Genomic DNA, 120,189 nt, shown 5'->3' on the forward strand with positions numbered 1-120,189 from the left:
TGTCTTGCTGGCCTTCCCATTTCTAAAGCTTCCTTTTTACGGTTCTAACAGTAACTGTTAACAAGACACACTTAGGGTACATTTCAAAGTTTTCTTTCCCTTTCCTCAACAGATTATAATCTAACATTGTAAGAATAGGCACACAGTTGAAGAATTGTGCTTTTTATTTCCTTATCCAGGATCGAGTTCAATATTCTTTATTTTTTTTTGTTTGCAAATATTTTTTAAAAGATTATTAAGTCGGCAGTAACACGATTTAAGTAGAAAATTTCTTGTAAAAAATAGTTAATATACCTATTTTCCTCTTTCTCTTCCACCACAGTAAATAAACGTTGTGAGAAAACTGTAACATGGAGAAAGGAAGTTACCAGAAACTTCCGCAGAAAAGCAAATAATGCTTATTTGCCCCTTTATCCCTACTGAAGCATTTAAAAGACGTACACTTAGTCACCACAAACCAGCTGTGCGCAGACACTTAGGCTTTTGTCTGCTGTTTCTTCTCCCAGCCCCGAGTGCCCAGCCACTCAGGATGCCCAAGGATGAGCCCGCACAGCTGAAAGCGACTGCGAGGCCCTGGTCCTCACCCCCAGGGCCCGGGGGCCTAGCGCGCTGAACCCCTGAGTGCTGCTGCCCGCGAGCCTCAGGGCTGCCCAACGGTCTCTGACCTTGGCCGTGCTTCCAGCGCCCCGCCCAGCGATGTTCGTACTCCTTGCACTGCTTGCTGAGCTTGGAGGGCTGCACGCCCTCCAGGGTAAGACCGCGGAGCCTCGACTTTCTTCTCCCTCCTTTGGCTTCTGAGCAGGACTGGGATCTTCCTGGGGAGCAATTCCTGTAGCTCTGGGACCCCTACCGCCCCTTTCCCGGATTCCCTGCCGGTGCTTTCCTCCCACACCCCACCCCTACGCCACGCACCCCCGACCAGGGCAGGGGAAGGAAGATGTTAGACAAGGAGTCCACTCTCTGCATCAAGGGTCCAGTGTCTCAGCAGCCGAGGGTCTTTCTGGCTCACCCACTCTGTGGCCAGAGGACATACGAGGTTCGCCACTGCCCTGGATGTATTCCTCAGAGACCCGAGAGAAACAGGTCCCAACGCGGTTATGGAAACGAACAGGATGGTCCTATAGAACTGCAATGGCTAATTTCTGTTGACTTGTTTGTATCTTAGCCATTTTCAGTGTGCCATTGAAAATCTATTGAAATCTGTGGACCAAGAAGGAGGGTAGACACGTGTAGATAAATTGACTTGCAATTGTGGACCCCACCATGGACTCAAACTTAAGAACCCAAGCTTGACTCAGCACTGTTGCAAAAAATCCCATTTTCTTTCTACAGATTCTGAGGGAATGTTCCTGTATGTCACAGTTCCACAGAAGATGAGGTCGAATGAGAGTGAAGATTCAGAGAAGCAGGTGAATGATCAAGGATATTAGTTTTATAATTTAAAAGTTTAAGACGATTTTTCTTTACCTTTGTATTGAATCAGATCCTACTGATTTGTATTCACTTGCAAAGCAACATATTTTCATTGCTAACTCCTGTGCCCTTCTCTTCATCTCTCAGGCTCTTCTGACCTGTGTTTTCACAATTTTCAAGAAATAGTAAACACTTTTCAGGAATCATACTGATAGAAAAAAATCAATATTAAATAAGCATGACAATGAAATTTATGAAAAAAAGGTGTTAATGGCCACTGTTAAAGTGACAGAGAAAATGGTCTTGAGCAAGATTTAGACCTGCAAGTTTTGACCCAGAAGCATCAGACTTATTAGAAGTAATGGCCAAAGAAAAAAAAGAAAAGGAAAAATAAAAATGTCACATTTGCCTGATTATGATGAAAACATTGTCAGTAAATAAATATTAACTGGAAAAAGAAGTTGAAAAATGCGTACCTGCTATTAAAAGCTGATTAAATTGAAGACACTCCATCTGGAATATTTTCTTGATTAAAATACTTCAAATTGGCATAATTATAATGTTTTAGATTACAAACTAGACGTCACAATACAGGGGTTTAAATTTTCATGTGGTTAAAGTGGTGTGGTCAATATATAGAAACCCTGAGAAAATTTTTTCAGTTTGAAGGAACAATTTTTGAAATAAGAGTAAGTAAAAAATTAAGACTCCATTAACTCTATTTTGACATACAGTATTGGAACCTATCATGATTCTCTTCTACTACTGAATAACTGTAATAAAAATTAAATGTGAAATTGTACTTGAAAATCACAATAAAATAATTTCCTTTAGAGAAGTATTTTCATATACTACTCTCATTTAATTCTCACATTAACCTTTTGAAATATTACATATATTTTCTTATATATATGAGAAAGAGGATTACAAATGTTCAGTTAAGGGAGTCAAAGTTATAAGTTTAGGACATGGAATCCAAACTTTATGACTCTGATTCCATTATAAATAAACTACTTTCTGTTGAAAAACTGTTTGCATAAAAGTTTATTTTCTTTTTTTTCTGATTTACGTCTGTTTGTATGTATATTGTCATTGCATGATCACTTTAAACTTCAAGTTGTTTACTTCAGTTATCACAATGATGCAGGACATGAAGTGTTTTGAAATCTCTGTATATTTCACTACTGGTAATTGGTCTGTTCATATTTTCTATTTCTTCCTGGTTCAGTCTTGGGAGATTGTACCTTTCAAAGAATTTGTCTATTTCTTCTAGGTTGTCCATTTTGTTGGCTTATAGTTGTTTATAATACTCTCATGGTCCTTTGTATTTCTGTAGTGTCAGTGGCAACTTCTTTTTCATTTCTGATTTTATTGACTTGGGCCCTCTCCCTTTTTTTCTTGTTGAGTCTGTCTACATGTTGATCAGTTTTGCTTATCTTTTCAAAGAACAAGCTTTTAGTTTCATTGATCTTTCTATTGTTTTTTTTTTAAGCCTATATTTCATTTATTTCTGCTCTGATCTTTATGATTTATTTCCTTCTACTGACTTTGGGTTTCTGTTCTTCTTTTTCTAGTTGCTTTATGTATAAAGTTATGTTGTTATGGTCCATTCATCTACGTGTCTGTTTTTGTGTTGGTAAGATACTGTTTGATTACTACAGCCTTGTAATATTGTTTGAAATCACAAAGTGTGATGTCTCTGGCTTTGCTCTTCCTTTTCAAGATTGTTTAAGCTATTAAGGTTCTTTTGTGGTTCCATATACATTTTAGGATTGTCTTCTCTATTTCTGTGAAAAATGACATTGGGATTTTGATAGGGATTGCACTGAATCTGTAGATTACTTTAGGTAGTACGGAAAATTTTACAATTAATCCTTTCAGTCCATAAACACGAAATATATATTTATCTGCGTCTTCTCTAATTTTATTCATGATTGTTTTTTAGTTTTTAGTGTATACGTTTTTCATCTCCTTGGCTAAATTTGTTCTTAAATGTTTTGTCTTTTGATGTTATTGTAAATGTATTGTTTTCTTAATTTTCTTTCTGGTAGTTCATTGTTAGTATATAGAAACACAACTGATTTTTGTATTTTGATCTTGTGTCTTAAAACTTTACTGAATTCATTTATTAATTCTGATAGCTTTTTGATGCAGTCTTTAGGGTTTTCTATACATGAGATCATGTCATCTGCAGAGATAATGTTACTTCTTTCGCCTCTTTTGTTCTCTCTGCTCCAGGAGGGCTCCCATAACTAGGTGATTTCGTAGCCAGTTCCTCTAGTGGCAGCTGTGTAAGGTGGGGCACTAGATGTGTGGACAAATTTCATTGAGGGAGAAGCTGGAGAATTAGCTTTATAGTTGGGATGAGTCAGAGCGGGAAAGCACAGGGAATTTCCTCACATCTGTTCAAGTCCCCAGATGACTACTATTTATGTACCCTGTCAGCTCCCTGGTGCAAGCTATTTAGAAGCTCAACCCTCAAACAGCAGCTGAGGAAGTATGCGCTCAAACCCTTAACACAGAGAAGCTGGGACCCTTGTGTCTTTTCCTGTTCCCTCTGCCCTAAGCCCAGGGAGATAGTCCTTGGAAGTGTTTGCACTTCTCTATAAAAATCTTCTCTTAAGATGAATCTGGGCAATCTGTGAATGCTGAGCCCCATCAGGTCTCAGAGCTAGGTGGTATGGGATCCAAACCTTCAGGTGGCAGCATTAAAAGTTGAGGTTCTATAGCCAATATGTTATAATAAGTAGAAATGGAGTATAGCCTTTAAAAATTGTGAATCACTGTATTGTACACCTGTAACATATAATATTGTACATCAGTAGACTTCAGTTAAAAAAAAAGGTTGAGATTCTAGTTGTGTAGACAAGGTCCTCTCAGGAAGAAACTGGAGGCTTGGTTTTATTGTTGGATTGAGGCTGGGGGAGTAGTCAAGCGAAGTGCCCATCGGCCCTTTCAGGCTCCTGGGAGGATGCCTGTCAGTACCCACCTGTAGTCTGATTAGAAGCTGGACCCTCAGGCGCAACTGGAGAAGTGTGCAGTCAAACTCCTTCCAGGGAGAAAGTAGGAGCTGGGTGCTTTTGCCTGCTCCCCCTATGATGCACCCCGGGGTGGGGAAACTATGGGAAGTGCTCATGCACACATTTAAAAACTGCTTCTTTGTTTAATGGGGGTCTGAGGAATCAGGGATGGCAAGTCCCAGTGGCTCTCTGAACTAAGTTATTTGGAAGCCAGTCCCTTGGGTGGCAGCCTTAAAAGTTGTGCTGCTGGATGCCTGGTCCAAACCTTTTGGTTCTGAGGGGCATACTGAGAGTTGGGGGTTCCCTCCTGATTGTAAGCACTTTGCCAGGGGTGGGTTTTATGGTGAGTGTGTGTATCGGCCTTTCCTACCCATTTTCACAGTGGGTACTTTCTCAGTCACCCAGTGTTGAGGAGTCACTCTGCTACTTTCTGGATTTCTCTCACAGGGCATCAATCCATGTGAGGCTTATGTTTGGTGTATCTGTGGGAGGATGGTAAGGCAGGAACCTCTTATCCTGCCATCAGACTGATTTCATATCCCTGTGTATAGTTGTTTTTGATTGGATTAACCTTGCTAATTTTATTTGGTTGATTGCTTGATTTTGTGGTTTTCCTTTAAAATGTGCTATACTTTGTTTTGGCAGGCAATTAAGTTACTTATGAATCAGATGGACAATTTCATGCTGCCTTGTAATGTCTTTAGGATGAATGTTTAGAGTGGCCCTTACTCCAAGATTAGTTTCTCCTTAACACTAAAATTTGACCCTTCTGTGATCTCTGGTGGATGGCATGAGTGTTCAGTGATATTTTTCTCCTCTGGTTGATCAGACCTTGAATATCTCCCAGCACTATGTGAGCTGTGGGTTTTATTCCTCAGCTCCCCAGTTGTTCTTTGCCCATGGTGTTGGACAGACCCTAATTTAACCAAGTGATTCCTACCATCTGGTGTTCATGCCATTGAATAAGCTCCACCTATTGTTACGGACCAGGGTTCCTGGCCTTCCCCAAGCAATAGAAATTGATCAGAGGCCAGACAAGAAATTCAGGCAAGGCTTTACTGGGGCCCCTGCTGCAGCAAAGGGGAGGGAGAACAAACAGCAAGTCCCCTTTCTTGCTTACTCCCGGAGGTGGGGCAAGCTTGTTCCTTATATGAGGTGAGGGTAGGGGTGTGTCCAGGGGTCAGGCCAGAGGGGTGGCTTAGGTGTTTTGCCCACCCCTTAGGTGGTGGTGTGTGCAGGGTGCATGCTCAGTACCGCCCTTTTGCTCCCAACACCCTGTTTTTGCTCCAGGCTCTTCAAAAGTGGCAGCTGGAATTTGCCCCAACTAAGGCATACACGTAGTTATTTTTTTTTTAACATCTTCATTGGAGTATAATTGCTTTACAGTGGTGTGTTAGCTTCTGCTGTATAACAAAGTGAATCAGCTATATGTATACATATATCCCCATATCTCTTCCCTCTTGCGTCTCCCTCCCACCCTCCCTATCCCACCCCTCTAGGTGGTCACAAAGCACTGAGCTGATCTCCCCGTGCTATGCGGCTGCTTCCCACTACCTATCTATTTTACATTCGGTAGTGTACATATGTCCATGCCACTCTCTCACTTCGTCCCAGCTTACTCTTCCCCCTCCCCGTGTCCTCAAGTCCATTCTCTACATCTGGCATGCAGTTATTTTTAGTCCCATACAGTTTCTTTGTATTTTGTTGCTCCAGGAGAGGTATATCCCGGATACAGGATATGCAGGTGTATCCTTTGCACTGCAGCAAAGGGTTCCAGGTCCCAGCCTGTCTCACTAACTATTAGTGTGGGAAAGACCTGTGACTTCCTTCCAACCCATAGGATATGGCCAAGTGGATGGACGTACCTCTGTTGATCACATTGTGTTAAATGGCAAAGGTTGGATTTCAAGCCTACGTTGTTCTATTACATAAAATTCAATTTAGCTAGACACTTTCTCACCCTCCTGATGATCTTATAAAAGCAACCTGCTGTACTGTGTACCGTGTACACTTCCTGTTCCTGGCTGCCATCACGTCAAGGTAATGAGGACCATTGTGACTTAGCCCCTGTAGCGTCAGAGCTCGTAGCGCTGGAGCTGCAGCGTTCCTCGCCAGCTTCATTCTCGCAGGTCTGTTTTCCTCCCAGTTTATGTGTGAAGCAGTGCAAAGTGGCTCTAGTGTTGTTAGTATGTATATACGTATTTATAAACTTGCTATTGTTTCATTATATTCGGTGTAGAATATAAGCCTATAGCCATGCCTCATTCATTTTGGCTAAGGATGATATATGTTTTTTCTAAATATAAACAATTAAAATCTAGTATTAGTAAATGGTACAATTATATTTTTTTCAAAATATCGTTTTCATTTATTCTTTTCAAAAGCCATCCCTGCAGTAAATTTAGCACCCGCATCCTGTATTTATTAGAAAAATTTAAAATTTTTACTATTTAGAACAAGAAATTCTGAAGAATATATTCTTTTTTAAAATGGATAGGGTGAGTCTTTTTCGACTTGAGTGAAAAATACTCTTTTACTTTATATATTTCTGATTTACTAAATCGTCTTTATTTGCTTTATTTTAGGTGACTTATATCATTACAATTGATAAAAAACCGTACACTCTGCATCTCAGAAAACAGTAAGATATGATTTTCCCTTAAAGCTGAGAATTTACTTTTTTAAAAATGTTTCTGTACACTATTTAAATTCAAGAATGCAGTGAAATGTAGGCTGTTTAATTAGTCAATTTTTCAGTTTAGGATTCATTAGGTCTTGAATATTAAGTCTGTGAGAACTTTGCATTTGTATATTCCAGCTTGTTATTTTCAAATTAAGAAATAAGTTACGTATAAATAAGAGTATAAAGCCATTGAACCCAAGAACTGCAAGTTGTGTATCAAGTATATCCGATGTGAAATCAAACATGTGTATATATCATGTGGTTATTGGTGGAAAATTGAACTAGTGGCATACTTTGTATGGAGGTATTAATTATATATGTATTTATTTTTAACAACTTTATTTGGTAAATTATATATATATATATAAAATCATAAAACTCTCGAATGTATAATTCAATGATTTTAATATAGTATTACAATTATCAACCATAAATCAGTTTTAGAACATTTCATTCCCCACTTAAGACCCATTAATCCCTGTCATCAGCCACTACTCCAGGCAACAAGCAATCTATTTCCTGTCTCTTAATTTGTGTTTTCTCAACATTTTATATAAATGGACTCAAACAGCCTCTTCTCTGCCTACATCTTTGAAAATATATATTTATCACAACTGCATTTTGTCTGCCTGCATCTCTGTAGTTGAACAAGCCTGGAGAAAATTGTCCTCACTTAATTCACGACTATTCTCTTGTAATTCATGATCGTTAAACTCATGTCGGTCTTTAATGTCGCTACCATTCCATGAAAAGTGTTTTTTGATAAGATCATCCAAGATCCTCATGTTTCTAAATGCCAGTTATTTTTTACTCTTCATTTTTCTTGACCAATCGGCAGCATTTTGTACAACCGAGCAGTGTCTCCTCCATATAATAGTTTCTTCATTTGGCTTCCAGGATACCGCAGACTCTTGTGTTTAACTCTTACCACTGTGCTCACTCTTTCTCAGATTTTGTTTTGTTTCTTTGTTTGTTTTCTAGATTCCTCCTCATCTCTTCAGTCTTAGAGTACTCCATGGTGCTATTCTTAAATCTTGTTTGTTTGCTTGTTTTTTCCCCTAGCTATACTCAATCACCCAGTTATTTCATCTACTCCTATGGATTTAATACCATTTATGTATTGATTACTCCCAAACTTGTATCTCTACTTTATTCCTCTCCAATGAACACCATATTCATTTATTTGACTACTTATTTGATAACCAAGAGGTTATGAGAATTCTCATATTTAATGTGTCTAAAATGTACTTCTGATCCTTTTCCAAAATTTGTCTTTCCCACAATTATCTCAGTAAATGGCACCTCTACTCTTCCAGTTTCTCAGAACAAAAATGTTAGGGTCATTCTTGACATCTTTTTTTTTTCTTTTGTTTTCCCCCCACATCCAATGGATTATTAAATCCCATGCGATCTGCCTTCAAAATGCATCCAGAATGGCACCTCCACCGCTGCTGCAATCCTAGCTCAAGCCACCGTCATGTCTTGCCTGGATGACTGTAATAACCTAGCTGATCTCTCTGTTTCTGCTTATTTGTCCTACAGATGGTTCTCAACACAGCATTCAGACTGATTCTATTAAAATGCTGGCCTGACCCGTCCTCATCTGCTCAGACTCTTCCAGTGGCTTCTCATCTCCGTGACATCATCTCTTACTGTGGGCTCTTGTCTTCACTCCACGCTTCACCGCAGGCACTGCCCCCAGATATTCTTTGTAAACACAAAACATATCTCTGCCTCAGTGTCTTGGCATTTTCTCCTTGCTTTGTCCGGAATAACATTTCTGTGCAAATCCAAGTGGCTTGTTTTCAGGTCTTTACTAATCAGTTCAGTGAGCCTTTCCATGCCATCCCGTCTACATTTGCAACCAACCTCCTGCCACCCTGGGCCTTATTTATCATCACCTAACGTACTAGCCTATGTGTCTCTCACTGCCGTGAAGACCCGTGGTTTTCTCTTTTGTTTACTGCTGTATCCTGGTGCCTCGAAGAGGATCTGTCAGATCATTGGCACTCAGTAAATCTTGTTGAATGGAGACATAGGCAGGCACACACGTGAATATCTGATATGGAGGATTCAAAGTCTATTCCAGTGTTAAGAAATCCTAAACTCTCTGAGACACTAGTTCTATGAATTTACACTGTTATGGCATGCTCAAATTACTCTAGTTAAGGAATATTATTATATGAATCATATATTTCACTGTTATTTTTATTATTTTAATGTTTATGTTCATAATAAATTCATGATTCAACCATTTTTTTATTTTTGTTTTTCTTAGCTCATTCATATCCCAGAACTTTTTGGTTTATACATATAACAAAATTGGATCTTTGCATTCTGAGTCTTCATATTTTAAGGTAAGACCCAGGTGTCTTAGACATTTATTATCACACGTTTCCTTATTGAAGTGGACATATTATTACCATTACCATTGGGATATGTTTGTTCCATGTTGGCAGTTTCATACAATTTTATTCCACATTCCATGTATGATAGAGATGAAATCCAGACCTAGAGAACACTCATGGGCACCTAGGTGGTACAAAGTAAAGAGAGTTGTCAAATACTTATTTTCCTTGAAAATCAATTTTAATAAATCTGTATGATACACAATCTTATTATTTTCAACTGTTTTAATGTTTTGAATATTTATAATGTTTGCCAATACACTTTTATGCATAAATAATTTATTTATTTGCCACTCTGTACTGTTTTTCAGATGCATTGCCATTACCAAGGATACGTTGCAGATTTTCCAAATTCAGTCGTGACACTCAGCATCTGTTCTGGACTTAGGTAATAGCATTTTAGAGGCTACTTATACATGAACACTTAGGATATACTTTATTTATTTATTTATTTATTTTAATTTTATTTATTTATGGCTGTGTTGGGTCTTCGTTTCTGTGCAAGGGCTTTCTCCAGTTGTGGCAAGAGGGGGCCACTCTTCATCGTGGTGCGCGGGCCTCTCACTATCGCGGCCTCTCTTGTTGCGGAGCACAGGCTCCAGACGCACAGGCTCAGCAGTTGTGGCTCACGGGCCTAGTCGCTCCGCGGCATGTGGGATCTTCCCAGACCAGGGCTCGAACCCGTGTCTCCTGCATTGGCAGGCAGATTCTCAACCACTGTGCCACCAGGGAAGCCCCAGGATATACTTTAAAATGAAACTTAGTGGCTGCAAAACACAAATCTGGGATATTTAAGGAGAATTCAAATCTGAACGTTTTCCTCATGATGGACTTACATTTATTAATAATATTAATATTAGTAAATGGACCTTAGTCGTGCCAATTGAAATGAAATCACTGAAGGGAATCCTGACTGGAGATATTTTCAAGATATTGAGCAGAAAGAGGTAGATGCAGTAAAACAAAACAAACACCTCCCCCCACCCAGATCCTTTAGAACATCTCCCTAGATGTTATTGTTGTATTATCTATCAGTTATCTGGAACAGTTATGGAAAATGACATTAATTAGTTACTTAGCTAAGCACATATTGTATGCTCTCAGTTTAGGTGTACTTGGTATCAGACGTAAAATGACTAATTGAGAAGGTACCTCAGAGGTAAAAGGGCAGGGATAAGTGATTTTCGTCATTGATAGTGGCAGGAAGAAGGTGGTGAGTTTATGAGATGAAGACAGGTCCAGAGCAGAGCAAAAAACTCTTCCTAACTTCCTTTTGCTTGCCTGATTTCCAGAATTTACTCATATCAACTCAGAAAACTGATATTCTCTGAATGTGGTTTTCTTGCATATTAATCTTTTTAGATCTCTACTCTATATATCCATTTTCCCTTATTCTAACCTCTGTAAGAATAGGAACTTTTTATTCTTGGAATTCTCAACAAATGTCTTGGTTCCCAGCAAATACTTGGCCTTAATTAATACATCTTGAATGAATGTGACTCCTATACAGAAAAAACAAAATACTTTTCAGTATACTTTGTTTTTTAATACATGAGAAAAACTGACGCAGATGTTGTTACTCAGTTACTAATGGTAGCTGAGAAAAGGCAGGGAAAGAGAGTGGGTTTAATACATGTACCTCACTATGGTTTCTCATTTCTTACAACACTTTGGATTATAGGTCTGATGGGATCATATACAGGATTTTTATATCACTGCTTTCTAAATATTCAGGGGATTTCTTCAGTTTGAAAATATCAGCTATGGAATTGAGCCATTGGAATCTTCAGCAAGATTCGAGCACATAATTTATCAAGTGAAAAATGACAATCCAGATATGCCAATGTTAGCAGAAAATTACAGCAATATTTGGCAGAAAGACCAGCCCTATAAAATCCATTTAAACTCACAGGTAACTGAGACAATTCGGATGTTATGATGCACTATAAAATTACTTCTGTAGAATTGTGTTAATCATGAAAAGGAACTACTTAGCTGTTGAGAAGTAATATAAAATTTGGTATCTTTTTTCTACAGCAGTAAATGAAACATCCATATTCCATCTAAAATACATGGAAATATGCAATAATGTGTGTCAAGCTTGTTGTATGATGTATTATGTAATATTTCTTGTTTTCCATTTTTATTCCAACAAAAATGCATGTTACTGAATAAAATTTAGAAATATAGGAAGAATAGTTACAACTACCCTGGTAAAATTACTTTTCATATTTTGACATATAGCTTTATATACTACTGGGACATATCTTTCTAGAATACTTAATCATTTGTATATTAGTAAACTCTCGTAATTTACTTGTAGGCTGAATATAGAGTTCTTTCTTTCATCACTTTGAATATTTCAGTTCACCATCTTTTGGACTCCATGGTCTCTGATGAAGAATCAAATATTATTCATCTTATTGAGGATTTCTTGTACATGATGAGTCCCTTCTTTCAAGAGCCTCTGTCTTTGCCTTATGACAGTTTTCTTATGATGTGCCTTTGAGTGGATTCCCTTTGAGTTTATCCTACTTGAAGTTCATTAAGCTTCTTGGTTGTTTAAATTAATGTTTTTTCATCAAATTTGGGAACTTTTTGGCCATTAGTTCTTTGAAGATCCTTTCTGCCCTTTTATCTATCCCCTCACTTTCTGTTACTCCCATTATATGCATGTTGGTGTGCTTGAAAGTGCCCCACAGGAACAGAACAGGTTCTGTTCATTTTTCTCCATTCTTTTTTCCTCCTCTTCCTCTGACTGTATAATCTCATCTGACTTTAAACAGGTACAACAAGGGAAATCTTTGTGGTGACAAAATAGTTTTGTATCTTGATCGCAGTGCTGGTTATATAAACATACACATGACAATATGATGTAGAGATATACACATACACACTGTACCAGGTCAATATCCTGGTTTTGAAAACATACTATAGTTTTGTAACATGTAACCACTGGGGGAAACTGAGTGAATGATACATGAGATATAGTGATCTTTTTTGGCAATATTCTATGATTCAATACTTATTTTTAAAACATGAACACAAAGTTTTACAAAAGGAAATAAAGATAACCTATTAAAAATGAATGAATTTTGAAGTTCGTTTTATTGAAAGTGACACCTGACATTATGGTGAATAGTATTATAAGTTCGTTTTAAAACATAGGTATCAAAGTTACCTTTTTTGTTTATTATTTTGAAAATAAGAATATAAATTTGGAAAGGCAAATAGGATAAAAACAATGCTGTTATTAAACTATGAAACCTACTGTGCAGAAACATACTCGAAATTGGTTATGGTGCACACATAATTTATAATTATACTCAGTCAAGCTGCAATGCAGAAGACATGGTTGTCAACATTGACTTATATTTTATACAGGCACAGTAAGGGTAACCAAAATACAGAATACTTTTAAAGTTAATGTTGAACACAAAGGAAAAAAATCAGCATCTCAGTATATACATATGTAAGATGCAGGTGTAGTTTGCTTCCCTATGGAAATATAAACCTAGGCTCTACCGTCAAGTCCAGTTTGTTTGTTTGCCTGTTTATTTATAGTAAGCTATTTTATGACAGACCCAATCTTTGTATCCTCCTTACTCTTCGATTTAGTTACCAATACACTTGGGTCAAGGAAGAAATTTTGGTTTCTTTAAAATATCTGTGTGTGAAATGGTATCTCAATGTGTTAGAAATATAGCTCATGTAGAAATTACCATTAGAGTACTAAATGACGATGTAGTAAATTGTTGATTCATAGCTGACTGACTTGGCACAATCAAGGATTATTACCTCATATCAAGTGGGACACACAGCCTATGCTATGGAGCTACAGAGCTATTCACTTTCTCTTATGCAGTATTAATAGTGAGTACCTAGACTCCCACCTTATGCTATCAGGCTCCCTGGGATTCCTTTAAACCTGGAATCTGTTTTCAAGTAAAATTTCTGATTTACAATTAATTTATATTGTTAAGTCCTCTTGAGGGTTTTATATACATCCTTTTTGCTTCCTTTACATGTCACTCTCTGTGCTTAACAAATTCAAAACATGTTAACGTTTGATAAATTCTCTTTTCAGGAAAAAACTCTTTCAGAACTATTACCCCAGTATCTACAAATGCACATTATAGTGGAAAAAGCTTTGGTAAGTCAAACTCTCCCCTCCTTCCCTCACTCTCTCTTTTCTTTCTTTCTTTCTTTTTTCTTTCTTTCTTAAATCTTAAAGTTTTATTACTATCACCTAGAGAACATCAGCTGAAATGTTAAAACTTTTCTGAGTATTAAATTTATGAAACCAATTTATAGAAATGTTTAATATTGTTAGCTGTCTTACAGGTTTCTAAATTAATATTTCTAATGATCATGGAAAGGTAGCTACACTTTTTGCTAAATGTTGATAGAAAAATTAAACACGGAATTGCCGATTTGGGGTAATTTACCTTTGAGACTTCAGACATTTTTATTTATTTAATTTATTTATTTAAATTTTTTAAAAGAGATTTCCCTTTTTATTTTTTTAATTAATTAATTTATTTATTTATTTATTAATGGCTGCATTGGGTCTTCATTGCTGTGGGTGGGCTTCTCATTGTGGTGGCTTCTCTTGTTGTGGAGCACAGGCTCTAGGCACGCGGGCTTCAGTAGCTGTGGCTCAAAGCCTCTAGAGCTCAGGTTCAGTAGTTGTGGTGCACAGCCTTAGTTGCTCTGTGGCATGTGGGATCTTCCCGGACCAGGGCTCGAACCCGTGTCCCTTGCATTGGCAGGTGGATTCTTAACCACTGAGCCACCAGGGAAGCCCTATTTTATTTATTTATTTATTTATTTTTTATTGAAGTATAGTTGATTTACAGTGTTGGGCCAATCTCTGCTGTAGAGCAAAGTCACTCAGTTATACACATATAGACATTCTTTTTTTTCATATTCTTTTCCATTCTGGTTTATCACAGCATATTGAATATAGTTCCCTTTGCTATATAGAACCTTGTTGTTTATCTCTCTTCTTTCTTTAAACATAATGAAAAATTTCCTGAACTTCAAAGACATAATGGAATTTTCTAATTATTTTCAAATATAAATATTTAATTCTAAGTGTGACTTAGATACGATTAGGACCCCAAACTAGCCTAGGATGCCCAGTGTTGTCTGCCTGCATCCTCATCCCCAGATTAGGCCAGGGTCTCTTTGGTCTCACCTCCTAACTGCCTTGCCCTCTCTTTAACCAGCTGTAGCCTCTCTGGTCACAGTGTTTTCTTTGAACGTATCAGATCTTTACCGTCTGACCAATTCAGTTAATATTTTTCCAACTTTTTTGAGGCATAATTGATAAATATGATTGTATATAATTAAATTGTACAGTGTGAAGATTTGATGTACATGTACATTGTGGATTGATTACCAAGATCAAGATAATTAGCACATTCATCACCTCACATAGTTAACTCTTTTTTCCATGTGTGTGTGTGTGTGTGTGTGTGTGTGTGTGTGTGTGTGTGGTGAGAACACTAAAGATCTGCTCTCAACTTTCAAGTATACAATACCATATTATTAACTCTAGGCACTGTGCTTCACATTAGACCCTCAGAACTTATTCTTATAACTGAAAGTTCATACCCTTTGACCTACATTTCTCCATTTCCCCCTCTGGAAACCAAAATTCTCTTCTCTGTTTCTATGAAATTGGACTTTTTTTTTTAGATTCTACATATAAGTGATACCATACAGTTTTTGTCTTTCTCTGGCTGGCTTATTTCACTTAGCATAACGCCCTCCAGGTTTATCATGCGGTGGCAAATGGGAGAATGTCCTTCTTTTTAATGACTGAGTAATATTCCATTGCACATATATACCACTTTTTCTTTGTTCATTCATCTGTTGATGGCACTTAGGTTGTTTTCATATCTAGGCTATTGTGAATAATGTTTCAACTGTGAATAATGTTTCAATAAATGTGGGAATGCAGATATCTCTATGAGATACTGATTTCATTTCCTTAGGATGTATACTGAGGATTGGGATTGTCAGGTCATATGGTAGTTCCTTTTTTAATTCTTTAAGGAACCGTTATATTGTTTTCCATAGTGGCTGTACCAATTTACATTCCCACCAAAAGTGCATAAGCGTTCCCTTTCTCAACATCCTCACCAGCATTTGTTAGCTCTTGTTTTTTCAATGATAGCCATTCTGACAGGTGTGAGGTGATATCTCACTGTGGATTCGATTTGCCTTTCCCTGAGGATTAGTAATGTTGAATACCTTTTTGTGTACCTGTTGGCCACTTGTGTGTCTTCTTTGGAAGAATGTCCATTTGGAAGACATAATATCTTTTGAGTATCTACCTAAGAGTGAAATTGTTATATCATCAGGTTAGTGTATATTACTTTTAGAGGACATTGATAGTTTTCAAAAATGACTATAACAATTTGTTCTTCCATATTCTCACAAGTAATTGGTATTGATAGTCCTTTTTAAATTGTTGCCATTCTGGTGTATGAATACTGAGATCATATTGTGGTTTTTATTAGCATTTACTTGATGACTGAAATGCAACACAGCAAATAGGGGCAGTGTTTTATAACTTTGAATGGAATATAATCTATGAAAATATTGAATCACTATACTGTAGACCTGAAACTAATATAAGATTGTAAATCGACTATACTTTAGTTTTAAAAAATGTATTTATGAGTTTCAGAGGAAAAATTCTTTCCTTTCTTTTTTCCTTTACCCTATTTCATCTTGTTCTTTATCAAACCTTTTTGAATCAGTCATTCCACATAATCTTCACTTTACATCATTACAATTTCTGTCTTTTTTCCTAAAGATTTATTTGAGCATTTTGATTATTTTTTAATGCTTACGTATTTGCTTCTTCTTTAATTACTAAGCATACAATGGGAAATACTGTGGTTGATTCCTTCTGTGTTATAGAAAATGTCTACCTCAAGAAATCCCTTTATAGTACAGAGGGATCTGTGAAGTTATTTTAGTACTTCTTGAGGATTTCAGTTGTTTCTGCTGGACAATGTCTTTAAAATATATAACAAGTGAGAATCTATGTTGAATGCCCAAGTATGATTTTTTTCTTTTTGTTGTTTGTTTTCATTTATTGTAAATATTATCATCTTTATGTTAGTATGCTTTAAATTGTCTGACAAATCCTATGGTTTTCCTGCCTGGTATCACCAAGATATATTTGCCATACAAAAAAAATTGCTGTCACTCACATTTTTTAAAAGAATCATAAAAATTTCTTTTTCAGCATGATTATATGGGATCAGAAACGATGGCTGTAATGCAGAAAATTATTCAGCTTATTGGCCTTGTCAACACAGTAAGTTTTAACTTTTTTACATTTACAATTTTGTAAAGTCATTGAAAACCTTTCCATTATATCATGACAAATTAATGACTTAAAGCCCTTTATTTGGTTTAATATCCAAAGTAATCAAGTAAACTTTTTATTTTTTTGTACTGTTTTGATGTAATGATTTATGTTATTTGAATAAATATACTGTAAATCTTATTTTTAGATGTTTAGTCAGTTCAAATTGACTGTGATACTATCCTCCTTGGAATTGTGGTCAGATAAAAACCAAATTTCTACTAATGGGGATGCTGATGATTTATTACAAAGATTTTTGACATGGAAACAGGACTACCTTATCCTACGGCCCCATGACGTAACATTCTTACTCATGTAAGCACAATGTTCTACATTAATAAAGAGATATACATAAATAATTCCATTAATTTTATAATTTAATGCCTTTATTGTGTTCTTCAGCTTTCTGTAGGCCCCTTGGAAAATGTTAAAGAAAACATAGCTGTTGCCACTGAAGTGATAGTGTGGTTGGAAATATAATAAAAATAAAACAACCTGAATCACTTCTATGACAAAATATTTTGGAGTATAATTTATGCAAAAAAGTCTGTCTTTCATGAACTTTTATGATATCAACTATACTATGAATACATACAAGCCTCAGCTTACTAATGATGTAAAATTGACACTATTCTGTTAACATTACCTTGTTATGTGAATACATTTCATGTCTACTGTTTGATAAAGAAAGATTTGAGTGTTTTGGTTACATTTAATTTTTAAAACTGCTTATCTTTAGAACAGGCAAGATTTCTTCTCTACAGATTAAAAATCCCTTTCGTTTTAACTTTTAGTGACCAAAACAGTGAATGCTGAATAAGGGAAACTAAGGAGAATTTGAGATAAATAAAACTGTATCAAGTCAAGGAGTTAGTTTAGGAAAGAAAACTAGCATTAAAGTGAATTACAGTTTTCAATGATTTGAGCACTTTGTATAATATATTAGATATTATTCAGATAAAAAATTGTATGTTTGACAAATTATTTTAAATTCTTTGAGAGATTTAATTTAATAAATAAGCTAGTAAATTGTTCTGAATAACCATGCTAATGAAAAAGCCATACTATAATGATGTAGTTACAGGAAACAGCCTAAATATGTGGGAGCAACATTTCCTGGCACAATATGCAATAAAAGCTGTGATGCTGGTATCGCTGTGGTATGTAATTTGTATCCTTCTTTACTGTTTTTTTTTTAAACTTTATATTGTATTTTAAAAGTATTATTTTACATAGTTAAGTAAACTTGATTTTTTTTCTCTATATCTCTATCATTATTTTGTTGGGACAACATTATTTTAATCTCAGAAAGTTGTTTTAATCATAAATTTCAAACATAGGGAAATAATATGAACAAACATTAATATACCCCTTCACCAGCTAGGTATAATGGACACTAACTTTGCATCAGATTTTCTAAGGACGTAAAACCTTAGAGAAAAGTTAAAGCTTCCTGTTATGTCTCCTTCAAATTCAAGAAATAACAAAAGTCATGATTTCATACTTGCCATTTTTTGCATACTTCATACTATTGTTACAAATATATGTATCCATTAACTATATATTATTGTTCAGCATTGTTCTTACTTTATGTATCATTTCAGAACTATTTTGAATAGCTTGTTAAAAGATGTATACATGTTGAAACATATAACTCTACTACTATTATTTTTTCTTTCAAAATTTTTATCAAGTAATGCACATATTATGAATAAAAATCGTTTTACAAGACATACTGAAAACAACTAAATCAGTCCTTTGCATAATCTCTACTCCTTGAATCCTCTTTCCCCTTTTTTTGTCAACGTCTCCCTCCTGGCATACAACTTAATGTCTCTTTCCTTTCAAATAAAAGTTTTATTGAAGTACATCATATATAGAGAACATTGCACAAGTCATAAGTGTATAGCATAATTAATTTTGGCCAAGTCAATACATAGGTATAAACATCCCAGAGATCAAGAGATAAAATCTTATCAACACTTCAGAAGAATCATGCTTCCTCTCACTTACTACGCTTACCAAAGAAAACCACTATCCTGACACTTAATCACTGGTTAATTTGATCTTTCTTTGAGCTTTCTGTAAATGATATAATAGAGTGTGTGTTCTTGTGTGTGTCTGCCACATATTTGCTCAAAATTATGTCTGTGATAGTTATTCATGTTTGTATGTGTAGGAATAGTTTGTTCATTCTTTTACTCTATATTTCTAAATAATATGCCCATTAAATTTCTTGAGTATTCAAATTTAGGCATTATCTATTGACTTCCTGTGTTGAAGTCAGAATTTAACATCCTAATAGCTCATCATTTCTACATTCTGCCTCTTCTATTCTTCCTCTCTATAATTATATAGATTATTAGAGTTGTGTTTAATTCTCTGATGAGGCAAATAATGAACTGAGATTGTCGCCTTTATTGCATAACTTTTGGTTCTTCCCAAATTAGTAGTTGCATCATGCTGTTTTTTTCCAAAGTCTTTAATTAAGTTATAAATTGCCTCCACTTTTCTACATGATTCAGAAATTCCTTTTTTTTTTAACTCTATAGATGTATCTTTTTTTTTTTTTTTTTTTTAACCAATCTACGTTGGACTTTTTGCATAGCTGTTTAAGAATCTTCTGTCTTGTCTCCTTTGGAATATGTGTATTCTTTCCTGGCTTGCTTACTCATTTTGGTTAGAATACACGCTCCTATAATTTACTGAAAAAGTAGGTGGGTAGTAACTTGTTTGGGAGTTGCGTCATTGAAAATGTAGCTATTTTAAAAGATTGTTTGGTTTTGAAATAATTGCACCTTGGAATTTTAAAAGTCCTCTCCTTTTACTTTCTCTTTAGAAATTTAACACCGTTCTTAGCCTCACTTATTTGTATGTGGTCTGCTTGTTTTCTCTGCAGAAACATTTAAGATCTTTTTATCATTGCGTGGTATCTTTTATCATCCAACATGCTTGTTATATTGAAGCCCTTTCAATCTGGATACTAATTTACGTCTGACCTGAGAAATTTTATCATATCAATATTATTTGTTTGCTAATCTTTTTCTTTCCCTTTTCTCTCTGGAACTTGGTTAATTATATATGAGAGCATTTTGACTCATCATCCATTTTTTTTCTCTTATTTAACTTTTTTCTTTTATTCTTACATCCTCTAATATCTCTTAATATTTATATTGCGGATCAGTCACTCACTAGGTGCTCTCAGATCCATTTTCTCCTTATTACCTGCTCTGATTACATCATAAGAACAATATATTCCCTGGACTTCTTTGGCTTCTGGCTTTTGGGTATGTTCAGCAAATGTGGATGATTGGAGAGAGGAAGGGAAGTGTCAGTGTCTTTACATTCTGGCCCTGCCTGGAGCAGTGCCTCAGAACCATTGCTTCCTGGTCGTGTGAAACACCCCCTCCCTCTGTGGTTTTTCCTCCTTCTGATCAGCACTTGTTTATGAATTCTAATGATAGTTCCTCATTCATACATCCATCCAGTCTTGGCGTTGGTAGCAACATTCTGCTTTTCTAGTCTCAGAGTCGCCTCATCATCCTCTGTTGCTTTAACAATAATTTGTTTGTTACCTGTTACTCAGTTGCTTTTATTAAATTCTTCTTGGATCCTGTGGTGGCTTTAAAATAATCTCTCTTTTCTTGTAACTACTAGGCAAATATAGCTGAGAATCACAACCCAGATTAATTGTTCATGTTGCAGAATTAAAAATGCAAGTTGGCACCAAATCTGTTATTTTATAATTAGGGTATTAATTGGAAAGGAGTGAAACTTTAGATTTGGGATGGTAACATTGGATGAACCAAGCAAGATGAATCTGATAATTCTAAAACCCCAAATCTGTCTAAGGATTTTTTTGTAGTAGCTGATCCTCATCTGGCTGGTGAGGTGAGCCTTCTAGCTTCTCTTGCTTAGAAATCCTCTAATGGCATTATTTGAGTTGGATGCCTTATAATGATACATTCACTTCAAGTTTTGTCTTAAGGATTAGTAAACTGTATGTAAAGGGCCAGATAGTAAATGTTTTCAGCTTTGCAGGCCATGTAATCTGTAAAGAGTCAGTGTAGACAGGTACAGATGAATGAGCAAGACCGTGTTTCATTAAAACTTTATGTATCATTACTAAAATTTGAGTCTCATATAATTTTCATTTGCCACAAAATAGTGTTCTTCTTTTGATTTTTTTCAACTATTTAAAAAACTTAAAAAACATTCTTACTTGCAGACTTTACCAAAACAGGTCACAAGTCAGGCTTGGTCTCTGGACCATAGTTTACTGACCCCTGCTCTATTCCCGTCAGCCCTTATGTTCACTGATTCAAAATAAAAGTTGGGAGGGCTTCCCTGGAAGGCAACAGTTTATAAACCAAAGCAATGGGGAACAATTGAAGGAATAGATATTAATGGTTCTAAACAAAGAAGAACAGAATGATATTTGATTCATACTAAATTTATTAATATAGGTGAAAGTACTTGAGATTTTGGATTTGGGGTGCCAGCTCAAACATTTGGGATTGGTTTTAATCATTTTATTGATTGACTGACATGTGTGATCAGTGGTCATCTATTTGCTGTGAACTTGGTGTAATGAAAAGAAAGGAATTCATTGTCTTATAGACATAGAGCTATTGGAGTATATTTATGATGTCCATCAAACTCACCCAACATTTATCTATGCTTCCTGTGGTGACTACCCTCTGTAGGCTGGGAAAGACAGTTAGTTATATGAGCTGTTTGATAGACTGGAATTCTCTATGTAGATAATTAGTTCATCTGAGTATAGAGATAATTTTATTTATTTCATTTCAATATGCATGCTTTTTCTTTTTCTTGACTTATTCCACCAGGTAGAATCCCCATTATGTTGTCGAGTAGAAATGGTGAGAGTCCTAATCCTTGCTTTCTTCCCAATCTTCAAGGAAATGCATTGTCTTTCACCATTTTGTACAATGTTAGTCATAGGTTTTTTGGTAGATGTCCTTTATCAGGTTATGGAAGCTCCTTTTGATCCCCACATGCTTAGTGTTCTTTGTTTGTTTGTTCTTCCAGAAATTGATGTTAAATTTTGTCAAATGCCTTTTTCTACATTTATTGAGACACATGATTTTTATTCTTTAGTCTGTTAATATGGTGAGTATATTATTGACCGATTTTCAGTTTTTGAACCTGCTTTGCATTCCTGCATTGTCTTGATATATTGTCTTTTTTAAATTTATTGTTGCCTTTGAGTTGGTAACATTTTAAGAAAATTTACCTTTATGTTGATGAGTTACATTGAACTTTAGTTATCTTTTCTGATATTGACTATTTCTGGATTTGATATCAGAGTAATAATGACTACATAAAATGAGTTATATTTTCTCCATTTCTGAAGACTTTGTTTAGAGCAGAAATAAATTAAATAGAGGGTAGAAAAACAATAGAAAATTTCAACAGAGCTAGTTGATTTTTTAAAAAAGACAAACACAATTGACAAACCCTTATCTAAACTAAGCAAAAAAAAAGACTCAAATGGATGAAATCAGAAATGAAAGAGGAGACATTACAATGGATGTCTGATAAATAAAAAGGATAATAAAGGAGTATTAGGAATGATTTTATGCCTACAAATCAGATGACCTGGAAGAAACGGATAAATTCCTGGAAACATACAACCTAACAACACTGAATCAAGAAGAAATAGAAAGACTGAACGGTCCAATAACAAATAAGGAGGTTGAATTAGTATAGTAATCCAAAACCTCCTAATAAAGAAAAGTCCAGGACCAGATCGCTTCATTGGATATTTCTATCAAGAATTCAAAGAAGAATTTATACCATTCCTTCTGAAAATCTTGCAAAAAATAAACAAAGGAACACTTCCAAACTCATTTTATGGGACCAGCATCACCGTGACACCAAAGCCAAAGATGCCACAGGAAAAAAAACTACAGGCCAACATCCCTGGTAAACATAGATGCAAAACTCCTCAACAAAATTGTAGCAAACCAAATTCAACCAAATTTAGCATATTAAAAGTATTATACACTATGACCAAGAGGGATTTATTCCTGGGGTGCAACATATGTTTAACATAGGTTCAACATATGCAAAGTATTCAATGTGATACACCGTGAGAACAAAATTATAGAGAAAATCCACATGATCATCTCAATAGAATCAGAAAAAGCATTTGACAGATTTTAACATCCATTCATGATGAAACCTCTGAACAAATTTCCTTTTACTTTTAAAAGTAGAAGAAAATAGCTTCAATCCAATGAAGGACATGTATGAAGAGCCCACAAGTAACATCATAGTTAATGGGGAAAAACTGAAAGCTTTCCGTCTAAGATCTGGTACAAGGCAGGGATACCCACTCTCCCCACTTCTATTCAACATGGTACTGGAGGTCCTAGGCAGAGCAATTAGACCAAAAAACCCAAAAAACAAACAAAACAGAGAGAGAGAAAGAAAGAAAGAAAAAAAAAAAAAAGAAAGAAAAGACATCCAAATTGGAAAAGAAGTAAAATTATCTCTGTTTGTAAATGACATGGTCATATGTGTGAAAGTCCTAAATATTAAACAACAATAACAAAACTCTTAAAACTAATAAACAAATTCAGTAAACTTGCAGAAACAAATCAATATACAAAAATGAGTCATGTTTTTATACACAATGAACTATCTGAAAAAGGAAATTAATAAACCAATCCCATTCACAATAACATCAAGAAGAATAAAATACTTAGGAATAACTTTAACCAGAGAGGTTAAAAGTTCTAAAACACAAATAAAAGAAATTAAAGAAGACACAGAAGAGACATCCATATCCACTGATTGGAAGAATTAATACTGTTAAAATGTCCATATTATCCCAAGTGAGCTGCAAATTCAGTGAATCCTTATCAAAACCTCAATGGCATTATCTACAGAAATAGCAAATAACAGTCCTAAAATTCATGTGTAATCACAAAAGACTCAGGACAGCCAAGGAAATCTTGAGCAAGAAGAACAAAGCTGGAGGCATCACATTTTCTGATTTCAAAATATATTACAAAGCTGCAGTAATCAAAACAGTATAGTACTGGTTTAAAAACAGCTATATAGACAAATAGAACAGAATGAAGAGCCCAGAAATAAATCCATGCTGGAGACTGGGGCAGGGTTAGAGGAAGTGAAAATGCCACAGTGCTTTCCTACTATTTTTAAGTTGTCTATAAAAAAAAATCTTAATAAATATTTTAACCTAATATTCCAGTAGTGTTTTAAAATACAAGTTATAAATTCTCACGTTGCCTTTTTCTAGTTTCAGCATTCACTTTATTGCTGTAAATCTTTGACTGTTTTCTAGAGTTTTGACAAATTTGATGCTGATGATTTTTTTCTCAAATTTTCAGTATTTTTGTGGAGCAGCAGGTAGGTCCTTGGAGCTACCTACTTGGCCATTTTCACTGATATCTACTGCTTTGTAAATTTTATTTGGTTGCCTACTTTGAATTATACCTTGCTGGTTGCTGCATATTTATGTGCATGTGTGTGTGCGTGTGTGTGTGTGTGTGTGTGTCTGTGTGTTATTTTTCCTATCCTAGGACACAGTCAAGATACTTGGAAAGAGTTTGATCCTGTCCAGACATTCTTTCAAATACTCTCAGATGGCAGCAGGAGGCATTTCATACGGAGTGAATTTTTCCAGACTAATCAGGAGACAGTACACTTCTAAGTCCCTCTATTCAAAGGCCCATGAATTATGAATGTTTCTATTCTGGCTGGTGTGCCCAGCAATTATTCCCAGTTCTGTGTGATTTCCAGGAATTATTTCATCTGCTCTCTTTGGGTTCTCTTTTTCCCAGCCTTGAGTGATTGACTTAACTTTTCCCAGAGTGTTAAATTGTGCTACTTCATGTCATGGGTACAAACCTTGCAATCATTGAAGTCCATAAACACCTTGCTTTAAGCTACATATGTTACAAAATTCACAAGATGTATATCATGCTGCAGTTGAGTAGTTTATAGGCACTGTAGTATGCTAGTATTGTTCATGTCTTCTAAACAATTTCTAATTGTCTAGTGCTTCTCTCAATTGTGAGAGTTGTTGAAGTCTCCAACTAAATTATGTATGTGTGTATTTATTCTTTCAGTTGTATTCATTTTAGCTCCATATATTTTGCAGCTCTTATGTTTGGTACCCAAACATTTAAGATTATTATATTTTATTGACAAATCAAACCTTTTATTATATAATATCCTTTGTCAATGATAATTTTTGCTCTCAAGTTAACTTCACCTGTTATTAATGTAGCCTCTCCAACTTTCTTGTGATAAATGTTCACATGCTAAATCTTTTTTCGTAACTACTTCCCTCTTTATATCTTATGTGGGTTTCTTGTAAACAGCATATAGCTGGAACATGTGGTTTTTCCTACATTTTGCAAATCTGTGGCTTTTAATCAGTATGTTTAGACAGTTTGCATTGAATCTAATTGTTGATATGTTTGTATTTCAGTCTGTCAACTTAGTATATGTTTTCTGTTTTATCTTTTTGGGGGGTTTTTGTCCTCCGTTGGCATTTCCAGTTTTCATTTGGGATACTAGAACAATTTTTAGTATTCTATTTTGATTTATTCATCATAGACATAAGCAAACATGGCCCATCAGCCAAATCTGGCCCACCACATACATATATTGTAAATAAAGTTCTATAGGAACACAGCTATATCCATTCATTTACCCACTGTCTATGACTACTTTCCTGATACAACATCAGAATTATAGTTGTGACAGATACTATATAGTACACAAATATGTCCTGTCTCTTTACAGAAACCATCAATCTCTGATTTTTAGTGTTTTTCAATATTTCTCTTTGTAAAGCATTTTTCATGTTTTCTGTAGTAAGATTACACACACACACAATCACATACACACAAGTTTGTGTACCAGCATTTTAACATTTCAAGTAGAATATAGAAATGTTAACACCATATTTTAAGTCCCAAATCATGTATATAATCATAAAACAGGGAATTTTATGATATAATTTGCTGAAATATTACTTTTCAGTACATTGAGAAGTATATCACACTAAATTATAATTTTTGTTTTTAACCCTGAAACATAATTTTTTTAAAAAAAGTCAAATGAAGAAGAATAGTCTACTATATCTTCCCATGTAAATATCCTTTCTGTCCCTCTTTCTTCACTACCGATGTTACAGTTCTGAAGCAGGGCTACTGGAACATAGTATCTGAATTTCCCTTCATTTTAGAATGTGTTCATTTCATCTTTATTCTTTAAGGATATTTTTGCAGGATGAAAGTCATTTTCAGCACTTTGAAAATATTGTCTTACATCCTCTGTCCCACATTATTTCTGATGAGAAATCCTCTGTCATAGTAATCATTGTTCCTGAATAAGCAATGTGTTGTTTTCCTTTGGCTGATTTCAAGGCATTTAAAATTTTTCTCTAGCCATGTAATTATGATCTGTCTGGCCATGGACTACTTTGAGTTTATTGTCAGAAGTTTTGTGAATCTATTAAATATGTAGATTTGTGTCTTTTGCCAAATATGGGAGATTTTCGGCCTTTTTTCCTTCAAGTATTTTTCAGCTATGCACTTTTTCTCCTCTTCTGGGCCACTAACGATATTAACGTTAGATTTTTTGTTATTGTCCCACTGCTCCTGTATTTCTGTTAATTTTTTTAAAAAACTATTTTCTCTCTGTTTTCAGATTAGATAATTTATACTAATCAATCTTTTTTTATATTTAAATTTATTTATTTATTTATTTATTGCTGCTTTGGGTCTTCGTTGCTGTGCACAGGCTTTCTCTAGTTGCGGCGAGTGGGGGCTACTCTTTGTTGTGGTGTGCAGGCTTCCCATTGCAGTGGCTTCTCTTGTTGCAGAGCATGGGCTCTAGGTGTGTGGGCTTCAGTAGTTGTGGCACACGGGCTTCAGTAGTTGTGGCTCGTGGGCTCTAGAGCGTAGGCTCAGTAGTGGTGGCGCACGGGCTTAGTTGCTCTGCGGCATGTGGGATCTTCCCGGACCAGGGCTCAAACCTGTGTCCCCTGCACTGGGAGGCAGATTCTCAAACACTGTGCCACCAGGGAAGCCCCTAATCAATCTTTATATTTACTGATTCTCCCTTCTGACATCTCCATTTCACTACTAAGTTCATCTATTGAGGTTTTATTTATTTTTTTATTATTGTATTTTTCTGTTCTGAAACTTTCATTTGGTTCTTTTTATATTATCTATTTCTTTGATGAGATTTTCTGGTTTTTAATTTCTTTTAACAGTTTTTGTAATAGCTTGTTGGAGCATTTTTATGGTAGTTACTTTAAAATCCTTGTTGCAGAATGCAATGTATGAACCATCTTGGTTTTGCTCTCTGTTGTCTTTTCTGATTACAGTTGAGATACTCCTGGTTCTTAGTATGATGAGTAATTTTGGGCTGTATTCAGGATATTTCTGAGAATTATGTCATGAGACACTGATTTCTCTTTAAATCTTCCATTTCAGAAGACAGTTTATTTTCTAAAATACACATTCTGGATCAGTTTTATGGGCCATTGTTCACACCCCAATTCAGTTTTCATGGCCTTTTCAACAATATTCTTTGTTACCTTGAACATTGTAACGTTCATAGGGAGTCTGGATTCTGCTGCTTTTCTCTGATGAGGGTTGATTTTGTGTTTGCTTGTTTTGTCATGCAGTGCTCTTGGTTAAATTCAGAACAGCAGCTCTTCCCCATGAACAACAGCTCTAGCCTCAGCTGAGATCTTCAGTTGTGTTGAGGCTGTTCCATGTATGAGTGTCTCAAAAATCAGCCAGAAATGTGGGGGTCAGAATTTGGAGGGTCTTCTTTCTGAAGCTTTCTGCTTGTGTATTTGGCAGCCATCATCCTCCTCGTGTTCACATTTTATATTTTCCAGGCCAGAAATAGTAAAAATTTTTCCCATGAGTTCCCTGTGAACCCACATGCCATGTCTATTACACCTGGCCTGAGTCTAAACATCACAAAAACTCTCTCTTTCTAGAGTTAGTTTCCTTTGAGCATGGACTCCTGACCAATGCTACAAGCTTCTGTTAATGACAGGCAGGCTCCAATTTCTTCATGACCTGAAGTATCTATTAGATTCTGTACTATAGATTCCAAGTCTCTATTGAAACTGTCCAATATTCATCTTTCTTCTCTATGTTTTTCCTGTATTTGTGGGCACACATGTGCACGCACACACCACAGCTCTTCCTGCCCCCCTCCCCCGGCTTTATTGAGGTATAATTGACAAATAAAATACTAATATAATTAAAGTGTACAGTGTGATAACTTGATATGTTATTTATGATTCTCAAAATTAATTAATATATCCATCAACTCACATAGTTTACCTTTTTTATTTATGAGAGTGCTTATGATGCACTCTCTTAACAAATTTCAAGTATATAATACAGTATTAGTAACTATAGTCGCCATGCTGTACATTAGATCCTCAGGACTTATTCATCCATCTTACAACTGAGAGTTTGTAACCTTTTGCCAACCTCTTCCCATTTCCCCAATTCCCCAGCTCCTAGGGACCACCATTCTCTCTGTTTTTGTGAGGTCAGTGGTTTTCGTCTTTTTTTTTTTGTTTTAGATTCCACATGTAAGTGATCCCATACAATATTTGTCTTTCTCCGTCAGCACCTTTTAATCACCTTCATGAATTTCACCCATCTCACCAGCAGTCCCCACCTCTGCTGACCACCAGTTTGTTCTCTGTATCTGTGCGTCTGTTTCCGTTTCGTTTTCTGTTCGTTTGTTTTAGATCCCACATATGAAATCATGTGGTGTTTGTCCTTCTCTGTCTGACTTAGTTCACTTCTCATAGTGCCCTCAAGGTCGTCTATGTTGTCACAAACGTCAGGACTTCCTTCTTTTCTATAACTGACTAATATTCCACTGTATAGCTACCACGTTTTCTTTACCCATTCATTCACTGGTGAACATGCAGGTTCTTTCCAAACCTGGGCTATTGAGAATAATGCTGCCGTGAACATGGGAGTTCAGAAAGGGGTCTCGTTTTCTTTGCGTATATGCCCAGAAGTGGCACTGCTGGCTCATATGATAATTCTGTTTTCAATTTTTTGAGGAAGCTGCATACTATTTTCCACAGTGACTGTATCAGCTTACATTTCCACCAACAGTGCACCAGGGCTGCCTTTTCTCCACGTCCTCATTCATTATCTCTTTTTGATATTACCGATCCTATCTCGTAGAAGGTGATACCTCACTGTGGTTTTGCTTTGTATCTCTCTGACGAATAGTGACGTTGAGCATCTTTTCATATACTTGATGGCCATTCATATGTATTATTTGGGGGAAAAAAATGTCTGTTCAGGCCCTTTGTCCATGTTTTAATTGAGTTATTTGGGGCTTTTTGGCTATTGAGTTCTATGAGCTCCTTTTATATTTTTAAAATCACCTCATCAGGTATACGGTTTGCAAATATTTTCTCCATTTCCATAGGTTGCTTTTTCATTTTGTTGATGGTTTCCTTTGCTGTGTAGACATATTTTCGTTGGATGTTGTCCCACTTGTTTATTTCTGCTTTTGTTGCCTGTGCTTTTGATGTGAAATCCAATAAAATCATTGCCAAGACCAATATCAAACAGCTTTTGCCATATGTTTTCTTCTAAAACTTTTACAGTTTCAGGTCTTATGTTTAAGTCTTTAATCCGTTTCAAGTAAATTTTTGTAAGTGGTATACAAGTTTCCAATTTCATTCTTTTGCACATCATAGCTCTTTTTAATCTGAGAATCTTTACTGATGTCATCTTTTTTATTCCTGTTATTAATTTTTGTGTGTAATCTATCTTCTCTTCCTGCACAGTATAATTAGGGGCTTATTTTATTCTGTAGCATGCCTTTATACAGGAGATTTGTTTTCAACTGTATAAATATGAAAGTATAAGACTGTTTCTCCTTTCTGTGTGTTGGCAGTAAAAGTCCAGCTTCTGGTTCTTATATCTTGCCCTGAAACCTGGTGGTTAGCCAGATATCATCTCTCATGTTCTGATTTGTCTTTAGCCTCCTTTCAAATTCTGACACTGGGATTTTCCCTTTTTTTCAAGAGAGGGTACCTACTAAGTCATTTTTCCATGTTGCTAGATAATATTCTCTGTTTTCATTCACACACATGCACATACATACACACAATATTTTTTCTTTTAGGTATTAATTCTACTCACTATATATTTTTTTTGATGTAGAAAAATTAGAGAAGTTCTAAGAATTTTTCTTGTAATGATTAAAAAGATGAGAAAAGTCTCACAGTTTATTTATCCATGTTAAATCATATGAAATGCCACTCTGCACTACCGCCAATCTTTTTTTGGTAACATCTCACTCCAAATTTCTTTACCATGGCCTTGCCTAAATCTCGAACTTCCGTTCTGCCATTCCTTCACTTCACTCATTATACTACAGCCTTTGAACAGGTTCCCATACAAGCTCCCTACACTATTAATAAGGCTGGGTCATTTTCCAAATTTTCTATCTCGGCCTAAACATCAATTCCACAAATAGATTTTCCTAAGTATCTTATCTGTATCTTATACCCCTCCTCAGAATTCTCTATTAGAGCACTCCATTCCTTCAGAGCACTTTTCATGATCTCTTTATACTTGGGGAGTTTGTTATTAATTTCCTACTAATTTTCTTTCTCCTCTTTTGTAATATAAGCTCCAAGTGTGGACAAAGTCTTTTCTTTCATGCATGCCACTATATTCTCATCTTTTATCATAGTGCCTGACACATGTGTATACTGAATTCATAATTGTTAATTGAATGAATTGATTTAATAAGAAAGTTAAATAAATGTGTTTTATATTGGTTACATCAGAAACACTAAGTGTGCTTAAGGCTATAGAATCTGGGCGTGCCTAATTTTACACCAGAGAATATTGGTAGTTTGATTACATTTTACTTTATATCATGCTTCTTAATAAATTAACTAGTATGGATAGTCATATCAATGATTTATCAAAATAAAATGTAAAATATGGTCAACATGAAAATGTATTAAAATATAAAATTTTATAGGAACAAAACTGTTTTGATGTATTACTTGCTTTTGTTTTCTTCTTATATAATGGTTTTCTCTTCAACCTTCTTTATCTTAGTATCCAGGTGCAATAACATTGGAGAGATTTTCCGTTATTATAGCTCAACTGCTTGGCCTTAAAATAGGATTAACATATGATGACATCCATAAATGTTCCTGTCCAAGCGCTATGTGCATAATGAATCATGAAGCAGTGTAAGCCTTGTTTTTGCTTTTGAATTAATGTCACACATATATTTGTGAGGTTGTTTACAAGACATGATGAATTTATTTTTTATACTCAATCCCACGTCAAAAATTAGGAAGGAATGTTGTGCCTGAAGAGATATCACACTAATGAATTTGTTCACATGATACAAGACTCCAGAAAGTGGTAAACCCCATGATAATGAAATATTCACTCAAGGGAATTAGAGGGGAACTTTAAAGATTTATGAAGACTATGAAATATTGAATTCACATAGATACTGTTGTTGTTTTTGTTCTTGTTGTATCTGTTGCTCAAGGCAAAATCACCCTTAACAATATAAGGTAGTACTAGTAGCTTTGGCTATTATTTTGAGGGAAAGAAAAAGAAGAAAAGATTTGAAGAGGAAAATAATTGTCCTACTTTGCAGTTATTATGCTTGACTACCTACATCGAGGCCACAGAATCAGTACACAGTCAGAACAACAACAACATCAAAAAGTTCATCGGGGTGATCAATCTTGAAAACCATTAGTATGTGTACAAGTATGTGTATACCAGCACTAAGAAAATAGATGACCTATTATAAAATGTCTAATTTTTCCAGAAGAGGTTTATAAATTCAGTGCAATCCCAATCAATATTTTAGATTCTTTTTAAGGAACCTGATAAACTCTGTGGGGGGGCAATAGGATGGAGATGAAGGATACAGACAACCTTTTGGGGATTATGAGGTGGGATTTATAATCAAAGGAGGGATTTTATTGATGGGAGACATGACATATTACCTATAGATTGATCAAAATGAAGAGAAGAGGAAGAAAAGATGATAATGTTGGATATAATGAAGACTTAAGAGCAAAATCATGGAGGAAGTTAGGAGAGGATAAATTCAGTTACTGTGATAGAACATTAGGAGAGTAAACAGATAGAGATGTAGGGAATCTGGTTAATGGAGGTGTAAAGATGTAGGGAATCTGGTTTATTCTGATAGGAAGCTTTGATAGATGATGTGAAACACTTATCTTGGAGACTGGAACTTAGAAATGACTTAGGAAAGTGATAGGATTGTTGGACTTGTTGAAGACATATTTTGTAATTACAAATTTAAGATTCATTCAAACAGCTACCGAAGTGCCTATGTAAAAGAAAGCAGATAGTTGACATTTTGCCAAGTTAATGCCCATGGAATCAGAAACAGTTAGGGCTGCAGAGGATGCTGCGTTCTCCTGAAATAATTATTTCAATTTTTTTCCTACCCCGCAATTGGAACTTTGGATAAGAAATCAAAGTATTTCAAGGCAGCTGCCTTAGCCGACCTTATTTTATAGCTGTCTTTAGACCCGGAGGTAGTCTTCCCCACAAAAAAGCCAATTATTTAATATTTGTTTCAAATGCCTTGTGTCTATTATATATGTATGTATGTGTGTGTGTGTGTGTATATATATATATATATATATGTGTGTATATCTATATATATCTCTCTCACTTGCATTTCTTCCTTCCCATGGCCATCTTTTAAGCAGAGGTTTAAAAAATTAAATTGTTTTGTACCCACCTTAAAAGTTCCAAGTTCTAATTAATACTTTCAATTTTCACTCAGAAAACATATGGTCCAAGTAGAAAATAACGTCTGAGCCCCTGTCTATTTTTAAACTAATTTTGTGTAAAAGGATGTCAGTGCTCAGAGTTTGTAGCTTTTTGCATGAGAGTGGCCTACAGAAGCAGAATGGCACAGATGCCGACTAAAACAATGTAGTTGGGACTTCCCTGGTGGCGCAGTGATTAAGCAGGGGGCACGGGTTTGATCCCCGGTCCGGGAAGATCCCACATGCCAGCTAAGCCCATGCGCCACAACTACTGAGCCTGCGCTCTAGAGCCCGCGAGCCACAGCTACTGAAGCCCGTGCACCTAGAGCCCGTGCTCCGCAACAAGAGAAGCCACGGCAATGAGAAGCCCACGCACCACAACAAAGAGTAGCCCCCGCTCGCCGCAACTGGAGAAAGCCCCTGCGCAGCAACAAAGACCCAACGCAGCCAAAAATAAGTAAATAAATAAATGTTCCTTTAAAAAAAAAATGTTGAAAGTAATACAGAAGTTTGCTTAAATACTATTATTCCTTGTGATATTCCTCCCAGTTTCCCCTATTTATCCCATTACAATTGGCTGTGCCAGTAAAGGCTAAAGCATTTCACTTTTTTTCTCAGACACTACCAACTCTGAAACCTTGGCAGTTATATATTTCTTTCCTCGAAGGCTCAGGAGACAGCCCAGGACTTATGTCATCTCAGATATAGTTGTTCAGGCATGATTATTTCAGACATGATTGCGTAGAGTGGCACTGTGCAATAGAAATGAAATGTGAGCCACATATAGAACTTTAAATTTTAGAGTAGCTACATTAAAAATTTTTTTAAAGCAGATAAAATTAATTAGAGTGATGTATTTTCATAAAATATTTTATTTAACCCAGTCTATCTGAAATATTATCATTTCAACATGCAATCCATATAAAAATTGTTAATTGGATGTGTTATATTCATGTGTGTGTGTGTGTATTAGTGCAGAAAGCCCAGGGTCACACCCATGTTATCAACCTGAGCTACCAGAAGAATGGAGTTGCCAGCAGCTGAGAACAGTGGATGGAGCAGACTTGGTGGAGAAGAACAGTAGTTCAATACTGTACCTCGTATATTTGAAATGTCTATTGGACATCTGTTAGACATAGTTACTAGACAGCCCACTGGAAATGAGCATGAAAATATAAAACTTCAAAAGACTTATATTTTAGTGTAAAATTTAGGTCATGTGAAAATATATTAAAAGATACAAATAAAAAATCTTATTTTTACATGATACGAAACTACTACGTAGAATAATAAATATTGAAATTGGAAGGAGAATATGGGAGGGGACACAATTTCAGATAATGTCAAGGTAGACCTCTCTAGAAGGTGACATTTGAGCAAATATTTAATGGAAATAAGGGAAGGAAGCTTTCAATATGTGAGAGAAGAGCATATTAGGTAGAGAGAAAGATAGGTAGATAGATAGATAGGTGATAGATAGATAGATTTAACCACTATACCTTATTGCTTTCCTGTAAAGATACATTTTCAATGCTTATTTTTTAATGTTAAAGGTAAGCAATGATAAATTAAAAATTAATCATGTTTGACTTTGTCTCCGCCAAGGTACAAGTTTTTCATTTGAGCCATCTTGCAATTCATATCATAATACATGGAGCATTGTTTAGACGTGGTTTTATTAGCTAGGTTTATTTAACCTGAGGACTATTATTTCCTTTTAGGGTTTCCAGTGGTATAAAGATTTTTAGCAACTGCAGCATGCGTGACTATAGATATTTTGTTTCAACATTTGAGGGTCAGTGTCTTCAGAACTTTTCAAAACTGAAACCATTATATCAAAATCAGTCGGTGTGTGGTAATGGGATTTTGGAACCTCAGGAAGAATGTGACTGTGACAGTGAACAGGTGAGTAATTAAGACTGAAAACTGAGCACAATTTCTTATGTTTCCAATAAGTGGTCATGGCATATGTGGAATGATATATGCAACTAAGTCTTCAGTAGAATTAAGATGTGAAAATGAGGATAAATTAAGATGTATGAGTCATTTCCCCACACCTCTTCAGCTGAGAAGGCAAACGAGTCATGAAACCTTGGTTTGAAGACACCGTTCGCAATTATGCCAGCAGAGAGATTTTGAATATATGGACTAAATGAATTCCCTTTTAGCCTAAATCATATGACCTCAGTCTCTGTTTTCTCTACAAACTTCTGAATTTGGTCCAACTTTTTTCTGTTTCTTACGGTTGCAAGGAGGTCTAAACTTTATAATGGATGTTTCTTAATTATTCTCAAACGTTCCTGCATTTCTCAGTTTCAGGATGATCAAAGTTTGTTCTGTTTACTCATTCTAAATATAAATATGTAATCTACTATAGTTCCATCAACCAAATGGTCAATGCGCACTATTCTCAACTGATAGGACCAGATATTTAGTATGTTATAGTATCATTATTTTGTAATATTTAATAATTCCCCCTATTTAAATAAGAAAAAGTTTCTTCATGATTACTCCCCCAGCAGTTATATGAATTTCTTATCCACCTACAAAAATAGCTAACCACTACTTGTTTACATAACCTTAAATCCCTACACATTCTCTTAATCATCTACCATTTCTTAAAGTTTATACGTATATGTATGTGTGTGTCTCTATATATATGTATACATGTTTTCTGACTATCTCAGATTTTCCATGTCATCTTAGTTTTTTTGATAAATACATAGTACTGTGCTCATCTTGCATTCACCTACCCCTAAATATGTGGCAATTACTTGCCAAATATTCTAGTTATTTTTAATGAAGGATAAAATGAAGCAACATAATCTAGGGCTAAATCTACACATTGTGAGTTTCCACAACTGCAGGCTGTAGGCAGATTAACACTTACAGCAGATGCTGTCAATGCCCTACCAGTATTTCCTTGGCATTGACTGTTCCTGTAGAGTGTTTTTGCTTCAAGTATTTGATACTTTCTGTTGCAGTGCTTCCTCTGGGCTCAATAGAGTAGAATACTCAGCCAGTTATCAAGGAGGACTTAATGTACTCAGGACTAGCAATCGGCCCTCAGATAATTATGATGGTGAATAAATGTCCCAGATTCCTTGCCCCTTATGAGGAAATTTTCTGAGGCATGCTTTACATCGAAGTTCTACAAACCGTAGCCAGTGGGCCAAATTCAGCTGCCACTTATTTTTGTAAATGTTACTTTATTGGAATGTAGCCACACCCATATGTTTGCATATTGTTTATGACTGTTTTTGTGCTACAACAGCAGAGTTGAATAGTTGCAACAGAGACCATATGGCACAGCATTTCAGCAAAACTGAAACTATTTGCTATTTCATCCTTTACAGAAAATGTTTGCTGTCCCCTATTCTGTATCATTTCCCAGAGGTACTTGTGGGATTTAGCTTTATCTTACAGGAGCAGCAAACAGTTCACAAACCCACTCGTATTGGCTTGCTTCCCTTCCCTAACATCCTATACCAGCGCTTTGGTGGTTGGCAGAATGGACCTTCAAATACGTCCTCACTCAAATCCCTGGAATTTGTGGATATGCATATTACATGGCAGAAGGTAATGTGCAGAACTAATTAAGGGTATGGACGTTAAAGAGGGGACATTATCCTGGATTATCTGGGTGGGCCCTGGCTAATCACATGAACCCTTAAAAACAGAGAATGTTCTCCAGGTGAAGTCAGAGAGATGTGGCAGAAGGGGGCTCAAGTAGCGTTGGAGAGTGACAGGGACTCAAGCCGCTACTTCTGGATGAAGACACATGGAAGCACAAGAAGAAATGCTGATAGTTTGTTGGAGAAAAGACAAGCCATTGGCTGATAGCCACCAGAGAAACAGGAAGCTTTTCCCCCACATCTTGGTTTTACCCTTGTGAGACTGTAAGCAGAGGACCTGACCTAGTTTGCCTGTCTGAAGTTCTGAGCTACAGAAAGTGTGAGAAAATTAACTTGTGTTATTTTAAGTCGCTATGTTTGTGGTCATTTGTCACAGCATCAGTAGGGGACTAATACGCCTTTCAAATAAATTACTCATATGCATCATTGTTTCAGAGTCTGTCTCTGGAGAAACTCAAACCACATTAGCTGGACAGGAAATTGTCCTAGGAAGCAGACACTCAAGATAGGATTCTGAAAGTGGATTACATGCTGGCCAGATAGTAATATGTACTCATGTACTCATTTCTGGGCTTGGCACATTTGAATAGATGCACTTGAGAAACTTAACATCTCCAAATCCCTCAGAAGCCCCTGGGCTGTGAAGTTACTGCTCTCCCCCTGGTGGGGCAGAACAGCATCACATTGCCTGTGGACCAGAGAGACTTAGATGAGATGGATGTCTCACAAGATGATGCCTATTCTTCTCAAGATCTGTCCCTGCCTTCCCTTGTTGGTACTAGACCACTAACTAGTCTCAAGTCTAAACGCAGCCCAAGTGAAGACATACCCCCTGCTATTGGAATAAAGAAGTTTTTTTTTTTTTTAATAGTAGAATTTGCTATTATGTGTGGACAAGAACATAGAGAACATGCCAGGGATGGATGTTAAGGATGTTAAACCCAAGATATTAAAATATAAGCCTGGTAAAGGGGGATGCTGTCTAGTGAATCAGGGTTTGATACCTTGGCAAGGTAACCTGGCGCCAGCCTTGATTTGCCACTGGATGGAACCTTGAAGATGGGAAACAATCTGGCCTACAATAAATGAGGATGATATGCCAGAACAACCTTAACGGAGTAATACAGAAAGGGTCAAAAGTTCAGAGTTGTGGCCATATTTTAATAGAACATAAGGATACTACAAAATCTAGCACCTAATTATCTGGATGGCCCAGAGTACACTCCTTTCACTAAAGCAATGAGGAAATGCACTTCTGAGGAGATCCTGATGTTGTGGAAAATCTCAGTGGTAGCTTTCTTCTATAGACTAGGGTTGATGGTTGGAAGTACCATCATGGAGTTGGGCACCCAGTGGCACTAGGGATGCTTGAATTCCAAAATAGCAGATGTCAAGTGGCTGTGATTAAGAAAGATCTGGGTAGGGACTTCCCTGGTGGTGCAGTGGTTAAGAATCCGCCTGCCAATGCAGGGGACATGGGTTCGATCCCTGGTCCCGGAAGATCCCACATGGCACGGAACAACTATGCCCGTGCACCACAACTCTTGAGCCTGTGCTCTAGAGCCCGCAAGCCACAACTACTGAGCCTGTGTGCAACAACTACTGAAGCCTGCGCACCTAGAGCCTGTGCTCCACAACAAGAGAAGCAACTGTAATGAGAAGCCCACACACTGCAATGAAGAATAGCCCCCGCTTGCCGCAGCTAAAGCCCGCGTGCAGCAACGAAGACCCAATGCAGCCAAAAATAAGTAAATAAATACATAAATTTATATTTAAAAAAAGAGAGAGAGAGAGATCTGGTTAGTCAATGATGATATCCCTCGATGTATGTAACTGAAAATTAAGAAGAGATGAGCAAAGGACTGGTGCCAATTACTACTAATGGAAATTCACAATTCCTTGCTAAATTTCTGGACCCAAGCCAGTCTCAGAGCCAGAGCTCATTGTTCAAGTTGAGGGTGAGATCCTACAATACCCAAGTAAGGATATAAAGTAGCGATTTCCTCAGTTATTCCCCTCCAAAGTGACCTCCAGCCATTTGCGGTAGCTGTTCACTGGGGGATGGGAAATACCCAGATCACTGTAGGATGACTGAATAGAGAATCTTTACTTAACAGACTCACATAAGAGGACCCAAACTGCTATCATGAGTAGCGTAGGCTTATAGAGAATCCAGGTGATACCCGGCATCTTTGAAAAATCCATCTTAACAGTAGATCCAATAGGTTCATTATCCTAAGCTGTGGTCATGTTGCTTGTTCTTTAGTGACCCACTGAGGTGACATACTTAGAAGCTGACAGATCCTCACATTGGTTCCCCAATATGTGGAGTATAAGCTACAAGAATAGGAAAGGACAAGTATAAACGCCTGAAACTACCAGGATAGAAATCAGGAAGGAGAAATCATATAGATTTCATATAGAAATCATATAGAAATCATAATAATATGATTGGGTACAATGAAAACCCAAAATAATCTATAAATAAATTATAATTTGTATATATAAGTGTATTTACCAAGGTCATTGGTTACATAAGTCACAAAAGTCAAAAGACTTCTTTATATCAGCAATAAATTAGAAAAGGAAATTTTAAAATAACACCATTTACAATAGCACCAAGAAACATAAAATGTTTAAGAATGTGTCTAATCAAATATGTACAAGACCACTAAATAGAAAACTGCAAAGTATTGCTAAGAGAAATCATGGAAGTATTTAATAAATTCAAGAATATGCCATATTTTAAGATTGGAGGAATCGATATTGATGAGATTGTGATTTCTCTCCAAATTCATCATCTCCAGATGCAGTCCCAATCCATATAAATCCATCCTCAAACAAGTATATAGTTATAAAATGGAAGGGAATTTTAATAACTTTTCAGAAAACTGTGCATATTCTACTTTGTTACTACACCAAACTTGAAAAGTGAACATTTCTAAAAGGTTAGTTGCATTGTTAAATCTGAAACCAAAATTAGTGGATTATTTATACCCCATTACACTAAAGCCCATTGGTCTATATTACACTTCAAGTGCACCTTTTACACATGTACCTTTTTGTAACATCATGTGTTGGTCATTTGGTTCACTGAATTATGCAGAGTTTCTAAATGTTGACATATTTCATTATGAAACACCATAATCTTATATTCATTAATATCATCACTAATATCATCAGAAAATTAATGGGAAAATAAAGCCTCTGTCGATGGATAAAAGTTTTCCAAAATTCTAATTTTCACTTGAAAGATTCAAATTCAGTTGTTTTCCTTGAAGTAACAGGCATACCTCATTCACTTTTAAGAAAACGTCTGCCAAATACCCAAGCCTGAATAACCATGGTTTGTCTGTAAGTTGTTCTTTCATATAAAAACTGGTTTTCTATGATAAATGTGGCTATTCAGTTTGTAATTCAAACAATCACATAAGTGTTTTCCTTGAGGATCTGTAGTAATTGAGAATATATTGTGGTTATGCATGAAAAGAGCTTAGGCATGCTCTCCATTTGTCACAATATTAGGGGAGTATTCAAATGTTAAAATTTAGCAAATTAGTAATTTTTTACAGCTTTACCAAAGGCATTCTTAAATGAAACTGGGTTTTTTTAGAGTGCATGATGGTGAATAATACAATGACCACTAGCTTTGATTCAAACTAGAGCACCAGCAGTTTTATCCACTATTGCTTTTACCCGATCAGTGCAAATGTCAGCACAATATAAAAGGCAAATAAAGTCTAATTATTATTAAGAAATTTTTTGACCTTATCGACCCACTAAAAATATCTTAGAGACCTCCCAAGGTCTACCAACCACATTTGGACAGCGTCTGATTTGAACTAGTTGGCAGATAAACATACAATTTTCAACTAATTTTAGTAGTAAAGAAAAATTCAGCATCACAAAGTCACACACACAAACACACACTATGGTCTAGTGTAACAAACAAATGCAAGTTCTCTATGATAAATATTAACAAGTAAATCCACAAGTATAATCAAAAGAAAAATATGCCCAAATGAGGTTTATTCTGAAGAATGTTAATAAATTAATTTATTCATGTGATTATTATACTAAAAGAAAAAAATGTATCACAACTAATTGAGGAAGAATCTATAACACTAAATACTCCTTCCTCAAGAACGTGCTTCAGAATAAAACTTAATATCATTAATTTGAAGAAACTTTCTACCAGTAATTTATAAGAAATTTAATACATAATAGTGAATCATTAGAAGCAGATCCATTATATTTGACAATAAAGAAAAATGTTGCGGTTGGAATACAGTAGTGGAATACCTAAGACAAAAATAATAGTCTTTATTTTTTAAAAGTCAATAAGTAGAGAATGAAATTAAAAAGGCAAGTTTACTACACTCTTAAAAAAATAAAACTATGTAACAAATAGGAATAAAATAAGTTCTTTCCAGTACTTCAAAGGTATAAATGATTTAACAAAACTGAAAGACACATGGAAATTGGAATAAATAGATAGCTTTTTCTTTTAAAGTCAAACTACGTCCAATTCATTCTTTATTAAATTCCCATCAACATGCCCCTTTTAACCCAAATTGAACTACTCGTCTGCAAAAGCAGATCCTAAATTTCATCTAGAAATAAAAATTAACCAAGTGCATGAATCTATTTTAATAATTTGGAATAATGATCATCCATAGCAAATTAAATACACACACACACACACACACACACACCAGGTGGTATTGGCAAAAGAACAACACCAACAAAATAACATAAAGGGAATACATAGTCCATGGCTTGATTATTGCTGCATCACCAGCACATAGAATAGTGTCTGATATATACTCCATACTCAACAAATACTTATTGATTGAATGAATGCATGGATAATGTAATTATCTTTATAATAACACATGATGCGTGTGAGTGGGTGAGGATTGACTCTTTGGTATATTTAGAATACCCCATTCAGAATAATGTTACTTGGAAGGTTTATTCAAAAGTTTTTCTGAAAGAGAACTAAGGAAGAATACAAAAGGACTTTTTGATTTTTCAGTATTTTTATAGATTGTACTCCATTTAAAGTTATTAAAAAATAATGGCTATATTTCTTTACGCTCTGCAATATATCCTTGTTGCTTATTTATTTTATACATAGTAGTTTGTATCTCTTGATCCCCCTATCTTGCCCCTCCTCCCCTTCCTTTTCCCAGCTGGTGACCACTAGTTTGTTCTCTATATCTGTATGTTTCTGTTTTGTTATGTACATTTGTTTGTTTTCTTTTAGATTCTTGTAGATAACTACAAAGGAACTTTTTAGAAAAAGTTGACTTGGGGTAATTTTGCGTTACAAAATATCAGAACATACTGCAAGGCTGCTTAATTTCATTCACTGTGGTACTGGGCCATCTATACATCTCTATCTATCTATTTCTATATCAACATTTATATCTATCAATTGATTTAACCCTATAAATATGTAAAAGTTATATAGATATAAGACATTTTATTTCCAGGGTGGAAATAGTTAATGTCATAAGGGTTTATCTATAAATCCAAAGCATTAGTATGAGTAAGGGAGAAACAAGCCCTGACATGTAGGATCTGACCTATTATCAGCTGGGCCTCCGTGTTGCTAAGCGCTGGCCTGGCATTCACAGACAGGCTGCAATGTTCTCCTTTTGAAAATAAACAATTGTATACAAGGTCAACATCTGTAGCCATTAATGGATGAAGGAAAAAATGCAAGGCCACTCTTTAAGCAAGGGCCTCCACTTTATGTCTGAGGAGGGTAAAACCTGCAAATTGTCCAAGTCACAATAATGACCAAACACCATCCTTTCCTGGCTAATAGGAGTAATTCCTGCTGCTTTACCAATTTCAACCCTAGCATCAGTACAGTCTTTCTTCGTCTAGATAAGAATTATTAAAATACCCAACTATAGATGAACCCCTGGTTTCTGACAGCATCTAGTCTAGCAAAGTCTAGATTCCTTAAACCCTCCCCAAATCACCTAAAAGGAGCCCAGATCCTATAATTAGATCCTTTTACTGAGGTATATACAGTTCCCCATGGTGTGTGTTTTCCTTTCCGGAAAGTAGTAATAAATCCAACTTGTTCAACTCAGATGTGTTCCAGGTAGTTTTTGGCAGAATGGCATTGACACCTATATCTTCATAAATATCCCCCATTTTACACAAGTGGAAGCTCTGTTTTTGCACTGACCCACACACATGCAGGTGTGTACATTTATTTGTTCCTGTATTCACAAATAAGGTGACTAGTAATAAATACTGGAGTAAATATTCCACAAAATATAGAGGAATACATTTCAGAAAAAAAATCTACAAGTTTTAAAAAGCAATAAAATAAAAGTGTTGATAATATTTTATAGTCTTGGCATAATGGAGGTCTTGGTGATGAGACATAAAGCCCAATAGTCATAAAGGAAGAAGAATGTTACAAATTACAGAAAATGACAGACACCACTAATAAGACCAACAATAGACTGCAAAGAAATGTTATCAGCATATAGAAGAGAAAAAAGGTGATTGGAGATCATTAAAAATCTGCTCCTACTATATAAAGGGAAAAGAGGAAAACAAACAAAAATCCCTATGCAAAATGGTGAAAATTGTGAGGTGATTATTTAATTCATAAATAAAATTGTACAAAATGCAAATTCATGTTCAAACGCACTAGTAATCAGAGAAATAATAATAAAAAATGAGACACCATTTCCCAGTTACCTTGTTATAAATTAAACTGATTGCTCATAATAAGTCTTGATAAACATGGTTTGGGCATGCATCCTCGTTTACTTTTCATGAAAGAATATATACACACACATCCACTCATATAGTGATATTGGACTTTGGAACATTAAACACTGAAATATACACAGTGATTACCCCTGGAGAATCTGTCGAGTATAACCACAACTTCAACTTTTACTCCATATATTCTATGTTATTTCTATGGGGAATATGTATAAATACATATCTATTCACATAAACATGTGAAAAATTGGAAACATTTGGAAAATTTTAAATGAAGAAGAATCTTACCTTCTATTAAGGACAAGATCTTTGAAACCAGATTTTTGAGAAAATGGAAAATATTTGATTTTCAAAAGTTTTAAGAATATAAAAATATTAAAGAATTGTATAAATGCAATGTATTTACATGAAAAAATGTTTGGTTTGTTAATTTTATTTAAATTATCACCTAATTTGAGTAACAGCTAACTGCCATTTACCTTGTAAAAATACATATGTTGACATATCCTTTTTTTATTTCCATTGTAAAACTTGACACGATTACTATATTAAATGCATTTTTATTATATATATTGCCTAACTCTACTTTAGCTTTATTTATTCACAACGAGAAACTTTACTAAACGAATTACTAAAAAGACAATTGGGGATAGTTTTCTCTTAGGAATTCAGATGATATATTTCCATGTTGGCAATTTATGAATTAATTACCAAATATTTTCAGTAGTAAATGTAAATGATCAACTGCTATTTTAGGTGTTATTTAGTTAGTTCTTATAGTTGTATGTGCCTTTGGGTATTCTAGAAATAGTAAAATAGTAAAGCTTCACTGAATATAAGTATATTGTATAATTGAAAAGTTGAGCACAAGAGAGTATTAAGTAGACGCTGAGAAACAAGAACTGTTAAGTGGTTGAACTAAAATAGCATTTCTTCTTATGAAATTGTAGGAATGCCGGTTTAAGAACTGCTGTGATTATAATACATGTAAACTGAAAGACTCAGCAAAATGTGGTTCTGGATCATGCTGTACATCAAAATGTGAGGTAAGTTTCCAACATTTATGTTGGAAATTGAACTGTGATAATAGAAGGCTATATTAATTGAATTGATAGAAAGACTCTAGAAGTAATTCAGGGGAACAAATTAAAGAGTGCATAAACAACCACAGGTATATAAGGACAACTACGGTGAGATAGAGAAGGCATCTCAGATTAGTACTGATTATTCTATTATGTTGAAACCACAGTTTACCATCTTCTAATTTATCAGATAAAGAGTAGAATAAACATATACATTGCTATACAAAAAAAAAAAAAATCAACTCTCAATGCAATTGTAAAGTCAAATAAATGGTAAATGACTAACTAGAAAAGTATAACATGCATAGCCGACAAAATGTGGAGCAAACAAAATGTGTAGCATAGAGAATATGCAAAGAACCCTCACACATTAATAAGTAAAAGTCGAATCACACACCACACACACACACACGCGTGCACACACACGCACACAGGCAAAGGGAGTGCCCAGGCAATTTACAACAATGAAAAGTAGAATTGCTCAATGTGTTCACTGATCATCTGCAGTAATTAAGATAAACATAAATAAAAATGATAACGCAGTATCATCCAAATGGCAATCTTAAAAACAACAATGCCAGATATTGTCTAAGAAATGGAGATAGAGGTCTTTTCTGAATAGTGTTTGTGGAATTTTGAATTGCTATAATCCCTTTCCTGAGCAATTTTTGCATATCTTTGAATAGAGTATAAATTATCAAGTTAATTCATCATCATGAGTTCCTCTCTTATGTATATACCCTAGAAACATGAACGTGTGTGGAAAGCTCAGGAAAAAAATATTAATTTCAGGATTATTTGCAATAGCAAATCATAAAGGCCAACTTAATATTTACTGGTATTGGAATGATTACATAAATTATTGTATATTGTACAAGAGTTAATAAATGCAGGCCAAATTGCGTGCAATAGTATGATATGATCTTCAAGACATTTGTTTGGATAAGAAAGCAAGTTCAATAATGCAAAATATTTTAATTCCAGTTCTGGTAAATTACATATACATAAAAATCCCATATATTCTTTTTGCCCATTTTTTCAATTAGGGTATATTTTATTATAGTAAAATTCTTTTAGTGAATACTTCTGAGTATTATGACAAACATATTCAGTCTTATAACTAGCACCACAATCAAAGGATAGGCAATTTCATCACCGCTGCCTCCAAATCTCACCACCCCCCATACCCCTTTCTGGTCAATTCACACCTCCACCCACAGACCCTGGTAACTTCAGATCTGTTTTCTGCATCTCTAATTTGCAAAAGCAAATGACATTTTATTGAATGATATAATATGTGTAAACACTGTAATTAGGCATCTTAGCATAATGCATTTGAGCTTCATTTATGTTTATCAGTAATTCATTCCTTCTTTGTTGCCGAATAGTATTGCAGGTATTTTAAGGCAGTACCACAGTTTGTTAATACATTCCCCAATTTGTTAATACATTCCCCAACAGCTCCTATAAAAATATTATAAGCAGATTTTGTATGAATATGAGGGTTTTTTTTCACTTAGATAGATACCTATATGTGAAATTGCTGGGTCATACAGTAAGTGTATATGGAATTTTATAGGAAACTGAAAACCTTTATTCCAAAATGGCTATACTATTTTGAATTCCCAACAGCCATTCACGAGCCTTACCATTGGTCTGCAAACTAAATATAAATTCTAAAACTATACAACATATGATTCCATTTTATCTTTGCTACTGGTTTATTATTTAAACTTTAAAAATCATTTTACTGGTTGTCCCAGAGTTTACAAATCTTTGATCAGAGTCTGGTTTCATGTAATACACCACCTCATGTATAGAGAATGGATCTTATATAAAAGAACACTCCCACATACTATAAACACAAAATACATTGTTACTCTTTTTGCCTTATATAGTCTTATTTTTTTAGAGCAAGTAAGATGAGGAAAACAGAATTTTATAATTAACATCATTTGTTCCATTTTCTGGGTCTCTTTATTTTCTTCTGTAAATTTCTGTTTAGTACCATACTCTTTGTGTCTGAAGACCTCTCTTTACTATTCCTTGTAATTTCTGTCTGCTGAATCAGTTCTCTCAGTTATTATTTGCCTAGGAAAGTCTTTATTTCACATTCATTTTTGAAACATATATTTCTTAAAAATGGAATTCTAGGTTGAAAGAGTTTCTTTTTTATGTCATCCTTTATAAGATGCCATTTCATTCGTTTATTCCTCATCTTTGTCTCAGTCTGTAAAGTATTAAGTCAATCAAACTGGATTGTAGAGTGTGAGTGTGTGTGTGTGTGTGTGTGTGTGTGTGTGTGTGTGACTTCAACATACATATTGGGTCAGCATTTGGACGTGGTGAACTTCACTATGGAAGGCAATGGATGACTGATTTAGTCAGCAGGGTATAAAAATATGCCCATAAATGTACTCTTTATCGGAGCTATGCAAGGAGGACTTTTGGCTCTCAGATAATAATAAATATAACAAAGATGACAACGACACTGATGACGATAGCTATTCCATACATTGTTTACCATGTGTTGCTCTAAGCACTTTTACATTAATTCAGTTTAATACTAACAAGAGCCTTATGAGGGAATGATTATCATCCTAAGTTTACAAATGAGGGATTATGTATCTCACCCACACAAATAAGCTAGTAAAAGTCCAAGCAAGACATTGAAACCAGGTAGTTTTTTTCTAATTTTTATTTTATATTGGACTACAGTTGATTTACAATGCTGTGTTAGTTTCAGGTGTACAGCAAAGTGATTCAGTTATATATACACATATGTGTATTATTTTTCAAATCCTTTTCCAATTTAGGTTAGTATAGAATATTGAGCAGAGTTCCCTGTGCTATACAGTAGGTCCTTGTTGGTTGTCTATTTTAAATATAGTAGTGTGTATGAAACCAGCTAGTTTGTCTCCTGGGTCTCTCCAAGAAGAAAATGGTAGAGGCAATGTTTCTCCAATTTTGAGGAACAAGTATGTTTAAACTAATTTGTGTAGTCTCCCTCCGAATGCTGGTTAGTCTGATGGCCTCTCAGTGTAGAACACAAAGCTCTGTTGGAGGGGTCCTTTTGTCCTTTGAGACAGTTACTTTTCTTCAGGCTTCATCATGAATACTGCACCTGCCTTTTCCTACTCAGCCTTCGGTCTCTGTTATTCCCTCAGGTATCAATAATCAGACACATCTCATTTTCTCTTCAGTAAGTAATTGAGAATAGTCATTTATGGAACATGATTTTCATTTTCCTCCTAGATATCAGTAGCAGGCACTCCCTGTAGAAAAAGTGTTGATCCAGAGTGTGATTTTACCGAGTATTGCAATGGGACTTCCAATAATTGCATTCCTGACACGTATGCAATGAATGGCCAGTTGTGCAGGTTGGGAACTGCATACTGTTACAATGGACGATGCCAAACTACCGATAACCAGTGTGCCAAGATATTTGGAAAAGGTATCGCTCTTTCTTATATATTTCTCTTTCTCTTGTCTTTGATGAAGCAGTAGAAATTAGTAATTTTATTAAACCTCAGTTCTGAGTACATCTTCTTAATATTCTGCATGATACGTGGGAAGGATACATAAAGCACTTCTGTTGCATACAGGAGGACGTGGGAAAGCACCTGTGCAATTGGTTGATTTGTGAGCTGAACTAGCCACTTTTGTCATGGAACACCATTTTTACTTAAAATCATAATTGAGACAAACTATGTTTATAAGAGTTGGGTGTTTGGCAGACATTTTATCAAAAATGAGTGAGGTGAGCCTGTGACTTCAAGGAAAACAACTGGCAGAATTTGTTGCTAAGGATAAAACTCAGACTTTCAACTAAAATTTTGAGTTTTAGAAACATTATCTTCCACTGTGACTTGACAGCTTCCCAACACAAAGTTAAGTGTTATTAAAATTAATATTAGTATTAATATGATCACTACCTTGAACTCTTTGTCAAGTAGACTGCTTATCTCCACTTTGTTCTGTTCTTCTTCTGGGTGAACATATTCCTTCTTTGCCTCATTTTGCCTGATTCTCTGTTTTTATTTCTATCTATTAGGTGGGTTGGTTACATTTTGTCACACGCTTTCTCTGGGGCCCAGCAGCGGACTCCCCTCTGTTCTCCAGAGCTGTATGCTCAAAGGGTACCCTCTGGGTGAACTGCAAGGCCTGTGGGGTCCTGGGTCTGGCGTTGGCTCACTGATGGGAGGTGCCAGGTCCCACGGCACCTGGGCGGAGGCTTGAAGGGGCCTGCCTTACATATTTCTTTTGCCTTAAATTTGGATCCCTCTGTAGGAAATAATACATATCACACAACTCTAGAAGTGGAAGAACCTGAATCACAAGGTCAATAAAGATTAAATTGGAAGGAAAGAAGGTTAGTTTTTGTAGGAGTGTTTCAGATTTTCCAGGATAGTATTGTACATTCCTTTTCTCATGATTTGAGTTTTGGTTTTAGTTTTGGTTTTAGCTAGCTGGGCAAAAATCCATGTTTACATGTATTTTTTTATGTATATAGAGATTGGAATGGCAAGTCAGTAGATTCTGAAAGTTTACTTAATTTCCTTGTATTTTACACATTCGTAATCTAATTTTAATGGCCTGAAACTTTAAAAGTTCAGAGTGAATTTCATTCACATATAATCATATTTCTTCACTGAAGAACTGCTAGGATAACAGTAGTCTTAGGCAACTAATCAAAATTCATTTTTATATTTTGCTTTTTAAACAGTTTTGGAGACTAACTCAAAAGCTCATGCATATATGCATGACTCATGCATATATGCTTGCTTTTTAGACAGTCATTATTCATAATACTCCAACATGATTTTGTATTTTTAGAAGAATTAAATTAAATTTGAATAGATCAAAATTACTGACATTCAACTATAATCATTTGCTAATTGAGTAAAGGTAGTATAACACCAAATTTCAGTTATTTGCCCAGCTGTAATACAAGGTTTATAGTTTGGACCAAATACATGGTATGTGATTCGTATTGTCTTTCTAATTATTTGAAACTTGTCTTTAGTACAAGTTTCAAATTAGGTGACTTAACCAAATTTCAACCAGAGCTGCAGAGCTATGATCTCTCATAAATGACAGGTCAGTACTATTTTCTGTATGCTGTGTTTTTGGGGTGTTACTTTCTATTTGGTTGTTTCTTGTTTTTTTCTTTTTCAATGCTCATTTGTATTTGAAAATATTATTTGTCTTTGCCACAGTAACTTTTGATCAAGGTTTAATACATCACTTAAAATAAAATTACGGGAGTTCCCTGGTGGTCTAGTGCTTAGGATTCGGCCCTGTCACTGCTGTGGCCTAGGTTTGACCCCTGGACGGGGAACTGAGACCCTGCAAGCTGCTTGGTGAGGCCAAAATTAAATAAATAAATAAATAAATAAATAAAAATAATTAAATAATACTCTCTGTAAGATCCAATAAGTAGAATCTAGGACAGACTCCTTTATTAATTAAATAAACCTTTAACCCAGAATTGAGTTACTTGACATTTGACATCTTCTTGAGTTGTAATGAAAACAAGGGTGCTTAGGTAAGATGTAACCACTTATGTGCATTTCCTCTTGTATGCTCTAATATCTCCACAAAACTTACCCAAATGGGTCAAAAATCAGATCTTTTGATGTAGTTTATTTATTTATTCATCCATTTATTTCTCTTTTATTCATTTATTTGGCTCCTATCTGGAGCAGGCATTTTTTTCTTGTTGTTATGTTACCAAAAACTATAGGGCAAAAAGCAGTTCTTATAGTAGTCTACTATATGAGACATATGAATTAATGAAGAGTTGTTTAAATTTCGCATTATTTCTTTAAGTAAATTTAAACATTTAAAGCAACTGTAGAAGTTCAATCATATTAATCATCTTTGTCCATTAAACATATATAGCGTGTATGTGCACGGCTCTGATAATATTCAGCAAGTTGGACACAGTTGCATTGTTATTGTACTCACAGAGCTTATGGTCAAGAGACAAAGACATTAAATACATAAACACAAAAGAAACATAAAACCTCTAATTTTATGCAAAGTGCAGTTAAAGGAAAGAAAATAGACTGTTGAAAGAAAAATGAAGTGTAGAGAACAAGAAATATACTGCCAACTGTCATCAGATAGCCTCCAGCTGTCAGCTCACTCCTTCAGAATTTGTACCAACTACAGAGACACCTCACCCAAGCACGCACCCTTCCCAGGGCAGCACACATATCCAATGATTAACTGAGGTGGGGTAGAAAGGCCTGGTTTATGTTTATGCTCCACAGCTACCCGTGGCTGGGTCAAGTCTTTGTCGGGCCTGTGTCTTAGTTTGACTTCCTCTCTGCTCCATCCTGCTGCCTCCCTCTCACTTCCAGAGGTTCTGATCACTAATAAATAGTTTGCACATCATACCTCATCCAGACGCTGATTTCTGGAGTCTCCAGCCACTAACAGTCAGTACCGAGAGCAGTGTGAGAAAAGAGCCTACAAGATACATTTTCAAAACTAAACCACTCACTACCAGGCAGTTAACGAGCACCCCATCCCTGGTGGAAGCTGAGGATGTGCTCACCGAATGAACAGGGATACGATACTAGTGACAGGGTTCACCACATATCAGTGGGTACAGGTGAGATGTACCGGGAAATAGTAACTACAGGGACAATGGAATTGGATGACTATTACAAAGCAACACTGAAATCTGGGAAAAGATAACAAAAAGGTATTATTTGAATTCAAACTGAGTGGAGGGCCTCCCTGTTAACTGATATAGTTGAAATCAGTGGATAGAGAAAGTTGAAGACTTATCAAGCTGAAGGAATTCCAGAGAAGGTTAAATTGTCATTCAAGTCTGTTTTGCCAAGGTTAAGGATCTGGTTGGGAAAAGAATGGGACCTGCAGTTAGGATGGGAGGAGTTAAAAATATGTCCCCCAAACTTTTGAGCCTCCAGACTAATCTGAAACTTTTGAATCTATATAATGGTCCAGCCCTGCCCCAATATATCACATATTTTATATGTATATATAATACATATCATATATTATACATTATATAATATATATTATATATCACATATGATAATACCAACATCTGCTCCCAATTAAAAATGGCGTATGTTCCCCTTGCCTGAAAATAACGCAGAAACCTGTTACACAAATTGTATCCCCATTAGTATCTTCCCCTATGTGTTGGCCATGAGCTTAAAATAGAGTTAAGGCACAGTAAAATAGAGCCAGGATGTGCTGGAGCTTATAGGGGAATAAAAGAGCTCTACACCAGGGGTCCCCAACCCCTGGGCCACAGACCGGCACCTGTTACGAACCAGGCCGCACAGCAGTAGGTGAGCGGCGGGTGAGCAAACAAAGCCTCATCTGCCGCTCCCCATTGCTCCCTGTCGCTCGAATTACCGCCTGAACCATCACCCCCCCTTCCCACCCCATCCACGTCTATCCATCTGTGTAAAAATTGTCTTCCATGAAACCGGTCCCTGGTGCTAAAAAGGTTGGGGACCGCTGCTCTACACCAACAGAGCTGTAGGTCCTAGTCAGCAGTTACTACCAAAACCAAGGGATTCATATGGAACTGGATTCTGAGAGCGTGTTGTCATAAGACTGGATCAGGGAACGTAAGATTGGGTGGGAGAGAGTTTATTGTTATGGGCGCACTCTCCCGAGATAGAGGATTTAACATCCTGGCAAGGACCCTAGAAGGTAGTAAAAGTTTTTGCTAGATTGTTCCCAGAAGCATGGAAAATAACATGATGGCCCACTCTAAGTGAACTTTAAATGCGAGAATTGCCATAACAGAGTGGAGTAAAGGAAGAAAAGGCTCAGGGAAGCGGATATTCTCTAATGTATATGCTACATATGTAAGGCCAAATAATTAAGCCCAAGGCCATAGGGGATGTGCTGGTGAGAGGGGTGTCAGAATCACTGCATGTTTCAGTGATGGCCTTCTCTTTAGGCCAGGGACAATGATGGTAGGAGGTGATAATATAGAAGTAGGCTCACTAATGGTAATTGGTATGATAAGATCTTGAAAAGTATCAAGGTCAGATAGCAGTGCTTGATTGCCAGGAACAGCTGGATAAAATTATTATAATAAGCATCAGGGACAGAGTAGCAGACGTGGATACCTGATTTACAGGCAGTCAGGGAGACAGTTAATAGAATATAATTTCTATTCTAGTGTGTTCTATGGGCAGCCGACCAAGGTATCACTCCATTTGTACCATCAAAGGAAATAAAAAATGAATGACTCAGGGACTGAGGAGAATTACCTTAATGATTATCATAATCCCATGTCCAAATTCTGAGCATAAGCCAGTTTTCAGAACCATTGACTGAGTGGGCACTAAAGGGCCCAGAAGGAAAACCACACAACACTTTGGCAAATATACATGTTAACCATTCTCCTAGTGCACCCCCAAATGGGACCTACAACCATTTAATCAGGGGTTTGTTCACTGGGGAAAGGGAGATAACCAAGCATTTTGGAAACTGGTGGACAAGGTCCTATTTGGCATGTGTACCTGGAAACCCAGTTTCATCATGGTCTCTCTGTGAGAGCAGGGACTTTGAGGGGTCAAGGAACAAATAGAGTCCGTGCCAAGTTTCAGTTTATAATGGGTCCACCAGGTCCACAAGTCCATTTGGTAATCCTTTCTCAGTCCTAGAGTGTATCATTGGGGTTGACATGATGGTAGTTTGTACAGTGCCATCATTAGCTCCTTGGTCTGTTTGGTAAGGCCATGGAGCTAGCCTTTCCAGAAATTAGTGCTTCCCTTAAAGATCTAAAAGATGCAGACGTGGTTGGCTATATAATATCTACATTTAATGACCCAATTGGGTCATTAAGTTGACCCTGCAGAAACCAGATGGTCCCTGGAAGATAATAGTAATCTGTTGCAAATGCAGGCAAGTAGTAGATTAAGTAACGCACCCACACTGCCGGTGTGTCTATGCTAGAGCAGATCAGCGCGACCTCCAATATGTGGTAGGAGTATAGCCATTGATTTGGCAAATATATTCTTTCCTATCCCTATCTGAAAAGAGAATTAGAAACAGTTTGCATTCACATGGAATTCACATGTCATTAGTTTAGGGTTTTGCTCCAGGGCTGTGTTTACTATCCTGCCTTCAGTCATAATGTAGTTGAAGAGATTTGGACATCCCAGAAGATGTCACATTGATCCACCCTATCATTGATTTTTGTACTAACCCGGCTAAATAAGCAAAGTGTAGCTAGAATGTTGGAGGACTAAGTAAAATGCATGTACTACGAGGGGCAGGAGATAGACTCAAGAAATATTTAGGAACCCATCACATCAGTAAAATTTTAGGAGTCCAGTGATCAGAGGCATGACCTGACACCCTCTACAAAGTAGAAGACAAACTGTATGTATCTTGCATTTCATATGACAAAGAAACAAGTCCAGTACCTGGTAGGCCTCTGTGGGTTCTAGAGGCAGTAGATGGGGAAGTGCTGCTTGATTCCATTTACTGGTTGGCCTGAAACATTGCAAATATCGAGGGAGGTAAAAACAGGAAAGGCCTCTGCAGCATATCGAAGCTGCAGTGCAGACAGCCCTGCATTTTGAATCATAAAACAGAGAAATCCAATACCAGAAGTGTGGGTTATGAGAAAAAAAAAAATGCCCTGTGGGGCTTCTACCAGGCCTCTCCGGAGAATAACAGTGCAGTTCCCTGGGGTTCTAGAGCAAAGCTGTGCCATCTAAACTGGAAAATTATACCAATTTGACAAAACAACTCTGGGCACACTACTGGCCCCTGTAGAGGTAAACAACCTGGTTTTCGGACATCAAGTGACCAATTGTTGACAACTACACATCGTAAGCTCAGTTATGTCAAATCCACTAAGTTAGATGGTTCAATAGATAGAAGTCATTCATTCATCTGGATTCAAGCTCAGGAAAAAAGAGAGGGCAGGAGACAAATTCATGAACAGGAAGTCTAGATCAGTATGTCTCTCTACCCTCTTCCACCTTTGCTTCTTCCTCGGCTCTGACCAGCAGATACGTGGGCTTTCATTACGAGCAGCAGACGCAGGAGGAACAAGCCTAGCCTCGTTTATGTAGGTGTGTTGGCTCAGTACTGGTTATAAGTTGAAAGAGGACAGTAGCCGCACTGCAGCCTCACTTGGGAGGATGCCTTAAAAGATTTTGACCACGTGGTCATCCATTTCCCATGAAGGAGAAACGGCCAGAGGTTGGATTAGTGGGGTACCCATGGACAGTGACAAAGGGCCAAGCAGGTTGGTGGGAAGCCTGGATGTTGGAAGATTAGAGCCAAGAGTTCTGGGATAGAAGTTAAGTGAATAGACACATGGACATGAACAAAAAAATGTGAAGATCTTTGTATTAATCCACCAGGTTAATACCCACCAAAGAAGCACCCACCATGGATTAGACACAGAACAATCAAATAGACGTAAAGACTTAGCCAGGTTACAGCAGCCAGCATCTGTCGTCCTCCACCCCAGTGCCTGTAGGGTGGACACATTTCTGAACTTTCTCTATTTCTTTTTATTACTGTTTCTGAAATAACGGATTCTTATCCGAATTTACCGTATCTCTTTCTTGAGTATTTGTACCATGTGGTCACATTGAGCCAAGATTAACCAAGACACATTCTGTTTCCTGACCACCTTGCCTAAGGCAATAAGTTCATTAAGGACATTATCCACCTTTAAATGATTGAGAAGATAGTTTCTCCAGAAGTTTCAGCATCGCACAGAGTGCATAACTCTCCTTCTTGCCCCCTACTGTCAGGCTTCAATTACAATGCCACATTTTAGGCATATTTTGCAGTAGAATTACACATCTACGTACCAATTCCTGTGTTTGTTGGAATGGAAATGAACCTCAAACCTCTGCGATTTCCATATCTAATACACTTACTCTGCTACTCCTCATCGCCTTCACTATGACACCCAGACTGACTGATGAGCCGCTACTTGAAACAGTGCTTGTCCCCCATCAGAGAAAAAAAAGAGAATATGGCACTCAATCTACTAGTTCTGAAGGTTTTGCCCCAACTGACATTTCAAATCTCTCATTTCATTAAGCAGAGCAAGTTACAAGGTCAAGCCTGACGTACATTGGACTAGGAAGGATGCATTCCCACAGGGAGGGGTCAGCAAATTATTTTTAACCATAACATAATTTACTACAATAGATATAATAATTTTCTATTTTCTGTAAGGTAAGACAATTGTTTCTTTCTACTTGCATTGACAGGGAACACACAGGAAAAAAAAAAAAAAAGCATGATCAAGACCATGATTTTTTTTGCTTATGCAATGAGTTTCATTAACATTTTATTGACAAATATTTTATTGGCATCAAGAATAATAATTTAGGACATATTTTCATTTTAAGGTGCTGAAGGTGCTCCATTTGCCTGTTTTGAAGAAGTTAATTCTCTGCGTAATAGTCTTGGAAACTGTGGTTTTAAAAATTCCCAACCATTACCTTGTGAACAGAAGTATGTATATAGAAAATGATTGTTTCATTGAGTTATAAAAATTATATATTTCTTGTCAAGAGACACTAAATAGTAATGGACAGTAAATCGTATATCTGGAGAATATTTTCAAATAACGTTTTGTGTATTTTCCTTCCATGTAATTCAGTTCTCTTTTTTCTTATTTTTTTCCCTGCTAGTGTGTTAGTAAGGAGACTAGACTAAGAGAAATTTGATATTTCTTACTGAAGGTAGAAAGTGGGCTCAGTGCAGAGGGAACAGATGAAATCACCCATCTCCTAGTCTTTCCCTGAAAGGCTTCCATCTGCATACTAAGAAAGCTGCTACCTGAAGGTCAGGTTTCTAATTTAGGACACATCTAGGAGCTGACTGCAATCCTCCCAAGAGACTCGAGAAACTGATAGACACTTTCCCTGCCATCTCTTTGTAGCCCACTCCAAGTCACCAGTATCTCCCTATAAAGAATTTGTACACATTTCTACACCCCAGCTTTTGCACTGCTGCCTGAGGGTCAGATCCCCAAGGTCACCTTGCTCTGATAGCCAAAGGGACTTCCATTCACAAATCTCACAGGAGTGTAGCAAACAAAGGAGTTCCTAAGTGGCTATGCCCCCAGGGTTCAGCACAGAAGGAGCAGACAAAAATGCCCATCTCCCAGTCTTACCTGGAAAGGGGTCCGTGTGCATGCTTTAAAAGCTGTTGACTGAGAATCAGCCTTCTAATTTAAAAAGCTTCTAAGGCCTGCCTTTGATCCTGCCCAGGGACCAGGAATGCCAGCAGCCTCCTCCTCCAGCATCTCCCTGTAGCCTAATTCAAATCACCAGTATCTTCTGCTGGAAGCTTGTACACATGTCTGCACCACAGCTTTTGCAGTTAACACCCAAGAAACAGGCTTCCAAACAGCTTGGCACTGTTAATCAATGGCACTTCCATTAATGAGTCCCATTTATTGTAGAAATCAAATAAGCACTTCTTAATGGACACAGGAACACCCCTACACCTACACACTCTGTTGCTATACCCCCAGGCCCAGTACATAAGAAGCAGGCAAAAATGCCCATTACCCAGTTTTTCCCTGTAGGGAGAAATACTGGAGTATACTATATCTACTATATAGAAAATCTGAACAGACCAATAGCAGATAAGGTGATTGAACTGGCAGTCGAAAACCTCCCAACAAACAAGTCCACTGGGGAATTCTACCAAACATTTAAAAAAAGAATTAACAAATTCTTGTGAAAGTCTTCCAAAAATTAGAAAAGAACACTTCCAAACTCATTTTACAAGGCTAGTATTACCCTAATACCAAAGACAGACAAGGACATAACAAGAAGAGAAATAGCAGGCCAATATCCTGATGAACATAGATGCAAAAAAAATTTTTTTTAAATAGCAAATTTAACAGTACTTTAAAAGGAACATACACCATGATCCAGTGGGAGATATTCCAGGGATGCAAGGATGTTTCAATATCCACACATCAATGAATGTGATACACCACATTAATAAAATGAAGGATAAAAATCATATGGTCATCTCAGTAGGTACAGAAAAAGCATTTGAAAAAATTCAACATCCTTTCGTTATAATAACTCTCAACATATTAGAGTAGAAAGACTGTACCTTGACATAATGAAAGTTATATTGCAAACCCACAGTTAATAGTATACTTGACAGTAACAGCTGGGAGTATTACCCCTAAGATTAAGAAAAAGACAATAATGCCTTCTCTTGTCACTTCTATTTAATAAAATATAGCTGTAATAATCAAAAGAGCATGATACTGGCATAAAACTGAGATATATCAATGAAACAGAATAGCCTAGAAACAAACACATACATACACAGTGAATTAATTTTCAACAAAGGGGTCAAGATTATAAAATGGGGAAAGAATAGACTTTTCAATAAATAGTGTAAGGAAAACTGTATTGCTACAGAAAAAAAAAAAGTTGAACTGGACCTCTATCTTACACCATATACAACAATCATCTCAAAGTGGAAGATAAAAAACACTTGAATGTAAGACCTGAAGCTGTAAAACTCCCAGAATAAAATATAGGAGATAAGCTTCTTGACATTGGTCCTGGCAATGATTTTTTGGATAGGCACCAAAAGCAAAAGCAACAAAAGAAAAATTAGACAACTAGGACTACATCAAACTAAAAAGCTTCTGCTTAGCACTGGAAACCATCCACAAAATGAAAGGGAATGGGAGACAATATTTGCAAATCACATATCTAATAAGGGGTTAATATCCAAAATATACAAGGAACTCTTACATATCAATAGCAAAAAATATTTTTAAAATGATAATGATAATCTTTATTAAAAATGGGCAGGGCTTCCCTGGTGGCACAGTGGTTGAGAATCTGCCTGCCAATGCAGAGGACACGGGTTCGAGTCCTGGTCTGGGAAGATCCCACATGCCGCGGAGCAACTGGGCCCGTGAGCCACAACTACTAAGCCTGCGTGTCTGGAGCCTGTGCTCCGCAACAAGAGAGGCCGTGACAGTGAGAGGCCCGCACACCGTGATGAAGAGTGGCCCCTTCTCGCCACAACCAGAGAAAGCCCTCGCACAGAAACGAAGACCCAGCACAGCCAAAAATAAAATTAATTAATTAATTTAAAAAAAAATGGGCAGAGGACCCAAATAGACATTCCCCCCCCCCAAAAAAAATACAAATGGCCAACAAGTACACGAAAAGGTGCTTAACGTCACTAATGATGAGGACCATGCAAGTCAAAACCACAATGAGATATCACCTCATACCTGTTGAGACAGCTATCATCAAAAGACAAGAGATAACAAATACTGGTGAGGATGTGAAGAAAAGGGAACACTTGTACACTGTTTGTGGAAATGTAAGTTGGTAGAACCACTATGGAAAACAGTACGGAAATTAAAAATACAACTACTTTATGATCCAGCAATAGCCAAAGTATGGAAACAATGAGTGTCCATCAAGGGAAGGATGGATCAAAAATGTGGAATACATGCAATGGAATATTCAGCTTTAAAAAAGATGGAAATCCTGACATTTGTGACAACATGGATGAATCTGTGGGGCAGTATGCTAAGTGAGATGAGACACACAGAGAAAGTCAAATACTGAATAGTATCAACTATATGTGTATTCAAAAAAAAAATGAACTGGTAGAAACACAGAGTAGAAAATCTGTTGCCAGTGGAAACTAGGGAGAAGTTGGTAAAAGGGTACAAACTTTCAGTTATAAGATGAATAAGTCCTGAGGATCTAACGTATAACGTGGTGACTATAGTTGATAACACTATATAATTTTTATATAATTATACAATACAATTATTATATAATTATTGTATAAATGAAATTTGCTAAGAGAGTAGAACTTAAACATATTCACACACAAAAATGGGATAAATATGTGAAATGAAGAATGTGTTAATTCACTCAGTGGGGTGAATCATTTCACAATGTATACATGTATCAAATCATCACTTTGTACACTTTAAATAACATAATTTTATTTTCAATTATACCTCAATAAAGCTAGAAAATGACAGTAGCAGATAAATAAGTTCTGGAGATCTACTATACAGCTTAGTTCCCATAGCTTTAAAAATATGTCACCGTATACTTAAAAGTTTCCAAGAGGGTAGATCTTTTGTTAATTGTTCTTAGCACACACAAAATAATAATAATTATAATACAAAGGGAAGGAGGAAACTTTGGGAAGTGATGGATATGTTTATGTCCTTGATGATGCTAGTAATTTCATGGGCGTGTCCTTATCCCCAAACTCATCAAGTTTTACACATAGGTACAGTTTTTTGCTGGTGATTATACCTTGAAGTGGCTTAAAGAATAGTAACAGAGCCAAATTCAAGAACTAAGAGAGTGGGAAGAGAATATAAAAAGACTCAGATAAAGTCAAACGATCCAGGGAGAAGTAGGACTTTCTTTAACCTCCAGGACATAGTCAGAAAAACCGTAAAATCCTTAGGTAAGCACCACACTCAGCATGGTTGAAAAACAACTTGGTTCCTTTATGAAGATTATAAATGGCTGAAGGAGGTGTCTAGTTCAATGGGACTGAGTGTCCTCCACCACCTGCCTCCACATGAGTTTACTATGGGTTAAGTATGACGTGTAGAGAATGCAGAATTTTCCACATGCTCCAACACATGAGGACTAATGGATTAAAAGAGGAGCTCTGGGATCACAAAATGAATGAATGAATGAATGAAGTGAGATCTCATGAAGAGACCCTGATTATCTCTAAAAGACAAAATATAATCAGCCACACTTTGTTAGATACCAACTGAGAGCACCAGTGATCAGGCAGACTGAGTTACACCACAATGGATGCCAACAGAGACAGGAGATGGTGGTAAATCAGCCACACTTAATCTCTCTCTGATGGCCAGAGGCATGTGTACCATCCTTGGTCTAAGACTACCATGGAAGAAGGAAAAGGAAAGATGGAAGGAACTGTGAAAGTTAGCAGGCATGACTTATCTGGACTTCATCTGAGATGATAATAGTACATGAATTTTCCCAAAATAAAATCACTAGATGAGACTGGAATTCAGTAGCTCAATTCATCTGCTGTGCCAGTTCCAAGAATTCAACCATAAATGCAAAGTTTGAGAGAAGGACTTTGGAGGAAGAGTTTGTATTTCAATAGCCAGACTAGAAAAAGACCTACCATGCAAACTTGGTTTAAGATATATTCCATAGAAAGAGAATAGAGCAACAATCAAAAGAATTATTTCGATCTGAAAACCTAGAAAAATTCGGCTGGAGGGGAGAAAATCTTGGAAAGAAATTTGGGAATTGAATCCCACTCTCATTTCAATCTTCACTTCTTGATGCTATTAAGCTAATCCCTGTGATTTTAAAGAGCCGCCCCATGGAGAATTCCCTGGCGGTCCAGTGGTTAGGACTCTGTGCTTTCACTGCTGACGGTGTGGGTTCAACCCCTGCTCAGGGAGCTAAAATCCTGCAAGCCACAAGGCAAAAAAAAAAAAAAAAAAAAAGGCCCCCCCGTGGTCTTTTAGGACAAGTGGATGAAATTTCTCAAGGGAAGACTTTTGGAGAGATAATAATGGCATGCTCCACAGACACATATCAATAACTAAGAATCGTTGTTTCCACTGAGGATGAGAATTGATAGATTGGAGTGATTCGAAGAGCAAGAAGTTACATCGATGATTTTCCAGGGCATAAACTAGGAACATTGGAAGTCTCTTAGACAAGCCAGCATTCTACCCAATGATAGATTATAAATGGCTAAATAAACTGTTTATGGGATAAACTTTGGAACGCTTCTGCCAAAACTGGGATCTAAAAGTTTCTGAATTCTCAAGAGAGGAGTGCAGAATGACTGGAAATATCAGCAGGTTGGAAGAATCCTGGGATTGAAACGGAGTGTCTGTGTACGAAATAGATTTACGGACTAAAGATCATGACAGGTACCATGAGCATAATCAGAAAGGGCTCAAAAGATGCACAAAGTGTAAATAGATGCAGTCAGCCACTCTCAACAAATGCTGCGTAAGAAATAGGGAGACTAGTCAAGCTTTAGCAAAGTGGGAGCAGGTGATGAATTTTCCCAATTGAGTTCTAAAATAGGAAATGAAGGCATGTCTGAACATTTGAGTTCAGGGTGTAGTTTTCAATTCTGCTACAGTGCTAATTAATTGTATCACATTTAGCTGTGCACCATAAAATAATGTCATTGTGGCATTTTTCTGGTTTTTTACTATCCATTAAACAACATATTACAGTTTACGTAATACAATACTTATTTAAAACTTTGTTTCATTAAAAGACAAAATGATAAGACATTTTTTGCTTTCCCTTTCCAGGGATGTTCTTTGTGGAAAATTGGCTTGTGTTTGGCCACATAATAATACTTACAAAAGTGATGTTCGATCTGCAGTTTACTCATCTACTCAAGGACATGTATGCATAACTATTGGGTCATCAGTGAGATCAGGTGGAAGAGATTATGCCTATGTGGCCGATGGCACTGTGTGTGGTTCACAAATGGTAACAAAACATGTTCACTTATCTTTATTTGTGCTAAATTATGTAATTGTCAGACACTATATTCCATGATGACTATCACAATCATACAAAATGGATTTGAACCTGGTGCTGCCACTTATTTCCCATATGATATTGAAAAGATAATTAAACTAAGCCTCAGTTATCCAATAACATTGATTTTGGGGTCAATCTGTCATCAGTCCTGATGTGAGAAGATGTGTTTTTAAGCACAAGATTCCACTAACTGACAGGTGATTTCTTTTTAGGTCTTTGAATTCTGATGGTTTTAAATCATAAAATTCTAATTTTGAGTTTTTAATTTTTCCTGCTTTACAAAGAAACATAATCGAGCTTTCATATTTCTTCTGCTTATGTGTATGGTCAAAATATAAGTGTGAGAAATTTGGGAGAACCAAACAAGAAGTCTGTACTGGGAGACCACAGTTATAGTGATGTACAAGCATGTAGTACTATTCATGCAGTCAAAAAATAAAGGGAGAACAAAAATCGTTCAGAGGCATAGTGAGTCAGTCTGGAAGTATGAGTGCACACATTTCAGAAAACATAAGGCAGCAGTTGTAAATCAGTGTGTTTCATGTAAATGACATTTAGTACTTACTTGCTGGATTAAAAATAAAACAAAACCTTAAAATGGTTACTCAATTAGCTAGTTCTTATATCTGTGTTCAGCAATTTTATTCCCTCGGAAACTTGCTTCTTGTGGTCGACAGCTTCTAAAATGCTCCAATGCTCCCACTTCCTGGTATTCACACCCCTGTGTAATACTCTTCCTTTGTGTGTGCTCTGGATACAGTGACTGGCTTCTGAGAAAGATAATATGGCAGGGTTATGGAATGTCACTTACAAGATTAGTTTAAAAAAGACAGTGACTTCTGCTTTGCATTCTCTCTCTCTGTCTTTCTCCTGCCTTCTCAGATTGCTTGCTTTGCTGAAGCAAGGTACGTGATGGAGAAACTCATATGGAAAAGCAAATATTTTCTCCTATAGCTTTTTCTGTACCCTCTTCACAGACTTTAACAGAGCAAAAGCTTTTGATTTTCATGATGTCAATTTATCAATTTTTCCATTCATAGAGCATGCTTTTTGTGTCAAGTCTAAAACCCCTTCATCTAAACATAGGTCATGAAGATATTCTCCCAGTTTTTTTTCTAAAAATGTATAATATTGTGCTTTACATTTAAGTCTTTGTTTAATTTTAAGTTTATTTTATAACGTGTGAGGTTTAGGTTGAGGTTCTTTTTTTTGTACTTTGGTCAAAAATAAATTGGGTATATTTTTGTGGGTCTATTTTTGGGTTGCCTAGATTGTTAAATTAATCTTCATGTCTATCCATCCACCAGTATCATATTCTCTTGATTACTTTAGCAATTTAGTAAGCTTTAATAACAAGCAGAGTGATTCTTCTCATTTTATTTTTCTTTCAAAATATAGTTTTAGCTATTCTAGTTTAGCCCCGCACTTTTCCATATAGATTGTAAAATAAACTTATATGAGACAACAAAAAACTTTTCAGAAATTTAATAAGAATTGTGTTAAAGCTAGAGTTGAATTTGGGAAGGACGAATATCTTTACTACATTGAATCTTCCAATCCATGAATGTGGTAAGCCTCTTCAATTATTTAAGTGCTCATTGATTTCTTTCATCAGCATTTTATAATTTTCAAGATACAGGCATTGTGCATCTTTTGTTAGACTTGTATCTCAGCACTTTATTCACTTTGGAGTAAGTATAAGTGATATTGTGTTTTTAATGTCACCTTTCACATATTTATAGAAATGTGATTTTTATGTGTTGAACTTGTACCCAAAAGCTTGCTGCATTATTTTATTAGTTCTAGAACTTTTTTTTGGGTAGAGTCCTTAGAATTTTGTATGTAGACAATCACTTCATTTTCAAATAAAGACAGTTTTTTTTTTCTTTTATGGTCTACACATATTTTATTTTTTTTCCTTGCTTATTGCACTGGCTAGAGCTTCATGTACTATGTTAAATAAGAGTCTTGAGAGTGGACACCCTTGCTTTCTTCCTGATCTTAGGGGAAAACTTCCAATCATTTACCATCAGCTATTTTATTAGCTGTAGGTTTGAATATGACCCTTAGCCACTTGAGAAAGTTCCCTTCTTCTCCTTGTTCACTCAGATTTTTTTCATTATAAATAGGTGCTGAATTTTGTCAAATACTTTTTCTGTGTTAATTGATATAACAAATGATTTTTCCTTTTTGAGAATATAGTTCTATTTCATCCAGATCATCTAAAAAACAATATGTGGAAATACATTAATGGTATTTGAGAAGTCTAGATTCATAAGAAAAACTAGTGTTTGTAGATAGCACATTTTCCTTTATTCTGTGTTAGCTGGTGTAGCTTGATAGGAATGAGGAAGCACGAATGATTAAATTTAGGTGGAGAATTTTGGAAAATGGTTCAAAATTGCCAGAGACTTTGATCATGACTATCTAGGAGATTTAAGAGTGCCAAACACCTCTGTGCAAGTTTTTTTTTTTTAACTTTTTAAATATGGTAAAATATACATAATATAAAATTTACAGTTTTAAACATTTTCAAGTTTACAATTCAGTGGCATTAAGTACATTCACTTGACCATAAATAATCTATTCCGTTAGTCAATTTGTCTGAATTTATGCTGGAAACACATGGTTATCATTGGTGTAGCTTTATAGTAAGTTTTGAAATCAGGAAGTGTGAGTCCTCCAACTTTGTTGTTTTTTAACACTGTTTTGGTTATATAGAGCAGTGGTCCCCAACCTTTTTGGCACCAGGGACTGGTTTCATGGAAAACAACTTTTCCACAGATGGGGGGAGGCGGTGGGGGGATGGTTCAGGAGGTAATGCAAGCAATGGGGGGGATGGTTCAGGCAGTAATTTGAGCAGTGGTTCAGGCAGTAGTTCAAATGATGGGGTGCGGCAGATGAAGCTTCATTCGCTCGCCCGCTGCTCACCTCCTGCTGTGCAGCCCGTTTCCTAACAGGCCAGGGACCAGTACCAGTCCACAGGCTGGGTGTTGGGGACCCCTGATATAGAGTCTCTTGGGATTCTATGTGCATTTTAAGATGGGCTTTTCTATTTATGAAAAAAAATATGTCTTTGGAATGTTGATAGATTGCATTGAATTTATAGATGCTTTGGATAGTATTGATATCTTAACAATATTATGTCTTCCAGTCCATGAACACAGGATAGCTTTCTATTTTTCTGTTTTTGTTTTTTAAATTTTTTTCAGTATTTCTTTTTAGTTTTCAGTTTATGCTCCTTGGTTAAGTTTAGTTGTCTAATAATAGTGGATGTTATTCTATACTGAATTGTTTTCTTAATTTCCCTTTTAGAATGTTCATTGTTAAAGAAATGTCTTTGGGTTTTGTATGTTAATATTTTATCCTGCAGCTTTACTGAATCCTTGATTAGTTCTAACAGGCATTTTGTGTATGTAGAGCTTTTAGAGTTGACATATAAGATCACATCATCTGTAAAGAGATAATTTTACTTCTTTCTTTACAATGTGTATGCCTTTCATTTTTTTCTTGCCTGATTGCTCTGGCTAGAACTTCCAGTATTATATTGAAGAGAAAGGGCAAAAGTAGACTGGCATACGCAATGTCATTTTACTCATTGGCTCTGTGTTAATTTTCAGAAAATAATTGCAAAATGCTAATTTTCATTCTTATTTGATATATTCTTCTTTTCAATGATTTCATCATATGTTATGCTGATATTTTTAAAGAAGTCAAAAGAACATAAACTAGGAGCCTAGTTTAAAAAACAGAAAAAGGTAAATGAGGGAAAAAGTGAGTAATTTATCACTGGATTACCCACTTTGACGTAAGAAGCGTTTTGCAATGGATCCAAATTAAGTTAGAATATTTCTCTTGCTGGATTATTCAGGTCAATATTATAACAGGGATTCATGATAATTTATAATCCAAAATATTAATTTATATTTGAAACCCAAACTAAATTAATAAATTATGTTCCAGTTTCAGTTTTTGAGGGGACAAATCATTAATATTAATCTAACCAATTATTCATAACAGAACATTAACTCCCTTGATGGTGATTCTCAATTCAATTCCCAATTGTGAGTTTCAAAACCAAAATTATATGACATTATTACATAAACTGTGTTAAGGCAAGCACTCTCAGGGGGGCTTTCTTAAAGTTATTATTGTTTAGATTTTTGTATTGGAATGCCAGAATCTTTGTACCAAAATCAGAGTAATACATAATAAAAAGTCTCAACAAGAGCATCTTTCGTACGTATATAACAAATAGTTAATTCTTTCTTCACATCAAATTTGTGAATAATTATGAAGTACTGTTTGCTCTGTTTTAGTATTGTATAAATAAAACCTGCAAAGAAGTTCCTTTAATGGGGTATAATTGTAATGCCACTACAAAATGCAGAGGAAATGGGGTAAGTTACTTTTGTTTTCGTAGTTCTAAATTTCATGTTATTTTTGTGGGTATTTCAAAGTCAAAATCTATACTGTTTGGGAGAATTGAAAATCTAGGTTGCTTTTAAACAGACCTGGCCTAAGAATAGCTAACTAATATAAAGAAAATCAGCTGATTTCCAACCAATCCAAACACTATTACGTGAATTGTCCTATGTGTGTACTGAATTTATTGTAAGCACTCACAACTTATGAATTAGTAACATGTTTAAATAAAAAACATTTATTATTTTCTCATGCAAATAAATGCATATTTTACTTATATTGTGAACATATTTGTTCTCCCTCATACTCTGCATAATTAAAATTTATGGCTATATAATATTTTACAGAAGGTATACTTAAAAAACATGTTAGAGAATTTCTGATGTTCTTATGAAGAGGTTTCTAATAGAAAATATATCCTCCTGCAAAAAATATTTTATTTCTTCTCAATTGTTTATCTGTTTTAATCTGGTAATACAGATTTGTAGTTACCTTTATATTTAATTTTTACTTCTTAAAATGTATAATTTGGGTCTCTTTGTGTTACTATTTTCCTAAAAGAAAATTAGTGTATGATTTAGTCAGCATTATATGAATGATCCCAAATTAACCAAATTTATCAGTATTCAATTTTATAATTTTTAATTGATTGGTTTTAGAAGATATAAAGTGCTGCTGCATTGTCTTTAATTTTCTATGAGCTGTAAACAAAAAGGATAGCTACATTTTCATGTTTTGTCTTTTTATTTTCTATACTTATAATTATTGGTCTGATCTTTTGGTTTCTTTTGTTCAATTATCTGTTTTTAAGCCTTCAGCCTTAATATTTTTTATAAAATCTCAAACCAAAGTTATAGATTATTGATACATTTTATTTAGTAATAATTAACATGCGATATTATATTAGTTTCAGGTGTATATTAGTTTCAGGTGTACAACACAGTGATTTGATATTTTTATACATTATGAAATGAACACAACAGTAAGACCAGCTTTATGTACGTCTTATTTTACAATACAAAGTTTTATAAAAAAAAAAAAAGCACATCCAAAATGTAGCTCCTTTGACTTTGATGTTCCTGAGATATTCTATGCATTATGTTAATTTTTTCTAAAATTTATATTATAGGGAAATTATAATCTATTTAGATTTGATATTATAGATAAATGTTCTTTCTAACATGATATTGTCCATCTACTTTAATGGGAGGAGTAGGGTACTGGAATACCACTTTTTTCAAAAAGTAAAGAAAAATGTATGTGGGAGGTATTCATTTAGAGGAGGTCTCACGTATCAACAAGGGAAAAATGTTGCCTTTCCACATTAAAAATCCCTCTGTTGTCACAGGACTATTAAATTTTAATTCCATTCTCCCAAAACTTTGTAAGCTCTGTTGGACTGTCCTATTGCTTTCAGTCCTGCCAGAGAGAAATGTGATGCTAGTTTAATTCCTTTTACCTTGTGCCGAATGTTGTGAGATTTCTTTATTTTCTGAGCTTAGAAATATTGCTGACAAGTGTCTAAGGTATGTGTTTTTCATTTCATTTTTTCTACTAGGAATTCAAATTACACATCCAGTCTGAAATAGCATGTCATTCTTCATTTAATAAAATTTAATAATATAAAATTTAATAATATTATTTATTTGGTTATTGCTTCTGCTCTAGCTGACCATCTTTTTCTTTCATTAAGTTAGTCAAAATGCAGTGATGGTAACCTCTGTTGCTTTATGTGGCTTAGATAATTGTAAATTAATTCAGGACGGGGGAAAAATTTTGGATTAGGTTTGAAATAATAAATAAATGATTCTCTAGTCCTAATTTCAAAACTTTATATTAAAATATTTATCACCTGTGCACTAAATATCAAAAAACAGAGGTATTGATATGTACAATAGAAGAACACTTTATGGAATTCAAGATTATGATTCAAACTCATTTTATTGAAATCACTTGATATATAGGGAAAAGAGATTTAAAATTTCAATAATCGTTAAACACAAAGAATTTAACGCTGTCAGTGTACATGGGCAGGACACAATATCTGTAGCAGAATTATAGGAAATATCCATATCTTTGAATATTACATCTATTTTTAAAATTTGCCAGTCCTATATTTATACCTTCAGGTATGGGAATACGTTCATAATATAACATTAGTGATATTTGTTTGGCAAAAAGCTGGGAATGAGTGTTAATGTGTGTTTGTGGATGTGGGTGTACATGTTTATCTGTGAATATACATAACACAGAATATGCTTAGCAGTGGAGAGGGACTTAATTAGTGGGTGAAGACACGTTTAGTTCTGTGCATTTTAATTGTTTGAATTTTACAAAATTTTACTCAAAAATGAAAATTAACACTAAGCTATTGAAATGTAAAAGCATAAATAACATGGAAACTGCACTGAATATAAACTGCTAGCAACTCAAACTTATCATAAAGTTTTTTTTTTCTGTCCTTTTTAATTATTTTTGGCATCTTTTTTTTTTTTTATATTGGAAAATTTTTCACTTAAAAATGAAATACAAATGGTTGATCAATAGTATTAAATTTTGAAAGAAAGGACTAAGATAATAAATTAAAGTGGCGAAGTCAATTGATGGTAATTCTATCACGATATTAAAGGTCAGGAACATACTATCAGGCAGGGTAGTGATTTTGGCATTAACTGTTAGTATACTGCCAAAACTTTCACTACTTTTTCTAACCTATTTCTCACATTATGTAGTCTTAATCAACTCAGAAAAACAGTGATTTTGTTCTTTTGAATGTAAGTATTTCTATATGACATATAAAGACTACCATGATTTATAGTGATTATATGTTTTTCTGTTTCAGATATGTAATAATTTAGGCAATTGTCATTGCCTTCCTGGGTATAGGCCTCCAGATTGTGAATTACAAATTGGTTCACCAGGAGGAAGTATTGATGATGGTAATGACCATAAATCTGGTGAGTAGAAATTAAACTTTTAAAACAAAATAGAATGCTTTATGAAATAATTAAAGAAATATACTGCCAAGTCAAATCTTTCATGATCTCCTGAGTAATTAATAGAGTTACCTTGAATAGTGGCTTTCATTAAATTAGTGTTAAATAATACTTGTAATGTGGTTTCCTCAGAGAAACCCAGTTTTAATCAGCTCAGTTACTAAGATAGAATATGGTACTCTTAAGTTTCAATAAATGTCATAGCATGAATGCAAAACAAATTCAAATATGGACGAATGAACACTATGTAAGTTGTTTGCATCCCATGCTATTAAAAACTTTGTAGGTTATTAAAAAACAATTGTAGGATAAGGTGTTTATTCTGAATGAAATTTAGACAAAAACATATGACAAAATATAAGTATACACATTTATTAGGAAATAACAGTAAATCACATTTTGAGTGATGAAGTACAGGTTTATACTTTCTCTTGTTTCCATGAACAGCAAGTGGCTGTTCATTGATTCAACATCCATTTATGATAAAAACTCTCAACAAAGTGGGTATAGAGGGGCTATACCTCAACATAGTAGAGGCCATATATGGAAAACCCAAAGCTAACATCATACTCAATGGTTAAAAGCTGAAAGCTTTTCCTCTAAGAACAGGAACAAGACAAGGATGTCCACGCCCACCACTTTTATTCATCCTAGTCAAGGCAATTAAACCAAAAAAACATAAAAGATAATCCAAGTTGTATTTTATGGGTATTTTATTCTTACTGGACTACATGGCCCAAATCACTTCATACATATCCAGTTATAAAATTATTTTTGTGTTTGTATAATTTTGCTGGAACAACTGGACATCCATAAGCAAAAGAATTATTCTAGGCACAGACCTCATAACTTTCAAATATTAGGATCACAGTCCTAATGTAAAATACAAAAATATGCATCTCCTAGAAGATAACAGAAGAAAATCTAAGTGCCCTTAGAGAATGACATTTTAGATACAGCAGCATGAGCATGATCTATAAAAGAAAAAATTGGTAACTTGCACTTGATTAAAACGTAAAAGTTCTGTCCTGTACAAGACAGTCAGAGAATGAAAAAACAAGCCAGAAACTGGGAGAACATCTTTGCAAAACATATATCTGATATAGAACTGGTATTCAAAATATACCAAGCACTCTTGAAACTCAACATTATGAAAATTCACAGCCCAGTTTAAAAATGAGCAATGTTAAAGTGCTTATCTGGGCTCTCTTGTAGTCCTCTAAGCATCTCTAGAACGATTACGTTGAATTCTTTGTTGAGCAATACCTAGATCTCCATTCCTTTGGATCCAGTTACTATAAATGTCCTGCATTCCTTTGGTGGAGACATCTTTCCCTGATTTTTCATGATTCCTGTAGCCTTGCGTAGGTGTCCATACATTTGGAGATACAGTCACCCCTTCCAGACTTTGTAAACTCTTTCCTAAGGGAAGCCTTTCACCTGTGGATGGAGGCACACTTGGTCGTGCTGTGACCCTGGGACAACTGGTGCAGGGCGCCAAGTGCAGGAGCACCTGGTGGTACCAGGCCCAAAGGGATGTAATGTCTCTTCGGCTCAGGCCACTGAGGTCCATATTATCAACTGTGTGGTCCTTGTGAGCACTTCGTGGGTCCATAGTGGCTGCAAGGACAGTTGCGGTTCTAAGCAGCACCTCCAGGATCAGTAGCTAAGGACAAGGCCAGGCAGCGGTGGTGGCTGGAGATAGTGGCATGCACACACTTGGCCGTGGGGCCCAACTACAGGTGCCCGTGTGGTGGCAGAGGTCAAGTGCAGACGTGCTTGAAGTGATGGGCTGGAGCCAACTATAGGCTCACTGGCCACTGCAGTGTTCCTGAGTGTCAGTGTGCTTTCCTACTGCTTCAGGCTCTACCTCAGGGTATGCACGCTGCAGGGAGACCAGCGATGGGGGTTGGTCAGGCTCGGGGTGCACAACTGGATGGGCTAACTACAGGTAGGCACAGTGATGCCAACCAGTGTCAGAAGGCAGAGCCTGATCTGGATCCAACAAACAGCTACAGTGTGCTCCTCTCCTGTGGCTGTACTCTTACCCCCTGGAAAGAGTGCACTGCTGTGGAGGTCAGTGATGGGGGTCTAGGTGGGGGTGTGCAGGTGCATAGCTTGGGGGGCGGGGCTAGTTACAGGTGGGCATGGCGGTACCGGCCAATGACAGAGGCTGAGCCTGATCTGGATCTGACAACAGCTGCAGGGTCCATGGATGTCAGTGTGCTGTCCTGTGGCTGGACACTCCCCACTGGCATGCACACTGCAGTAGAAGCCAGTGACAGGAATCAGGCTGGGAGCATGCAAGTGCACGGCTGGAGGGGCTGTCAACAGGTGGCCATGGTGGCCTTGGCCGGTGACAGAAGGCAGGACCTGACTGTGCCTGCAAACAGCTGTGGCTGGCAGGAGAGGGGGCCGGCTGGCTGGCTCTGCATTCACCTGGGGCTGCAGGTTATTTCTGCTCAGTATTATATCAGAGAGTCTAGTCAGTATAAAAAGACCAAAACAAACAAACAAAAAAACCCAAAAAGCATACAGATTGCAAAGGAAAAAGAAAATCAGTCTTTATGTATAGGTAATACGATCCTATATGCAGAAAATCCTAAGGAATCCACAAAAAATTTACTAAGGTTGAAGAATATGAGATCAATGTACAAAAAGCAATTGTACTCCTATAAACTAAGAGGAGACAATCCAACAATGACATTAAGAAACCAATTTTATTCACCACAGCATAAAAAGTAAAATACTTAGAAATAAACTTAGCGAAAAAGTACATGATTTGTACACTGAAAATTTCAAACCATTGCTGATGTAAATTAAAGAAAATTTATATAAATGGAGAGACAATGATGTTCATAGATTGGAAGACTATTGTTAAAAGGACGGTTCTCCGCAAGTTTATCTATACATTCAAGAAAATCCCTGTAAAAATCATCCAGCAGGTTCATTTGCAGAAATTGACAAGCTGGTTATAAACTTTATACAGAATTTCAAAGGACCTAGAGTTGTCCAAATAACTTTGAAAAGAGTGATGTTGGAGAAAATATACCACCCAATTTCAAAACTTTCTATCAAGCTACAATAATCAATACAGTGTAGCACTGATATTAACATAGACATGTAGAGCAATGGAACAGAATAAAGAACTGCAAATAGACCCACAGATACCTGGAAAACTGATTTTCCGTAAAAGTGCAAAGCAATTCAGTGAATAAAGGATAGTCTTTTCAACAAAATGTGCTGGAACCATTACATACCCACATTTTAAAAAAAAAAAAGGAATTTTGTACGTTTTGTACATGATCTGAAATCATATACAAAAATTCACTCAAAGTGGATCACAGACCAAGATGTGAAGCCTAAATGTATAAAACTTCCAGAAGAAAATATATGAGAAAACCTTAGTGACTTTGGATTAAATAAGGATTTTTTTACATATGACACCAAAAGCACAATCCAAGGAGAAAAGGTGAAAACTTGGACATCATCAAAATTAAAAACTTTTACTCTTCAAAAGTCACTGTTAGGTGTATACCTAATAAAGTATTTATATTCAGAATATGTACATATTTTATATTCAGAATATATAATCTTTGAAACTTAATAATGAAAAACCAACAGCCTTATAAAAATGGGCAAAACACTTAAACAGACACTTTATCAAAGAAGATATATGGATTGGCAAATAAGCACAAGTAAAGATGCCCAACATCATTGTTCATCAAGGAAGTGCAAATTAAAATCACAATTAGATACCATTATATTCCTTTAAAATTTGTTTAAGTTTAAAGGACTAACCACATGAAGTTTTGCCAAGATGTGAGGATAGTGTCTCATACACTACTGTTGAAATGTAAAATTGTACAGTTTCAGCTTCTTAAAAAGGTAAACTTTTACCTACCATGTAATCTAGTCACTTTACTATTTTATTTACCCAAGAGAATAGAATGCCTTCTCCCATACCAAACTTTGTATACAAATGTTCATAACAGCTTTATATGTAACAGATAAAATTTGGAAACAACCCAAATACAAATCAACAGGTGATGGATCAACGACGTGTGGTATATCCAAACAATAGCATATGTTGAACAGTAAAAAGGAGCAAGCTATTGTTAAAAGTACCAACATGGATGGATGTCAACATTTACGCTGTGTGAAAGAAGCAAGACTAAAATGAATACAGACTGTCTGACTCTATATTAAATTGTAGAACACACAAGCTAATTGATAGGGAGAGAATGCAGATCAAATCAGTGGTTACTTGTTTGGGGGAGTGGCATCATGGCAGCATCATATATAGGCAAGAAGAAACTTTTGTGGATAATGGATATATTCACTACAGTTGAGCCTCGGAGTACATGGATTTGAACTGCAGGGATCCACTCATACACAGATTTTTTTCAATAAATACTACAGTGCTACAGCATCTGAGGTTGACTGAATCCACGGAAGGGCAACTGTGGATACGGTGGAACCTGGGCTAAGAAGGGACCTAGAATATGGAGGACCAACGCTAAAGTTAAACAAGGATTTAGACTGCTCAGAGTGGATTCCCCTAAACCCTGCATTGTTTAAGGGTCAACTGTCTTTTGACTGATGTGGTGGTTTCATAGATATATACATATAATAAAACCTGTAAAATTGTACATCTCAAATAGGCGCATGTATTATGTGTCTAAAATAACTCAGTAAAGCTGTTAAAATAGCAAAATTTAAATGACATCTAAGACAAAAGTCACACTATTTTGTTGTCAAATCTCAGGCGTTAGTTAAACTTATTTTATTTACTTATCAAAAAATGATAAGAATTTTACATTAAATGAAGAAAAATCCACAGATGTCAAAAAAAATAATCTTTTAAATGTATGCCACATTTGTTCAATCTTATCCACCTATACAGTTATAATGTTTGCATTTCATTGTATATGAAGAATAACTATAATAAAAAGAATGAAAATACCAAATATACCAAGACTCTCATCCACTGCTAATGGGAATGTGATTTCTACAACCACTTAGGAAAATCATTGGAAAAGTTACAAATGTTCAATTTAGGCACATGCTATGAAAAAGCATCACCACTCCCAAAGGCATATACCTGAGAGATATGCACACGTACATTGACTAAGAGACATGTAGTATAATATTGATAGCAGCACTATTCATAACATCCATAATTGCAAATAACCCAGTGCTCATGAGAAATAGAATGCATTAATAGCTGTTATTTCTACATAAAGATATTGTATGCAGTAAGGGGAATGAATATTTTACAACTATAAGCAATAATCTGGGTGAATCCCTAAATTAGATAATATTGAGCCAAAAAAAAAAATCAGATAGAATAGAAATACACACAATATAACTCTATTTATATAAAGTTTAAAATCTGTCAAAAATGATCCGTGCTCTTAGAGACCATGGATTAGTGATTCTCATTGGGAAGGACGGTGGCTGAAAGAAAGCCGATTGGAGGTCATGGGATGCTGGTAATATTAAGTTTCCTGGATTTGGTGCTGGTTACATAGATATGTTCAATTTAGAAAATTCTTTGAGCTGTAAAATTATGGCATGCACGCATTTCTGTTAGTATGTTATAGTTCAGTAAAAAATTTACTAAATAAATAATAATGGAAGAAATCAATACACATGTAACCTTTGGAGAGGAATGGTGATTAGAAAATGTCCTGAGGACGCTTTGGGGAGTCTAACAGGGTATGTTTTGAGATCTGGATGATTTTGCTAATTCTTTGTTAACATATTTATTTACTGTGTACTTTTCTGAATTGTGTAATACTTCAATTTTTTAGGTGTAAGAAATAACGAAAGGGCATAAATACCTCGCTGAACGTCAATGAGAGGGGAAAAATACACACAACACACACTTTATATATAGGTAGATACAGATACAAGGATAGGTATAGATATGGATTTTATTCATATGTGTAAAATATAAATACTAGACGGAGAAACATGTGTCATTTAAAAATGGTTTCCTCCAAGGAGAGAAGCTGTGTGACTTGGCAAGGGAGGGGGATGGCGGTTTTTCACAGTATTTTGCTAAATTTTTAACTTAAGCCCTATTAATATATCACCTTTTAAAATATGATGCCATAAATAAGCTGCATGTAGTAAGCATACCTCAAAATATGTATACAGTATCATAATAATTAAACAAATATGCATAAAAGATGACTAGTAAATCTATGAAAAATGTACCATTGTAGTTTTGGCTATGAGCTTAAAGGCCTTTTGTTTTCTCCTATAAGAGTTTGCAAGGTATTAAACTTTCAATTAGGTATATGATTTTATATGTACACATATGATTAGAGTGAAATAAATATAAATTTATTCAAATGCTCTATTTTTCATTTCTAGTTACAATTTTTACTAAAAAAGGCTACAATACACATCAGAACTGGCTTATTTTGAGTTTCTACATTGTTCTGCCCTTTTTCATAATTTTTACCATTATGATCATGAAGCGAAATGAAATGAGAAAATCATGCAACAAAGAGAGTGCAGAATATGAGAGGTAAATATGATTTTACAAATAATTTATTATTTTAAATTGTGCTGGTCATTAACCAGTGTCATAAATTCATAATTACGTAACATTTGTTATATTTATTATTAAATATGTGCTATTTTAAATCTAAGGTAAATGGCATTTTAACCGTTTTGTTTTCCCAGTAGTTCATTGTTAGTATATTAAGGCAAGTCAAAATTTTGACTGCTCCAAAACTGTTCTCCTGATGAATATTCCACACTGTACTAGGGACTTAATATGTCAGAGAAGAATATATTTGGTGTATCATTTTAAGTTCCTTTCTAGTTGGATCTAAATTAAGTATGAGTGTTTGTTTCCTTTGGGGAAACCGTTTTTTCCAATTTAGAATTTGTGTTAAACATGTCACTAATAAACCCTTGAACCTCATAATATTTCTATGTCTTTAGTAGTCTCAAATACTGTTAAAAAATCTCTACAGAATTCCTTTGAAATTAGATACTGTTTCTTACACATTTGTGCAGACTATTTTCTTATATTTGTGCATCTTCTCTTCTGATGACCTAACATTTAACTCATTGAAGGCAAGAAACCCTCAAATTAATCCCGAAATGTAACATCACGAATGAGGATTTCAGCTTCAAAGTTACATTTTCTTTGAAAGCTATTATTACTGGTCCATTTTATGAAGACACGCTCAACTGTACACACATTACATGCATATCGTTCAGGGAAGTGATGGATCATGTTCACTGAAAGAGGAAGTGACTTGATGGGCCTATCACGAGCCTTTACAGAGGAAAAGAGAAAAAGAGAATTCAAAGAAAGTCCTGACAGGTAATATCGTAGAGGGAACCTGAGTAAAGTACATGCTCAATACATCTTCACATCCAAAAATTTCTGCTGCCCCAGCGTTAATGACTGTTCCCTTATAAACTCTCTCACCAGGCCTGGGATGTGTACCATTCGGCCCTCCATCTTTGTTTATTCTGTAAGTGTATAACTGGAGCCACTGAAAACATAATTTTCATCAGATGGGAAAAATCATCTTGTAGCCACATATTTATTTCCATCATGCATTAGGCTGGGGCTATGGGTTTTAGGTAGGAAGATCACAGAGATGGAATGTCATTCTCATCACATCAATATCAAAGGCAAATACTACCAACTGATAACTTAATATCAACCTTGATTACCTGAAGGAAGTAGTGTTTGTCAGGTATTTCCTGGAAACATGAAAACACCTGTAAGATTATTTTTCTCCCTTTTTATACTGAAATCTATAAAAGGAAGCGACTAAATGTACCCCATATGTTTTTGTTTTCTGAGCAGCTCTTCACTATTGGGCTCCATAAGATGTTCCAGAATCATCTTGTATATCCCTGGCCACAGGCCTAGAAGCAGGCATTTCTTCAAGGATTCTTGGTTTCTTTTATTGGAGAACAATATTAGAAACAGATCTAGATGTTAGGTGTGCTCCTTGCTTCTTGGATTTCATTGCATCTAGATCCTCACAATAGACGGATATATAAGTTCAATATATGTGTACAACACATACATACACACACCTGTCTTTATATAACCTGCAGATAAGGCCTTTATCAGATATAAAAATCGCAAATGTTTTCTTCAGATATGTGTCATATTTTCATTCAAACCACAGTGTCTTTTGATGAGGAAAAGTTTTTAATTGTATCATTATTTTCCTTCTTGGATTATGCTTTTGTTGTTATATTTAAAAACTCACCACCAAACCCAAGGTCACTCAGATTTTCTCCTGTGCTTTCTTGAAGATTTATAGCTTTGCATTTCACATTTAGATCTATGATCCATTTTAAGATAATTTTTGTGTAAACTTTGAAGTAAATTTAGAGTAAGGTGTGAAGTATGTGATAATGTTTGTATTTTTGCATATGTATGCCAAATGGTCCAGCACCATTTGTTGAAAGAACTATCATATCTTCATCAAAATGCCTTTGCACCTTTGTTGAAAACCAACTGACCAATATATATGTAGGTCTAATTTTGAATGAAGGAAATAAGTTGTTTTTTATTTTCATGGTTAATTTTACAGTGCAAGTCTGCTTATTTATAGGATAATGATATTTTTTTCTGTAATGTATCTTTTTCCAAGTTTCAAACATTAGAATGTGATTTTCTCTTTAATTCACATTTGCAAATAAGTTTGCCTAAAGGAAAGATGTGAGTTATCTTTTTCACATGCCACAGGTTAAGTAAATAAATAAAGGTACAAATTCCTTTAAAATCCTCTTTTACGTTGAAGTTTGTCTCTTAGAAAGCAGAATAGAAAGAAAATATTGCTTCATGAAGATTGGTCTTCTCTGCCTTCATAATGTAGTTAAACTGCATTAAAATGTATTAATATTTGGCAAGGTTTGAAAGAGACTTTTTGGCTGTTGTTGCTTTTAACTCACACTAAAAATTGTGCAGGCAGAGGGCTAGACATGGGAGACTTAGTAGGAGACTAACTTTTCTTAGAGTGGACCATAACACAAACTCACAGACCACACACTTAAGAACTCCATTTAATCACTTTCTGCAAGACCAAGAGGAAAAATCATAGTTATGGTGAATATACATTTGGGTTGAAGCCAGGAATACAACACAAATGACTTGGGCTTCCAGAAGGAATATATTTCAAATATATATACCTAGATATACATACATATATATAACCTAAATATTCATATATAGAGAGAAGTTTTATGTGTGTAACTATATATATCATATATATAACTATGCATATATATATATATATATACTTTCTGACATCTTAATGGGTATGAGGTTGTAGCTTATTGTGGTTTTTATTTGCATTTTCCTAATGATTGATTAATAACTTGAGCATCTTTTCATGTGCTTATATGCCATTAGTATATCTTCTCTGGAGAAATGTCTATTCAAGTCCTTTGGCCATTTTTGAATCAGATTGTTTGGGTTTTTGTTGTTGTTGAGTTTTAGGAGTTCTCTACATATTCTGTATATTCATCTCTTATCAGGTATATGATTTGCAAATTCTCCCATTTTTTGACTGCCTTTTTATTTGTAATATTCTGGGTATATAGCCAAAATAATCAAAAGCAGTTTCTCCAAGAGCTACTTGTACACCAATGTTCATTGCACCTTTGTTCACAATAGCTAAAGATGGAAGCAACACAAGTGTCCATCAACAGATGAATGGATAAAGCAAAATGTGGTTTAAACATGTAATGGAATATTTATTATCTAGCCTTAAAAAGGCAGGAAATTCTGAAACATGCTACAAGGCAGATGAATGAACCTTGAGGACATTATGTTACATGAAATAACCTAGTCACAAAAGACAAATACTGTATCAGTTCACTAACATGAGGTAAACGGAGTAGTCAAATTCCTAGAGAGAGAAAATAAAATGGTGGTTGCCAGGATTTGGGATAGGAAGGAATGAGGAGTTATTGTTTAATGGGTATAGAGTTTCAGTTTTTCAAAATGAAGAGTTTTGGAGGTGGTAGGTGGTGATGTTTGTACAACACTGAATACACTTAAGAGCAATAAACTGTACACTAAAAAATAGGATGGTAAATTTTATGTTATGTGTGTTTTACCATAACAAAAATTATTCTTATAAAAAATAAATTTCCCCCAACCCATAAATTAAAACACGAAATGAAAGTCCTCTTCAAGTTAACTCTGTAGCCTTTCAATGTGTGAACTCCACAGTGACTGGGAAAAAATTGTATTTAGCCTTTCACCATAGTCTTTCTAAACCATAGATTTTTCTAAGAAACAAAAGTGTACAAAACTAAATAAATAAATGGATTTCGATTGTTTTCAGTCTTGTCAAGGCTGTAATTATTTTGCCTCATACTTAAATTATAAATCAACAGTAAAGTAAATAAAATGCACACATAGGAGATTAGCTCAAGATGGCAGAGTAGAAGGACGTGCACTCACTCCTTCTTGCGAGAGCACCGGAATCACAACAGTTGAACAATCATCGACAGGAAGACACTGGAACTCACCAAAAAAGACACCCCACATCCAAAGACAAAGGAGAAGCTGCAATGAGATGGTAGGAGGAGTGCAATCACAATATAATCAAATCCCATAACCGCTGTGTGGGTGACTCACAAACTGGAGAACAATTATACCACAGAAGTCCATCCACTGGAGTGAAGGTTCTGAGCCCCACGTCAGGCTTCCCAACCTTGGGGTCTGAAAACGGGAGGAGGAATTCCCAGAGAATCAGACTTTGAAGGCTAGCGGGATTTGATTGCAGGACTTTGACAGGACTGGGGGAAACAGACACTCCACTCCTGGAGGGCACACACAAGGTAATGTGTGCATCAGGACCCAGGGGGAAGAAGCAGTGACCCCATAAGAGACTGAACCAGACCTACTTGCTAGTCTTGGAGGGTCTCCTGCAGAGGCGGGGGGGGGGTGGCTGTGGCTCACTGTGGGGACAAGGACACTGGCAGCAGAAGTTCTGGGAAGTACTCCTTGGCATGAGCACTCCCAGAGTCCACCATTAGCCCCACCAAAGAGCCAGGTAGGCTCCAGTGTTGGGTCGCCTCAGCCCAAACAACCAACAGGAGGGAACTCAGCCCCACCCACCAGCAGACAAGCAGATTAAAGTTTTACTGAGCTCTGCCCACCAGAGCAACACCTAGATCTACCCAACACCAGTCCCTCCCATCCCATCAGGAAGCTTGCACAGACCTCTTAGATAGCCTCATCTACCAGAGGGAAGACAGCAGAAGCAAGAAGAGCTACAATCCTGCAGCCTGTGGAAAGAAAACCACATTCACAGAAAGATATACAAAATGTAAAGGCAGAGGACTATGTACCAGATGAAGGAACAAGATAAAACCCCAGAAAAACAATTAAGTGAAGTGGAGATAGGCAACCTTCCAGAAAAAGAATTCAGAATAATTATAGTGAAGATGATCCAGGGCCTCGGAAAAAGAATGGAGGCAAAGATCGAGAAGATGGAAGAAATGTTTAACAAAGACCTAGAAGAATTAAAGAACAAACAAACAGAGATGAACAATATAATACTGAAATGAAAAATACAGTAGAAGGAATCAATAGCAAAATAACTGAGACAGAAGAATGGATAAGTGACCTGGAAGACAGAATGGTGGAATTCACTGCCATGGAACAGAATAAAGAAAAAGGAATGAAAAGAAATGAAGACAGCCTAAGAGACCTCTAGGACAACATTAAACACACCAACATTCACATTATAGGGGTCCCAGAAGGAGAAGAGAGAGAGGAAGGACCTGAGAAAATATTTGAAGATATTATAGTCAAATACTTCCCTAACATGGGAAAGGAAATAGTCATCCAAATTCAGGAAGCGCAGAGAGCCCCAGGCAGGGTAAACCCAAGGAGAAACATGCCAAAACACATAGTAATCAAATTGGCAAAAATTAAAGACAAAGAAAAATTATTGAAAGCAACAAGGGAAAAATGACAAATAACATACAAGGGAACTCCCATAAGGTTAACAGCTGATTTCTCAGCAGAAACTCTACAAGTCGGAAGGGAGTGGCACAATAAATTTAAGGTGATGAAAGGGAAAAACCTACAACCAAGATTACTCTACCCAGCAAGGATCTCATGCAGTATCAACAGAGAAATCAAAAGCTTTACAGACAAGCAAAAGCTAAGAGAATTCAGCACCACCAAACCAGCTCTACAACAAATGCTCAAGGAACTTCTCTAGGCAGGAAACACAAGAGAAGGAAAAGAACAAAAAATCTTAAAATTTGTATGGTGACACAATGATCCCAAATAGCCAAAGCAATCTTGAGAGGAAAAAACGGAGTTGGAGGAATCAGACTCCCTGACTTCAGACTATACTACAAAGCTACAGTAATCAAGACAATATGGTACTGGCACAAAAACAGAAATATAGATCAATGGAACAGGATAGAAAGCCCAGAGATAAACCCACGCACCTATGGTCAAGTAATCTATGACAAAAGAGGCAAGGATATACAACAGAGAAAAGACAGTCTCTTCAATAAGTGTGCTGGGAAAACTGGACAGCTACATGTAAAAGAATGAAATTACAACACTCCCTAACACCATACACAAAAATAAGCTCAAAATGCATTAAAAACCTAAATGTAAGACTGAACACTGTAAAACTCTTAGAAGAAAACATAGGAAAAACACTCTTTGACATAAATCACAGCAAGATCCTTTTTGACCCACCTCCTAGAGTAATGCAAATAAAAACAAAAATAAACAAATGGGATCTAATGTAACTTAAAAACTTTTGCACAGCAAAGGAAACTATAAACAAGATGAAAAGACAACCTCAGAATGGGAGAAAATATTTGCAAACAAATCAACGGACAAAGGGTTAATCTCCAAAATATATAAACATCTCATGCAGCTCAATGTTAAAAAAAAAAACAACCCAATTAAAAAATGGGCAGAAGACCTAAATAGTCATTTCTCCAAAGAAAACATACAGATGGCCAAGAGGCACATGAAAAGCTGCTCAACATTACTAATTATTAGAGAAATGCAAATCAAAACTACAATGAGGCATCACCTCACACCAGTTAGAATGGGCATCATCAGAAAATCTACAAACAACAAATGCTGGAGAGGGTGTGGAGAAAAGGGAATCCTGTTGCACCGTTGGTGGGACAGCAGGGGGAAGGTGGCTCGGGAGGGCCTCATCGTCCGTGGCGGGCCCACACCCCCGTGTTACAGTCCCTTGGACGTAAATTGATATGGCCACTATGGAAAACAGTATGGAGGTGCCTTAAAAAACTAAAAATACCATATGACCCAGTAATCCCACTACTGGGCATATACCCAGAGAAAACCACAATTCAAAAAAAGACACATGTACCCCAATGTTCATGGCAGCACTATTTACAGTAGCCAAGTCATGGAAGCAACCTAAATGCCCATCAACAGAAGAATGGATAAACAAGATGTGGTACATTTATACAATGGAATAGTACTTAGCCACAAAAATGAACGAAGTTGGTTCATTCAGAGAAGTGGATGGACCTAGATACTGTAATAGAGTGAAGCAAGTCAGAAAGAAAAACAAATATCGTATATTAACACATATACGTGGAATTCAGAAAAATGGTACAGAAGAACCGTTTGCAAGGCAAAAATAGAGACACAGATGTAGAGAACAAACGTATGGACACCGAGGGGGGGAGGCAGGGGGAGGGGGGGATGAATTGGGAGATGGGGATTGACATATATACACTACTATGTATAAAATAGATAACTAATACAAACCTGCTGTAAAAAAAACCTAAAAAATGCACACATATTTATACATATAAATACATATTCATATCTAAATACATATTCATATATGAATACATACATTTAATGTTTAGCTTTTTATTTGGACTGCTTAGTTCTCTAAGAAACAAACTTACCTATAATGAATATTTCAGTTAATCTATTATAGTTGATTTTTTATATTTTACTGTCTGTGTTCCTTTGCGTGAGTGTTTTGATCTCAGACTTAAAACAGAAATCTGGCAGTAGATACAGTTAAAGTAGGAAACCGCCTGCTACTAAAGATATTGTGAATTTCTATTTTCTTTTTCTTTCACTAGTCATTCAGCCATTGTACCAGAGAGTTATGACGTGGACTATTAATGTTGCCAAGAATTTCATCATCGAGTGGGTTACATGCAGAAGAGAAAGTGTTTTGTAACCCTTATGATACCCCTGAATACGTTTAAAATGTCAAATTTTTGAAAATAAAGCGCACTTGGGCAGGAGGAAGGCTGCCCTATGCTTCCGGGCATACACCTGGCCACGGGTGGAGTCTGGGTCCACGGAGCCGTAGCCACACTTCCACCCTTCACCCCACTCAACCCCCCCCAACCAGCCCCACCATCTCCACCCGCCCCACCCCCGCCTCAGGCCAGCCCCCCAGCCCCTCCGCTCTGCCCTCCCTCCCAGCCCCTCCCCGCCGGGACCTAGGGCGCAGGGCCCCTACGCGCTCGCTGCACCGTTTCCAGTGAACCGCCCTCCCGGTGGCGAGGCCGGCGGGCCACGCAATGCTGTCTCTCTTGCTGCTCCTCTCTGGGCTGGGCCGGCTGACCCCCGCGGGCCATCGTAAGTGAGGACCCTGCTGGATAGGAGGGTGGCCCGTCGTCGCAGGGTCCCTTGGCGCGGGGGGCGTCGCCCTCCTTGCTCCAGAAGCCCAGGCCGGGCTGGGGAGAGTCCGGCATCGGGTCCGAGCCCGCCCAGTTTCAGGGTCCTGGCGGGCCCGCTGGTCGGAGGGTTCCGAGCAGGACTGGGATAGTTGTCCCTCACTCCGGGGCCCTGCACCGCAGGAGGGGGCGCCTGTCTTCCAGGGAGGTGGGGGGAGGAGGGAACCTGGATGGGGTCCTGGGAGCAGCCCTTCTTCACCTACCCAGGGCTGAGGTCAGCCAGCCCCGAGGGTCTCTGGACGGTGGTGGGGGTAGTAACACTCCCGCTTCTAGAGGGGCCTCTTCCTGGAACCCTGCGCAGTGTGATATTTGTGTGTGTGTGTGTGTGTGTGTGCGCGCGCGCCCGCGCTGGGCTTGGAAGATCCACGAGTGATGTGATAGCAGAGGACACGTAAGAGAAGGATAAGGATGCTGCCGTGCGCTGGGGAACGCTCACACCTGTTTTCCTTACTGCAGACACTGAAACATCACTTCTACAAATTACAGTGCCACAGAAGGCTGGGACAAAGGTCTCAGAAACTCCTGTCATTAAGAAATCATTCTTTGTGTTTTATGGGTATTCTTTCTGGACTACATGGCCCAAATCAATTCATACATATCATTTGTAAAGTTATTTTTGTGTGTATATTTATTTTGTTAAATAGCCATTTTGTCTGAATAAGAGCAAATTTTTTTTTTCAAATGTTTTAATATTTAATTTTTTTCATTATGTCATAAGCAATACATAAACATTGTAACATACATAAACATACATACACACATATTTTTAAATTACAGACTCAGGAAAAAAAAAATAATTGACCAAGTTTCTATTTCACAAAAGGTCTACTGGACCTTCTATCTCTAAAAAAAAGTGTAGTTTTAATATTTATTCTTATATTAGTGAGATCATACTAATACATTCAATTCTTGTGATAGCTATGTTCTATAAAGCCCCAGACGCTGAATTAGCTATTGCTGAATCAGCATTTCAAGGGGAAATACGTATGTATCTCATAGAGATTGCGATCTTAAATCCTGAAAACATCTCATCCTGGAAGATTCTATTTTCCCTAATTTACAAAGGAGAAGTGAATAGTGGCTTGCCTGGGGCCATGTCAGCAATAGGTACCATAGCTGAGATTCAAACACCCTGCAACTGGCCTCAGAACCCAAGCTTCTTCAATACAGTGCCAACTCCATTTTCTGGTCATCTCTGCAGCAGAGCTGCAATAAGAAGGCAGAGTATCAGCTGTTCAATCTCAGCTGGGCGTGTGAGCCTTGTTACAAATGAATTTTTGGCCATTTGTTGGTAAACTCAAATGATCCAAAAAGAGCTACAAATATTGATTTGGGGGCTTACAAATAAATCTGAGCAAATAGGCAAATTTGCAGGTATGGAATAATTGAATAATGATGATTGAATATTTTGTAACATAATTTAAAAATAAACTCAATGAGATTTGCAAGGTAATATATATACCAGCTATTTTTTTTTTTTGCAGATTGTATTGTTATTTAGATTGAAAGCTTGAGACATTTTGTTACTGAACACCAGTTCCTGTGCCCAACGCATAGTGAGGCCAAACAAACCAAAAGGTAGGAGTTTGGAGCAGAGAAAAGTTTATTGCAGGGCCATGCAGGGAGACAGGTGGCTCCTGCCCAAAAAAACCCCTGAACTCCTCGAAGGGCTTCAGCAAAGCACTTTTAAAGGCAAGGTGAAGGAGGGGCGAGGTTGGTTGTTACAAACCTCTTTGCAGCTGTCCAAGTAGGTCAGGTCACATGATCCTGTAAACCTCCAACAAAACAAATATTATTCTCTGTTCTGCAACTTTTTATCTCTATATGAATAGACTCTTAAAGGTCAGAGCCTTGAAAATAGGCTCTCCTGTATATTTCAGGCTACAGGCAACATTCTTTTACAAAAGGCACAGAGCCAGCATAACTAAGCACAGGCAACAGAGCACCAAGGCTAAAGTAAAAGAAACAGATCTAATGCAGAGTCAGACTTGTTCTTCCCTGTTACAATTTTACATACAAATTCTCAGAATTAATTAGAAAGTTTAACAAAGGATAACTGGGCACTGAAGAATGGATTAGTATGTGTAATAATGATGAAAAAGCTGCAAGGTGTCGAGGGAGGTGATGCTTCCAAGTCTTCATCACACACTAGCTCGGTGCCAAAATAAGTTCTTCAGTTTCCTTAACTGTAAAATGGGTATAATAGAACCATACCTCGCTCATAAGTATATTGTGAGACTTTGAGGTAATTTAAAGAGTGCTTAGCCATAATGCAAAGAACATATTTTTTACATTTCATTTTTACCAAGAAGGTACAGGTAAAATTTTGTTGTTGAAACAGATTTCTGCCTCAAATAATGGTATATGGTGGTACCATTATGTGATACGCAGAATGTGGAAGGCAAATTCTACATTTTTATTCTCAAACAGTAGGATAAAGGAAGGGAAGGATACTGTGGAGGCCTACATCAAGGACACCCTACATCAAGGACACAGGACAAAAATCCCGGAATTAACGGAGCCCCCATAGCAACTGTTGCCATGGGCTCTCCTAATCTATACCGGACAGCCCCCCTCCCCAACTCCATATTAGGCAAAATAATCACCATGGAGTAACCTTGAAGCATCCTGACCAGTCATCTAATGCCATCCTGCCGGCAGGAATTTTCTTTGTCTTGAGGCTATAAAAGTTGGCTACCAGCCCACGAAGGGGGTCGGCTCTCCCTGGTCTATCAGGAAGCGGGCCTGCTGGATTCGCAGCACCCCTCACTAACTCTGCTTTTTGCTCTCAATAAACTCACTCTTTTCTAAAATACCTCGTGTCCAGAAATTCTTCTTGCAACCCGCGCTCGGACCACGACATTTTGGTGGCCCCCGTACGGGGACATCTCCGGGGGGATCTCCTCCCCCGACCTCCTCTCCTCATTTCTTGGGACCCTCTGTGAACAGGCAAGCTGCCGGGGAAGCAACAGAGGACTCTGGCCAGGGCCACATCCCGGTGTGTTCCGAAGGCTCCACGGCTCACTTCGCCCCAGTAGCTGCCGCCCAGAACGGGTGAGGGTCCCTCTGTCTTCCTCCTGACCGCGGACTGGGCCGATTGGTATCGTGCGGGCACGGGTCAGGCATTTAAAAGCCATCAGGGCGCCTGCCGCTTGAAGACTCCCGTGAAAGGATAAGGGGGTCACGGAACGGACCAGGCTGTTAGAGCATCTGCCCCCAGCAAGACAACTTCCGTGCACCGTGAGGCACACACTGGTTCAAGCAGAACACTGAGGCCCCTCCCCTTGGCCGCCGCCTTCCCGGCAGGACTACGAGGCTGATTCCTCGGCCTGTCTTCTCTGTCGCTTTCACCTTCTTCTCGGTCCGGATCGACTTACAGGAGCCTAGGCGTTGCCTCTGAGCCATCCCAGGAGTGCGTTTCACGTTTCAGGGCATCGCCAAGCGGTGAGTCACCCGGTGGGTCCCGGGAATCAATCTCTCTTTCCTTTGTTTCTCTGCCCGAGTCGCACGGTTCCTTAGTCGCATGGTTTGTGCCTTAGTAGCACGCTCAGGGGTCACTTCTCACGGTCGGATGCGATTGTTGGGACAGTCGGCCCATTTTGTGGCTTAGTCGCAATGAGAGAGCACTGGGACAAAGGGAGCGCCTCTCTGTCAGCCGGGGGCTCTCAGGACCCCCGTTCTACGGCATACAGGCTAAGAATGGGTTCTGGTACGTCTCGGGAGCCTCCCTCGGACTCACCCCTCGGCTGTATCCTCAGGAACTGGGAAAATTTGACCCTGAAAATCTCAAAAAGAAGAGGCTCATTTTCTTTTGTAACACGGCTTGGTCCCAGTATAAACTGACGGACCGAGAACAATGGCCTCTTAATGGCACACTAAATTATAACACGATTCTCCAACTTGATCTCTTTTGCCGGAAACAAGGACAGGGCTCAGAGGTTCCTTAAGTCCAGACCTTTATGGCCCTTAGTCAGAATCCGGAGCTGAGGGACTCATGCCGCCTGTGTTTTTCTGTTGCCGTCTTTTCCTCCCGACCCCCTCTGTCTCCCTCTCCATCAGATCTCCTAGGCGACCCTCTACTCGACCTTTCTTGTCCCCCACCCCATGAACCCCCTGCTTCAGCCCCCGACCCCACCTCAACCCACAGCTCCCCAACAGGTACCCCCTTATCAGGGCGAAAGCCCCCCTCCCCTCCCCACACAAGATCGAGAGCTGCCCAACGCCAGGAAGTAGCAAATGGAGACATGGGCACTATTAGAGTCAATGTTCCCTTTCCCATGTCTGACGTTTCCCAAATTCAAAACAAGTTAGGTTCCTTCAGTCAGGATGGCCACAATATTCTTTAGACTCCAGAGAAAATTGGTTAAGATAAAAAATTTTTTGAAATTGCAAAACTGGTTCTTTTTGCATATGCAATTAGAGAAAGCTAGCTTGTTGAAATATCTTTTTCAGAATTCTGACCCTGAGAGAACAAAAATAGGCCTAGCAGAAAGCTTGAAGTTAACTCTTAACCATGTCCTTGAGCTACAAACACAGCCGACTTTGCCTGAGACTTCAGCCTTGGATTAATTAGTAGAACTTCAAGCCAAGGGAAAAAAAAAAAAAGAGTCAAAGAGACATTTTAAATTTCAAGTGGCAACTATGAGATCTCTGACGGTCTGGATATATGTTTATGTCTCAGTATGTGTCTTTGTCTTTGGATAATATTGCTGAGGTTAATTTGTAAATGAGCTCTATTTAATTGGCTTAACAGAAAAGTAAGCGCTTACAAATCAAACAATTCTAAATACAAGAAAAATTAAGCTAAATAAATTTCAGATTCAGGTGAACCGGGAAATATTCAATATTAAATTAATACCTGTGTTAATGTTTACATTTCTTGATCTAATTAATATAGATATGTCTTTTGAGCCATCAACATTAAGTATAATACTTTTATTGTGCTTAGGTTTAATATAAACTAAATAAGATCTTATTATATTTGTCAAATTTGTCCGCAATAAAAATCACTCAATGTGAAGAAACTTCTGAGAAAAGAAAATACAAATGAGATAAGAGCTTTGGGTGAAAGGAAAGCTAAAATTCCTTTTTAGGAATAATTATGTTTTAGGAATGTCTACTTAAGAATAATCTCTCCAGATACTCGACAACTTAAAACATTTAGAGTTGTGCTAAATTAAGTTAGAGGATGGAAGTTTATTAAATAACTAGTCCATTTCCAAATAAAATAAGATACTGAAACATTAATTACTGAACATTGGCTTCCTTTTACAGAGAAACAAAAGGTTTGGAACTATTAAAAAAATGTGTTTGGTGCCACGCTGAGATATTTTCTGTAAGAAAGCACATTCTTCAAAAATTATTTGGATGTATGTTTACCGATCTACAGAGTGCTGATATAAAGGACAGTTCATGGTTGCTTAAGGAAAGTAGGATGCATGTTTTTAGTAAAAAAGGTATGAGGAATGGAATTGCATTTTATTAAGGAAAAAGGAAGTAGGACTGACCTACATGTGGCTGTTTCTGAATGGGAAAATAAAGTGATAGATACAGAAAGTGATAAAAAAGGTTTGTGGAAAATGGACCCCTGAGAAGAGAGTTTTATACATGGTACAAGTTTTCTTAAGATGTTGAACTGCCTTTGCAAAAATACTACCTCTTCAAGATTTATAGAAAGGGCTTTCTAAGATTGAATTAAAATTAATTAGGTAAATAAATTTTGTTATTAACAGTAAGCTGTTACCAGACTGGAATTTGGTTCTGTCTCTTTGGTAAGAGAACAAAGTTTTCTTGGAATGCTGCTTTTGATAACAGACTGTGAACTACCTTGCATTTAAGTGATTTATATTTGCTTTTTAAATCCTTTTGTTACTTTGGTTGAGTAAATAAGTAGTATTTCACAATGATCCATGAAGATTATGGCGCATGTAGATAAAGTTCATTCTGCTTTTACAAAAATTAACCCCTCATTGCCAGACTTTTGCCATCCTGATGTCCTTAAAACATGGCAATAGTCTACTCCTAAATCAGGGAATTCAAAATGGGTAAACAATAGCTGTAAATCTAAGAGTTGGGGCTATGGGAAATCCAAGATGGCCACTTGGCTTTTTATGGCCCCCTGACAAAGCTCATTTTTTTTATTTGATGGGATAAGGCTTCCCTGGCTGCAGGGTTAAAGCCCTCACAATGAAAAAAAAAAATTACGTTTCACTGAATATTAAATTCTGGTTTTGTTATTTAAGGTCTGTGTTACCAAGACTCACTTCCCAGATAGTTCCTTGCTGTTATGTTATATTGCTAAAAAGTTTAATTCAATTATTAAAGGATACTCTTTTCTAAAGCTAATCTCAGTACTCTATTTTCGGATGAAGATCAGATACCCACGACCTACAGTGGGGATTATGCATACTGGAAAAGACATAATTTAAAGGACTGTCTCCAACCTGGATGGATAGGGATTAATTTTGGGCTGGCTAAATGACTTTCTTTGTAACCACACCCTCAGTTTTAATCAGACTAGCCTGGAGTGGGATCCCTGGTCAGAGAAGGATGAATATGAGGTACATGAAGATAATTTCACTTTGCGTTGGGGAAATTCAAGGAAAAATGCTGCGACTAAGAAATACGTTAATGAAGACCACATCCCCATAAACAGCTCGGCCCTGGGAACTAAATATGTGGGAATTGGTGTGACCACCGGACACTTACTTAGTTTAACCTCCGACAAGACTCTCCTCCAAAATACAACATAATTCAACTAATATTCAGAAATTTGTTATGCCAATTCCCCCCATCACACTCATAATCAGTCAGAGCCCGGATTCTCCCCTTTATGCGTAGATGATTACTTCCTCGGAGTTTGGCCTTCCCAATATAATCCTAGGCCATGGGACCCCAGTCTATTCCCAGAGGAAAACTCCCAAAAGGTCAGGGCCTGGCTCTGGGGACCCACACGGGGGTATCCTTGAGGGGAACCGGATTTTCATCTCTATGCGGTAACGGGGTCTATCTGGATCTTCCCACACTTTGGAGGGGCTCCTGCACAATTATTGCTGTGGTCCCAGAGGCGACCATTATGACTACAAAGGATTTAGCTTCCTCAGGAGGCATTCCCAACCTTAGGTCCTTCCTCGAGGAGGCCTTAAGACCTGTCTGGGAGAGACAAAAACGAACTGCTGATTGGCGGGGACATGCTTATGATAACCCAGTTCTTGATCGGCCCCGAAATAATACACAGTGTCTTTAGAGGCCTCTCCTGGTTTGCAGGCGTACCCCTTAGAGAGGAGCGTTCTCCATCTCACCATCATGGTCCAGGAACCTTGGAAGGCTGCGGTAGCAGCCACTGAGGAATAGCAGTCAGCCCTAGGCCCTCTGGCCGAAGTGGTTTTACAAAATAGGAGGGCCCTTAATGTTATAACAGCTGAGGCGGGGGTGTCTGTGCCCGTACTAAATGAGACATGCTGCTTCTATATTAATACCTCTGGCCACATTGAAGAAGACGTTCAGATTCTAAAGAAAAACATCAAATTAATAGAAGATTTAAAAGAGAGAGCAGGACAGGGCCCCAGCTGGCTTTCCAGCCTCGTCTCCTCTATGGGGATCCAGATATGGACATGGCTATTGCCCTTGTTGGGACCATTAATCCTGATAGCCTTTGTTTTGTTGCTTGGCCCCTGCATTATTAACACATTATCTAAGTTCATCTCCCGGCAGGTTCAAAAGATTCAGTTCCAGGTGGTGCTACAACAAGGATACCAGCCAGTTGGCACAGGGACCACGTTGGAACAAGCCGCCTTACCATTCCACGGGCTCTCATTTCCCTCCGTAAATACACCCTGACAGAGAGCGGGCATTGGGACCCAGGGCGCCACGATGCCCCGTCCAGCAGGAAGAAGCTAGGAAAGGTCATCGCCCCTTTCCGCAGTGACCTGGGTTCCTATGGCCCGAGATGGGGATAGGCAGATACTCATGAGCGGGGTGTTAAGGAGCCAAAGATTTGGCCCATAAATAAAAAGGGGGGGGGAATGTGGAGCCCTATATCAAGGACACCCTACATCAAGGACACAGGACAAAAATCCCGAAATTAACGGAGCCCCCATAGCAACTGTTGCCATGGGCTCTCCTGACCTAAACCGGACAGACCCCCGACTCCATATTAGGCAAAATAATCACCATGTAGTAACCTTGAAGCATCCTGACCAATCACCTAATGCCATCCTGCCAGCAGGAATTTTGTCTTGAGGCTATAAAAGTTGGCTACTAGCCCACAAAGGGGGTCGGCTCTCCCTGGTCTATCAGGAAGTGGGCCTGCTGGATTCGCCTCTCGTTAGTGTGCCCCTCACTAACTCTGCTGTTTGTTCTCAATAAACTCACTCTTTTCTAAAATACTTCGTGTCCGGAAATTCTTCTTCCAACCTGCGCTTGGGCCACGACAGATACTAAAAGAAATATTTTATTGGTTTGTTTCCTATACAGTTTGTAGCAAATATAAATTCCATCATGGAGTTCAACATACAAAAGCAATCAGTGTAGTATACCGCATTAACAGAATGAAAGAAAAGAACCACATGATTATGTCAAAGATGCAAAAACAGCATTTGACGAAATGCAACACACTTTCATGACACAGTTATGCCAACTTATTTCCAAAATATAATTTTCCTGATTAAAAGGATTAATCGTTGATGTCGTACTGTTGCAACATAAGAAAAGAATAATGTAGCTACTGATAAAAAGGAATAGATCCTTGAAAATATGTACCAATCACTAAATCACACCAATAAAATGTGGTCTATCTGTTACTTACAGTTCCAATTCAGAGTAGTGTTCTGACTGCTGTACAGATGTGAGGCTAATTGTACACTCAATTGTTGTTTTTATTAATTAAGGTGGAATTCACATAACATAAAATCATTTCTAAGTGAACAATTCTGTGGCATCTAGGACATTCACAATGTTGTGCAAGCACTACTTCTATGAAGTTCCAAAACCTTTCCATCACTCCAAAAACAAAACCCCATATCCATTAAACAATCTCATCCCATTTCATCCTCCCACCAGCACCTGGCAACCACTAACCTGCATTCTGTTTCTATAAATAAAATTATTCTAGATAAGTAATAAAAATAGAATTAAAAATACCTTTTGTGTCTGGTTTCTTTCACTTAGCGTAATGTTTTAGAGGTTCACCCACTTTATAGCATGTATCAGAATTTCATTTATTTTTTATGACTGATTAATGCTCCACTTATACCACATATATATGCCATAGTTTGTTGATCCATTTGTCCGTTGATAGGCATTTGAACTGTTTCTACCTTCTGGCTATTGAGAATAATGCTGCTATGAATATGTGTTTATATGTATATGTTTGAGGACCTGTTTTTAATTCTTTTGGGTATATACCTAGGAGTGGAATTGTTGGGTCATATGGTAATTCCATGTTTACCTTTTTCAGGAACACCCAAACTCTTTTCCACAGTGGCTGAACCATTTTACATCCTCCGTGGCAATGTATGAGGGTTCCAATGTGGCCAACACGTGCTTCTTTTATTCTTTTATTATAGCTATTCTGGTGGATGTGAATTGGTACCTTATATGGTTCTGAGTAGCATTTCCCTAATGAGTAAGATGCTGAGCATCTTTTCATGTGCATATTTATATCTTCTTTGGAAAATTGTCTATTCAAGTCCTTTACACATTTTTAGTAGGGTTTTTTGTTGTTGAATTGCAAGTTTTTTGTGTATTCTGTATATAAATACTGTATATGTATATATATTTTTTCTGCCATTCTGTAGATGTCTTTTCATGTTCTTGATGACAAAGGTATTTATATAAAAGCAAAAACCTCACAAGGACAATTGAAAGGTGAAAAATAGATGAATGATATAGTAGATACAAAAATTTGCATCAGGAGCCTGTAGAAGCAGTCCAACAACTTGGAGAACCATGAAATGTTAAGGGATTTGATACATTTATTACACTGGAAGTAGAAGTAAACATGGAACTAAAAATAGAAGATTGTTTGAAAACCTGTTTTAAAAGTAGTTATACCCTCGCCCCCCACCAACACACACACACACACACACATACACACACACACACACACACACACACGCCCCTTCTTTGGTCTAAATGAACACTTGGAGAACCATTCTCTGGGAAGGGAAAATGAGGGTTCTCAGGACTGAGGGAGCCTTGAAGACTAGAGTATCATATCGAAAACACAGAAATTAAGTTTAAAAATGTCTTATTTCCCTACACTACATCCAGATCTACTTTTCAAGTGGGATATGAAAAGAATGTTCTTTTGTTAACCTTACAGTCCAAGAGAAAAGATGTTAAGACAGAGACTTCTGAGGTTATCCAATGAAAGAATCCAGAAGAATTACTCCATGGTGAGGTGTCAAATTAGCAAGCTTCAACCATGTGAACAGAGCTTCCAATCAGATTTGTAATGACTCATTTTTGATCACAAGCAGACAGTTAGGAATGACAAGACATCTGAGGAAAGCATTGATGATGACAAAAAGAGACCAAGACAAAAAAGAAGCTTAAGTGAAAGAAAGACAATCTGCAGAGCTGAAGGAAGAAAGGAGAGAAAGAAATTATCCATAAGGTCTTCAAAGAAACAGAGAAAGTATTGCATCTGGTGATATGATCAGTCTCCCCATTTTTTTTAATGTTCCGTGAATCCACTCTAGATTTTTGCTTTGTGGTTACCATGAGGCTTACATAAAACACCTCATAGATAAGACAGTCCATTTTATGCTGATAGCAGCATATCTTTGTTCACCCATGAAGGCTGCACCCTTTTACTCCTTTCCTTTTATATTTTGATGTCACAATTTATTTCTTTTTATTTAACAAATTATAGTAGCTATAGCTATTTTAAATACTTTTTTCCTTTAACCCTTATCCTATAGTTAAGTGGTTGACACACCATTTTAATACAGAGTTACATTTTCTAAGTCTCTTTGTTTTTGACCATTACCAGAGTGTTGTGTACTTTCACATGCTTTTTGTTACTGAGTAGCATCTTTTTATTTAAGCTTGAACTTCTTGTAGCACTTCTTGCAAGGCCAGCCTAATGGTGATGAACTTTCTCAGCTTTTATTTGTCTGGGAAAGCCTTTATTTCTTCTTCATATCTGAAGGAGAAATTTGCTGAATACATTGACTGGCAGTTTTTATATTTCAACCCTTTGAATATGTCATTCCACTCTCTCCTGGTCTGTAGTTTCTGCTGAGAAATCTGCTTACAGCCTGACTGGGGTTTCTTTGTAAGTTGCTTACTTTTTTCTGCATTTAAGATTCTTTATCATTGATTTTTGACAGTTTCATACAATAAGTCTTAGAGAAGGGCTTTTTGCATTGATGTAATAGGGTGTTTTATTAGCTTCATGGACTTGTATGTCCAATTCCTATTTCAAATTTGGGGAGTTTTCAGCTTTTCTTTCTTTAAATAAACTATTTGCCCCCTTCTCCCTTTTTTTTTTCCTTCTGGTACACCAGTTATTTTTATATCTGCCTTTCTGACTGGACCCAACAGCTCTCATAGGGTTTCTTCACTTTTTAAAAAATCTAAGTTCTCTACCCTCTTCTAACTGAATTCTTTCTATATTTCTATTCTTCCAGTTACTTATTCTGTCTTCCATCTGATCTGCCCTGTTACCTATGCTCTCTATTGCATTCTTCATCTCATTTATTGAATTTTCAGCTTGAGAATTTCCATTTGGTCCTCTTTCATAATTTTAATTTTTAGTAAATAACTCCTTCTCTTCATTAATTTTATTCCTAAGTTCAATAAGTTGTTTTTCTAAATTTTCTTGCAACTCATTGAATTTCTTCATGACAGCTATTTTCAATTCTTTATCAGTTAGATCACAGTATTCCATTGTCTTTGAGTTCAGTTGCTGGAGAATTAATTAATTTGTTTTTGTGATACCATATTTCCTTGATTTTTCATAATGTGTGATATGAGCTTCTACTTTCTCATGTGATGTATGTAGCCTGACACCTTCCTTAATTAAGAATTTATGTTTACTTTGCTTCTCAAGATTCAACAGACTGGCAATTAGAACTCTTTCTTTATTTATTCCAGGAGGTGGCACTACAGCTCAAGTTTGTGGTTTCTCCTACAGGAGCCGTCTCTTCGGGATGCACTGGGGATTGTGCACACGGAGCTGGCATCAGAGTGGGAGGAGGCTTGGGCTAGCACCTCAGGCTCTGAAGATGCTTGAACTTCAACTGGGGCACTTTGTGGGTGTGCCCCCTGCTGAAATCTCAAAGTGGACCGCAGGAAATCTGTTTAGGAATATCAATGCCCGTTGATATTCCTGTGTGCCCCCTCCTCTTTCTTCTCCCCCCACTAGTCACAGAGGCCCCTCATCAGAAATCTGGGTGCTGCTGGAGAGAAACAGGTCCCTGCAGCTGCAACTCACGCTACTGGGCAGCTGAGTGGTCCCTCACTGCTTTCACCTTACACCTCCTCAGCCAGGAGTGGTCACCTCTGATGCTCCCCAAAACCCGGTCCTTGCAGTGTCACTCTGGAGCAGGGACACACTTGGAGGGCTTCTCCACCTCTTCGGCCTCAAAATTCATTTCTGTCCCACTCTGATGGTGTGCCAGGTCCCACTGTCCAGGCAGCCTGGACCTCCACAAATTCTCTAAATTCTCTCTCGGCTGTGGGTATCTGCCCAGTTTTGCTCTCTACAGGTTTCTTTTTCCCTCTGATCATGGCAAGTGGGGGTGGGGCAGGCTTTCCAGCTCCCTTGGTTCTGCAGCCACCACAAAAGTCCTGTCTTCCCACTTTCAGATGCACAGATGAGTTGAAACCTCCTTGGCCTCCTGGTGTAATGTACAGAGGTACTTAGGTTTGGTTATGGATGTTTACTTAGCTGTAAATCAAAGGGGAGAGAAAAAATTAGTGACTTACTCTGCATTATGCTGACATCACTATCAATCAGTTTTTATACACAAAGCTTAGCTGTAAAAATAGAGCTCAGAGAAAGAAATAGAACATTACCATCACCCCTAGAATCCCACTATAATGCTCACTTCTATTCATTACCCTCAGAAGTAACCATTATTTCACTTCTATCACTATATATTAGTTTTTCTTATGTTGCTACATTTGTAATGTGATGATGATGTATCTATCATTTTGTATCTGGCATCTTTTGCTCAACATGTATTTGTCCATTTATCTATTTATGGACTTTTGGGTAGTTTCCTATGGAGAGCTTCCAGTGGAGAGCTTCCAATGGAGAGCTAGGGCAAATAGTGACACTATGGACATTCTAATTCATGTCTTTTGGTGGATATTTACATGCATTTCTGTTGGGAAAGTACAAAGAAATTAACTTGATGGGTCATAGTGTATGTATCAGTGAGCTGTTACAATAATATCACAAAACAGACACAAAACTCAGAAACAATGTTTCATTTCTAGTTCCTGTGACTGTGGATTGCCTGGAATGGGTTTAATTCAATCTGTAAACTTGTGGATCAGCCAGGAGAGGTTTGTACCTATGTCTTGTGTCTTTAGAGGTTCAACATTGGAGAATTAGCTGCTAATTAGCTGCTTGTAAACTGTTGGTGGGAATGTAAAATGGGGCAGCCACTATGGAAAATACTATGGAGGTTGCTCAAAAAATTTAAAAAATACTATATGATCCAGCAATCCCACTTCCATGCATGTAGCCAAAAGAACGGAAATCAGGATCTCCCATGAACATGCACACCCATGTTCTTTGCAGCATTATTCACAATAACTAGAGGCAGAAACAAACTAAACGTCCATCAGTGGATGAATAGATACAGAAAATGTAAAATAAGCACCGAATTTCATTCTTTTGCATGTGGATATCCAGTTTTCAAAACACCATTTGTTGAAGAGGTTTTCCTTTCCTCATTCTGTATTTTTGGCCTCCTTATCAAGATCAGGTGATATGTGTGGATTTATTTCTAGGCTATTTCTTCCATTCTATTGCTCTACAAGTCTATCTTTATGTCAGGACAATACTGTTTTAATTACTGTAACTTTGTAATATGTTTTGAAATCAGGAAATGTGAGGCCTCCAGAATTGTTTTTCTTTCTCAAGAACATTCTTGGCTATTCCTTTGTGGTTGCATACAAATGTTAGGGTTGGGTTTTTTTTCTGTTTCTGTAAAAACTGCTATTGAAATTTTTGTAGAGATTGCATTGGATCTGTAGATTGCTTGGGTATTATAGACATTTTAGCAATATTAAGTCTTCCAGTCATGAAAACAGGACATCTTTCCATTTGTGTCTTTTAAAAATCTCTACAACAATGTTTGTAGTTTTCAAAGTATAAGATTTTCACCTCCCTAGTTAAGTTCATTTCTATATATTTTATTCTCTTTGATGTATTAAAAATGAAACTATTTTCTTAATTTCCTTTTTAGATTGTTCTCTATGAATATATAGAAGTTCAGCTGATTTTTGTATATTGATTTCATATTGTGAAACTTTAGTCAATTCATTTATTATTTCTGACAGATTTGTGTGTGTGTGTGTGTGGAATCTGTAGGGTTTTCTATGTATAAGATCATGTCATCTGTGAGCAAAAATAATTTTTTATTCCTTTGGATACCTTTTATCTTTTTCTTAACTAGTTGCTCTGGCTTAGACTTCTGGTACTACGCTGAATAGAAGGGGCAAGTGGGGCAACTTTGCCTTGCTCTTGATCTTAGAGGAAATACTTTCAGTTTTATACCATTGACTATAACGTCATCAGTGAGCTTTTCACCAGTGCCTTTATTTTGTTGAGATAATTTCCTGAAATTCCTAATTTGCTGTGTCTTTTTATAATGAAATACGTGTTGAAGTTTGTCAAATTATTTTTCTGCATCACTTCAGTTGATCATTTGATTTTTGTTCTTCATTCTCTTTTTTTTTTTTAATATTTATTTGGTTGCACCAGGTCTTATTTATTTATTTATTTTTATATTTATTTTTGGCTGTGTTGGGTCTTCGTTTCTGTGCGAGGGCTTTCTCCAGTTCTGGCAAGCGGGGGCCACTCATCATCGCGGTGCGCGGGCCTCTTCACTATCGCGGCCTCTCTTGTTGCGGAGCACAGGCTCCAGACGCGCAGGCTCAGTAGCTGTGGCTCACGGGCCCAGTTGCTCCACGGCATGTGGGATCCTCCCAGACCAGGGCTCGAACCCATGTCCCCTGCATTAGCAGGCAGATTCTCAACCACTGTGCCACCAGGGAAGCCCTGTTCTCCATTCTCTTAATGTGGTATATCATGTTAGCTTATTTCATATATTAAACCATCCTTGCATCCCTGGGATAAATCCCACTTGGTCATGGTTTATGATATTTTTAATGTGCTGTGGAATTTGATTTGCTTGTATTTTGTTGAGGATTTCTGCATCTATATTCAATCAAGAATATTGACCTGTAGTTTTCTTTTCCTGTGAACAACACAGGTTTGAACTGCATGGGTCCACTTATACACAGATTTTTTTTTCAGTAAATACATACAATACTAAACTATGTTGGTTGGTTGGTTGGTTGAATCTGCAGATGTAGAACCACAGAAGTGGAAGGCTGACTATGGGACCTGAACACATTTGTGCTTTGTTCCTATTCTCTTTCCCTGTTTTGTTCTTATTGCATGCTGCTTTTCACCTTTCCTTTTACTATGTAATATGCTGAGATTTCTAAGTACAGTTATGTTGGGTTCTTTGACTAAAAATCTATTTGCTGAATTTGAAAGTGCTCTGTAGAGTGTGGACTATCTGAACTATAAACAAATAAAGATATACTAGCATAAAATTCACAGAATTGTGACAATGTGTAACTAGTTTGTAGAAATCCTCTTCTGGAAACTCATGTTCCTTGTTAAACCCAAGAGTAAAAGAAAAAAAAAGAAAAAAAGAAAAAAGCAGTGCTTTTTAAATCTCTTCTCTTAAGAAAGGCTGCCCATCATAATGATCTTAAGATCATGATTCTTGAACCAGACTGCTTAGGCTGAAATCCTGTCATTCCACTTACTAACTGTGAGATTGGACAATTACTTAAATTCTACATGTCTTACATTTATCATAAGGAAAATAAGGATAACATATATACCTTTTAGGATGTGTGCAAGAATGGAATGGGTTAACATTTATAAATTGTTTAGTAAAATGCTATTTAAGTGTTTGATAATGAAAATGTTGATAATTATTTGGTGTGCGTGGCATTCTTTCAAAGACAAATTAGGGAAATGTAGCTATTAAGGAAAACATATTTACCCTAAATACCTTGCACTTCTTTTTGGTTAAAGCTTGCAACAACAAAAAAGTGGCTCAGACTCTCACTGGAATATTAATATATTTGTAATTACTGTAGCATTGCAGTGATGTGCCCTTTTTCATTCTTGACATTAGGTATTTGCTCCTTTATTTTTTCTTTATTAGTCTTATTAGGGGCTTAGAATTTTTGTTTTCAAATATAGGTATATACTTTTCTGTTCCACTAATGTCTTCACTTATTCACTTCCTCTTACATTATTTTCTTCCTTTTATATTCTTTGAGCTTAATGTGGTGTTTATTTTTCCAAAATCATGAGATGGAAGCATAGCCTTTCTTTTAAATGATCTATGCCTTGTAGACTATATAGTTTCCTCTAAGTATGCCATTAGCTGTGTCCCAGACATTTTATGTCCTTTCAAACCATTATTCAAGTCAAAAATAGTTTCTAGTCTCCATTTTGTTAGGGTTTTCTTGACCTGTGAGTTATGTAAAAATATGTTTCTTCATTTTCAAACGTATGGGGATTTTTCAGTTAATTTTTGTGATTTGTTTCTATCTTAATTTGTCTTGGTTAAAAAATATTTTCTGTATGATTTAATCTTATGAAACTTTTGAGACTTGTTTATGAACCTGCACATATATGGTCAATTTTTGTAAATGTTCCAGTGTACTTGAATATAATATGTATCTTGAAATTGTTGAGTTTGATATCCTCTGTTTCTTAAACAGATCAAGTTCATTAATTCTGTTTTTTTAATTGCACATATATTCAGTGATTTTGGGCTAGCTTGTTTCATCTCCTTCAATTTTGCTTTACACATTTTGAGGTTATGTTTTTGAATGTATAGAAATTTTAAATTGGCATATCTTCCTGGTAACTTGAATGCTTTATGTTATAAAGTACTCCCCTTTTATCACTGTGATGATTAGTTTTATGTCAACTTGCATAGGCTATAGTACCCACTTCTTCAATTAAACACTAATTTAGGTTGCAGTGAAGGTATTTTGTAGGTATGGCTAACATCTACAGTTAGCTTTGAGTAAAGGAGATTAAGCCTAATAACTTGAGTGGGCCTTATCCAATCAGTTGAAAGGTCTTAAGAGCAAAAACATAGGAGAAATTCTGCCTGTGAACTGCAACATGAGATTCTGTCAGAGATTTTCCAGTTTTCTGCCTCTCCCTCTGGATTTCAGACTTCCTAGTGCCCACAATCATATCAAATAAACCCATACCCTGATATGTATCTATCTATCTGTAATCTAGTCATATCTATCTGAAGTATCTCCTACTTACTGGTTCTGTTTCTCTGGAGAATCCTGAGTGATACAGTATCTAATGATACTTTTTGCCTTAAAGTCTACACTAAATATTTACATAGCTATGCTACTTAATTTTATTTGTTTTCTGTGACGTATATTTTTATCATTTTACTGTTCAACCTTTCTGCATCCTTATACTTTGGATTTTTATATTTTAAATAACATATAAATATGATGTTTTTAAAAGCCCAGTCTGACAATCTTTGTAGTTTTAAATTGGAATGCTTAGTCAAGTTACATATAATGTATTTATTGATATACATGATTTTAAATCTACTATTGAACTATTTTCTTTGTGATAGCTCTGTTTAGCATCCTTTCTTTCTCTTTTTATGTCTTCTCTTGTATTGATTAAGATTTACTTATTAATCAGTTTTTCCATCTATTGGCTTATTGCTTATAATTGTAACAGCATTTATCTACTGATTACCCTAAAGATTATAGCAAACATCTGTAAATTTTCAAAACCCTTATAAATTAGTTCTCATTTATCATTCCAGAAAATGCAAGAATTTTAATAACATTTATATCTGTTCTCATATTCATGATATTGTTGTGATATATTTTAATTCTATCTATCATGTATCTATCTAAATAAATAAGTAAAATTTTGCTGGTATTTTTGGCTTCCATGTGGATAGGACAACATCATATTTTTTGTTTTCTCTCTTGGGCCTGATTTCAGCAGTTTTAGCCTCATGAACCATTCATTTTTATTTATATTTTTATCTGTTATTGAATTATAGTCAGTTTACAATGTTGTATTAATTTCTTCTGTACAGCAAAGTGATTCAGTTATATATATATATATATATATACACACATTTTTAATATTCTTTTCCATTACGGTTTATCATAGGATATTGAATATAGTTCTCTGTGCTACACAGTAGGACCTTGTTGTTTATCCATTCTACATATAATAGCTTACATCTGCTAATCCCAACCTCCCACTCCATCCCTCCCCCAACCCACTCTCCCTTGGCAACCACAAGTCTGTTCTCTACGTCCGTGAGTCTGTTTCTGTTTTGTAGATAGGTTCATTTGTGTCATAGTTTAGATTCCACACATAAGTTATATCATATAGTATTTTTCTTTCTCTTTCTGACTTCACTTAGTATGATAATCTCTAGTTGCATCCATGTTGCTGCAGGTGGCATTATTTTGTTCTTTTTTATGGATGAGTAGTATTCCATTATATATGTACCACATCTTCTTTATCCATTCCTCTGTCAATGGACATTTAAGTTGTTTCCATGTCTTGGCTATTGTGAATAGTACTTCTATGAACCTAGGGGTGCATGTATCTTTTTGAATTAGAGTTTTGTCTGGATATATGCCCAGAAGTGGGATTACTGAATCATATGGTAATTCTATGTTTAGTCTTCTGAGGAACCTCCATACTGTTTTCCACAGTAGCTGTACCAACTTACATTCCCACCAACAGTGTAGGAGGATGAGTAATTCACTTTAAAGAAGTGTCGCCATTGTGTTCTCTTGGCTGTGTAATTTTAGTTTCAGTTTTCTTTATCTTTACTGTAAAGAGAAACTACTCTTGCAAAACTACATCTTTAAAAAAAAATAAAAAACAAAAAAAAAACTACATCTTTAAAACAAAAAAGCCATAATGTAATAGGGAAGAATGGTGTGAAAACCATTCTATAATGTAGTCATTCCAATGTAATGTACCATTGAAATGTATTTTAAGTACTAACAAGCTGGATGGCAACACTGCATTGTCTTTTAATATACTGAACACTAACTCCTTCTTTTTCCTTTTGACCGTCATAAGGAACAACATGGCTTCTTCTCTTGCTTCAGCTTCTTGTATGAGATTATAAGATCACATGATGCCTGTAAGTGACCACAGACCTGCAGAAACCCTGAAAACCTTTACCAAGTTGCAGTCTTAATTGCATTTTGAAAGAACCATTTTCAAGGTGTTTTATCCTTTCTTTCAACTATGAACATATTCCAGAGTCTCCAAATGTGGACTGTTTCCTTATCAGTCCCTTAGAGATCAGATAAAGTAGAGATGCAGGAAAATCTTCCTTAAAAATGACTCATTAGGAATACGAAGAAGAAGAAAGAACAGTATCATTGTGAATGCACATAAAAGACTGGGTAAGAAAAATGGAGCTAGGGGGTGAAGAGATGCTATGTTTCTAAATTCTTCATGTGCTTGCTTTTTTCTTTTTTCTTTTTTTTTCTATTTCAGATGCACTGACTCTGGGTACCAGAGATTTTCTTTCATGGCTACTGAAGCAAGACACTAATATGCTCAAAGAACCCTGGGGGTTTAAAGAAAGCCAGTGACTGTAATAACTAAATGATGGTTTAGGACGTTAGCCATGATTAAATTCATTATTTTAATTCAAAGTTTCAAAAGTTCCCATAAAATAAAAATGTTCTTTCTGGTCACCTATTTTCATGGTTTTTGTTGTTTCAGGCCCTTCCTGAAAGGGTAGGTGTTCCAAGTAATAAATGTTTGCCAGGAGTATAAACTTTTAGTTTCTTCATGTGATGAGTAGTGAGGCTTTTGTGGTTTTATTTTTCATCAGATTACAAGAAAACATAGTAGAAAATGAAACTATTCTAAAAGTGGAAGTCATTTCTTGCTGCCTATGAGGTGAGTTGTGGTCATTGGCTATGGCAACCTCTGTAATAAATAGATGATCTGAAACTACTCAAGAGACTGAGAAGTACCAGAGGAGCAGGCTATAAGAATGGCACCTGACAAATCATCTCCTGTGGAAAATTCTTGGAAGATCTTTGAAGAATACCACATAGATGAAGATGTGGGCTTTGCTCTGCCCAATCCACTGGTAAGCGAGGGCACTGAAATCTGGGCAAAAATATTTTCTTATCATGATTTACCTGGACAAGTTAACTTCTATTGAAAAAACGTGGTTCAGTAATTTCTACTGAACAAGTGGATAAAGCAGTACCAAAATTGGAGGCAGAGTTTGAATAAAGGGGTCTCAACTTCCTTAAAATTTTCTACCTAGAAACTTAGCCTTAGAGGCACTTCTTACTTATCTCACACAGGCACAGAGTGTGATGAGATAAGGAGACTACAGAAGTATTTTGGTTTAAGGCAATTGCATTTCAGAGGGTATTTTGAAAAAAAAAATAAAGTAATAAATGACCCATGAGTCAAAGAACCCCCTTTCTCAGCTGATATACCTTAGATTGTACAAAGTATGTGTTCCTGCTTTGATAATGTTTTTGAGGTGGGGCACCAAGCAACTTTGTGTTGTATTAATATTGCTCGGTGTTTACTGAGCCTAAGATTCAGGCTTAGAGAGAATTAGAGCTACCTGTTTATTTCCACAAGTTTTGCCTACAAAGGGCAAGGCATTAGAGTGAATGTGTGCCTTAAAACTACATTTTCCTAAGTTATCTTCCCAAGAGCATCATGAAAAGCATCTTATCATTAATATTGTAATCATCAAACACTTACATCGCATTTTTTAAGCAAATTTACAAATGTTAACTTACTCCATCTTTACAATCATCCTGAAAGGTATGTATATTATTAATCTAGTTTCCCTGATGAGAAATGTAGAATGCAGAATTTAAGTAATTATCCAAACTCACACAGCTAGTAATAGCAGAGATAGGATGTGAGCCTAATCAGTCTGGTTCCAGAGTCTGTGATTTCTTTTTTTTTTTTTTAATATCTTTATTGGAGTATAATTGCTTTACAATGGTGTGTTAGTTGCTGCTGTATAACAAAGTGAATCAGCTATGCATATACATATATCCCCATATCTCCTCCCTCTTGCGTCTCCCTCCCACCCTCCCTATCCCACCCCTCTAGGTGGTCACAGGTGATCTCCCTGTGCTATGCAGCTGCTTCCCACTAGCTATCTAGTTTACATTTGGTAGTGTATATATATCCATGCCACTCTCTCACTTTGTCCCAGCTTACCCTTCCCCCTCCCCGTCCTCAAGTCCATTCTCTAGTAGGTCTGCGTCTTTATTCCTGTCCTGCCCCTAGGTTCTTCAGAACCTTTTTTTTTTTTTTTTAGATTCCATATATATGTGTTAGCATATGGTATTTGTTTTTCTCTTTCTGACTTACTTCGCTCTGTATGACAGCAGAGTCTGTGCTCTTAAAACCGTTATCAGTTATGCTACACAGCCTCACTCAAGAGAAGGAGAGATCACAAGGCATTTTTTGGTTGGTTTTTTTCCCTACTCTTGGGTTTAACAAGGTACATGAGATTCCAGGAGAGGATTTCTAGGAACCAGTTACATGTTGTGACAATGCTGTATACCAGAATGTCTCATTTGTTTGTGGCTCAAATGGATAAGAGTGCACACTCTAGAGAGAACCTTTAAAGGCAGCGTATATATAATTTAGTCAGAGGTTCCAATCTAACTGTACTTAGAAATCACATCCTGTAACTACCTTGGGTAATTCAGGCAAATCTCAAACAATTTTTTTTCCCAATCTAATCTTCCTCTTCACATAATTAAGTTAATTGAAGAAAATGAAGTATGTTTTAATTTTTTTGCTAAAAGCACTGGTTTACTTTATATTTGCAAATCAATAATATTCAGACTTACTTCCCCTTCATACAAGCACACAATTGCCAAAGTGCCAGGATTGGATGTTTCAAGGATGTATTTATCAATGGTACCAAAAAAAAACTTTTTCAGAAACTGCAAAGCCTCATATCAAATTTATTCTTTTTTTTTCCTAAAAAGTTGGTTCTTTTAGAAAATAAAAAAATCACAGTAATTATGTAGACCTCTAAAACAGATTCCAAGGGTTAAAGCAAAACCTGAAACCTAAAGTAAAACAAAACTCTTCCTGAGCTCCTTAAAAAATAATGCTGCTACTTGAGATGCTTAGGAAGTTAGATTCAATATCCTGAAACAGGATGAAAAAAAAAAAAGGTTACTTTTATTTCCTCACTGAAGATCTTTCCTGGACATTATGTATTCAAAAATGTCTATTTCATCTCTTATAATCTATCAGCTTCCTATTCTAAAGGAAAATAATATGTCTTCTGATTCCATGTAGATGCAAAATACATTCTCTAATCTAGCAGGAGTTGAATGGCCCTCTGTGTTACTCTTTATTAATTTATTTTCTATCATTTAGGCATCCTCTGAACCAGAAGGATATTACTGATTGAATTTTACATGTGTTGAAAGTTCTGTCCAATAAGACACTAATCTTGACACATAATAGAGTATCTCTGTTATTTTGGGGAAATAGCAATAATCAAAAAGTCGGGCGTGCTACACAGTGAAATACACAACAAAGAAAATGTATATGTATTACTAAAAACACCAGAACACAGTATTTGTATGGTTAGGGAGAAAAATTCAGAGCAAACAAGAAAGGTGACTATCTAGTGAATATACTGCCTGGATCTTTCATTCCTAAAACTCTGCCCTGACAGGTTAAGTCTGGCCAATTATCTGCAGCCCCTGAACATGTTTGAAGTTTATGTTACATTTGTCTTCATGTTTTATTGCTTCTTTATAATATTAACTTGGTTTTTTTTTAATTATTTATTTTTTTATTTTTTATTTATGGCTGTGTTGGGTCTTCGTTTCTGTGCGATGGCTTTCTCTAGTTGCGGCAAGCGGGGGCCACTCTTCATCGCGGTGCGCGGGCCGCTCACTGTCGCGGCCTCTCTTGTTGTGGAGCACAGGCTCCAGACGCGCAGGCTCAGTAGTTGTGGCTCACGGGCCTAGTCGCTCCGCGGCATGTGGGATCTTCCCAGACCAGGGCTCGAACCCGTGTCCTCTGCATTGGCAGGCAGATTCTCAACCACTGCGCCACCAGGGAAGCCCTATTAACTTGGTTTTGAAGCTTAAAGCCTCACTCACCTTGGTTTCAGGTAAAGTCTTGATGTGTCCTCCGTCCCCATAGTTCAGTATTGGTGCTACTAAGAGCATGTCTGGAAGCAGCTTAATGAAGAAGGGCTAGGGGAGTTGTTCAGGGATCTGAATCTCATTTCAGGGTGTGGCCTAGGCCTTTGGTTTTTATGTTTTCCCTTGAGATGTGATTAGAAATATAACATCCAGGGAGACACGTGTTAAAAAACAAAACCCAACTGAGTAAATTTTAAAGATGTCATTGGCTTCCTTCAGGGATTCATGAATCAGGCAGCATCTCAACCAGCAGAAAGAAAGGGGGTCTCAGGAGCTGTACAAAAATGAAAGACTTCTCTAGGCAGAGGAGAGCAGGAACAAGGAAGTTATACCAGAAAAAAGTGGATTGGAGTGTCAAGGTCAAGTTCCTTTAGGGAATGGCATCGGCCTATGTGCAGATGACCTCACTACTTGTCGGCCAGGTAATTCTGGATTGACTGTTTTAAGATTCCATTTTGGGAGAGGCAGAAACTGTAATAAGTATTGTCTTGAGTTGGTGACATGGGACTTAAGTTACTCCATTTTGGGCCTGTTGTCTTGTTTTTAACACTCTTTTATTTGGATTTCATTTTTACTTACTGGGCAAAAAAATTAGCCTGTAGTACCAAAGGAAGCAATCAACATGTATCTATACAGCACCTCGTACATGTCCAGTACTGTGCTAAGAAAAATAGGATTAAAAGCATGATAAAATCCTTGCCATCAGGTAGTGAGATGTAAAAAGAGCAAGGTTTTTTAAAAGCTGGAAACCCTCATGTTTGAGTCACAATAAACTGTACGTACAAAACAAGTTACCAAAACTGCCCGACACTTGCTTTTCTTATTTATGACATGGAGATAACAATCAACTTTTGGGGCCATTATTATAATTAAATGAGAAATTACTGAGTAAAACTGCCTAGTCTCCTACTGACATTTAATAAATCTCATTTCTCTTCCATTCAAAAAACCTTAAAATCTAGCTGAGAAGAGAAAAAATAATAGCAGATAGCAATAAATTACTTAATGTGAAAAGGTATAATTCATAGGATTCCTCACTGGAGGTATAAGAATAGAATGGAATAGTCAGGAAGATTTCAGTGAAACTTTTGAAGTGACCTTTGAAAAGGAAGTAGATGAGAGGAAGAAGAAGAGCACAGAGAAGGTCCTGTGCCCTGAGTGTGCAGATGACAGTGCACGGGCTGGTGTCACTCGACAGGTAAGAGAGTGTCAGCATTGCACAGCACTGAGAAGGAGGCAAGACGGACCATCAGCGGAGGCAAAACTATTTTATAATACCTTCCACTAGTAAATCAAAGTCCTATTTCTTCTTTTCAAGGAGGAGCTACCTCACCCTTATAATGCCTGGATTTCCATTGCTAAAAATCTGCCTGAACTGATTAAGAATGGCCAACTACGTGCAGAAGTTGAGAAGGTTTGAAAAAATATGACATGTTTTCTGTTTTAGCGTCTTCAAAGTGTTAACTTGGTTTTGCAGCTATCACAACATGCATTTTGAGTTGGGCCAACCTCTCTGTTTATTCTCAGTTAACAACCTTCAACATTGACGGCCTCCAAGGACACAAGTCACAGCGCCTTGCACATCTGGTTCTGGGGTATATCACCATGGCGTACGTGTGGGGTGAAGGTGATGGAGATGTCCGGAAGGTTTGGAGATTTTCTCATATTTCTTATGCTAACACGACAGATTTATATCCAGTTTACAGTTAATGTAAACAATTCTAAAAGTATTGTAACTGCATTTTGTGAAGCTTGGGAAACAGAATGAGTACCTTGCACAGAGGAGTTGCCTAACGAATATTTGTGGGATGGATGGATGCATGAGCGAATGGCTGCAAATGGTTCACAGGGCATTAGAAAATCAAGATACAGCCTTTGTTTCCTCTCGCCCTCTACTGCTTTGTTCTGTCTATGCCCAGATTATGTCTGCATCGTCACAAATCTAAAACATAAGGATTTAACAAGTACTGGGATTAAGTTATGAAATGAGGAAGAGAAAATGACATTTGTTTGGTTTCACAGTGCCGTTAGGTATAACAGTTAATTTTTTGACAGCCAGAAAGCAGAAGAAAAGGTGAGACATTTCAAATGTGAACACTAAATATCGTGTTTTAATTAGGTCTTGCCAAGCAATATTGCTGTTCCTTACTGCAAGGTATCTGAGAAGCTAGGACTGCCCCCTATCCTGGTTTATGCAGATTGTGTCTTGGCAAACTGGAAGAAAAAGGATCCCAGTGGGTATGTAAACAGTGATTACAACAGGAATGAAAGGAGTGCACACTATTTGAATCAAGGGGAGTTAGTCATTGGTTTAATCTTTGGCAGCGGGGCTTTCTTTTCTGCTGTTAAGGTGTAAAATGCATATGCATGTGAGAGAGAGGTGTCTAATTAGCATACAGTGAAATGCACACATCTTAAGTGTTCAGTTTGATTAATTTGACTGGCTGTATAGATGGCAATGTCTGGGCTTTCAAAGCAGCCTGCTTGAAACTAGGCACTTCCTAAGCACTGAGTGATGGAACCTGCTGCAATTAAGGGCCAGAGGCTCTCGGTGTGTATCTGCAGAGGAGTGTTCTAGATGTGGGAATACCACAAAATGAAATGATTTGATCTAGAAAACTTTCTTACGAGTAACAACTAGTTTTGACTCTCCACGTGTGCTCCTTGCATATTTAATTTTTTATTTCACTTATAAAAGTCCTAAGTTAGGCGTTTGTGATGCCTACTTGATAAATATGAGAAAACATTTTTTTTCTATATTTTATCTTTTGTTTTTACCTTTGCTAGATCAGTGGTATTAAATGGAATAACAATAACTCAAAAGCATTTAATTTTTACACTGGTTTCCTTTCTCTCTTCCAATTGGTCCGCTGCTTCATGGCTGCTTTCCTAAGGCCCATGACTTATGAGTGAGTATTCGATCTTTTTTATTCTAAGAATTATTTGTTATTCAGAGTAAACATAGGTGTATCAATACCCTCCAAATGCGTTCTCTTGAAACACCAATTGATTTTAGGCAAAAAGTAATTCAAATAATTATTGAAAGAGCAAGTAGTTCTGGTCCTTAGTTATATCTATGACTGTGATTAGACTGTGTCTGTTTGATATTATAGCTATTAATATATATACTTGCATATGCAGATGATACCCCACTTAAGGATGGTTTGACTTAAGATTTTTTTGACTTTAATATGATGCAAAAGCAGTACACATTCACTAGAAACCGTACTTTTTTGAATTTTGATCTTTTTTTTTTTTTTTTAAATATTTATTTATTTATATTTATTTTTTGGCTGTGTTGGGTCTTCGTTTCTGTGCGAGGGCTTTCTCTAGTTGTGGCAAGCGGGGGCCACTCTTCATCGCGGTGCGCGGGCCTCTCACTGTCGCGGCCTCTCGTGTTGCGGAGCACAGGCTCCAGACGCGCAGGCTCAGTAGCTGTGGCTCACGGGCCCAGTTGCTCCGCGGCATGTGGGATCTTCCCAGACCAGGGCTCGAACCCGTGTGCCCTGCATTGGCAGGCAGACTCTCAACCACTGCGCCACCAGGGAAGCCTGAATTTTGATCTTTTCCCGAGATAGATACGCAGTACATAGTCTCTTGTGATGCTGGGCAATGGTCAGGGCTCCCCAGCAGCCCTGCGATCACAAGGGTAAACAACTGATATAATTACAACCATTCTGCACCCAGACAACCATTCTGTTTTTCACTTTCATTAGCGTATTCAGTAAATTATGTGAGATATTCCACACTTTATTATAAAATAGGCTTTGTGTTAGATGACTTTGCCCAACTGTAGGCTAATGTAAGTGTGCTGAGCACATTTAAGGTGGGCTAGGCTAAGCTATGATGTTTGGTAGGTTAGGTGTACTAAATGAATTTTCGACTGAAAATATTTTCACCTTAAGATGGGTTTATTGAGATGTAACACCATCATAAGTTGAGGAAGATCTGTCAATAAATTTAATTAATATGCATATATACAAAATGCACATACACCTATGTATCTATGACTCAATGACCTCAGAGGCCAGAAATATAAATGTATTCTTTTTGGCCCAATTCTTACTATTTTTGGCCTGTGTACTAAATAGAGGCTAAGAGCTAAGGAAACAAAAGTCAGTACCATCGGAATAAGCCTGCCCTGATGAACCTGGGCTAATGTGGAGGAAAGAAGATATATGAAAATTATGTAAATTACTATATGATTAAGAGAAGGATTAAGAAAGTAAAGTGCTAAGAGTTCTAACCGAACAAAAGGCATGAGGGAAGAATCCTTATAGCAAGTTATTGAAACTGAGTCCTGAAGAGTGACTAGGCATCAGTTAGAAGAAGGAAAAGCTGAGCATGTTCACAGTGGAGAAAACAGCAAGAGTGAGGGCTTTGAAGTGACAAAAATCCTGGTGCATTTCAGAACCGAAAATTCTAGTGTCGCTGATAAATCATGAATGACGAAAGTAACAGTACAGGAAACGGATGAAAAAATAAACTTAAAAATATTATGTAGGACTTTTGGCTCTGATATGGGGTTTAAGCAGTATCTTAAATGGGAAGTTATGGAAGGTTTTCGAATGGGAGAATGATATCAACAGTCCCATTTGACAGATGAGAACACTGAGGCTGAAACTGATGAAATAATCTTATTCAAGGTCACACAGCAAGTAAGGAAGTGGTCTGGATTGAGACCATAAATGTAACTGCCATGAAACTCAGAGATATACAGATACTGAGACCACGTTTGCATCAATGCAAAACTTCAGTGAAAAAGAAAATAGGGGGTAATCAGTGATTTGAATTTCCCAGTCAATTCCTTTGTTAGGCAGATAAATCACTGAGAAATTGAATCAGGCTCACAGATAAAAATATGGATATGAATACATTTATTTAAGCCAAAATTCTACTTTTAAAAACCATACCTCACAGATATGTCTATAAACATTGAGCTTATATATATGTATGTATGTGTGCATATATATACAGTAATACATGTGCATGTGAAAAATTGATGGGATAATAGAGAAAGAACTAGTCGAAGTTTTTAGTTTCAAGTTCTAGAAAGGAATTTCAAGTCTCAGCTTAATCTACTGTTAATTATATGACCTTAGACAATAGACCTAACACCACTACTCCTAACTACATAATGGATATGGTAAAACCTGCCATACTTACTTCACAAGATTATTTTGAAAATGTAGGATAAATAAAAAGACTTGAAAACTAATAAATATTCGACAAATATATCAATATTTTTGTTAAATTCTTTTTTTTTTCTTTTCAGTGTTTATGTTTTATATTTTTCTAAATTCTTGACTTCCTGGATTACTTTTCTTAGGAACATGGACATCCTATTCTCGTTCCCTGGCGGGGACTGTGGTAAAGGGTTCTTCCTGGTCTCTCTGGTGGTGGAAACAGCAGCTGCTTCTGCAATCAAAGTATGTCAGTCCATCCTGGAAAATGTGTATCTTGATTCACATAAGCAGAGCAATCACTTAGTAGCTGAACTATATTCTGCATGAAATAACTTTATCCTGACTGAATAGAGCATTTGATGACTGAATTGGAAACTAGGGATCATCTGGAAGAAATAAATATTTTATTTGTTTTTGTGTATTACCTAAAAGATAAAATGTAGGAGCCATATATTTAGAATAAAATTTGAAACCCCAGTAAGAGAGAAGTATTTTCAATGCAACTTGGCATTGGAACTCTATCACACAGTGACATAAATATAATGGTTTTGTCCCTCAGAAATAGAAATATATAGAATTATATAAACTTATCTCTAAGTGATAAGTGAATAAAGACAAATCCAAGCTTAATTAAATATATGGAAATTAGTGAAACAATCAGAGGGTACTCAGCCCAAGAAAGAAATGGAAATATGAAATTTAATTGAGGGATTAAGATTTAGGAGAATTTTATTCTATGCCAATATTTAGTGTTAGGAAATCTTAAGTATTTGTTTTCTTTTTTTTTTTTTTTAAAGGTGATCCCCATTATATTTAATGCAATACAACGTGAAGACCCAGATACTTTGCAAAAGGCATTGCTTGATATAACTTCTTGTCTGAACAAAGCCCTTGAAATGTTTCACCAAATTCATGGCAAGTATCGTATGCCTTACAGCATGCCAGGCCACTGTCAAATGTTTCTAGTTATCTAAGATGTAAGTTGTAGAGAAAACAGAAGCAAAACCAACTCTCACGTAGTGGGTGTGTTTGCGCTTTATTTTATCTCACTAAATCATTATACTTTCCATATGGCAGGTTTTATTATGTCCATTTTACATATAAGAGAATCTAAATTTGGAGGGATAAGATAAATGACCCAAGATTACATAAGTAGTAAATAGTGAAGCCAGAATTCCAAGCTAGGGCTATTTACCTCTAAGGAACATCCTTGTCTCCCACTAAAAACCGTGGAGAAACTTACCAAAAGTACAGGATGTTTTAAGTTCTGAAAAACTTAGCTTTTGCTTGATAGGAACCGTCTGCGAATTCTGCTTTTTCACAAGGTAACTAAAAAAGGAAAAAATAAGAAAAATAGAAAAGCCATTGCACTCGAAAGTTATTGCAAATTAACAGCTAAAAACCAACAATAACCAAAAGAGTACAGAAACAAGGATTTGCAAAAGGAAATGTGCCCTACTGGGTTGCTCCAACAAATATGTGACTGTGTATCACTGAGCTTTGGCAAGAAGATTGACCTTCAAACCAAAGACATTAGCAACCTTTGGGGAGGGACACCCGTGGTCCACTGGGGCTCCTGGAGGTTTTGTTTTCAGTTTTCTTTTTGTTTCGGCTTGTTGTTTTCTTTATGTAAGTAATTTATCTGTTGTATCAGTAAACACATGAAGTAGTCTTAAGTAAATATTGGCAGCTTAACTGGTCTCCTGAAGATGAGTGGTGGGCGGGCCCAGGCTCTTTGTCACAAGCTGTGTGTTAGCCCCAAGGTAGACCCCGTTCAGTGGACACAGGTGATGAGAATGGGCAGGTGAGGGAGAGCTTGTCCTCAGGGAATTTCTCTGCACAGGCTGACCTAACGCCTTTCTCATATCCTATGCTGAAATCCATGATCAGTTGTTTATAACACCTTGATTTTTCCCAATCTAGCTGATGCTACTTAATTAAACATATCTCATCTTTTTTTCAGAATATGTGGACCCAGACCTATTTTTCAATGTTCTTCGCATATACTTATCTGGGTATGTAGCCTTATGCTTGAATCTGTTTTCTCTTAGACAATTAACATAAAGAAGACAACGTTTCCACTGATGGTCCCTACTATCAATCCAGTTTCAGAAACAATTTATATCCTAACATACACATTGTAAGACACAATAGACTATTCGCTGGGTTATTACTTGGCCAGGCATACGCTGGAATATGGACCCGAAAGCTAGTCATTTTAAGGAGAGTGGAATAATCTTTGGTAGTGCAAAGGTAAGGTTTCACGCATAGAATACTTATGCCAGATTTGCTCAGAACCGTATTATTTATTATTCTCATGCATGAACATGAGTAGAAGGGAGAATGTGGAAGAAGTATAATGAAATCTATCTCATTTCACCTTCCATTCATCCTCTATTGCAAGATTTGACATATGAAAATTTGGCAATTCATAAAATAACGATTATTCTTTCCTTCCTGGTTTAGCTGGAAAGGCAACCCTTTACTGTCAGAGGGTCTGCTGTATGAAGGTGTCTGGGACACCCCAAAGAAGTTTGCCGGGGGCAGTGCAGCCCAAAGCAGCATCTTTCAGTGCTTTGATATTCTGCTGGGCATTCAGCATACTGTTGGTGGAGGTGAGTGGCAAATGACAAATAATCATCATCTCTTATGCTAATAGAATAGTATCTAAAAAGTACTTTCCCATCAGCATCTTATCTGAGCTTAGCTGATGCTTTTAGGAGAATAGTAGAGACTTTATTGCAGTTATCCCATTTCACAGATGAAGAAGCAGAAACTTAAAGAGCATAACAGACAGGCTCCCTGTTAACCAGCTAGAAAGCAGTGAAGCCAGAATTTAGACCAAGTTCAACAGTGTCGTGATCTTGACCTTTGAACATGTCTATGAGGTCTGATTGACTGTGGTGAAGCCAATATCACATGTTCTGAAAATGTAAGACCAGATTCAGAAAAAGAAAGTCTCCTGCAGATGAGATAAGACCATGAGTTGAAACTGGGGAGTGGAGAGGCTTGGCACTGTCTAGTTCTGCCATCCTACTGCCTTGGGGGTCCCGGGGCAATGCCTGCACCAAAGTTTAAAGATGAGCCACACCGATTATCTTCCTTCTAGAGGATTAAGGGGGCTTAGTGGAAGAAGTTCCAGGAAGAATAAGGGGGCTTAGTGGAAGAAGTTCCAGGAAGAATAAGGGGGCTTAGTGGAAGAAGTTCCAGGAAGAATAAGGGGGCTTAGTGGAAGAAGTTCCAGGAAGAACTTCTTTCTACTTTTCTTGTCTTCCTAAACTTCTATTGAATAGTCAAAGGGGAAGGCTTTGGGCTGCATGATAATAAGCTTTTTCCTGAGCTCATTCGCTTATTTAAAAATGATCCCTTATATTCTCTTGGATTCAGCATGATGATCTGTCAGGTATAGTACATATACTCTGTCCTTCTTAGAAGGATCAAATCCAGTAGGAAAGTGAGAAAGGAAGCAAAACAAAAATATGAGTTTAGTTCATGTGGTTTTCAGAATTAAGTATATTTTACAATAATTACCATTACTAGTAGCAAGCCTAGTAATATGCTAACAAGATGGTCGTAAATTCATGGCCACCCACTCCGACCTCACTCTGCCCTTCTTCCCTGGATTGGAGAATGCTTTGACCTCCTTACTAATCCGTCTTTGTCTTTAGTTCCTTCAGACTCTGCTGCTAAATTCCTCCAGGAAATGAGAACATATATGCCATCAGCTCACCAGAACTTTCTTCGCTCGTTAGAGTCAGGCCCCTCGGTCCGTAAGTTTGTCCTTTCAAAAGGTGATGCCACCCTGCAGGAAATTTATAATGAATGTGTGCAAGCCATGGTCTCTCTGAGAGACTACCATTTGCAAATAGTAGTTAAGTACATTGTGATTCCTGCAAGCCGGCCATCCAAGAAAAAACAAACCTCGAAAGAGCCTTCAGAACCAAAAAGTAAAGGAACTGGAGGCACCGATATCATGGGTTTTCTAAAGACTGTAAGAAATACAACTGCGAATTCCCTGTTGAAGGAAGATTAAGGTCATCCAAGAAAGTGCTTGTATTGCTACCACATGTGGTAATGTCACTGCCCATTATATCAGAAATAGCATTAACATTCATAACTTGAGGAGAGGAAAATAAAACTAATGTCCATAAAAAAAAACCTGCACATGGATGTTTATAGCAGCTTGATTCATAATTGACAAAACTTGGAAGCATGAAATAAACCGAGGTACACATCCTTACAGTAGAATATTATTCAGGGCTAAAAAGAAATGAGTGATCAAGCCATGAAAAGACCTGCAGAAACATGACATGCATGTTATTAAGTGAAAGATGTCACTCTGAAAAGGCTACAGACTGCGTGATTCCAACTATGTGACATTCTGGAAAAAGGTAAAACCATGGAGGCAGGAAAAAGATCAGTGATTGCCAGGGGTTAGGGCAGAGGGTGCGATGAACAGAAGCACAGAGGATGTTTAGGGCAGTGAAACTATTCTGTATGATAGTATAATGGTGGATACATGCCATTCATTTCCCAAAACCCATAGAATGTACACCACCAGAAGTGGACCTTAATGTAAATTGTGAACTTTGGATGCTCATAATGTGTCAATATAGGTTTATCAATTGTAACAAGGGTACCATTCTGGTGTGCAGAGATGTGTGTGTGTTGGGTAGAAGATACATGGGGACTCTGTACTTTCTGTTCAATTTTGCTATGGACCTAAAACTGCTCTAAAAAAATAAAGTCTGTTAAAAAGAAAACTGCTCTGCGGCCTTCAATAATTCACTTACCTCTCTCGTCTGTTTTCACACGTCTAAAAATAATCAGAGATAAATAGATTAAGGTGCTTTCCAGCTATGATTCAATCCTGTATGTGATCTGCAAATTGATCCAGAAAAAAATCAATTGATAGGCTACGTTAATCTATGGAGATTTTAAACAACATGTGTTCAAAAGTAGAATAGCTCTTCTATTTCTTCCAGATCATAAAGACAATGATTTTGATGTAACAGTCATTTTATATATCTATAATTTTTCAAAGTTTACAACGGGTTTTCCCTCAATGGCATTTTTTTCCTGTCTATAACGCTGTTGGTAAGTCAGAACAGGAATTATGTTTCTTATTTTTTGCTGGTGGTTTTCTAACATGGTGGAGGCACGGTGAATGAGTAAAGGGCAACACCAGGAAAACTTGTCCTTTGAAGAGAGTGTCGTTTGAAGAGTACACATAACAGGCTGTCTAATTCTCCAAGGACAGTCAAAGCCTCATGGACCCTGGGAAGATCTCCAATGATCGTGCCAAAACAACCACTTCCCACCCATATCTATTAGAGACCCACTAGTTTAGGCCATTACCCAAACCACCTGAAGGTAGGGAATTCTCTCTCAACTCTGTCCCCACAGATTTTTTATTCTCTTTTAGTACATGTCGCTTTTCTCTTATGTAATGATCATGGCTGTGTGTATGTGTGTGTGTGTGTGTGTGTGTGTGTGTGTGTATCTTATTTCACTAGCTAATTTGTCAGTTCCCTGTAGAAAAGATCCATGGCTTTCTCATTTTTACATTACAGCACTTAGCAGTGTACTTAAAATATCATCTGTTAAGAGAAGAAATACATTTGACCCTTGAACAACTTGGGGTTTAGGGACACCAACCTTCTCCACAGTGAAAAATCCGCATATAAATTTTGATCAGGCCTCTGTATATGTGGTTCCTCAGTATTTGAAATTTGCATCCTGGGATTCAACCCTAACCCTAACCCTAATCCTAACCCTAACTGCGGAACACTGTAGCACTGCAGTATTTAATATGGAAAAAAATCCACGTGTAAGTGGACCCATGCAGTCTAAACCCATGTTGTTCAAGGATCATTTGTAGATGAATACTGCATTGACTCAAGTACTGTTTCATTAACCAGGTTAGACCTAACCCTGTAAGCACCAGAATCTCTGCTCTAATGACTCATTTGTTCAATAACCATTTAATAAGCAAACCTAGGATGCTACCTCCTGAGCTAGATAGTAGGAAGATTAAGGGCACCAACCCTACCTTCAAGGAGCTCACTAGTGGAGAAATGGACAAATGGATTGTTTCAGCACAATGAAATAAGGGCTATATAAACATAAGCAGACAGTTTAGAAGTATAGAGTCCCCACCCCAGACTAGAGGGCAGCAGAGGGGGTGGGGCTTTCCAGGGACAAAACAGGGAAGGGGAGGGTACTGAAAAAAGTACGCGGTAAGAATAGATTTTCCTAGATGAGGCAATACATGAGATGAGTTTTAAAGGGTGATTAGTGTACAATATGCAAACCAAAGGCTAGAAAATTCCAGGAAGAGAAAGAAGGGTGTTCAAAGACTAGCAGCATAACAAGGTCTATTGAGGAAGTACACACAGCTCAATATGGCTGAAACATTAAAGAATAAAAAGGGCCATGCAATAAAGGAGTTTCAATTTATCCTGAAAACAGAGGGAATGTTTTTAAGCAGAGAAATGACTTTATTATATTCGTATATTTGAATCATATTTAAATGAAGCATTGCCCATTGTAAAGAAATATGCATTGAAATGACTCTGGTAGTATTTGGGGAAAAAAGAGTAGGGGTGGGATAAAATGGGGAGTGATAATGAAAGCAGGGGGATGAGTTTGGAGGTTGTAAAAGGAATCCAAGCCTGCAACGATGGAAAAGTATCATGGGCTTAGATTTGAGGCAAAGAGATCAGTTAAGGATTGGAATATATACTCTTCCAATAGTAAATGGTGAGGAATTGAAGACAATGGCAGTGGCATTGGAGATCATGGAAATATAAGAAATATCATGGCAGTAGGAGTGGCAAGACTGGTGTTCTGTTGGATGTGATAAGGGATGACTTTTAGGTCTCTAATGATCAGCTACGTCAACAGAGTTAGTAGGACCAGCCCATGTTGTCAGGTAGGGTCTTGCATGCAGAAGGGCCCACACTTGGCTTCATACTCTACTGTCACTGTCTTGAAATTCTGAATAAGTTTGAACAAGGGTCCTTACATTTTTATTCTTCTCTGCACCCCACAAATTATATTGCTAGTTCCGAAAGATACCATTCACCAAGACATGGCATCGATGGGGGAGATGAGCTTGGTTCTTACTATCAGAGAATAAGTAATAAGTAAACCTTGGATTTGTTGCTTGGCAGTGGGCTCTCTGCTCAAGAGCTTGAACTAGTTGCTGGAGGTTTTGTAAGCATTTGCCCTGGTCTTAATGGAAGGTGTCTAGTCTATGACTGATGTGTTAAGGTATTTCTTGTGATGCCTCTACAGAACAGTTGAGTAAGGATGTCTAGTAGATGGTAGGAGAGACCCAACTACAAACAAAATGTTGGGAGTCCTTAGCCTAGAGATGATGGTTAAAGTCTTTGAACAGAGGCAATCACCCAGCGAGAGGGAAGTCAGGACCTGAACTAGGGAGGGCACCAGTGGTAAACTGTAACCAGAACAATGAGAGAGAAAAACCAAAGAAGGGAAGCCATGCCTCTAG

The 120,189-nt window shown here is 36.8% G+C and overlaps 2 protein-coding genes across 5 annotated transcripts; both read left to right on the plus strand.

The window, feature by feature from the left end:
• The first annotated feature begins 510 nt into the window (after positions 1–510).
• LOC309651461 (disintegrin and metalloproteinase domain-containing protein 18-like) lies at positions 511–83,562 on the plus strand. 3 transcript variants are annotated; one of them, XM_082444204.1, is made up of 20 exons: positions 511–751; positions 1,333–1,409; positions 7,019–7,074; positions 9,395–9,473; positions 9,836–9,912; positions 11,259–11,436; positions 13,612–13,677; positions 16,792–16,863; positions 17,063–17,229; positions 17,993–18,074; positions 31,065–31,201; positions 34,504–34,687; positions 44,130–44,225; positions 47,517–47,715; positions 55,655–55,760; positions 61,612–61,795; positions 66,169–66,249; positions 69,117–69,231; positions 75,655–75,811; positions 83,395–83,562. In XM_082444204.1, the coding sequence occupies exons 1-20, from the start codon at positions 697–699 to the stop codon at positions 83,435–83,437; spliced, it is 2,211 nt and encodes a 736-aa protein (XP_082300330.1). In that variant the 5' UTR covers positions 511–696; the 3' UTR covers positions 83,438–83,562. The 3 variants fall into 3 exon arrangements, with proteins under 3 accessions (XP_082300330.1, XP_082300328.1, XP_082300329.1); XM_082444202.1 differs by lacking the exons at positions 511–751; positions 1,333–1,409; positions 7,019–7,074; positions 75,655–75,811 and having other exon boundaries at positions 7,594–9,912; XM_082444203.1 differs by lacking the exons at positions 511–751; positions 1,333–1,409; positions 7,019–7,074; positions 75,655–75,811; positions 83,395–83,562 and adding an exon at positions 75,087–75,269 and having other exon boundaries at positions 7,594–9,912.
• A 19,629-nt stretch (positions 83,563–103,191) lies between these two features.
• Positions 103,192–117,436, plus strand: IDO1 (indoleamine 2,3-dioxygenase 1). 2 transcript variants are annotated; one of them, XM_082444175.1, is made up of 11 exons: positions 103,192–103,445; positions 104,151–104,414; positions 108,806–108,901; positions 109,015–109,134; positions 109,607–109,725; positions 110,382–110,396; positions 112,817–112,916; positions 113,471–113,588; positions 114,637–114,688; positions 115,140–115,288; positions 116,342–117,436. In XM_082444175.1, exons 2-11 carry the CDS (start codon positions 104,316–104,318, stop codon positions 116,704–116,706), a joined length of 1,233 nt encoding a protein of 410 aa, XP_082300301.1. In that variant the 5' UTR covers positions 103,192–103,445; positions 104,151–104,315; the 3' UTR covers positions 116,707–117,436. The 2 variants fall into 2 exon arrangements, with proteins under 2 accessions (XP_082300301.1, XP_082300300.1); XM_082444174.1 differs by having other exon boundaries at positions 103,192–104,414.
• The last annotated feature ends 2,753 nt before the right edge of the window (positions 117,437–120,189 follow it).

This window comes from Balaenoptera physalus (assembly GCF_965194825.1).
Source record: "Balaenoptera physalus genome assembly, chromosome: 21".
Lineage (NCBI taxonomy): Eukaryota > Metazoa > Chordata > Mammalia > Artiodactyla > Balaenopteridae > Balaenoptera > Balaenoptera physalus.

Bases quoted from the DNA above. Each gene is read 5' to 3' on its own strand.
- LOC309651461 (XM_082444204.1), top strand. From the start codon at position 697: ATGTTCGTACTCCTTGCACTGCTTGCTGAGCTTGGAGGGCTGCACGCC. The intron at 9,474-9,835 runs GTAAGACCCAGG...ACTGTTTTTCAG, and splicing joins CTGAGTCTTCATATTTTAAG to ATGCATTGCCATTACCAAGG. The intron at 18,075-31,064 runs GTATGTAATTTG...TCTTTATCTTAG, and splicing joins GTGATGCTGGTATCGCTGTG to TATCCAGGTGCAATAACATT.
- IDO1 (XM_082444174.1), top strand. From the start codon at position 104,316: ATGGCACCTGACAAATCATCTCCTGTGGAAAATTCTTGGAAGATCTTT. The intron at 109,135-109,606 runs GTTTGGAGATTT...TGTTTTAATTAG, and splicing joins GTGATGGAGATGTCCGGAAG to GTCTTGCCAAGCAATATTGC. The intron at 115,289-116,341 runs GTGAGTGGCAAA...CTTTGTCTTTAG, and splicing joins TCAGCATACTGTTGGTGGAG to TTCCTTCAGACTCTGCTGCT.